Source organism: Caloenas nicobarica, chromosome 2 (genome assembly GCF_036013445.1).
Source record: "Caloenas nicobarica isolate bCalNic1 chromosome 2, bCalNic1.hap1, whole genome shotgun sequence".
In the NCBI taxonomy this organism is placed as follows: domain Eukaryota; kingdom Metazoa; phylum Chordata; class Aves; order Columbiformes; family Columbidae; genus Caloenas; species Caloenas nicobarica.
The window spans coordinates 17,410,052-17,531,947 of NC_088246.1; the positions used below are offsets into that span (position 1 = coordinate 17,410,052).

The 121,896-nt window shown below is 41.5% G+C and overlaps 3 protein-coding genes across 8 annotated transcripts; 1 reads left to right on the forward strand and 2 right to left on the reverse strand.

The window, feature by feature from the left end:
* Positions 1-6,753: 6,753 nt before the first annotated feature.
* BAMBI (BMP and activin membrane bound inhibitor) lies at positions 6,754-11,206 on the reverse strand. The gene is given in 4 exon segments (XM_065627201.1): positions 6,754-7,552; positions 8,007-8,299; positions 8,301-8,363; positions 11,046-11,206. Coding segments are annotated over 4 exon segments (936 nt in total). The 3' UTR covers positions 6,754-7,133.
* A 30,243-nt stretch (positions 11,207-41,449) lies between these two features.
* On the reverse strand, positions 41,450-101,122 carry WAC (WW domain containing adaptor with coiled-coil). 2 transcript variants are annotated; one of them, XM_065628243.1, is made up of 14 exons: positions 101,102-101,122; positions 100,291-100,327; positions 98,675-98,870; positions 73,560-73,666; positions 72,659-72,774; positions 72,052-72,164; positions 70,312-70,620; positions 60,263-60,508; positions 58,151-58,273; positions 57,064-57,212; positions 53,086-53,204; positions 45,624-45,810; positions 44,035-44,162; positions 41,450-41,618 (listed from the first exon to the last, which is right to left on the reverse strand). In XM_065628243.1, exons 1-14 carry the CDS (start codon positions 101,116-101,118, stop codon positions 41,549-41,551), a joined length of 1,917 nt encoding a protein of 638 aa, XP_065484315.1. In that variant the 5' UTR covers positions 101,119-101,122; the 3' UTR covers positions 41,450-41,548. The 2 variants fall into 2 exon arrangements, with proteins under 2 accessions (XP_065484315.1, XP_065484314.1); XM_065628242.1 differs by lacking the exon at positions 101,102-101,122 and adding an exon at positions 100,465-101,034.
* LOC135985193 (microtubule nucleation factor SSNA1-like) lies at positions 101,116-115,029 on the forward strand. 5 transcript variants are annotated; one of them, XR_010605763.1, is made up of 5 exons: positions 101,116-101,385; positions 102,443-102,899; positions 112,828-112,871; positions 113,005-113,235; positions 114,105-115,029. XR_010605763.1 is itself a non-coding variant. In XM_065628244.1 (2 exons), exon 2 carries the CDS (start codon positions 102,512-102,514, stop codon positions 102,854-102,856), a length of 345 nt encoding a protein of 114 aa, XP_065484316.1. In that variant the 5' UTR covers positions 101,116-101,385; positions 102,443-102,511; the 3' UTR covers positions 102,857-103,115. The 5 variants fall into 5 exon arrangements, 4 of the variants coding, with proteins under 4 accessions (XP_065484316.1, XP_065484317.1, XP_065484320.1 ...); XM_065628244.1 differs by lacking the exons at positions 112,828-112,871; positions 113,005-113,235; positions 114,105-115,029 and having other exon boundaries at positions 102,443-103,115; XM_065628245.1 differs by lacking the exons at positions 112,828-112,871; positions 113,005-113,235; positions 114,105-115,029 and having other exon boundaries at positions 101,116-101,381; positions 102,443-103,115.
* Positions 115,030-121,896: the final 6,867 nt, after the last annotated feature.

A 121,896-nucleotide genomic window follows, 5' to 3' on the forward strand; every position in this document is an offset into this window, starting at 1 on the left:
CCCACCGGCCAGCAGGCAGGTGCAATTGGGTTTGAAGAAACATGGGTGTAGCTGTCCCTTGCAGTCCCCCTAAGGGGAAAAAAAAAAAAAAAATCAAATAAGGGAAAGGTTATTGCAGACTGATAACAGCCAGGGAGGCTGGGAACCATACCTGTTGCCAGGGAGAGTTTGCTCCGGCGCGGGTTGGGCCCCCCGTGCCGCCGGCCCCACCGGGAGAGGTCCTGGAAAGGCATCCAGGGGAGCAGGAGCTGGCGGGGAGCACCCCCACTCCATGGGGGCTGAGGAGAGGTTGCAGCCAGCCAGGCCAGGGGCCCCGGTGGTCAGGGAGTGAGACTCAGGGAGGGGGTTTTGTGGTAAAAACCACTGCATGCATTCATGGGATTAAAACTTTTGTTGTCATGCATGTGTGCGAAGGAAGTGAATTACGGCGGAACGCACAGCTTTGGGCACTTGGTAGCTTCTGAGAGCTGCTTTTTTTACAGGCTTAGCAATCACGTTGCGATTTCTTGTGTGCAAAATAATAAAAGGCCGTAGGTGACAGAAAATTTTTGCAGAGAGAAATGGAAAAGAGCAATCTAGCCAGGAGCGAGATCGCTGCAGAAGCATCTGCGCTTCTGCCCTTGCTGCTTGATGCTGCTCTCGCTTGCGCCGTGAGCACGCTCGGGAGAGAGCACAGGGTTGGAGAGGTGGGAGAGTGGAAATGTGTCACCCCACCAGCTGAAAACCAGTCACATAAAACCGCAGCTGGGACTGGGGCTCACGTGCCGGTGAGGTGCCCATAAGCACAGGGCTGGGCTGGTACGGATTTACTGAGGGATATTGCTTTGGGGTTGGGAAGCTAAACCAGGTATGACTTCAAAACTTTTAAAACACCCCCGCTCCTGAGCACAGTCTCACCATACAGCAGACCGAGCCTGGCACCCTGGCAGCACAGCCCCCGTTTGCTTCACACTATCGGAGTGCTTCTCCCCGCACCGCCTGCAGGAAGAACCGGCTGCAGCCCAAGACAAGGCTCCTGAGCCGGGTGACATTAATACACATCCATGCCAGCTTGCACCCCAAATCCTGCCCAGCGTGGCCCTTCGCTCCCCCATCGCCGGGGCAGCCAGGCCACTGCTGTGGGGAAAACACCAGCCCAATGGCCACTAGTAGCATGATTGAACACCAGCTTTGTGGCATTAACTCTCAACCCCACTCACCAGGCTTTAACAAAGTAAATGCCGTGGCAGGAGGGACCTCCCTGGAGCCGGCTGCAGCCCCCCAGCAACGGTCCCGCTGCGACTGCAGCTGCCCAGCGTGGAGTTCGGCAAAACCCCGCCAGCCACAGTGACAAAACACCCGCCCTGGGACCGGAGTGAATTATGCACATCCTTAAGTATTTGCAGGATAGAGGCCTTAGTTCACTGGGTTAAAATACCAGAACAATACAAAACACCTCTGCCTCTGGAACGCACTGCACTTCATAAAAATGCTGGGGACCCTGCTGGAGCTAAGCCATTGTTGATAGCCATAAAAAATTGGTCAATAAATCTTCTTCCACTGATGAAATAGCTACTTCACAGCCAGAACTAAACAAATTGAGCATTTCAAAGCAACCTGCTTGACACAAGCCCTGATTTGCACACCAATACAAGCATCCCCACTGTCCAGCCTGGGCAGGACCCTGAGCCCGCACTGTTCCTCCCTCCCCGCTGTCACAGCCAAGTGCCAGGAGGAGATTTACTGCACCAATATTTTCCTCCCGAGTGACAGGAAAGGATTTACCTCTACAACCCAGAGGCTGTTAGGGTGAAATGATCCCAAAAGCAGAGACCAGCCTGGTGCACAGTGGCCACGCTGGCTGCCCCCGCCAGCACAGCCCGGGTGATGGTCCCCCGCTATCCAGAGCCTCTGTCACAGACAGATGCTAAAAGTTCATCGTGATGCCACTTCTAAGTTTTTTGGGTTGCTCTCCTTTTAAAAATTGAACTGTAATTAAAAGAAAGGCAAGCGTTCATCCGTCTGCTGCTCTAGAGATGCTATCCTGAAAGTTTAATCTATTAGGTAGAAAAGCAATTAAAGAAGAGGTTCTGTTCTTAACAAGCTGTCTTAAGTCAGTATTTTTTAAATGCAGCTAATAGCCAAGGGGAGGGAAATAATACATCTCACTAGCTTTCCCCAGCTGCATGGCCATTGGTGTATTAGAAAGGTGTGATAACTAGAAAGAGAAAAATATTTTAACATGCCAGTTTTAATAAAAACTTCTTAAAAAATAAAGTGCCAATGTATTTTTTTATGAAGTCGGGGCTGACTTGTTTTCTTGCCTCCTGCCTACAGGGAAGAGAGCAGGGCTGGGCTTTGGGGCAGGACCTGCTTCCAAGCAGAAATATTCAATGAAAAGTTGCATCTAAATATTGATGTTTCAATGGGACTCGCTATTTGCTTAACTGGATGTTACATATTTGCATAGAGAATCACATTGGGGAAGAAAACCCATATTTTTAGGCCCTTTTAGCAGCAATGGATGACTTGGAAACAGCAATGAGCAAATCCTAAATTTTTCAAAGCCATTTTATTTAAGGCTCAGATTTCCTGATAACTTGTTAGGATTTGGGTTTGTGAGACAGGTGTTTGGCATTTCTAACTCCCTGCTCCCTTTAGGAGACATCAAACTGAGCATTAAACTCCTACAGTCTCAAAAGTTCAAGTCAAGGTGGTTTTTGTTTTGCTTTTCCCCCTGAAGGTCAGTTCGGGATTGAATCCTTTTGTCAAGGTTGGCTGGAGAGCAGAAGGCTTTGTTAATCTGCAGGCACTGCGGCTCCCTCCTGGCTTCCTTCCCTTGCAGTTTGTTTTACTTCAGGATTCACCCCCTGGGATTGTAAAGGCTGCAGACAAGGGTTAGAGGTGAAACAAAGAAAACAAGGTTGGTTGTTTATTTAGAAGGAGCCAGAATTCATAATGTTGGAGACACTGGGCCCCTCCCAAGAGATAACTGTGATTTTACAGCACCTCTCCACAACTTTTTTTTTTTTTTTTCCAGAAATAAAATACAGTGATGGATCCAAAATACTATTTCTCCAAGTAACTCCTAGAACTAAAACAAGAAAGAGTTTTTTTCCTGCAAAGTGACCAGCCACTGGAAAAAAACAAACATGCTTCCATTGATCTCCACGTGGGAAAGCATCTGAAAAAAAAGAAATGAAGACAATTTCTCCTCCTTCAGAGACCTCCTTATATTCACTCAATTTGTGCCCTATTATGGAGGTCTTTGTTTGACCATAAATCTTTTTTCCTTGGAAGGCGATCTTCTTATCCCCTTGCTTTTCAATGAGAAGCCCAAATTTTCCTTTCGTTTATCTGCTGTGGAACCCCACTGACCGGTAGCTAACAGGGTCATCCCATCCCACACAGGCAGCCTGGTGATGTATCTCCCCTGTTCATACCTCGTTTTAATGATCACAACAGCAGAAAGGGAAGGTGCAGATGCAGCCATCAGACCTAAGGAAAAACCTTGCTGTTTCTCCAGGCGTTTCTGGGTGTTTGCCCTCCAGAGTAGCATCCACTTGCAATGAGATTGCTGGATTTATGACAGGAGCAAGTGGTTGTACAACAAAAACTGGATTCCAGGGTAAGGTAAGCTGTCCTGCAAGCAGAGCCTGGCCAGTCACCCGACCACTAATCCAGGGTGAATCTGCTGGCGTCAGTGGCTTTATGCTAAACACACACTGGGGTAAAAAATGAGAGTCGCAGCTCAGGCAGCCCAGCTCCAGCACTGCTACCAGCAGCGGCTGCTTACTTTCAAGCTCTCCGCACAGCCTGTAATCACCCAATATTGAAACCAGATTTACAAGCTCTTTAGAGGAGAAGTTTGTGATTTCCAAAGCAGACGCATTTGGTATTTCAGAAAAAGGTCAAGCCCCCTGTGGAGTAAGGGAGTTTTAATAGAATCAGTTCAGCAGGAGTTAAGAGGAGACATACCAACCCAGCGGCTCTCAAAGCCAGGAGGAGCAGAGACCTAAGAAAAGCCACAACCATTATTGTATTGAGGAAAGAATCAGGGAAAGAGAGAGGCACGGGTACGCTAAATTACATCTTGGATGTTCGATTTCAGTTATTCCAATCCGAGAGACTTTTTCAGTTAGAAATAGAGAGGGTTGTCCTTCTTACGCTCCAGGGCTTGCAGCGGTTTCAAAGAAAGGAGTGTTTGTTTTTGTCTGCAGGGGAAATCTGAGAGTGAGTAGCACAATGACAAATCCAGGCTCCTAAGTCAAATGCATTTTAAAAGGATAGCCATTCCTTTCCCTCTCACCTTCTCACCTCTCCAGCCAGGCTCTTCAGCTGTGTTTGCTCCCTGCCTCTCTAGGTCGCGTGCAGTGAGTGTCTGGGACTGCCTTGTTCCACACTGGTATGGCACCCAGCAGCCGGGAAGCCCATGGAATATCACTAAGGTTCCTCACTGTTGCAGGAACACAAGTTTTCTAACAAGTGTAATGGACAGCTGGCGTTGCTGAGATCTGCAGGTAACACAAGCAGCCACTACAGAAATACTTATTAGCAGTGCAGGCAGCTACAGCTCTGACACTCTCCGGACTCTGCAGTCGGTAGTTTCAGTGGAAAGATCTGGGGCTCATTCCTTAACTTGCACAGCTGCTGCCAGACACTAGAGCTCATAACATAGATTCCTGAATATACGGGCTTTAAAATAAACTGGAAATCCAGATTTCATCCCAGAAACTTCCAGACCATATCAGCCACCGTACCTAAACTATAAGTACTGCGCCAGGAGAGAGCGGTTGTTAACCCCAGCCAGCGGCAACTCAGCAGCCCAGCTCCCAGAACTGCAGGGGAAGGCAAACAATCTCTTTTCTTCTTTAAAGCATCTCCACAGCAAGGGGCCAATTAGAGCATCCTGGTCTTACTAGCCTTTTAATGGCAAGCATAAATAGGCCCTTATGTATTCAAATCAGCAGCAAATGAGTGGTGAAGGTCACAGGATGCTTGAATGATTATATGTGGTCCCTCAAATTTCTGGGGAAAGCACTTGAAAGGTTTAGCCATCAGATCTTCTATTAATAACTTGTCTAGTCATCATAACTACTGGTGCAGCTACATCTGACAGACAGTATTTCAGGTTTGTCTCTTTCAGCACCAAGTTCCCAGCCAGCCATTCCCAAAAATAATACATTTGGCAGAGCAGACAACTGCCCTAGACTTTAGACTTTCACATCAGTGCAAAGGAAGGGCAGAGCTCTTCTAGGAAAGCAGCACTTGAAAGGTCAGCCAGAAGACCACAGGCCAGATTCCAGCAGCAGTTGCAGCCACCAAATTTCTTAAACTTCGGCAGCAGAAAAAGGTAGAAATCAGGGAACATACTCCTCTGCATTGAAAGCAACTCTCCAGGAACTCCAAGGAAGAAGAGTCATCAGCTTGAGGTACATAGATGAAACTAATCCTTCTAAAATACACTTTAATACTGCAAACATGGGCACAGTGGGACCTTGGCATTCCCAAAACTCTCACTGCACCCATCAGGCATTGAGCATTTTACTGTATGGGTGAGTTTGCAATATCAATGCCTGTCTTGGCGCGGCCAGGTGACCAGCTTATCTCCAGCAAGCCTACCACACGTAAGTATGCTTTCAAGGAACACCAGCTCACCTAGCGGGGCAAGTTTCCCTTGCAGCCCTCTGCATTTCAGGCTGCATATCCCAGAGCAACCCTCCATGGTAAGCAGGATGCAAGGTCAGAGTGTTGCTGAAGGTGGTTGCAGCCCTGCCTGTGCCATCCTCTTTTCACTGGGGGCTCAACTTTACAGCCAGGACAGGAAGCAGAAGCATTTCTAAAGCTATTTAAACATAGATGAATACCAGACTCTTGCCAAGTTTTATCTCCTGCAGCAGGATTTTGAACCCTTCTTTCACCATGGTGGGGCATCTGCCTTTTAAGCAAGTCTACTTTAACTACTGCAACAACACTTAATGAAGCAAGAAAAATACATACAATACACAGAGGTTTTGTTTGTTTGTAGCAACTAGGCAATGAATAAATGAAATGATCAAGTGAAGCCAACTAGCTGAAGGAGTAAGAAATAACGAAGTGCACAAATACTGGCAGGGAAGAAGAGCCACCTATGCAAGAATAGCATAAAGGAGGAGCCGGAGATTAAAGCCAATGCACTGTTGATTCTTCAGTCCCACACAAAAGTAGCAGCATGTGATACTGAGTTACACTACAAAAGAGCAAGGCAGATGTTTTCCACTGTGCCCAGAGGGGTTATCAGAAAAAAAATACACAGCAGACTAGGCTTTGTGGTTTTGGGGTTTCCCTCCCCTTCCACCCCCACAAAAATTTTGAGAGCAAAAAGTACAAAAGGAAAAAAGATCACAAGATTTGTGAGACAAGGGAGGAAAACCATCTACAAAGAATTAGGAGACACTTTCTGATGTGTTTTGCACAGAGAAAGGAAGCACTTCATTAACAGAGGGGAAGAAATAGTTATCACACAAAGCTGCAGAAGAATTAGCTCAGGTTATGAGCAAAATGCTATAACCAAGAACTGAGGATGTGGGTTCACTGCTACTTGAAGTATTAAACACTACAGCTGCCACCTTTGCTCTAGAATAACCAATTAATTTCCCCTCACAGAACAGGTAAACAGACTCTTGTTTTCAGACTCTAATTGTTATGCATGACCTTACCATGCATACCACTCTGATTTGTTTCCTGCCATGCCCCCTCCAATTTTTTTTTCCAAAACAAAAAGTCACAAGCAAGTTTCAGACAAAATATATATATTTAAAAAAAAAAATCTTTACAGTAAGTCAGGAAACATAGGAGCTTGCATACAGTTTATTATAATAACTCAGTTCTCAGCTCCCTACAGTTCAGATAACCCTGGTGACAGTGTTTACAACTTCTAATTTTTGCTTTCATAACTTTAAAGCAAACAATACATTTGAGTGTATTTTACTCTGTGCAAATAAGACAACTTTCGGAATCCTTCAGAAGAAATATCCAAGATTCTGTTTGCAGAGGTCCTTTGTTTCTCAAAGATGATTTATGAGAGTTTAAGATAAAGTGCTCCTGTCCAGCAGAACCCAAAGGCCCTCAAGAGTTCAGAGAGTAAGTTTAGCTCAGATTAAAAAAATAATTGGTCATACAAATTCCAGCTTCCCATGTCCGCTGTACATTCCCCAATGGACTAGCGAAAGGATTTTATCATTGCTGAGGTCTGAATGTCTCATTTTATCACAGGTCATGCAGCAGTTCTCGTGACCAGTCACAGGCACCATGCATTCCAAGTCCAATTTTGCCACCTGCCCTTTTTTCGAATGATGTCCATGAAAACTATAGTGCAAACGGGAAAGCATTTGCTGTCGTTGATCTTGCAGTCTCTTATTTTCACTCCTGAGCATTCGCAAGGCCAACATGATAAGGAGCACCAAGATTAGCCCGCCAGCTATAGGAACAGCAATTACAGCTGCCCTGAACCACAACTCTTTTGAAGAGGTCAATTCCTGCACCTTGGTGATGAGATTCCTGCTGCTGTCATGTTGATATCTGCTCCCTTGTCCTGTGAAGGGTAAAGATGTGAAGCTTATTTCAGTATCAAGAACTGGTTTATATAAGTACCTCCCTTAAACACCACACTGATAAGTTTAAGGAAACACAGGTACACACTCTGCAGTATCTACAGTAAATACTCCTCTAAATATGAGTTTCTAAGGTTGTTTATAACATGGAAATTCTTATCCTGATAGCTGATTTAACTAAGAACACCTCTGCCATTGCTTCTCACAAGCAATGTCAAATTGGCAAGATGGACCTCTAATATCAATGCAGACAAAAAAAAAAGCGCTACTCAGCCAAGATGTTCCCCTGCATCCGGCCACCCACTTCTCCCATTGGTGTCTCCGCCGACATTAACAACTAAATCAATAGCAGACATACAAGTTTGGGGTTTTTTTTTTTACTGTCACCAGCCTGATGGCCAGAAGAGATATTTCCCCAAAGCTTTCTTGCCCTACCTGAAGTATCGCCTCTGGAAGGAGATAAAACATCATGTAGTCCTCTGTAATTGCACATATCTTCATGACAGCATTCCAACGTGGACACGGCAGTGGTGCCAGAGTGGTTTTGTGCTTGTTTGGCTTGGCAGATATCAGCTGTGCTTGCAATAGAGTCCAAGCAGCCATGAGTAAGTGGAGAATGTGTATTCTGAGGATCAAGCAGTCTGGAGAAGCAGGCACTAAGCTCAGATTTGCACATATAGCCAGTTGCGACACAGTGTGCAGCATCACAGTAGCATCTGATTTCACCTGAAAAATAAAAATTGTGCAAGAAAGGTGAGAATTTTGTCCTTTAAGGACACCACACTATGTACTCTTATTAGCCACAAGCACTGCGCAACCAAACTCTGTGCTGCTTTTGAGGTACTCCTCTAGACTGTAAATCCAGGAGAGCAGGGGTTGTTTCCTTCCCATCCCTGTACAGTGCCTACCTCCTTGTAACCTTAATCCCTGCAAATGCCTTGAGGCACCTGTTTTAATTACTAGTACTATAGCACTTTGAATTAAAGCAAGAACATTTCACTGAAACAGGGGTAGGGTATGCAAGGAAGGTCACAGTGTTGGGGGTTTTTTTCCAAGGTAAATAACTAACAAGACCATTTTATAGCTACTTGCACTCGCTGTCAGCAGTTGCATTAAACCACATTTAAAATGAAATCCCAGCTTTAAAAGCAATACACACCTTTCATACTATAAGGAAGTCGCATCTATGTTTTAAATCATTACTACAGGAACAACATTCTACTTCTATATAGTTAACACATTTTAACTGAGCCTAAGCACACAAAAAAATACTAGGTTTAAATATTTGATTGACAAACAAACAATTCAGCAGTTCCAATTTTTTTGTTTATTACTTCTCAATACTGTGCCAAAATTTAAAAGGTTTAACTAACACCTTATAAAGCTATTAGCTAGAACCATTACCATCCCAGTCAAGAAGGTTTTTACTGTGTGAAACTGGGCAACTATTTGTAATTTCTCCAGAAAGAGAGAAATTCTTTAAGTAGCCATTCATGTAAAAAGGACTTTATCAGTATTATCTAACAGAAACAGTACAGTTTATAGTTAATCTTTTTGCCAGAGTCACTGTCTCTCAACTCAAATGTGAAGCTATTAAATGGGGTGAAATTGTGAGGCTAAAAGCTCCCCCTTGCCCCTCCCCAGTTCTGCATGCAATCCAACATGCGGTCAAAAGGGGAAAACACTTAGACTGAAAATCCTCTACCAGCTCTATGAAAAATCTCAGGAAACCTCAAAAAATTTTTGAAGGAAGTGATAAAAAAGTTCTTCATAAAACTCTTCATTTTGTGCTCTCCAAACTACTCTGGTAGGAGTTACACATAACTTGTGCTGTAGGGAAAAATTACTCTAAGCAAGTTGCAACTCAAACATAATTCAATGTGCCATCGATCCAAGGTTTAGGAGGAAGCCAGACTTTGGAGCCATCCTCAGAAGAACGGATTTAAAACTACTTCTAATGTGCCTGGTGTACTTGCCAACATAGCGGCACCAAGGCTTTCAAAGTCAACTGAACTGTCAGACATCTTCCTTCTATAACTTGCATTCCAAAAAAAAAAAAAAAAAAATCAGTCTACAGGCTTGCATACTGATACCCATTCTTACAATGCTTCCTCTCATCCCATACCTAAATGTTAGAAATCATCCCAACCAAGTTAGCTTCCCCTCTTCAGCCTACCTTAATACTTTCCCAAAAATGCTACTGCAGGCTCCAAGCCTTTAAGTTCCTGCTGCTCTTTAATAACTCTGCTTAATAAAAGCCAAATGACGGAGTGTCTCACTGTCTCCAGTCCAATTCCCTTGGGCTTTTAGACCAAGTAACCTAGTTTTTCATTAATTTGCACACATTGTCATCCAGCATGTTATGGAAAAAAAGACTCCATTTTCTAAGCATTCTATGTGAGGTCTTCCCCTAGTATCTCTGAAAAACGTAATTTTCATCAGTTTCTCACTGTATGAGAGTTAAAAAATGAGATGCAAACAAGGAACACCACCAGAGCTGACAGTCCTTCCAAAACAAGGAACACCACCAGAGCTGACAGTCCTTCCATAAGTCTCTGCACAGCTCGGCAGGAAAGTGAAACAATACATTTTAACTTCCATTTTAACTGTTGATACAATCCCGCCTAAAACGCTACATTTTATTGACCCAAGACAATCTTACAAACAAAATCTGACAGGCTAGTCATCAGGTTAATTCAACTGCATTTTAATTAAAGCCACGTTTTTGGTGAAACAGAATGAACTCTGTATTACTGTATTAAAGCAGTGTTTCTGTCAATTCATAAAGTTTCTTCCTGTGCTATGCAAAAGGCCAGAAAGGGTATTTAGTATTTTGAAACAGTGAACAATGCACTTCTGTTCCCTCCTCCTTCTTGTTACTGTATGTAGCTATTAAAGAAAAATGTCTGCTTTTAGTCAAGATGGCTACAGGAGAGACTGCAGGCTTCTCTTAAACCTTTTGAAGTCAACAGCAGCCAGAAGTCTGTGATCCCCTAATTATATCATTATCAGCCACATAGTTTCAGTATCTGCGACTTCACATCACTCAATCGCTCCCTGTTCTGCCCGTTTTGATGGGGCCAGCAGGCTCCCCCCCCGCACGCTGCAAGGGCTGTTATTTAGGGTTAATTACAGCCTGCCTCCCAAAATAAATAAATACCGTCGCACATCATCGCGGCGCTAACTTGTCCTTTAACCCCCTCCCCGGAGCACGGCGACCACAGGGCCGCCCCTGCCCGGAACGACGGAGGGCGCTCCGCGGGCGGCTGACAGGGCAGCGCGTTCGGGCCGGCTGACACCGGCGGCCAGGTGGGACGGGAGGGCCGGGCCGGCGCAGCCCCCGCCAACAAAGGCTCGGCGAGGGGTTCCCGCCGCGACCCGCTCCCGCCGGCCTCGGCCCCGCTTACCCCGCCGCCGCCTGAACGGCTCCTCCGGGCCCGGCCGCCCGCAGGCCCCGCGCCCCCTTTCCCTCACACCAGGTCCCCTCGGGCGCCCGGTTTCCCCAGGCGCGGCTCCCCCTCAGACTGCCCCGGCCCCAGGTCCCCCGCCGCGGCCTCACCTCTGGTGAGCAGGACGGCCATGGCGCACAGCTCCAGTTGCAGCCAGATGAAGATGTAGCTGGAATGGCGATCCATTTACCCGCCTGCCCGCCCCACGGCGCGACGCCGCTCACCACAGCCCGCAGCGCAGGCACGGCCGAGCCGCCGCCCGCCCCTGCCCCGGCGGAGCACCGAGGAGCCGCTCGCCCGCGGGCAGAGCCGTGGCGCGGCCACCGCTGCGGCGGGCAGGGCGGACGGCCGTGGCTCCCTGCCTTCCCTCTGCTGCGAGGCTGTGGCTTCGACCCCAGCGGCAGCACCTGCGCCACTCGAGCCCGGCAGCGCTGCCTCACTGACACGGCACCGGCGCCCCCCGCTCAATAAATACCGCCGGCCCGGGCGCGGGCCCGCCCGCCCCGCCCCATTGGCTGTCCTGCCCCGCCCCATTGGCCGCCCCGCCCCATTGGCCGCCCCGCCCCATTGGCCGCCCCGCCCCATTGGCTGTCCCGCTCGGAGGAGCGCGGGGCGCGCCGCGGGCAGGTCCGCCCCGCCCCGCCCCCCCGGCAGCGGCCCCGCCCCCCCGGCAGCGGCCCCGCCCCCCCGGCAGCGGCCCCGCCCCCCCGGCAGCGGCCCCGCCCCGCGGCGCGACGTGACGCGCGCTCCCGCCCGCGGCGCCCTCGGGCGGCTCCGGCTGCTGCGGCCGCGCCGGCTGTTAACCCTGCCTAATTCAATAATGGGCACTAAGTGCAGGTCCCCGGGCCCGGGCTCCCCGGGGCTCTGCACAGATAGCGATCGCTGGCGGCGCGGAGCGGCCTGACTCGCTGTAGTGGTCTGGGGGCTCTGCGGGGGCGCCAGGGTGAGCTCCGCCGACATCCCTCGAAATCATCCCCTTACGGAGGCGGCAGCGCCCAGTTTCACAAGCAAATGCAGCGGCTCTGGCTACGAGCTTGGCGGAGCCGTGTTTAATGAATAAACAGCAGTACAAACCCCTCTGTGCAGGATGAAAGGCAGAGTCAAAGGGAGAGGCGGCCGAACCCTCCCCGTCTGCGCTCGCCACCCCGCGCCCCCGGCGCCGCCAGCGGCCCGTCGGCGCGGCCCCGCCGTGCCTGCCCCGGCTCCTCTGCCCCGGCGCTCCAGGCGGTGCGAGGCTGCAAAAGTGTTGCGACACGCGGGATGCTAGCAGTTTCACTGCAGCCGGGTTTTGTGGGCTTTTTTTTGTTTTCGTTTGGCTTTGCTTTTTGTGTTTTTCCAAGGTGACGAAAAACCTCTGTCTGGGCTCGATGCGGTGCGGAGGTAACAGCAACTCGGCTGAAAGCAGAGTGTGGCTGCGGTCTGCAACGCCCCGGGTCCTGGGGGCGCGGCGGCCTGGGGTGGACCGTGCAGCTTGGGGTGCTTCTGCGCCTCCCCGGGATCTTCCAAACTGATGTCACGTCCATGGCGAGACAGCAGACCCGTCCGTGGTCAGAGCCGTCAGCAAATACACCGTGTGGTAACGCTACCGTCCTTCCACGGTGTCGTTTCGAAAACTAGCTTTGAGTTCACTTGGATGGAAGTACGAGGTGATGTTCCACCACCGGTCTCTGACGCAGCTCCTGTGGGTCACGTTTAGCTTGGACAGTTTTCCTTCACATGTTGGTCCTGAAAACAATGTGCCCCATAGTTAGAATTTCTTTGCTAACTTGGTTTTCTCCTTTCTTTTCTTGTTACATTTTATAAGCCTTGTTTTCTGCAGCATTTGCACGCTGACTCTTTCCCATTTATGGGCAAAATGCTTTAAATATTTGGGTCCACAGCTAGCATTAAAGCTGCTGGATGATGTGTAGATAATAAGTTAATTGCAAAAATGACTTTAGAATTTTAATTGGAAATGTTTTGTGAGTCTTTAAAGCCATTTTCAGTTCAGGACATAATACCTTGTGACAGAGACATTCCTCCCCTGAAAGAGAAAGGAGGAAATATGAAATCTGAGATTGAGATAACCCCAGTTTACTTTGGCAGAGAGGAACAGACTGGATCTCAAGCTAATTAGTGCTGATGCCATCACACGTTATAATGGTTTTTACTGCGAGTCTTGCCATTTGCATATGTATAAGATAGATACACGTGTGCTGCACCACAGTCTTTACACTTATACATATTTGCACTCCACCACAAAGTAATTTTCTAATTCTTGTTTCTGTTTAGAAATTACAAAAACAGTGAGATCAGCCAAGCCATATCTCCCACTCTGGCACCAGCTATCAGACACTCATTTGCAAACATACGAAAATATCATTCATTATAACTTAGAATCATTACAGCAACATGTGCAATTCTGTTTCTTCTGTTCCTACCACTGGTGACAGGCGCATTTAGCAGATCTCATTTGTTACATGCGATACCGACAGACTGGAAATGGCTTTTATTCGTGGAGCCACATTACTGCACTAAGTAACATGAGAGACTCCCTGAATATTATAAACATCCTGGCCAAGGGAACATGAGCAGACTAACCAGAAGGCAATGTGCTTGAGATCAGTTCTGAGCAGCATATTTCATTGACAGCTGTCAAGATTGAATTGTGAGCTACGACTTACTGTAAAAAAATGCTTATTCTGTGTGCTACAGGCATGCTTGGAGTGCCATAAGTGACGGAGGGGCAGCAGGGCTCACTCCCTAGCCCTGGTTCCCCCCAAAGCAACTAACTTGAAGACCCTTTGGGGAACCTGTGGATCAAGCCAGGGTGTCAGGAGGGTTTGACTGACTTACCATGTCTCCCCTCTCACTGGTGGTTTGCTCAGGGAGCTATGCAAGGATTGTGTGGGGTCCTCTGACAGACCATAACATAAACAAAATAATTCAGCTTCTGCAGTGCTAGTTTGCTTTTGTTTTAGAGGCAAGAGCAAACAGGACCGAATTGGCCTTGAAAAAGGGACAGAAGACAGACCCAGCACAAAGCAATAATAACATGTTCTGCAACCAGAAGGAATGTGGGATAATGACTACAAGGAACCACCAAGGAAAGCGTCAGGAGCCTGAGGCCACATGACGTGTCTCCAGCAGCCATGAGAGAGCAGCCTGGAGCCTCCACTTGAACGGACTAGGCAGCCCCACAGAGCACAGGGCTGCTCCCTCCCACCAGATACGGTGAAGTTCTTTGAAGCCAACGTGAATGAAGGACCTGGTTGCAAAATCAGCCTCTGGCCACTTCAGGGAAAGGGACTGCTTTGGGAAGCATCTCACAGGAACACGTTCCTCTCTGCCTCGGCTCAAAACTGTGGCACAGATGCAAAATTTTATCTTTGAGAACATGAAGTTCCCAACCAAAAGAAGAGATTTGTCCAAAGGGCTCTGCAGGCCGCCCAAATGCTGGTTTGGTTCTTTTATTTCAAAAGCCAATAGTTGCAGTGCCAAAGCTTCTGCCAGGAGGACTTAACTAATGAGTCCTTCTTGAAGATCAATTCAAACAAGCATCCAGGGTTCTGAACTATTCCAGACCAGGACTTCTCCTATCAGACAAGCAGCTGCTCAGCAGAGGTCCTGCTTTTCCCTACAATCTCATTCAAGAAAAGGCTCACCCTTTGCCACCAGGAGCATGTGAGCAGTGCAGCCATGCAAGAGTCTTCTTCCCCATGTCACCTGGTGAAATCCCTCCGATGAAACCCCAGGCTATATCCGCCACCTTCCTCAGAAGCTCCATGTGCTTGAGAACCCCAGTGCAGGCACGAGAGGATGACTGGCATGAGGGGTTTAGGTCTTTCTTAGATCAAGGAGGAAAATAAGACAAGCCAAGACAGAGGCCGACCTAGCAGCACTTTCTGAGTACGACTGAATGAGAGAAAAGCTTCTCTCTGACTCTGCAGAAAAAAAAAAATCCTTTCTTTATATTCCTTCTTTCATATATTCCCTGTCACATGAATTGGCATCAACGCCTGTCCCTGCTGCTCCTGCCTACCATGTGTGTGCCACCAGCAGCAGCGTGCCTGCAAAACTGACTAAATGGAGTTGAAACCTCAGCCTGCAGGTGCCTCTGATTTAAGCAGCTAGCCCTAGAAAAACGGTTTGTAGTGGAAAGTAATTCCTTCATCTGGCAGCTTTAAACATTACAATGAATTCCTCACCTTCCATAAACTTTTCTGGCATGCTGGCAACTCAACACCATTTCCTCCAAATGTTTGGATGTAACCTCACAGTTTACCTCTAACAACAACCATGTTAATACAGTATCTCTGCCTGTTTGAACCCTTCCACCAACCTCCTCCCCCATTTAAAAAAAAAAAAAAAAAAAAAAGGATAAGGACTGCAGTTTGGAAATCCATCCAGGTTCACCTCTATAGTCAAGGCATCACAGCAGCCCTGTCCTGGGGAAACTCGCATTCCTCGGGGAGCTGAGGATTTGCATACTGCTGGATTTACATGTGCATGCTGGCATTTGCCAGTACTGCCAAATCGGATGCTGATTTCACTAGCAAGGACAGGTTAGTACTGCTACACTGCAGTCATTTCAAATTGGTGTCAGAAGCAACGTTCATGCACCACATCCATTCTCTTTTGCACCTTGCAATTATGATTCATCTGGGAACTTCTCATTTGTAAATTATATGCAGTTAAAAGCAATGGGACTGTTTAAAGCTTCTTTGGAGCAATATTAATCAGAGTAGTATTTTTTTTCTTGTCAACTGCTCAACACTAGCCAACAAACAACTTTCTTTTCCCAGTTATTTTGCTAGCATTTTGGATATGGTACACACAAGCTAATTCTACTGAATTACCTTTATTTATGCTGATTATTGCCTTTACAAAAATAATTAAGGCTTAAGGTAGCATAGCTATGCTCAACATAAAGCCCGAGGGCAGGGAACATAATATGACTCTATGCAATTTCTTTGGCTTCCCACTTCTGAGGTTGGCCATGGATTTATTGAATCAAGTAGCCACTTCAGGAGCTAAGACTATGCAGAGCCCAAAACCTGGCTCCTTCCCCAGCCGCTCCCCTGTGACGGACAGGCTGCCGAGCAGGTTCCCGCAGGTGAATAACTCCCAGGGGGATACCGAGGCAGTTCACAGGGGTGGATGGAGACCTGCACTCCTGCTCACTTTCAGCAGCAATTAGCATGTCCCCAGTGAAACTCAATTACCTGCAAACTGGAGGACGGGAGCCGTGTTCCAGAAATGTCCAGTGATACCTGTTCACATCAAATAAAAAGGAAACGGTTAGTGTCTGCTTAGCAGCATCCACCTCTCCATGCACATGTGGTATATCATCCAGATGGCACCAATCTGCATCCCCCCAAATACAGGACATGATAAAGACACGCTTTTTAAGTGGCCCAGAAAGTGAAGCATTTCCTGCCATGCTCATCAGCTTACTTTTTTTCATTTAAAACTAATCTTCTCTCCCCCTCCCCCCGCCCCCGAAACTGCACTCCTACTCCTCCCAATCAATAAGACGATTTGCGTTTATCCTCCTGGAGGCATCGCTGCTAGGACCGGGGCCAGAGCGATCCAATCGATAGGGGGAAGCTGGAGCAAGGCTGGAAAAGAAGCAGCAGAGAGATTCCCCCAGGGAGAAATGCAAAACACTGGAGAGAGGCAACAATTATTGTAATTGAAGGTAATGAGGCCGAGGCGCCAGCTCCAGCTCTGCTTAACATCATTCAATACAAAGTGAAACACAGATGGAGACAGCCCAGCCCGGCTGGCCCTGCCTGCAGCCGGCAGCGAGCCCTGCCCGCAGCCCAGCCCTGCCTGCAGCCGGCAGCATGGCCTGCCCGCAGCCCAGCCCTGCCTGCAGCCGGCAGCGAGCCCTGCCCGCAGCCCAGCCCTGCCTGCAGCCGGCAGCATGGCCTGCCCTCTCGTCTCCCGGCTGCAGCCCCCTCGGTGCAGCCTCCGCCTGCTGCGGCAGGGATGCTCCGGGACAGGTGTGTCTCCTGTGTTGGTGGCCCAGCAGCACTGGAGTTGATGCATTTAGAGGAGTCACTCTGGATATGACTGGTCTTGTGGACACAGAGTCCTCCTTTTCTTTTCCGTAGAAGACTCCTGTATCTGTAGCATTTTCAGTGTATTTAACCTCGCTGTGCGCTGAAAGTCACACACTAAGCATCAAATCAGCTCGGCCAACGACAAATGTTGTCCTGGCCCATAGCAAGGCAACAAATCCAGCCCCTTAACCTTCAGCCCTACTCTGCACCTCCTCGCTTTCTGCCACCCCATCCCTCTCCTCTGCAGCCTCTCCGCGGTGCCAGGAGGGGCGGGGGGCGCAGGGTCTCCTGGACAGGAGAGGGATGCTGGAATGGAGCTTTTGCTGTCCTGTGGCTTTCCCCTGTGACTCTGCCTGGGCACGGTGTAGGTGTTTCTGTATCTCTGACGCTGTACCTGGACTGCACACTGCTGCTTTTAGAGCAGAGCTCACACCAGCTTGTGGCAGCATCTTTAAAGGAGACAAAACTACATTTTCGCTTTTGATTCCTTATCCACAGAGACGCCCCTCGCAGCTTCAGTAGTCGAGGGGGAGTCCGTAAGCCGCCAGCACCGTGACGGGCTTATTGTACCCTCCTTTAGATTAATGCAGCCGGGACCGAAAAGGTGGCACCGGAGTCAGGAAGCCGGTAATGCGGCGGCAGCCCCGGCGGGGCCCGGGCCCGGCTCCCCGGGCCGGCTGCGGGCTCACCGCGGGCACGTCTTGCCCTCTGCCGGCAGAGCCGGCCCTAGCAGGGCTGCCGGAGCCCTCCCGGACAGCCAGCACAGCAACCCCGTCCCGTGCAGATGCAGGGCCGGGAGGCGCTAAATAGCGCTGCAGCTGCTCTTGGAACACGAGGATGCGGCCGCCGGCAGGCACAGCGGTAAGCGATCCCGTGGGCAGAACAGCGAGAGCGGTGCAGGACCCGGTGGTACCGCGGGGCTCACATCAGCTCCTGCCCCCGACTGCATCCTGCACGCGGGAGTCAGTGCCCAAGATTCAGCCATCACCTTGTGAAACATCCATGTAAAGGTGTTACATGTCAGAATTCATAAACTGTACCTAAAAAGTCAGGCACCACCTATCGGCTCTGGGTTATCAGGTGTCTAGAGATAAGGTATGGCAAACATTAGGAATTCACTTTAGATCCCGAGTATGAAAAACCATTAGTTATGTCCTGACACAGCATAGCATGCATGTGGGAGATGAGAACTAGCACTGGAGTCATGACAGGGCCAAAAAAAACCCTGGAAATGGAGCATCACTGTAACAGGACAAAACGAAATTCAAGTAACATTTTTTACAGAAAGCTATAGTTTGGAGATAAGGCATCTAGTGGAACAGTCATGTTGGCCAGTCAAACCAGAGCTTCTTTTGTAAAAAAGAACCTATTGTCTTTCTAAGGAAACATCTCAGGCTTATATTTGCACATGCAAGACAGACTGTCCACAAAGCCTGACCACAGATGTCAGTTCCTTGGAGAACTTAGAGCCAGCAGCCAAAACCTAGGTTGCTCTGCAGGGTGTGGGGGCTAAGCGAGGCTGTTCTCTGCTCTTATAAGTAGCTGTTGTCAGCAGCCCCTCCACAACAGCAGCTCTAAAAGCTTTTGATGCAGACAAAGAAACTCTCTAGTGATATGTTACTCAGTATTAGTCAATATTTATTGCTCAACCTTTATTTTCTGAGCTGCATATTTCAGAGCCAAATGCCAGAGACAAGGCAGTCAATGCAAGCCGGCTGGGAAAGTCTATACACATTATAATAGACCAGAGTATCAGCCACTTAAGTAGGCAGTGCTCTGACAGTTTACACCGAGATCCAATTCTGACATTCATTTGAAAATGCAACAGGAAAGGCCAAAGGCAGAGCTGGATCTCAGAGCAAGGACCAGCAGCTTCAAGATGGATATGTATCTTAATGAGACCTTAATAATTCAGGCCCAGAAAGCTGCTGTTTGAAAAAGAAGACAGCAGGACACCTAAGCACAGATGTGCAACAAGAATAAAATCTTAATTCTCACTTTACCATGAAAAGTAGAGCGGAAAAGAGTATCTGTGAGACAGGGGACATGAGGAGCTGTGAGTTAGTAAGAACTGTGGACTGGCTTAAATTCTAGCAGAATGTGGTGGTGTGCTCTGGGCTGGCCAGGGAGGCCACAAAGGGACAGCATGGAGGCTTCGCTCCTCTGGCACTAGGGCAAGATTGGTAACTCCATCAGAGACAGCGTGACAACTGGGACTTAGAAAAATTGTAAAAAGGGGAAATAACAGGGCAAAAGGAGCTGCAGTGAGCTTTGGCAGATCCACATCAGGCTGGAGTCACTGAACGCCCCAGCTGCTGGGCAGGGCAGCATCTGAAGACCCAAACACACCATCTCTGATGGGTTTAACCAGAAAGGGTGAAGGTGGCTATATCCTCAGCTTTTTGCCAGCTTTCCCTGAGGGACTCCTACCCTTGTGGCAGGGACTGCAGAAGGGATCACCCATCCCTGCCATCTGCAGCCCAGCACTGAAGCACCTGAGGAACAGTTTTGGGTGCTGTCCTGCCACCTTCCGACAGAGAGGATAATCTCAGGCTAAGGAGAAGGACGTACAGCTTCTGCCAGTAACACCTCGAGATGTCACAGGGGTTCATCTGTGTGATCACAGACAGATCAGGCAGAAGAACGGATGGGTGGAATGAAGCAGAGTGTTGGCAGAAAGTGATACCAAGTGGAACAGAAACTCAAATTCCTCGCAGTTCAGGGCTGAGAAGAAGCAAGGGAGCCAGGAAGATGAGTTGAGAGAGCCGATAATCCTGGAAGAGGGAAGAAGTGTGGCCCCTGTGTTTTCATAACCACTAAAGGGAAAAGTTCAAGACACGCAAGAGATACACAGGGCTAAAAAGAAAATTAAGAACTCCCACATAAAGAAAGCAGTCCTGATTATTCTCAGAGCATGCTTGGTAATGCAGAGTGTTAAATAGCAGAGCGGGACATTAAACTGAGCCCTCCTCCCAGATAAAGGCTTGCGAGGCAGTAACGAAATATGAAAGTTAAACATGCTGGAGGTGGGAAGCGGGCAAGTGCTGCCCAGTGCCCCGTGGCCAGTGCTGCCGGGCAGCCTGCAGTGTCACAGCTCCATGCGGCAGAACGCAGCTGCTGCTTGCTTCCTCCAGGCTGCCACCGCCTTCCTCTGCTGTACCTCCATCGCGCTGCCCTTCCACTTTTGTGTTCATCACTGTCACACATTTAGGGAAGCAACGGTTTTCCTTCACTTATTCCTCCTTTTTGTTTGCTGACACAATGAATTTATAAAAAGGAGGTAGTGAGAGCGGCTTTGTTGAGAGCCAAAACGAGCTGGGTTGTGAGGATAAAGCTCCTACCTACCAAAAGCAATAAAGAGGCTGAATTATGGCCTCCAGCAAATATACCAGTCTGCCACAGGCTGTGAACATGCTGCCCAGCTGCTGTGTCTCGTCTTCGTTGCCTTTGACACTGACGGTGTCACCGTGCTGACCCTACCTGCTGCAGCCCCCCATGCTCCAAGCGGCACATCTATGGCTGCTGCCTTTTTCAATCAATTCAGTCATAGTCTAGTTTTCACTTTTGTCTTCTCTGTCAGAGTTCTAACGAGACAAAACTGTATCAATCTCTTTAAAGACACATTTGGCCTGATATTAAGTCTCTGCTTGGAGAGCCTGGCAGGGAGACTGATAGCACAGATAAGAATGTCCTTTTCCCTCCCAAGTGCAGATTCTAAACTCATCTTGTTCTAACCATGGGAGTAACAGAAGGGCCAGTATTAGGAGCCAAATTAAGGGAAACTGCTGCTGAACATGTAGCAACTGGCTATTAGCGTGACAGAAATGAGACACAACAACCTGCATTGATTGTTAGCCCGAGATACTTGCATTTCTAAATAAATACGAGTTATATTTATCTGAATTGCATTCCCATAAACGAAGCTGGACTCAAGCGGTGTGCCAAGGGAAGGAGGATCCTGTGAGCTGCTGTTTTCAGAGCAGGAGTGCTGGCACCAGTTCTGCCCCCTGTGCCACATCCAGCCAGCAGCATTTCATTTGACTCAATCTCTTTGCCCTTCCTGAAACTCTCAGGTTAAAACAATATTGGTTAATTCACAACATAAATTCCAACTGAAACACTTCTATTTCCAGTAGCAGGAGGCACCACTTGATTCAGCCCCGAGGAGCCTGTTACAGGATTTCTCAGCCTGTCTGCCCAGCAGCTTTGCCTGTCTCCCTTGCCACAGCAGAGATGGGACACAGATGCCCAAAGACACCTGGCTTGCACTAGGTGACATTTTTGTACCTTTAAAACAAAAGGGGAGCTCAGTAGGAGAGTGAACGAGAGACAGAAGCAGGGGAGAAAGAGAAGGAGAAAAGCAGAAGGAGAAAAAGAAGGTCACTTACGAAGATGAGAACACCACCAGTACAGGCTGAAGATGCTCAGGGGCTGCGTGTGGGAGGCTGGGTGTCCTGCCAGGTGAGCCTTCCTCTAGAGCAAATGACACCTCCTTCTCTCCTCCTGCTGCTCCCAGGCATTTAGCAGACCATTCTACATTTCATCCCCTATGTTAAGAGATTTACTACCCAACTACTCCTTCTCCCCTGGCCTTGTGGAGAAGCTGCTACCCTTGCACCTTCACTCTACCCCTTCATTCTCTGCCTCCAGAGAAATATATTGAAAACATACACTGGGACTCTTGTGCCAGCTGTGAAGCTCTGTCATGCAAAGCTGCATGTGACACTGTTCTAGGTTGCTTCCGTGTCACACAGGGGCTGTGAGACACGCCAGCCAGCACGGCCACGCTGGGTGGCAGCAGCAGGGCTCCAGGGCTTTGCACAGCTCCGGGGCTGCTCTTTGCTCAGTGCCAGCCTTGTGCTTGGGTCGGGCTGCATTATTCAGAGGGGCTGGGGAAGGTGATGAAAGTATTGCAGCAGTGGCAAACTGCGAAGAGCTGAGAATAACCGCCCACCCCCTTCCCTGTGCTGGTGAGCTCCCATGTAAATCTCTGCTCTTCACATATGGTCAGCACCAACGGAGCTCAAGATCATCCCTACTGACATGCTCGTCAGGCCTCTCCCCAGAAACCTGGACTCACCTTTGCCTCTCTCACTCACGCTCTTTTTCCCTGTATCTACACATGAAGCTATAAAGCAGCACTGGCAAGATGTGTGAAGCTGTTGAACAAGGCAAAGTGGGATGAAAACAGGCCAAAATGGAGAGGAGCTCAAAAACCTAGCAGGGAGGAAGGACAAGAAATGAGCCACCAGAGTGAAAAGCAGTGAGTGGATCCAAGTATGAACCTTGCAGTGAGAAAAGCTGGTCCCAGCACCGTGCTGAAGGAACAAGGTGTGATGTGCCAGGAAAAAGGGATGGGGTAATGAAAGCTAAGGACATGCTGACTGACAGGCACTGGCACCGCCAAACACCCACACGTGAAAAATTGTCCTCACTGCCTTCTCTACTGGTTTGCAATTTGACAAGACAATGAGCTCAGCTGGCACTGGGGAGGTGCTGGGAAGAACTGGTGGGGAGGGGTGGGTGCAGAGAGAGCACAAGGAGGCTGAGGTGCACCTGAAATCTGAGGAGCAGATGTTTGGCAGGAGGGCAGCAGCTTTTGGGGACACCCCCTGTGCAGGACAGTGCTGTCAGGATCCCCCTCTCTGCTGAACGAGGCGCTCTGCATCCTTCTTGGCAATTCTGCAACAGCACTCATATTTTCATTCCTAAAACCTGGTACCTCACTCCAGAAATAGATCATTATTTCCAGCATGCCAAGCTCAGGATTTTTCATGGTGCCCAGAAAATAAATCCGCCTGTGGCCTACTCCATCCCTGACCATCCTGCAGGAATGTTTGGATAAGGAATATGTCATCATGGCTGATTGAGTTTTTCCTTTCTAATTTCAATCATGTAATTAAGAAAGCACAAATGATGTGGCTTTTTTCAGAAAGCACGCTCCTTCCATCTTTGCTGGCACATCTGGAGCAGTCCTCCACACTACATTCGTGTGAGAGATTTACTTCATTTGTGTTGAAAGAAGAGGTTGTCAGAAATCTGGAAATGGAAACTGCCAGAGTCCTACCTTAATCCTTAAAACTACACAGCTGCCTCAGACTCCCTCAGCACAAATTGCTTAAAAACATGGTGGTATGCAATAACTTCCCACCAACCACCAGCGGGGACTGGCAGATAATATGTCAGGAGATACCCTCAGCTTATAAAGCCTGTTTCTTCCAGAAGATCCCCAAAGCCCAGGACAAAAACCAGTCAAAATGATTGATTAAAAGACTTGTGCCTTCTCAGCTGTGGTGTGGGTGACAATCCTGAATAGAAATGCACATGTCAGCTCTGAAGGAAGTGAAACGAATGGCAATTGATTCTCTGCAAATTGTGAAACACGTAACTCTGTCACCAGCCCCCATGACTCTTATCACAATATTAAACTTCACTGGGCCATTACCAAGAACAATCCCACAGCTGATGCAGAAAGCACAATAACTTGTTCAAGAGCTTCTAATTTCTTCCAAAATTAACAATTAAGACGGGGATTCTTCAGGGAAATTTAATGGTGCTAAGCTCCTGTCCATGCAGGAAAACTCTCATGTATTACCAAAGAGCGATGGTTACAAACCAGGTTTGAACGTGGCAGAGGCGGGAAGCAGAGCAAGTTGTTGGCAAAAGCCGTGCAGCACCTACAGCCAGAATGAACTGGTGAATTTGCACGCCCAGCAGTAACACTCATGGAAGTATCCCTGCTGGAAAGAATCACACTTACTTCAACAGATTGTTTTCCCTCTGCAGAAAGCCCCATGCTGTGGACAGAGTGCCATACTGCAGGAGTCCAGCAGACTCTGAAATGCAAGACCTTCTCTTTTGGTTTTCTCTTGAACAGTGCCCTTAACAGAAAAAAACATTTGGAAGTACTAGTCATATCCCTGTGGAAATCACCACATACTGTCTTGTTTGACCCCTTAAGAACAGAGGAAAGGAACAGAAATGAACTGTATTTCTCAATCCAGCTTCAGAAAGTATTCAGTTATACTAAGTGTTGCCCCATCCTACTCTGGATTCCTGCTTCAGTACATAAAATAATGTGTGAGACTTGTTCAGCGTCCAAAATTGAAGGCATCAAGTTCTACAGATGTTGGAAGTTCATTTATAGTCATCCAGAAATGTCAAGGAAAGAGCAGCAGGCAGCAATAAAGTATCCCAGCATACATTATCACTTCAAAACCTAGGAAAAATAAAAGTAAAATTTGATCAAAATACAACAACAACAACCATCACCAGAGAGAATTAGTGCTAGGAAGAACTTTAAATGGTCATCAAGGCCATTATCCTTGTCCAGAGCAGGATCACGTCTCCCTCTCCCTATAGCAGATACTTGTCCCACTTACTCTCCAGTGGCACCCAGTGCAAGGGCCCCCCAGTTTTCCGGGGCAGCTCTCCCCAGCTCTTCACTTACTGTATTGTATTATAAACAGCAACTCAAGTCTTACTCGGTGCAGCCTGACCCACTTATTCCTTGTACTACCTGTCAAGGACACAGAACACATTTTTCTTCTTGCAACAGCCCTCTGTATATTTGAAGATTTGCATATTGCCTGTTCCCCTCTTTCCCCCTTAGGCTTCCCCAGGCTAAGCTACCCCTGTTTTTTCAGGCCTCTCTGGCAGGTCATGTTTTGGACATCACTGTCCCTGTTCTCCTCCATACTATTTCCAAACTGCAGTCTACAAATGCAGACATCACACTACACCTCAGGCCCTCATTGCCTCATTTGTGTATATGGCAGACTGAAATGTGGTTTATAGCTCTGAATTTGCTGCTTTTCTGCAACAGCAATACACTGGGACATATCCTGGAAATCTCTCCCTAATGAAGAAGGTAATCTCCCTGTTTCAAACATAGAGGCTACTCCAGAGAATGTTTCTGAATAGTTGTCTGGCTAAGGCAGTTCAAATTTCTTTATAGGAAGAGGCTCCACTAGCTAGAGAGGGAGTTTGGGAAGACTGGCATCACTTGGCAAGCCGTGTGTGACAGATCCACCACATCCAGCTCATCATACACAGGATGGACTCTCAGATAACCTGCAATGTACTTCCTGCACGCTGCTCCCTCAGCTGTATTCCTGAGCTGGGCTCTCTCAACTGAATGTGCACATTTGTTCTTTTCACTGATGAGTTTCATCTCATGTTTCTCCAGAAACCTACTTTTCACTTTGTGTACACTCCTACCTTGTGAAAGAGGAGATCACATCTTAGCCAGCATTGCCTCTTATTCTTTATTTTGTTCATCCATGCTGGAACGACTTCTCTTGGTATTCTTAGCACTTTTAAAATTATTATTATTAAAAGGAATTTCCAGCTCTGCTTAACTCCTTTTTCCTGCAGCCTTCCTCCCTAAAATTACCTACTAATTCTGATTTTACTCAACGCTTTTGTCTTTAGTTAGCTCTTCTGTGATTTTGTACTGCTGTATAGTACATGCATTACCTTCTATCTTCACAGTCAGTTTTTTTCTACTGGTTAGCCTCAAATCTAGAATTTCTTTTTTTAATTACTATATACATATATATATAAAGAAGGCGGGAAAAAATCATTTTCCGTCTCATTCATATAGGTAGGAATACACAGATACATGTATGAAACTCGTTACGGCAACAAGCGCCAGAATTTCTCACCACTCTACATCCCACTCATCCTTTCCCAGCAGACATGAAGGTGATTCCAGCCCTCCCTGACCATCATGCTCTGTACTTCAGATGACGTTGCTAGTTGCTGAAAGGCAACCCCATCCACCTGATTTTCCTGGCATGGCAGGCTGCAGAAACACGTGCAGCCACAGCACTCCTTCCCCCTCGCATCACCACTGACAGAGCCCGTAACCCCTGTGAAGGCAGAGGAGGGGCTCCCATCCTTTATTTCTTCTTTGGTTTAACAGCCACGAGTTGCACAGAGGTCAAGACGTGTGGTGCTTCCTTCCGCATCAGTGATGTTTGGTCCCTACTTTGTGTTCAGGCAACACTCTAGCCAATCTTCCCTGCCAAGGAGTAGGCACCATCACCAGCTCAGTGACTGCTTTCTTATTGCAGATCAGTGTTTTCTTTGTCATTAGTGATGTTGCTGCAAACCTCCAACATCCCAGCTTTTGCCTTGCGAGGCCTCTACATCCACCCTATCTGGGTCTTTGGGATGACAGACCGGTCTCCAACTGACCTTTTCTCGCCCAGCTCTTGCAGCCTGTCTCTACGGAAATTTCCCCAGCGCTAGTCTCCACATTGGGGGACGTTGCTTTCTTCACCCTCACCAGCAGAAAAATGTGGAGTTCAGCCCTTGGCAACCCAGGCTGGGACCCAGGCTGAAGCGCAGCATGCGGGTGGTGACCATGCGGGCCTGGGCCTCAGGGCCGCAGGTTAAGGAAGGTCTGGGCTCCAGCAGCACTGCGTCTCGTCATTCCTGCCTTGCAGGCTGTGACCCAGCCCCAGCTGTTGGCTGGGTGAAAATTCACCTTGTTGCCCCCTGTTCACTCACAGGTGCTGGGGCTGAGGGCTCACAGACCCCCTCCCAGCCCAGCTGCGTCCTGCTCTCTTTGTAGGGTGCAAAAAGAAGGCAGAGATGTTACCTCTCGTTAAACTGGTACAGCTGGAGGAACGGCAGCAGATGGCTCTGGCTGGAAGGATGGGATTCCATATAAATTCAGCTCAGTCATACCAGTTTTCTCCTGATCTGGAAAGACTAAATGAGAAAGAGTCTTAAAGCAGGTGAAGAGGAAGGGCATCAGAGCCACAACAAACCCCCGTCATCTGTTTCTGAACAAGGGTATTGCTTCTGGTTGTCACTGCAGCTTGTCTCACAACAGCAGAAATGGGGCTCACCGCACCAATTCTAGAGATCAGCTCTTTCCACTACGAGATTGTCATTTCAGAAAGAGAGCTGAGATTCAGTCAGGTGAGCCGGTCTCTTCTTTAACTAAGCACCTGCCCAGCATTTCAGAGAGACTTTTTTCCTCAGCATGCACACCATTGGTTTTGTTAGCTGTTAGGCATGTGTGTTAGGCATTAAAAACACTAACATTCAAAAGGAGGTAGGTAAAAGTTTTCATCTTTGTTATTTTAGCTATTTTTCTTATCCAGTTGAACACATTTTGTCTATTTGCAATATCTCTGAAAACATAATGTGGTTGGTTCTTCCTGTTTTGAACATTATGAAAGAGATGGTAACTATGTTCCCCTGTTTCTTTACAGTCAGTTCTTCAGACAGTTTGTGTTTTGACCTACTTGAGGACACTGAATTTCTCCAATCTCAGAAGAACTGGGTTAAGATCACGGTTATACCTCCCTAGCCCATACGTGGACAGGTGGCCAAAGGCCAAGCTTACCGAAAAATGGCCGTTTCCAAATTGTGTTTATCAGCTGATGATTTAAAATAATTGCCAAAGCAACAGGAATAAATGACTCAAGTTTGTGTCTCAATATCACCTCAACATTGAAAGAAGCATTCCAACATATTTAAGTCAAGAGACTTCTATGAAGTCTCCACATTTTTTGATGTCTCCAGAAACTTTTTTTTCTTTTTTTGGCTCAAACATACCACTGAAAATATTTTGTGATGGGCACCTGCACTTGTCCACAGTACCCAACACTCCTGGTTTGGTACCTCGGGGACCTTTGGTACCTGGGACCTCGGAAGTGCTGAGCTCTCATAGGAAGACTTGCTGGGGAATTGGGGTGGGATAGGAAAGTGAAGAGAGTTTGTAGAGATGTCACCAATGGGTGACCTGGATAAAGCTACACAGGCGTGTGGGGTCAGCATGTTTAAATTAGGAAATCCACCCCCAGATTCATGCTCCTGCCGTTCCCTTGGAGGAGTAAAGGATAGAGGGAATTTTAGAAAAGCTAATTCATCTCATATGCTAAGTCGTTGCAGGTAGAGGCTCAAAATTAATAATAATGAATCTCAGACACCTGCTTGTCACAGTAGCTTCCTCCTTCCTTTCCCAATACTTTTAGTGGCTGTCAGTGCATCTTGTTTTATAACAGACAGGGCTTTGCAGAATGAGGGCCATTTCCTAGTTTCTGAAATACCCCAAATCCTTTTTGGGATTCAGAAGCAACTATTTCCTATTCTCACCTAAAATTATGAGAGTCATTGACATAATTCCTCCCAAGTCGAGTTTTTGCTCAGCCGCAGCACTGAACTGTTGGCACAAACCAAAGCCACAGAAGACCCTCGTGACCATTTCAGCCGCTGTTGCATGACTACATTTGACCCGTGAATGAACAGGTAATGGACAGGACCTCCACCCTGTTCACACCTAGGAAAATGTTTTCTTAATGCTAGACCTGGATTTGTGGTACAGAGGAGGTATTTTGACAGACAGACCAGCCTCTGTCCAAGCAGAGTCAAGTCAAACATACAGGAGCCAAGTCTTGGTTCTCACATTAAAATCAATCAATTAGACTTCTTAATCATCTCATTGCAACATTCTGGTTGCACTGCCAAGCTGGGCTGGTCAACAGATTTTGTTTTCCCATCAGTATACACTGGGACTAGCAAAACAGACTACAACATCCCACCTCTTGTGGCAGCTGCCAGGGCCTCTTCCTTCGTGAAGACAGATAGACACAAAACCAGGGCAGAGAGCAAAGAGATCAGGCAGTCACAGCATTCCCATCCTCTTGTCCAAATTTTCTGCCTCCCAAATTGCTAAGGCCTGCAATAAAATGAACTTACGCAGCCACGTAAGAAGCAAGGGACACTTGGAGAGAAATGCAGAGGAGATCTGGTGTCATGGAGCAACAAGCTACTCTAAAGGAAAAGAAACATCCAGGAAAACAAAGCTGACTGGTAAGGTCCGAGGGGACAGGAACACTTTATACCCAGCATGGATATTAATAAAAAACACTTCCAAAAGCACATATTAACCTTTCTTCAAGAAACGAGGACTCCCCACATAACTGCTCTCCTACAGGAATCAAAGTATCTGGTGAAAATGTCTTTCTGGGAGTCACTCAGCCTGCAGTCCCCCTTTCTCACCAGCTTTGCACTGTGAAAGCACCTCCAGCAAGAGCCAGCGGGAGCCGGAGTCTCACGCCGTCAGTGGCTGAGCGCTGCCATGCTCTGCCACTGGGACTCCAGATTCTTACTTCACAGAATGCCTTTGCCATGGGCCTTTTACTGCAGTTGAAGTCATTATTGTATGTATTATCACTGCAAGCACCAGCTAAAAAATTAAAATAAATCAGATTGCAGAATGAAGCCTACAGAAGAAAAAGGAAGGAGAGGTTTTCTTTCTCAGGTGGTGTTGTTCTGAGTAGACCTCTTATTTGAAAAACATTTGGAAGAAAGTAGATCCTGACCTTGCAAAGTCCCAAACAGCATCACCTCTCCTCAAAGCTGAGCAATAAGCCATAGCAGTAGTGTATGGCAGCCTGATCAAAAAGTATTCTTCTGTCCCTAAATACCTTCAAACCCATGACATAGTCTCTCACGGTCAGAAGGGACTGGCTTAACACCATCATTTTTCAGCATGGCACCTCCATAATGAAGCAGGTTGCAGCTGTGCCTGAGCGTTTGGCTTTGCTGAGCAGCGTGGGAGATGCTGGAAGCAGGGGGTTAACGTGTGGCGCAACCACAGCCCTTCAGCTTCCCCTTGCAGCCAAACGCAGAACCTGCCAAGTGCTGCGTTCCAATAAAACGCAAGTCACACAATCTGTGAGTGTAATAAAATAGCTGTTAACAATTCTGTAACTCTCTTTAAGCTTGTAAAAGCCTGAAGGTCAGCTGGAAGTCGAGTTGCATTTCTTTGGAAGGAGGTCAGGACGGTCCTGGGTGACCTGTTCTTGTCCTTTTACCTCATCCTCTGGGTTTTCTGAAGGGCAAGCACTGGGCCTGGAGGGGCTTTTCTGCCTTTCTCCCACCACAGGAGAGCAGAAGGGTACGTGAACAGAGGGGAACAGGTACCAAATGACCTTGCCATTTCAGAGCTGCTCAGACCTGGCCTCCACCAGTGGTGTGACCGAGTAAACACCTTCCCAGTTCAGCGGTTTGGGACAAACAAGCTGCTGGTTTCCCTTCTCTGGGCTTGATGCTGGAGACCCTCAAGACCGTGCAGTGATAAGAGAAGCAAGTTCAAACCCTGTCCCTCCAGTCAGTAGCAAGTTTTAAAATCGCATGGTGACCTCTAGGCTCACTGGGGTTTAGGGCTGGGTATGCAAATCCCAGGACAGCATTTCTGGAGTCTTGGATATCGAAATGTAAGACCACCAATCAAGGGAACAAAGTGGCTTTGCCATGTACAAAAGTGGGGAAGCAGGATGGATGTGGAAAGGGAGAGAATAACAGTGGGGGAGGTATAAAAAAATTCATCACCATTCTCTCATCACAAGACACTCCATTTCTAGTTTGGCAAACCAAATGAATTTATTCGTCATCTCCAGGGTCAAAAGCCTCTTCATTTAATCATGGAGATTTGGAGGGACAGAATGTGTCAACACTCACCAACGTGAAAATAATGTTTTCCTCAGGAATTTCCCAGTTGTGTCCCCAAGTATATCAAATTCTTGAGAGAAGCAGCATCCAAATGGACGAGACAGAGGGCCGCGCAACACCACCAGGGCAGCCCTGGCAAGATCAGCAGTTGTTGCAAAATGGTGCAATCCGCTCCAGCCAATTAACAGTAGCAAGAATTAAGCCTACATGGCTGGATCCTTTTATTATTTTAGCAAGTGGTATGTTATGGCATTTTTATTACATTTTACATTAAAACTTTGGGGTTTTTTAAGCTAAAAGAAAGGAGGAAAACAAAGCGGGAAAAAGTGCACTAACCCGCAAACCCAATTCCAACGCAGGCTTTAAGATCAAGTATCTTTTGCAGGATGATATAGGAGTACCCAAAGCCCTGCAGGGGGCCGAACAGGATTTTGCTTGCCATTATTTTACAGGAGCTGAGGCCATGGTTTCTGGGGGCAGATTTGGATGAGCACTGTGAGGAGGAGAACACCAATGGCAGGCAAAGCATCACCCTTCCCTCCAAGTGCTGCAAGCCCTGGTACACAGAGGAAATTCTAAGGCATAGACATACCTGCACCAGTCACACACACCAAGTACAGACTTTTAAGTTTTTATTTTTAAGAAGCACCCTTTAGAAACCCCATGCCCCAAACCATATTTGGAGAAAGGGTACAATGCCAGCTCAGGTAACAGTAAAAAGCACAAGGAGCACAAAAAAAACCATGAAACCGTTCGTTTTTTCACCCAACCTTGTGTCTTCAGTTCAGCTGAAGCCAAGTTCGGTTCAAGAAGAAGTTTGGATTCCCTGGGGGTTTGGTTACAAGAAACCAGCTGCAGCATTGGAAGAAGATGGAAAGTTTCCAGAGGGAGATGGTGGGGTTTGTGTTTGGTGAAGAACTGCCAAAGTTAAAACAATTGGCCTTAGGAGGAGCCCCTGCGTGGTCTCTTCTGGGAAATACCATGGAAATACAAATAAGGCGTGGGTGGTGAAGGGGAAACCACACTTTAGCCCAGGACACAGCCACCTGTGATGTCCCGAACAAGAGCTGGTGCCCTTTTGCCCTCACATACTAGCTGTCCAGGGGACACCCGTCCCAGGCCCCAGAGAGGGTGGCGAGCTCAGCTTTAGACAGCACAACCCTTCCCACTGCTGCTTTGGTGAAAATCACTAGAAGTGATGAAACTTGTCCCCAGCCAGCTCCGGCCACGCGTGGGCCCAGCAGCAGACCCAAGGCCCCCCGCTCTCACCGAGCCACAGCTGGAGCACATCTGGGGGGGAAGCGGGGGCTACCAGGTGCGGGATGGGGCAGGAGGGCCGGGGTGCAGGGGGAGACCTGTTGCCCCCACCTGACCAGAACATTCCTGGTGCTGCCCGGGGGGCAACAGGGGAATTGACAACAGAAGGACGTTGGGTTTTGTGAGACGAAAGGAGGTGAAGGGCAGTGGAGAAGCAAAATTAGGCAGAGGAAGATGAGGCCATGACAATCAAACCTTCAGCATGAAGCTCATAACACTGCAACGGGTGAGAAAATCCTACCTGGGAGAGGAGAAATTGCACAACTGAAATATCACAGCGAGACACTTTTGGCACAGGCTGCTGCACGGCCAAGAGAGGGGACACAATCTGTCACCAAAGATGGAGATTTGCTACAACAGGGCATAGTAAGGATCTTAAGAGACGTAAAAGTGGGGGTGGGAAGAAAAACAAGCCTCAATAGCAACATTTCAAATAAAATGGCCTGCATGGTTCAAAATGGGCAAAATGAGCAAATGGGTATTTCAGTTGAGGAAAGTCTAAAGCCACAGGAGCCTACTTCTGCATTTATTAAAATGCATTCATTATCTCTGAGTTTTAGATTAACATTGAAAAGCAGATTCAGTTAAAACTATTTCCCAAAATTCACAAACATCCTGTCACTCATCCCAGGAAATTCCACAAAATGGAAAAGCACACAGAAAATATGGTATTTAATGAAATTGAATCCAGCTTCGCTGAAAACTTCAAGCCTGTGCAGAATTCAAGTATCTAACAAAATGAGCAGGCAAATCTGATTTAATTTTTAACTTTTTCCTCCCCTTGGGAAAGTTATAGATTCTCACAGTGTTTTCTGAATTTAGGGGTTTTAGGATACACTGTTAATTGTTAAGACATTCCTCATTTGTGTGTGCTGTACTTGGTGGATAGCAAAAAAAAAAAAGAAAAAAAAATCAAGGCACTACAAAAATAGCTCATAATTACGTTAAATTCCCAGGTAGAAATTCTCTCTGTTGAATAACTCCGTATAAATGAAATAATCACTCCCGCTCTAAAGAGAAAGATCTCATAACTCCTACTATGAAGAGGTACAAAATATGGGGTTACATTAATATTTCTACTCATCAGCCAGGGAAGACATTGCTGAAAAAAAATGTGTTTAACAAAACTTCCCTTGAGAAAACTCCTGTAATAATCCAGATCCCAGCAGAGTTCAACCAGGCAGTACAAAAATGTAGAATGTCATTACAAAATACAAGATTTTTTGAAATGACTGTTTAAGAAGTTAATGACAAGTTTCTTTTAGCTGATCCTCGTCTAAAATGACATATAGCTGCACAAGCGTGAAGAAGGTTTAAGCCTCTCTACATCTTGATCTCTCCATACTAGATCCTTCAAAATACAGTGCTCATGGCTGGGTGTACTGGATGTGAGCACAAGTTACTCTTGTGTTATGAATAGTTGACCTAAAAATAGTAACAGCTATTTGTGTCAACACATGATAATGGAAACCTGTTTTCAGACTACAAAATGCTAAATAATCAATGTATAGCATGCCTGAAGCAAAATCCTTTACTAAGTACTATTCAGGGATGATGTTTATCATCACATTCTCCACTGCACAAGACAGGTTTTTGTGAAACTCAGATCACCATTACACTTTACCAATGCCATGAAGATCAGTCATGTGAAACTGCAAAAGCATATAGCAAACTCCCATGGACCAGCTACCAAAACGTTGCCTTCTGTTCATAGAATCACGGAATCATTTAGGTTGGAAAAGACCTTTAAGATCGAGCCCAACTTTAAACCTAGCACTGCCAAGTCCACCACTAAACCATGTCCTTAAGTGCCACATCTACACATCTTTTAAACACCTCCAGGGATGGTGACTCCATCACTTCCCTGGGCAGCCTGTTCCAATGCCTGACAACCCTTTCAATAAACTATACCAAATTATACTTACAATCTAAGTAACTTGGAACAATGGCTATCATTACAGGTTTAAAAAAAAAAAAAAATCAATCAGAACTCTACACCTAAACTCCACTTAATCTTATATTGGTTAAGTGTGATCGGTGGTGAAAACAGGCACTACAAAACTAAACAATTTCAAATATATTAACAATTAGAGAGAAATCTATGCCTGTTAGCTAGAAGAAAAAGATTTAGGGGCTTATACCAAAGATTATTCTAGGCAGGGTATCAGAGTCCCAAAATTGGTAACATTGATTTTTAAGTAGAAGGAACCCAGTTTCCAGAGGAACAGGGTCTGGCCTAGAACTGCCAAAATGAGCTACAAGTTGGCCGTAGTAACAGAGCTCGATGCCCTTCAGGAGAGAACTGACACCCTGCTGTGCTTTTCTGAACTCTCTTTTCGGTGGTTCTCTTGCTCTGACCCTCTAGGGTTGGATCCCTTGTGGGTGCCAGAGAGATTCCCGCACCTTGGAGCTTCCTCTGCTACTATAGCACTAAAAACTCCAACTGAGTAAAGAAGCGCCAGCTGAAGCGGGGGTTTTTTACCAGGCCAGTCTGTCTCGGCTGGACTGGACCAGTTCAGACACTGTGTTCTCCCCTGGGCAGGCACCAAACACAGCTTCAGCCGCCACGCAAGTCAGGCAGATTGTCTGGAGAGAGACAGAAGGCACATGCAGAGACCGAGCCTGTGTCTCTCCACGTACCGGCACAAGCAGGGGTCTGCCAAGCACCCGAGCTGGCCCACGATCCGTGGGAGATGCCCGGGACGGCAGGCAGCTCGGGGACCCGCGGCGAGGACACGTGTTCGCTCACAAGGCTCCCGCCGGGGAGCCTGCAAAACCCTCATGGAACAACTCTGGAGTTCGGGAAACACGCCAAACTCCTCAGATGGCAGATGAGGACAGCCGAGTTGCTTGTCCTCATTCTCGAGAGCGGTTTGGTATCTGAAGAAACCATCCAGGGCAAGAATAACAGCTCAGTGTTAGTTTAACAGGGAGCAACAGTTGGAGAGGATTATCACCTCCTTGGAGACAATTCTCTGTTCATATTCCAAACCTAATAAGACACACTGTTTGCTTTGGGATGGGTGCTTTGTTTTAAATATATTATCAAGAGCATGGCTGATAATTACACCTTTACTCACGCTTAGTTGAAAATCCATACAACAGTCAATAGAGCAGTTTGGTTGGCAGGTTATGATTTTGATCAGCTGTGCAGCAGGTAAACATTCATACAGATAGAAAATTTTTAGACGAAAGCATACACACATCTGAACTCAGAAAAGGATGCCTGACTTGGAGCAGCCTCCATGCCCCAGCCCTTCTCTTTGCACGTGTACAAAGTTTTAAGAGCACTTAGTGTTTACCATTTGAGTTTACTGCTGCCCCGAGCATTATTCTGACCTGCCCTCCAATGCCAGAAGGTGCCAGCCCTGCCCGTGCTGTTACCCTTGGTCTGAGCCTCTGCAGACACATTTACCAGGCAGGTTTCTGCTGGGGCTTTGCTCCCTGAACTGCTTCAGGGCTGGCAAAGGGGACTTGGCATGAGCAGGGAAGCAATAAGGAAGGGTGTTGTCTTTTTGCAGGGAGCTGAATGTCAGATAAGCTCTCCCACTGTGTGAAGCCTCACCCTCAACAAGCAATTCTTTCAATGAAACCACCTATGAAGCAAACAAGAGGCCTTAAAGATCTTGTCCTATCGCTGTGTGTTATACACAGGCACTCTGCACACACCCACACACATCTCTAGTTCTTCAGGTGAAGAGATGTCAGGAGACATGAGAACAAAATATACAACAAATTAATTTTCTTTTTAAATGAAGTTAAATTACATATCACCCTGGGTCAAAGTGACCTCTGAGAATTTTTATCCTAAAAAAAGAATAGTATCAAAAGGTTTGGTTATCTGTGCTTCTACTTACAATGTTATTGCAAGCAGAAAGGCAGTTTAATTTAGCAAGCGAAGACAGGGAAGTGCTGTCAGTGGTTTAATAGCTTTCCCATTTTAAAAAAGATAGAAGACTTACTGTGGAATTGAATCCCCAATAAGAAGGAAAAGTTCAGTTAAACCTTTCAAAATGTGGAAGGAAAAAGCCTTTATTCCGAGGATGCAGAGCAGCAGCTAAAGGAACCTGGATGGAGCTGACAGACACCAGAGCCCCTTGGCACCACCAAGTAGTCCAGACTTGCTGACAACACATTCACCTTCTGTAGCACCATCTGCCACAGGCTTCAGTTGCTTTGCCAAAAAGAACAGGAACCCCAGTTAACCTCTGACAGTGTCCCAGTTACACTGAAAGAAGATCCAGTCACAGATTTTTGGACAGAGAACATGTGAGATCTTGACAGCAAATCCGCCTGGCCAGGCAGGAGAAGGAAGCTCTTCAGAGCTCTGAAAGGCAACAGGTTCACAGACCTAAACGTGCCAACTTCAGAAATCTGGGAGGAAAAGAATCAATTTAAGTGACTTGCGCCATTCTAGCTACTGGTGCAGATGACTGACAGTACTTTCCATAATTGATTAGATGAATTTTCTTGTAACATACAGTAAAAGATGAGCATAACAGACCATTCTGAGCTTCACTATACTAACACACACTTTCCATTCAGCCTAAATCCTGAGATTTCAAACTGGGGTGAAGGGACTCACCTTTGCGCATGGTGCTGCACGCAGAAGTAGATGGCATGCCTTCGTAAATGCTCTCTGGCATGTGTGACTAACAGAAGGTGACAAAATACTGTCACATGTATTGAATAACTGCTGGGAAGAAAAGGTTTTTCAAGCCGTGTTTGCAAACCTGGTGTGCAAAGTCTGCTGTGTGGAGCCCTATAGCACAGCCGCCATTCGACCCAACAGCTCCAGGCATGACCTGTCCGGGATGCAACAAGACTTGCCAGGATATTACTAGTTCCCCTGGGAGATAAAACCTGACAGCTCATTCTCTAGAACATCCTAGATCAGCTGGGTTAGTGTTCTTATTAGGGAGGAGAAAAGTGCTTCATGACTTCCAGATGCTCAGCTAACTGGAGCCCTAATTGCTAGCAAGTCCACATCAGGCCTTTCCCTCAGGTAAGATCTTCAAACAAGAAGCCATGGCTGGGCAGCACGGAAATCTGTAGCAAGAAGCTGCTTCTAGGAACAATTCCAGCCAAGTCAGTACAGCAGCAGCAACACAGGCATCCAGGAAGGTTAGAATAGAGCTGGCACCTACAGCTATGGAAGACCCAGTCTTTCCAAACGCCTGTTGTAGGAGACCAGAGAGAAGGAAGACAGAGAAACTTAACAGGTATTTGAAAAGAGTGATGTGTAACTAGAATGCGAAACTGCATCACAGCTGAAAATGATTTTATTCGCAAAAGAAGTCAACGCATATATGGATCTTGGTTGCAAGTGAAAGCTTTTGCTTAACTAACTGCAAAAGAAAACAAGTGCCAAAGAAGTCAGGCTGGGAAATGAAAAAAAAAATAATCCTCCTACATCAAAAGCTCTGATTCTTATAAAATAATAAAAAATAAATAAGAAAACCAAACCAAAAGAAACCCCCATATATTATTAATCAGTAATTACGGGCAGAAGAGCAGTGCTAATCTCAATAAAATGGCACCTTAGCTCAGAATATTCCTCTTCAGGAAGCTTTCAAAAGTCAAGGCAGCATTTTTAAAACATCCAGAATTGCCTCATTATTATCTTATATCTGTAAATGAGATTGTGTTTGAGTGAGGACAGAATATTATTCCAGGAATATATTCATGACATATTCATAAAAACTTCCAGTTCCTAATTCCAAGAATGGACTTTAAATTTAAGTATATATAGTCAAATGTTAATTTAGGGTTGTAGGTGACCGTCCCTTCTGCAGGGCTGACTCACAAGTACCCGCAAGGCACCGTGACAGTGACGCCCGGGGCACATCGCTCCTTCCTTGAGCAGAACATGCAATATTGACACTGCAGCCAAACACACAGCAACTAAGGACCCTGCTCTGGTAAGTCCTCAGGATGTCGTCCTAGGCAAGGTGACACTAGAATGAAAGGGTGACAGTAAATACGATCATCTTTGACCTACAGACTCAGGAGATACGGCATAACTACCCCGTATGTTCTCACGTATCTTTGGGGATACTCCTGCAATGAGGCTGCTCCAAAACAAAGAGAAGTTTTTAATTCTCTCACCTCAATTACATACCCTTTCTGAGGATGTTTTTTAGCTACAACAGTGAAGACAGCACCTGTGTCTACCAAAAGATAAAGCGCTCCCACCAAAGGAGATACAATTAATAAAACAAGTCTGAAAAGGAGACACTACATCGCTGCAAGAGATGAGCCTGAGCAGTTGTCCACAACGTCTTAGGATCAAGGCCAGCGACAAAAAAATATAGAGACCTTCAAAGACAGAGGGCCTTAAAAATAGGTTGGTTTTTTTTTTAAAAAAGGTGTAATTGTAAAAGCATCAAACATGGGAGTCCCTTGGATCAGTCAAGTGGTTTTATAATTCTATTAAGCCCTCCTGCTGGAGTTCCTTGAGCATGCCACCACAGATGGTAAAATACTGTTCCACTGGCACTGCTTGCAGTGTGAGTCAATCTCTTAAGTAATTCTAAAGACCGTTTCTCTAACACACTGAATAGCTGCTTAGCAAATGTGTAACAGGAAAACCGAGAGCAACATATGCAACAACAGGCCTTTATCAGCTTCTCATCACTATTCCTTGACCACCCATATCAAGTAATTACTATAGAAAAAACATCCCACAACTCCAAACGCTTTCTGAACACCTGCCTAGGAAGAAAACAAGATTTGCCCCAGAAGAAATTCACTTTATTGAAACTGCAGGCATAGAATGATCCAATAAAGCCCCTTTCATTATGTATCATCAACTACATTTGACAGGACAGCACTAGCTTCAGGATAGATAATAAACCATAAGCTGGTAATCTAGTGACAAGTCTCAGTGCACCAACCCATTTCTTTGTTGTCCAGCTTCAGGTAAGAGATTTGACAGGAGGGAGAAAAATCTTGTTGCTGTTGCTTCCCACCCCTCCCCTCAGGCAATACACAGAGGGTCAGTTTCTGCATGTCACTGCAGAGGGACTCCAGGTCACACAGGAAGGCCAAAATTGGACTTGTCTTGTAGTGAAGCCATTTTGAAGGACATGAATCCAGACCCTGCCATTTGGTTAGTGTCCGATTCAGAGCAGTGCCTGCAATCCTCTTGCCCAATTTGGCTAATGCTAGTGAAAGTTTAGCAAGCTGTCCCTACTCAGCAGACAGTCTCCATGGGATGTATGTGTATGTATGCACGTATTTTTAAGAGGTTAAAGTAGCACGTTAATCCTTGTTACTCCCAAATTATCTGTGACCATTCGTACATTTTGCAAGTTTTCATGTGATAAAACAGACTAGTATTCTTTAGGCTGGAAGACAGATTCTTCTGTAAAACAATGAATAAGATGATCAACAGACAGCAGCTTAGCATATATGCAAATTCATTCAAACCAGAGGTTTAAAAAAATAATGCAAAATAATTTTCTGCAGAACAAAATTAACTTGTGAAGCTCATTGACATGGGATGTTATAAAGGGCAGTACAGAAATCAAAAGGGAACAAAACAAGCTGGTGGAAAACAGGCTCGGCATACCTACCGAGACAGAAGCAATCTCCGTCTCACCAAGTAACTAAACAGCAAAATACCTCAACTGAGGACAACCACTGGCCAAAGATCGCTGTAGGTCCAGCCATTTCACATGCTATCGCCCTGCACTCGGGCAACCCCAGACCCATGAGCACTACAAGAAATGGGATGTTTGGCAAATGTGAGTCTCAGGATGCCTTCTGTCACTTGGCCTTGGGTCTCTAAAAATGCAGAAATGATGTATGTTACAATTAATTCATTCAAGATTATTCTATTCCCAGTTTATGTGCGAAACCAAACATTTGCATTATATGAAACACAACATCACATTCTGGGTTGAAAAGCAAGGAACAATTACAAGTTAATCCATCCTGATTTCTGGGTTTTTTGTTGTTAGCTATTTCGACTTGTTCCATTTGCAATGTCTTGTTAGGACAGAGCATTCAGCTTCCACTGATTAAAAACTGCTTTTAAAAATAAGCCTGAGCCCACTCAACACGAGACAAGGCAAAATCAAGTAATGTTTCTGGTGCTGAAAGACAGTGTTTTGTGGGAACAAAACACGTAGCATCGCCTTTATCATTAAATTCTTTTTCTCAATCTTCACCTACGATCTTTCTTACTTAACAGGCTACTGTAACATATACACCTCTGCCAATACTAAACTAGTACTGCCATCACTATTTTTGTTGGTTTTAAGCAAAGAAAAAGTCACGTTTATTTTGTAGTAGCAATAGTTTCTTTTTTATTTTTAATATACTTTAGGAAACAATATACAAAGCTGAGCTTTGCCACCATTTTCAAACGGTGGGTTGCTCCAATTACACAAATTCAGCGTTTTGTGATGGTTAAGAACAGCAGTCAGCACCAGACTTAAACAGTTAGCTACAACACAAACATCCTTCAAAATGAAATGTCATAATATCGAGACAGGTAAACCAGGAGTTAACATATGACAACTGTTGGGGAGGTGTCTTAAATCATTCTTGTTGAATTTTATATTTCATTAAATATTTTATACACATTTGCCTGTTTACAAGTTTTAAACAAGACCTCCCTTGAGGAATTATTTAAGTACAAAAATGTTCAACAAGAACAGTTCTAATAAAGAGTCCCCAAACAGACCAAATTTTAATGTGTTGACCAAAGGAAATGAAAACCAGTGTTTCTTTGTTTTAACATGTTTATTACAACAGATACAATTCACATCTGACTAGCTTTTTTTTTCCTCTTTCCCCTCCCACAACCATGTTAACATGTTCATTGGGCTATTTCCTTATATTTGAGCAAGTAATGTACTTTCAGCACACATGCCCAGCAGTACTATAAGTCCATTCTTACAGGGTGCAAATGGAAATACGTTTCAATAATTTATACAAACAAGTGGGTTATGCTCAATCACTGCAATTTTAAGCTACTGTACACAGGAATGAAAAGATTATAGAAAAAGTGCCATAGCAACAGTGCCTTAAGAAAAGAGAAAATTAGAAGCATTAAAAAACTGATAAAATCAGATTTAGGATTTCACGGGGGAATGGAACACAGAAAATGAAAAACATTTCTCTGTATACAGAAATGGAGAAGCACTGCTCTTGATTCGGTGCAAGTGTGGAAACAGTTGTTTCACGATATTTTGTACATTACCCAAATTGTTGCAGCCTTAGACACAGATCGTCTGGCGCTTGCATTGAATTTTAGGAAACGCAAGATTTCTGAATGATAAATTAACTAAAAAAAAAAAAAAAAAAAAAAAAAAAAAAAAAAAAGCTAATTTTGCAGACAGGTTTACATGTAAAAGGCTAGGTATTTAGCCACCTCAGCATTGATTAGTTTTGGATGTCTAAGCTCTGATACACATGGCTTCCCATGGCTTCACTCTACAAAACATATTTACAACGTGAAGAATACATCTACAAGAAATCTACATTTCAAGGGTTTTACAAATCATTCTTGTATCTTTCCCCTGAATTTGACTCCCTCCTGTCCCCTTCCCCATGTCAACTTTTTTTCTGCCCAGCTCAACGGTCCAAAGTCTACTCAAATGCAGCTCAAAAGTGTTAAGACTGGGCATCAGTTTAATAGTTCCTGTACTCAAAACCATGTGCAATTGTTTACAACTTTTCACACCATGAAGGAATTCTGATTCTTTAGCTTTTCAAGTTCTTTAATTTGTTGTCTCAAAAATAGTATCCTGCAAGAGAAAAGAATTCATTTAGTATAAACATTTCCATTATACAGAAACTAATACCTACACAAGTACTTATGCAATCTCAGCAAATGATGCCAAGCTCCTTAGATCTATCAATACATTTCAAATATTTTACATGAATGCCCAACCTGTTCAATCACCTATGAGCACTGCATGCAGATGCATAGAGACCTGCAGTATTTGATTCCTTAGTTCAGAAAAATCAAGTTGCTGTATTTCATTTTGACAGATACATGGTTATATTTAAGCCTGCTCTTCACTTGAATTTAACTCCTAGAAAAAGCTGGACACTAGAAGAGTATGCCAAGTAACTAAATATTCTGAAGAATGCTATTATGCCTGCTTCATGCAGTTCTCCAGACTGTACAACCACCCAAAGCACTCATACATTTTTTCAAACAAGGAAGTTTTCTCCTAGGCGCAACACTTACTTTCTAGTATTTGGCTCTGTGGCTGGTACAGTAACAGTTTATTCTATAGGCAGTCTCTAGCTATGGTAAGCTCCAATCTCAAAACGCTTGATCATTAAAAGACGCCTATGGAAAAAAAGCTGCTAACTACATCTGGTTTATAAATAAATTATATTGCTAGCAATTCCCTTATCAAGTTTTCCTTTTTCTACTGAACTAATATAAACTACTGTTGTGATTAATGAACATTTGGTTTCCATGCTGTTTCCCAGGCTTTAAGGAATATTTTGTAATAACTTTTCATGATGCTGAAGTATAATGCAAGCATGTGAATAAATTAAGAAAATATTCAAGGAAAGTTAAGTTTCATATAAACATTCTATAAAGTCTGAAGCACCTTTAATAGATGCGGAAAATGCATCCACTTCGGCAGACTTTTGTAGAACACTTTTCAAGTATGTGCCCAATTCAGTAAAAGTAAATTATCTACTGAAAAGTAGGTGGAAAAACTATTAGGATAGACATGCTGAAAAAAAACCATTAAACTTAAGAAGTGCAGGCATATGAAACATGGAAAGTGCCTTTCCACATGCTGTCAGTTATGGTTTAAATAATATACTTGCTTTGCCCAGAGATAAAGTTCCCTCTTACAATGAATTTAAGTATTTTTAAAGTATAGAAATAATATCATTATTCAAACATACTGGCTTTGATAATTCCACCCTTTGCAAAAGTTTCCCCCACCAACTTGTTACTCATGCCATATATTCCACATCTTTGGGATTGCAACAAAAATAAGAGATACAAGTTATCATAGATTCAAAGTCATAATAATCATTATCCATTGACAGCTTAATGATACACAGTGTACAAGGACAACGTGCTATTTAGTGAGCTGAACAATGACATGTGACATGTTATTTCAGATCAAATGTGCACCCAGAGACCGAAATGAAGCCTTCGGAGGTTTTATTTCATCTGTAAGAAAGCAAGTAGTTCATGAAATATTCTACAGAAACTATAGGTTATGTAATATGAAATAAGATTTCAGAAAGAATGGACATTAGATTCTTTACTAGGAAGGATTTACAAATATACTATAGCCTACTTCTGACTACTAGGGTTGTTTTACTAACTGCCAACAGGGAAGAGCTTCTAGGATAAAGCCAGCTGTTTAAACTGAATGCAACGCTAGTAAAGCGGCTTAAAATAATGAATCAGAATCACTGCATTCAAACTGCACCGTGACTTCACAGGATAACAACATTCAAAAAGGAAACCGAATATCAAAATATCCTGAGATCATGACTACAGGTGAAAAGCATATACTGTAAGACTAAACTTTTCAATCTTGCAGAAGACTCTTGAACAACGTGGCTGTGTTTTGCTTCAGTGATACAAAAGACACCCTCTATCACTGACTGAAGCAGCAGAAGTCTACTCTGCTATAATCAGTGTCTCAGTAAAGAACCCCAATATCTTCTCAGACTAAGTAACAATAATTATTTACTCCTTAGCTTGTGATATCAACGAGACCTCTTCAAACTTGTTCTGGCTTTAGACCTAACAAATGCCTCATGCAAACTGTAGATGTTTAAGACCAGCATAAACTGTATAAATGTGTACCTATGTGATCTATGCATCATGTATGCACAGATATTTTAGAAGTATGCTGAACTAGTGAGAGTTAATCAGTTTTTCCTAACGGACTAATGTATCTAGAAAGATATTTCTTTTCTGTCCTAGTGAAAATACATAGAGAAGTTATATATATATATATATATATTCTACTCATTGGAGAACAAAAGGTATCTGTGTAGGGAACAGGTAGAAAGTACACAGGAAAGACAACTCACAAACCTGGCAAGTATTAGCATGCTTCCGAAGTCATCAGTAAATATAGCTCACACAAAACAATGCCAGAACAGGATTTCTAACACCATCTTGAAAATTACCATTTCAAAAATAAACACAGGACAGACACTCACCTTTGCTCACGCAAAGTTGCTTGAATTTCACATACTCGAACTAAAGATCTTAAATTCTTTAATTCAGTACAAATTTCTGACATATGGACACTTCCCATGTTATGGGCTTCCTCTCGTAATCTTGATGCCTGCAACGGTTACACATAAAGGTTAGGACTTTGAATCATGCATCGGAAACAACTGGCTGTAGCCAGAGGATTGCTGGATGAGTGTGTCTTGAAACAGCAAAGCTCTCTAACTTCAAAAGCTCTCGAACATCAGAAGTACATTGAATTCTCTACAAAAGCCCGTTTAGAAACAGAAATGAACAACACTGGCTGCCAAGAGGTTTTCTAACGCAGGCCCATGCTAAGGCAGGGATGACTGAGATTTCCTTGATCCTAACCAATGTCTACCAAACCATGTTGAAAATATAGTACATGACAGGGCTCCAAGTTTCCAGAGTAATTTGCTCAAGTAGTTGATTGTCTCCATCTACTATTTCAACAGCAGACTTAAATTTCCCATCTAAATTAAGCCTCAGTGACAAAAATAATTGAATGCCATCTTCTTTCCAGCTACCTCATGCAGGAAAAAAAACTTTGCAACCCTTTTCAGGTGTTCTCTTCCAAACAAACCTTATAATTTTATTAGAGATATTTTAATATCCCCACTTGGTCAGGTGAAGACAAGCGCAAGTGTAAATGTAGAAGGCATGACCTATCCCAAATTCAAGCATTTCTTAAAGTCTTTTCACTGAACTGGATGTACAACTCCTTAGGACTCCTCAACAGCACCAAGGAGGCAAGTATAACTACTCTGAGGTCCTGTGTATCAGGCTGCAATTACAAGAAAGGACTTCTGGCAAGTGGCACACTAGAAAAATGTAATTGTTTCAAATAAATCTTTCCCTGCAGTATTACTGTTCAGCAATGTTATTCTCTGCTGTACTGGGTCTGGCTGGGATGGAGTTAGTGTTAGACTCAACTGACGCGGTTCCTTTGAGTAATACATTCCAAGCAGCTGACATGCACCCAGTTTTCCTGTATTACCACAACAGGATAGGTTTCATGCAGTTAGTTATAAAATACGGATGGCAATTCTACTGAATTTCCCATTATGTAGAAATAGGGCAAATTCAGTCTGAGCCCTCTACATCATCTCAAAAACTGGGTAAAACAAACAAGGCAGAGTTCTTTTTTCACTGTGTAGAGCTAACTGTGGAACAGTCTCAAATACTTTAACTCCATCACCTAATTCATAACATTTTCCACATAACAAAAATACATTATAAAAATCTGTTGAAATGTATGGGTTTTTTAAATAAATTTCAACAGGACTTTGGCAGTAATAGTTACGAGAATAGCTAATCTATTTCAAAAGCACTGCTACTTTAAGCGAGACTGAAAATACTCAAACTGCTAAATGGGAGTCACATGTAAAACCTGCAAGTCTGGCTTAATCTCCCCTCTCCTCTTTTCTTGCTACACCAAGCATTGGGATTTTTAAAAATATTTTTAATTCTTAGAAAAAGCAACCTGCGTAAGAAAACCAGATTTTAAGCTATACGTTTTGCACCCTCACGGGGAGCAAAGCACAGGTGTACTCACCTGCTTTTCTGCATGATCTGCAGGCCAGCCTTGAACATGCTTTATAAGATTTTCGTTGAAGTGTGCTGCTAGAGTAGGTGTTAATGAACAAGTGGGTCGTACAGATGTATTCTGTGGTGCAGGTGTTGAATTTGATGCACTTGTGCTAGAGGTATGATTTGGACCTGGTGATGGGCTTCTTTGACTACTAGAAGAATTTAAAAAAAAAAAAGGGCATTTAAAAACATATGTAAACCTACAGAGAAATACACTTCAAATTCATTGTTTCCAGCCACAAAAATACATAAAGCATTTAAACCACAAGTAAATACTTCCGGTGACCAAACGTGCCACTTTTCCACAAACCTCCTACTTGTATGGGAGCTGTTTGAGTGCTACAATATAATGCTGGATTTTTTTTGTTTTGTTTAGTGGGTTTTTTGTTTGCTTGTTTAACTTTTATAGCTACTCCAGAGCTGTAAGCTGTGTCTATATTTTAGTGTTGGATAGAGAATATATACATGTACGTTCTTCCTTCAACAAGCTGCAAACCTAAGACTTTCAATAATGATGTACCAGATGCAGTCAAGCAGGTTTATTCAACAGAATATAGGCAAGTGACATAATACTCATTAAGTACAAAGCCTGATGTCCTGATCTAAAAATATAGCCATATGAGGAATGTAACCACTTAATAATGCCAAAACACAAACACCTAGGTGACTTTGTGATACTGTACATCCCCACTTAAAGCATTCAAGAGAACAGAAGTATCACAGGAGCAGTATGTTTGTAGCTACCACCTTGACTGCTTTACTGGAACACATTCACGCTGCTGTTTTTCTGGTTGGTGTGGTAACCTGTTGCTGGAGAACAGATGCATGGAGACATGTTCACCTGATATGTGTACTGTAAGAATAAAAAACTGTGCCTTGGACAAAGCCTTTCACTGCCCTCTTTCACATCTCCATATGCAAGGCAAACACATTTACGTTATCTGAACACTACACTGATACACAGCTTTTCCAACTCTACTTTGCAACTCTAAGTCTTGGTCAAAACTTTTCTATTTCTTATCAAAGAAACTCTCACGTTGATCTTGGAATAGCAGTCTTTTGCCATTCACAGCGCTCAAGATTATATTATCTACAAAGTATTCTAGCCATTGCAACATGGGGTTTTTTGTTTGTGTTTTGTTTGTTTTAAACTGCATTCCTCTAATAATTACCCTCTCACTTCACTTTACAAGACATTTTTCCTCTCTACCTCATGATGTTCCTCATGTATGGGAGGGGCCTTCTTAAGAATCCCATCTCTTTACAAAAGCCTATTTCTGCTGCAATGACTAAAAAAGGTGGGTACCACTTAGGTAAATCTTTGGTAAACTGGTATGACTGACTAGTCCACAGAGACTCTTGTACTCACAATTTGCAAATACTCATCCTCCACCTTACACTTGGACGGTAAGCTCTCTAGGTAAAGAAGCAGGGTTTCTTTGTTTCACTTGTATCACTTCTTTCAATAAAACTAGGATATACAACCTTAACACCTAACATCAAGCCCAACAAGCTATAGAAGTTGCCCCAAAATATGTAAAAATCAGATACATAAATTTACTTTTCCATGTATCCAGAAGCCCCGGTGTCAGGGCCAGCATGAACACCACACTCTTGTACTGTGTGGATCCAACCACAACCTACACAGCTACCAGAGCTGCAGTGACACAGTTCTACTTGTAAGAGTTCACCACTGTTCTTCAACTTCTGTATTATCAGCCACAGGCAACTCCACTGCGACTTTCACCACCATCAACACTGCTATTTGGTATATCACTGTTATCAAACAAAGGATCAGAATGTGGGGGGTTCTCTCCTCCTTGCAAGCACTGCTGTCCAGGTGATCTGATCTTCTAGGAAGCCAGAACTTGCACTGGGAGGGGTCTATAACCCACGGTGGACAACCTTAGAAGCTGACGTTTCAGCACATGCTCTTTTCTACTTCCCCATCCCTTGCAAAAACAAGGCCTCTATGCTTTTACTTCCCTTCCCAGCATTCACTCAATCTCCACCCCACACACTCACTGAGAGGGGCTCTGTTCTTCTATTTTGCAAGGAGGAGGTGGGAGGACATGAACATGGACAGGTCAGGATGAAACAGTCTACTCTGTCCCCTCCACCCTTGTTAACAGTAGACAAAGGAAGAAGTAACCTTGAGCAGGGCAAAACAACATCACTAGCACCGTAGCAGTGATGGTACCTCACAGTTACAATGTTCTTTGGCACTACATATACTGAGAAATAGTAGTACTAATTATGTAAGTACCTACCATTACTCATAAGATTATGTTTACAACCACTCTCCCACTGGCAGCAGCTTTTCAACACAGGCCATAATTTCAGTCTATTTTTTAAAACTTCCTTACTACTTGCCTGCGAGTGATATAAAGTAATATGAAGAAAAAAACAAATTTGAGAGGAATCTTAATTCATCACCTAACTTATGCCCTTGAGGACTGAAAACATCCTAGCACAATGAAACTATCCTCACAGTCCAATGCCCAGCCGTTTATCCTAATCACTCGCACTTGCAAAGAATTACAGCAGGTTTCCAAACAGCCAACAAATTAGGTACAGCACACTGCTCTGCAACATCAAAGACTTTAACCTCATTCTTTTCAGTACCCTCAAAGTTGTTTAAAACCTTAGAATATAAAAAAAAAAATTATGCAGAAAGATTTTGGCAGGCAGCTTTCTTAAGAGTAGTATACATAGATTTCCCTTGATTTCAGGCAGCAGAAATTGTAAAAGGGAATATATGATGTAACTGGGGGCAGGGGGAAGTATTATTTGGGGTTTGTGCTCTGTACTCTCCTCAGGAATTGGCTCAACTACTTCAAAACCATTTACAAGTGCAAATGCTTAACTGTAGAAATGTTCAGTTGCTTAGGAAAAAATGGCATTTGGATTCTGAAGCTGGAGTTGAAAATAGCCAAGAATGTGAAGGGCAACAAGGGCTGCCCATAAGAACTAAACAAAAGATTAAGGAACAAGGTGGGTTCTCTCTCTACATGGCAAAGAGACCTAGAGAGAAAGGACATGAAAAAGGCCAGAACAGTCAGCAAGGTTTTTTTTGCCTGGGCTTTTACAGGTATGGACCACCCCCAGGCCTCCCACATGCCCAAGCACATCAGCAGTCAGTGCAAGCAAAGTATTATCCACAGCAGAGAAGAAGTTGGAGCAGTTAACCCAACTGGACGTGTGTCCACACAACCAGAGGGCACACACCCAAAGGTCATCGGGAGCTGGCCAATGCAACTCAGATGCTGTATCATCTTGAAGCAGCATAGTGAGCAGGGGAAAAAAGCAAACATTAAAGCTATCTTCTAGAAGCACAAGGAGGACCACCTGGTCAACTGCAGGCCAGCTGACCTTAATCTCTGGGGAAGCTATGGAGCAAGTCCTCCTGGGAGGGGTTCTAGCTACATGGAAGACTAAAAGGCAAAATAAAAGAGCTAGCACAGATTTACCACAGGTAAATCATGCCTGACCCAACCCCCCCGACTTCTATGATGAGATGACCAGCTCAGAGAATAAGGGGAAAGCAGCGATGTTGTTTACTTTGACTGCAGTAAGGCCTGCAACATAATAATATTCTTATAGCCAAACTGTTCACTTCTCCAGTCTGTATTTCATGTGTAAGGTGGGTAGGAAACGGAACTGCTGGACTCAAAAGGTTACAGCCAGCAGTACAAAGACCAAACAAAAGGCAGTGACTAGTGCTGAGCTTCACTGATTAATACTGGGGCCAATACTGTTTAACTTTTATTAAAAAACCTGGATGGTGGCACACAATGCACCTTCAGTGAGTCTAGAGATGACACCTACTTGGGGGGAGCAGTCAATATGCTGGAGGGGAGGATGTTATTCAGAAAGACTTGCATGGGTAGGTAGAAACCAAGTTAAAAAAAGGCAAATGCTAAGTCCTGCACTGGGGGTGGAATAACCCTGTGCAATAGTACTGGAACAACCCCAACCTCATGGAACAGTACAGGGTGAGTGCGTAGAAAGCAGCTTTGCAGAAAAAGACCTGAGGATCCTGGTGGACAAGTTAAACATGGGTCAGCAATGTATTCCTGCGGCAAAGCAGGCCAAGCACATGCCTGGCTGTGTTAGCAAGAGCGTGGCTGAAGAAAGCAATTCCTCCCCTCCTCAGAGCTTATGAGATCCATAGCACCTGGAACACTGTGTAGTGGGGAGCCCAAAACCAGACAAAAATTAGACTGCCACACCAAAGGAATCCAGCAGAGGACCACAGAGATAACAAGGGGGCTGAAGCACATGCTATATCGGGAGAAGCCAAAAGTTCAGTCTGGAAAAGAGAAGGCTGAGGGAAGGGGGTTGAAGGTGGTTCTTACTGTTTTTAACTAGCTATGGGGAGAGCAGAGAGCCAGGCTCTTTTCAGAGATGCACAGTGATAGGACAGGAGGCAGACACACCAGTTGCAACAAGGGAAGTTCTAATTAGACATAAGGAAAAAAACATTTCTTCTAATGTTAGACTACCTGGACAGTGAAGATGCTCAGAGATATAAAAAAAAAAAATCACCTAAACAACACCCTTAGCAATTCAAACTTACCAGCCCTACTTTGAGTTGGGACTTAGACTAGATCACAATTAGAAGTCCCTTCCAACCTAAATTATTTTGTTCCTATGTATTCATACAGCATCCGCATACCAATAACGCAGAGCAAGGCTACATGTCTTAACTAAGTAGAATTGAGGCATCATCTTCAACACTTATTTACTCCTTAGTTCTAATAGGATCGAAGCTCCCCTATGACTTGCCTCCTCTCCATTTACCAACCTGGCTTCTCTGACTCCTACTTCATCAGTAAAAAAAAAAACCAAAAAAACCAACAACAACAACAACAAAAAAAACAAAAAACAAAACACCTCACTCTAACATATCAGAAACACTTCAGGTAAATAAAACTCGTGGGTTTCTCAAAAATAAAGTTGTAGTTTAATTATGAATAAAACATATTGTCACAAAATATCCTAGTACTGCTGTTAGCAGCAGGGGGAGCTACGAATGCAGCAATGACAGACAGCTCCAAACTACTGCTATATTTTTAAAGGCTTCAATAAAGGCAAACACTGCCTTAGCTGCTGGCTGAGTTAAAGACTGACTATGCCGCAGGTAATGGAATGCTTCCAGAAAGACAAAACTACCTGTATGAAAACAAGATGGTTCTGAAATACACTACTACGAACTACAAAATCTTACAACCTACCGAAAATGGGAGGAAATGCCTCCCCCTCCAGCAGTTTTGCATTTTCTAAGGTAAAGGAAAAATATTCCCAGTCCTTTCTGTAAAGAAAGAGATACCAGCAACCTGATCATACTATTAATTATGGAAGCACTCATTTGTTTCCATTTTTAAAGCAGTCATAATTCATGGTGTGTCTTTGGAATCATCTCTTAGACATCCGAAAGAAACAGAAACGTACGACCTCATGATGCACAGTATACAAGTCACAAATGTGTAACAATTTGAGACACACAGCATACTAAACAACACTAATACTGTCATAATACCTTTGATATTAGCCTGCACCCTCTGCTCTGTGCACTGTCTCCTCCTCAAATACAGGACCATGCCACCTGCATGACCCCTCTGCTTCAGCAGCACAGTTGCTGGGACAAACTCAGCTTCTCCAGCAAAATGCTGATGGCAAGCAGAGCGATGGTTTGCAGAGGACCAGTAGGTCCATAAAGGGAACTCAATGTGGGCAAGGGTTATGCCGAAGTACCAAGTCCTATAACCCAAAGGGAGGGTGGGGTATGGATTAGCGGGCCAAATGCCCACCGGTATCATTTCACACAGACTCCAGGCCATGGTGAATGTTTCCAAGAACAAGACTATACTCTACAAGATTTCCTATGAGGAAAGGGTGATCAGCAAAGGACAAAAGGGTCTGTGACTGAGTGCTGTTGCCCAAAAATTCACTGCTCCTTATAAAAAGGTCTAGTTCCCTTAAAATTAAAAAGGTTTAGCTGGTTGCCAAGTACAATTTTACTTTTGGTACTGTAATTCAGGAAAGATTTTAATAGCACCATCCATAACTACTAAAGACACTATGTCCTTATTCTACCCATAGAGGAAAACCAGGTGTATGTTATACTGCCAAAGACCAGAGTCAAGTGTCTGTAAGACAGCAAACGCTAAAGACTCTAAAACTTCTTACTTGCTCCTGTTTTTACCCTCAAACTGACCAATACCACAGTGTCTCCAGTAAAGCCAGTCACTGGGACAGGACTGCCAAGCAAACAAACAAAAACTCAAACACAAAAGAATCTCCTTATCCCCACAAAAACAGCAAAAACCAACACAGATTCGGAAATCTATGAGTGAGTGCACTGATGACATGTAATCAAACGTTCCCTTTATTATTAGTCCCATCAGCACAGCTAAAAGGATCTCACGATTTTATGATCTGGAAAGCACCAGCATGTAGCTTCAGGTATGCAGAGAAGGAAAGAGTCTTGGGGTTTTTTGCTGTTGTTGGGTGTGAGTTTTGGTGTTCAGGGTTTTTTTGTCTTTTTTTTTTTTTTTTTCTTTTCAAATATCATATCACATACCTTATCCAACCACTCTAAAATCTAGATTTTAAGAACTGCAACACCTTGTAGATTTACAGGAATCCACTGCAATGATGTACTTTTTAAAAAGTCAACCTGCAATCTCCTCCTGCCACAGTTCTAGACCATGACTCCATCAGAAAAGGATCTTATGACAGATCCTTGGTTATAACCCCTGAAACCAATATGACAAAGTGCACAGCATCCTACACAATGAAAAGCTGATCATCCCAAAAGAAAAATTTCAGAGATACAGATCCTAACCTCACCTTGTACATCAAGGGCTAAATGTTCCTATCACACAATATCTGAATAGGTTGCAATGTTGACAAAAAAGTCTGGCCAAGGAAAAGCATTTATGAAACTTACTTCATTTTTTAATGTTTTTCATTACAGCAGCAAAATCACCTGACAGACAAAAGTTCTTACTAATTCAAAAATCATATTACACTGCAGTAAGACACCACAAACATCTAACACTAAGCAAATCACAGGGAGTTAAAGCATTTAATCCCATAACTGCAGAGAAAGAAACAAAACCTCTAAACTCAGAAATCACAATACAAGGAAGCACTTGTAAAATTGACTCCAGAGCGACGGGGCAGAAATATGAATTCTATTTTCCTTCTGTGAATAGAACTTATGTGGTGGCCCTAAAATGGAGAATCTACCACATTAGCTCTGTAACAAAGATACTGAGCTGCAACCTCTCAGTAGCAGCAGAGCTAAATCATATGTTCAGTAAATAGGCCAAAGAAGAACCCACAGATTGCAACACACACAACAGACATCGGATCCAGAGCAAAAACAGAGGACAGCACAGAGAAGTATTTCAAAATACCTTGAGCGCTGAAGGCTTCGTGGAGAGGCAGGTTCGTGACCTGCCTGCTTGTCAGCTATTACCGGCTGCTGAGGTGCTGCCTGTGACACTGGTCCTTGTTTAACACCTGGAGTAGCAACCTGGAAAGTTCAAAACTTCATTAAGATTTCTTCCACAGTAAATACCAAGTGTAAGAACCAGAGGAAAACACAGATATTACAAGTTACAAGACCAGTGGGGTTTTTTGATACAAGGTCTTTTGTTGACAGAATTTTTATACTCTTCACAGGGTGCTTTTTCTAAAAAAATCATTTCTAGTTCCACAACTGTGATAGGTAACTGTTTTAACTAAAATACAAAGAGTACTTAACAGGCATAACAGAAGCAAATTTAGATCCATCTGACTTATCAAAATATTGCAAGTTTATTAGGTAAAATAGTTCAACCCAGTTTCACTTTTGATCACATCTACTTGAAAATACATTACAAAGTGTCAAAAGCAGAATTATGTCAGTCATATCAGAAATGAAAAAAAAAATCTGAAGCATATTTATCAGTCTGATACTCCCTCCTTTTAACCGCTCTATCAGTTCTAAATTAATGGATAATGAAAAAAGTCACCAGTAGCTTTTTGCTTTTCCTTTGCAGTACACGTTCACATTAAAGTCTTTAAAGAGACCAGCAGTGAGATAGTGTCTTTTTTTCCTGTTAATTCCTGAACCTTAACAGGATGAAATGTTTAGTAACATACTAGTGTCTAAGTTACAGTAAATGGAGTTCAAGATACGTTTTTTGTCCCATACTCTGCATACCTCTGTCCCTTTAAAAGTACATACAAGAGAGGAAACAGTTCCAAAATTTATCCCCCATTCTAGAAAATCAAGCTAACAATTTTAAGAAAGAGGGAGGAAATAAAAATGGTTTCTAGGGATCCATACAGACAAAAAACATAAATCAGGCAGCCTGTCTGGCATTTGCTGATATCAAACTGATGTCAATTACTAACTAGTGGTCATCTGAACCTCCAGAAATTCTCAGTTTCAGAAACAGACTCCTGTGAAACAAACCACAGACGGCAAGTCAGACAGTACCTGCTCAAGTGAACTCAAGACATAACTTCATTTATTTAAATACACAGGAAATCTTTATGTAATCTCAAACCTACATATATGTCTAAGAGGAAAAGCCACCTTTAAAAATTATCATCAAAAGCCAAAAAAAGTCTGAAAAGCACATGAAAAGGTCATGCTTCTGAAAAGACAAAGCAAGTTCACTGTAAGATCACTCAGTGTGTTGAAATCAACAGAATTATACAGTTAAGGGGGTGAAACAGTAGCAGCTCATAAATTGATTTATGAAAAGACTACCTGCATATCTTTATGAAATGCATGACATCAAGAACTTTGCTATTAACGTCTGAGTTTTGCGCATCTTGTGAGCAGATATAACCATCAAGGCTGTTCAAACAGAAGTAACAATTTCAAAAGGAGACTTTATCAGAGATAATACAATCACCTTCAGATCTGAACTAGAAACTAACCAGCTCCTTGGCTGGTAAAAATAAAACCAGAAATGGATTGTAAAGAAGAACTGAGATTTGTTACATAAATGAGCCACAAAAACTCTTAACTATTCCCTGTTTTCCAAGTGTTTCAAAGACTGTAAGTGTTCTACAAACAGAAAAATAATAAGGGCTAAATTTAAAAAAAAAAATTCACAAGCAGCATTCTCACTGAGCTTGACAGATCTGTATAATATGCTTTACACAGTTATTTTGCAAAAATTCCCAACAGTTTCTGACCATACAACACAGGCACAACTAAACAGCAAAACGTGATGCCTCAGATGCCGAAGTCTGCGCTGCCTGAGCTGCCACGTGCGTGCAGCACATCTCCAGGCACACCTACCAGCACAGACACGTTCCTGCAGTCCCACATAACAGGCTTGACTGCGCGATGGCACCGCACTGTTCCCAGAGCCAGCCAAGGACCTGCGCACCTGGCACTGGCTCTGCTCGCAGGGTGCCAGTTCAGCTTTGTCTGTGCCTGCTGCACAGAGGCAACCAAAGCCAACGAGCCTGTGCTCTGAAACCAAGCGTGTCCTGGCACAGCACCACACCTGGATTGTGCATAATCTACCTCATACTCTTAGAACTGGATTAACTAACCTGACTGACATATCCAAAGGAGTACTAAAACAGACAAGTTCTCATCTCAGTCCCATCTTACAGAATTGTATTAGGTAAATAGAGGAACTATCAAGAAAGTTCTTTCCCTGCTGAACTGGAAAGGTATCTGCTGCTGAAGCAGAATTTGTTACTTCTGGGACTAACACACAAACAATTCATGTTTATATTTCAACAGCTCTTTTAGCACCAGATTTGAGAAACACCAAAAAAAAAAAAAAATCCTGCTGTCAAACATTACTATTAATTCTGTTTAGCTGCTCTGTGAAGCTATTCGAGGTACCTAGAAAAGAGAAATCATTTATGGTTATGATATCCCAAGCATAGTAAGAGGGATGAGCATAAAAACTTGCCAACGTATATAATAATTCACAAAAGTCCATCAGGACTAATATAACAGTATTCTGAACCAAAGACATTATAGCTTAGAATGTGTAACTCAGAAATTTACTATGCTTAACACTTTGATTGCAATCATATCATATGTGCTTGAAAAATAAGCCACATGTGCAATCTCACCTCACTGTCATGCCATTTTAAGGAAAGATGGATTAAAATATAGTAATTTCAAAATGTGTCACAGTGTGCTCACCAAAATATAGATATACTACATACACTGAACAACATACTGATAGCATGGGTTAAAATCTGAGGGTCTCAAACTTGAAAGAAACATCTGTACAACGAAGAGACAGGACAAGCTCCCATTGCATGAAAACAGCAAACCTCTGGGAGAGGTCTAAATCCACTTCAGACTTCCATTTTTCACAGCCAGAACACTGTAAACTGCTAATTTTTTTTTTTTAAACTTGCCTAAAAGGCACAAGTGTTATGACCTGAAGTTCTACCTATCACTACAAAACTATCTCAAACAAAAAAGGTTACTTTCCACCAGAGGGTGTAAATCAATAGCCCTGCCTTCAGTTTCCTTTAGTAACAAAATTCTCCATCATAATAGGTCCTTTAAGCCACTTCCCTCCCTTGCTCTATAGCATGCATCACAAGTCTTTAAACAAGGAAAGAGAACAGTCCTTAAGATGAATTCATCTTGAGTGCCTCTAATTAGACCTACTGTCCCCACCCGTACACAGCAAAACACCATCTCTGATCCACTGGACAGAGTACATAGATAGATAATCACAGCTTCAACCGTATTTATTCCTCAATATCACCACTTGTAGGATATGGAATACTGAGCTTGGATCCCGCAAAAGACCTTTTTCCTACTTTCCTACTCCATTTTCATCCTTAGGAAGAACCATAGGGGCTTATTTGTTAGCTTCAATTCATGTTTCCTAGTCACTGATTCAATTAAGGAATTCTGAATGAATGAGGGTGAGGAGGCCGGAAGGGAAAGGGACATAATGTTACTGACCTTGTAAATACCTAGAATACCCCTAAGTCAAATTTGAGACTACATCAAGTCAACCTCCCCAAGAATTTCCCATTCTAAAAGTCTTTTATTGGCTGAAGTCTAGAGAACTGTATGAGCTGCTGCCTTTGGAGTTGGTTTTTGTTTCTATTTAAGTATGTTAAACTACTGATCTCTTGGTAATATCTCTAGACAGCATCTGAAGCGAGCACAAGATTTTCTTCAAAAAGAGAGAAGTGTACTAGAATTCCGTGTTAGAGCAGTACTGCAAAAATACAGCCAAGTAGCTGCTTCCAGTTGTTTCTGTTTCTATTGGGAAAGATAACATACATATTTTATCATCCCGTATATAACTACTAGCACATGGATGTATAGCAGCAATACCTAAAATTACCTGTAATGGTTTCTTACTACAATGTGGCATAAATCAAAAGGAGTTTACCTTTTGTTGCGATGATACCGGTGGCGTAGTCATCAAAGGTTTAAGTGGAACGGTGTTAGTCTGAGGCGTGCTTATTCTTGGAGATACATATGATCTTGGCGACGAGGCATCGGATGTTAAAGACATTGGGGACTGATTAGATGGTTGAGCTGTAAAGAAAAAAAAGTTTGTTTTCAATAAAATCATATCCTATCTTGAGTTATATTTTCTTTTGGTACTTTGGAGTATGTTGTATTAGGTAATATACAAACATATTCACCTTGAGACAGTTGGAGGGTGAACAACTGGAACGATCAAATGTTCATCAACAATCCTAGCTAAAAAATTCTGTTTTCCCCAAACCCTCCACTTCTAAAACTTAAACAGGAGAAGGAGAGATAAGCAGCTATTATGCAATGCTTTTTACATTAAGAGACTATTAGTTTCATTTGTAATTCCTATTTTAGAGCACTCAACTCGATTTAACTGAAAGAATGCATGAATGGTTTATCTAGAAATCCATTCTAGGCATCTATCAACAGTCTCCCACTCATGTTTTAATTACTGCCTAAAAATTAGCATTGTACTGCTTACCTACTCAATAATATAACTGCATTTATGGTTTTGGTTTCCAGTTTTATTAAGTTACAAACCAGAATGTATTGAAGACACCTGAAGGAATATCTTGCCTGGAAGCTGAAAAATATTATTTACAGAAGACTACAAAAAGAGACCCCACCAGATAAAATAAACTTTAAGAGTCACAGTTGCACAGTATTACAGGATGAGTGCTCAACCAAGGAAGAGTTGTGTTTTATACTGAACATTAAAAGACATCTAATTAAGGTTCAGAATAAACTGAAAGGGTCTCGCACATTTCAGAAAGAAACTACCAAAAGGCGAGACAGAGAAGCACATTTACTTAGTTGAGTGTCAGCTTCCTGCTCCCCAAGTAACAATTTCTTACCCTATCTTTGGAAAAAGAAATCATTCAACATCCTCTACAGCAGATGTCCAAAGACATGGCAAGAGACAGCTTTCAATTGTATCAGCTTTTACAAAATGCAACGTAACAATTTTACGTAAGTGAAAAGACGACTCTGAATACCTTGCGTAGACAGTTGTGCAGCTTGAGAAATTAGGGAAGTGATATTGAAAGCAGATGGTCCAGCAGTAAGAATTTTATGGAGTATAGACTGCAGAGAGGCTTGTGTCACAGCTGCTGTTAGAACTAAAAACAAACATTCTTTTTTACTGACAAAGGAACATCACTTTAAACTGTTCAAACTGGCTAAATACATCTAAGCCACATTTTCTTTCTGATTTTGTTCCCATATCCACAATAGACCAAAGTGCCACTTGAACTACTTTTCAATTACTTAAATTCAACTCATGAATGCTTGGCATGTCTAACCAAGCCCTTTATTTAGTAGTTTTATCTTTGAGATATACACTAAAAATTCTTTTAGAAAACAGCTTTAGCTCTTCAGCTTGACCTTACGGATTAATACTAATTCTTGTAAACATAAGGAGAACATTTGTTCAATTTGTTATTGCAGTAAGCAGAATGTGTAGGGTTTTTTTAAATGACAATGGTTTTTTTTAAAAAAGCAGTATCACTTTAACTCACTAAAACAGAGTTAAGGGAGGAAGACTTCCTGTTCAAGGAAGAAGACGTTTCAAATTAAAAATCCATACACTCAGTGTTTCTTCTTAAAAAAACCCACAACAAAACAACCTTATTTGTTCTTGGTTTAGCTGTCCCATCTCTCCTCCTCCAATAAAAAAATTATTAATTTTCAACCAGTCATTTTAAAACTGCACTATGCAGGAAGAGCATCTTACAGTATGAGCAGATGAGACCGGCTTCTGAACTCATCTTTTTTTAAAAAGGTCCCTGGGCTTCGAGAGATATTTCCTGAACATACACTACCCATGCACAAGTTTGAAAAAACTGACTCACCAGCACACAGAATAACTCTGCATCGTGTGCACAGCGAGGGCTGTCCTGCTGCGCAAGGTGAAGTCACTCTGCCACCAGAATAATACTAAACACGCTTGTTCCGAGACAGACCCAGCTGCTGCTCAGACATGGCAAGAGAAAATGACTGTGAACTTCAATTGGCAGCTTTCTAATAAAATACAATTTGAGTTTTGATGGGACCTTTCATTCTTTTAACCACAATACTTCTACTTTTGTAGTCCAACCTAGTGCACTAGAGTTTTAAAAGCTTCTCCCTGCACATGAAAAAAACCCAATAACCTACTCACCTATTAGTATTCAACGAAGCCATAGTATTTGCTGACTAAAAGGAAGTCAATTGACAGCTTTTCCTTTTAAATAATCATAACGTACAAAATAGTAAAATTTTAAGTAATTTTACTATTTTGATTTTCATGGTTTGCACTTCTAAAACATTCAAGTTAATTAACTCTGGGCATCACACGTAAATGTTTTGTTTCTTATTTAAATCGGTGATCAGCACACAAGAAGTTCAAAGCAGCAAACAAAAATTCCTACAACAATTTCTTTACCAGTAACCTGCCACATTCAGACACCACATTAGATAAAATTACATTCAAAATGCATCAACTCTAGCTGTTCTTACAGCAAAAGGCACTATAGCTAGTTCTAAACTTTCTTCTAATAAACTAGGCCAATGGGACAAGAATCTAAGGGATATACTGATTTTATGCACAAAATTTAACTTGCTAGCAAAATTACTGATATGCTGTCTTTATTCAGAGAGGCTAACATGTTCTGCTAAAACAAAAGTTGACAGGCACCAAGATTTAAAGAATGCCTAGAAGTTTCAGTATTTGCAAACACATTATTAGAACAGCAGCACAAACTACAGAAAATAAAGAACACTGCACGAAACAAAAGAACAAAAAGTTCTAACTAAATTTTGGGCAACAGATGAATGCTGATACAGCGATTAAGTCACCAGTCTCAATTAGACATCAGCATTTATTAGCCTAACAACTTTAAATGTTACTCGGCTAATTTTAAAAAGTTTAACAGGAAAAAAACAAACAAAAAACAAAGAACACCATGCCACCAAAAACCCCAAACAAATAAAAACAATGCCCACTTTATCTAGGGATTCATTTATTCACTTCTCATTTAAAGTAAGGCTTGGATTTACTACAGCTTAGTATCCAGTACTATAATAATGTGTGTAAATAAGAGATTACATCAACTTTGAAGAATCCTTACCTTCATTGATTTTGGATATATCTACGCTAGAATTATTAAGCTGCAAGGTGGCTTGCAGAGCAGGCAGCAGCTGTCGAAGGAGATTTGGGTCCTGAAGTAACGGAGGAATTGGTGATTGTGGGACGGGTGAGACAGGAACTGTAGGAGCAGATGAAGCAGGCGCAGAAGCTGGATTCAGTCCAGAAGCAGAAGATGTAGAAGGAGTTGTGCAAGAATGGGATACAGACTTGTCCACAGATGCAGACTCTGAACAGAAGACAGACAGTAATTTTCATTTTCCCCAATATAACCTGACAACCTCTCACTAGTACAATATTCATATTAAATTCAGAAGATCAAATGCTTAACTATCTTTATAAGGAAATAAAAGCATGAATATAACAAAAATGGAAGAGATTTGATATCTAGTGTAATTTACACTATTGGACTGAAAGCTGCCAGTATTACAAACAGATTTGTTTTTTCGCTAACATTTAGGACAAATGTGGGCCAAAAAATTCCTCGGTGATTTTCTTTTACTGTGCATATACTCGTATCTCGTGTTTTCACTCAGGAGTCTGATCTTTCTTTCGACAATATACTACAAACAAAAACCTTACAGCCCATGGACTTTACAGAGAGGCTAATATGTCAAATTTGATGGGAGGGTATAAGCCATGCTTCATTTATTCAGAAAGCAGCCTACAAGAAGCTACAAAATAAAGACCAAGTCTGTCATCCACAACCCAGCTACATTGCTCAGGATTCAGACAGGCTAATGAGCTGCACTAGAAATGTAAAACAAGAGCTGTTAATATCCCCACAGTAGACTAGAAAAACATCTAAAAATGTATCTGCTCATAATCAATCTCAAACTTGTCAGCTTCTCCTGAAGCATCAAGACCTATGCCCTTTATTTTATTGATCTCATTTTAGCAACTATCAACACTTATTATCGACAGAAATGCTCAGGACTTAAATTCAATTATACTGTATGGCATTTTTTTCCTAATTAATTTGAGTTATTTAATTAAGTTTGACTTCTAGTTAACATGATAGTTTCTCCTCCATTCCAGTACTGTGAGAAATTCCTGCACTGAAATTATTTCCACTTACTACAAGTATACCATCAGTCACCTCAAATATCCTTCCTTTACAACGCCCGGACCACTATATTTCAATTTTAGCTTCCCCTTCTCTCATTCCTATTAAACTCTGTCAGAGATCCTGGCCCCAAATTCAGTCAAGACTAATGTCTCTACAGCACCAAACAGCTTGGATGAGAGTGGGAAGATGGACACAGATCCAAGATCTCACCCAGGATGTTTGCCTACAATATCAAAGACCTGGATTTTAAATTCACCTCAAACTGGGCAGAGAATGTCAACCTGGATATTCCACGTTTCAGGCAAAAATCCAAATGAAAGCTAAAATAACTGGCTGGGAAATTATTTTACTCCAAAGGTGTTTGTTCAGGGGGCTTATCTGGTTTTGGTTTGGTTTTGTGGGTTAGTTTTGGTTTTGTTGTGGGGTTTTGGGTGTTTTGTGCGTGTGGTTTTTTCTCTCTCCTTCAGAGAGATGGTCAAGGTACGAAGAAGCTGACTTTTAGGAAAAAAGAAAAATGAAGAGGTCTTGCGGTTTTTTTTGGTTTTTTCTTGTTTGGTTGGTTGGTTTTTTGGTGTGGTTTTTTTGGTGGTTGTTTTTGGTTTGGTTTTTTTTTTTTTTACTACGTAAGAATAATAAAATGTTACAAAATCTCTAAAAGCTTTTGTTTTGTGACAGCCTTAATTGCAACCTTTAAGACTAATTTGGAGAAAAACCCTAAAAAATAAAAGAATTACTGAAGTGAGTATCGATACATAAGTCAAATCAGATTAGAAATCTCAGTGAAAAGAAAGGGGACTTCTGCTTCCATGCAGTTACCATAGAAATAGTTCACAACGGGTCACAAATACTCCAAAAAAACTCTTCCAGTCAAGCAGTTGAGAAATTTAAACCAGAAAAAAATGCTGAAGAATCCAAATTTGACAGCTTGCAAAGTTGCAACAGCAATGTTTTGGTGTTTTAGGCAAACTTCTAAAAAAGAGGCACTGTTATCTAGTCACAAGCTCCTCAGGACAAGGGGTTTGCTTTATCTGTAAAGGGACCTGGTCATTTGGCCAGGAGTTTTCATAAGAAAAACTTATGGAGGAACAAGAAGCGTTAAAGACTGAAGATGGAAAAAAAGCAGTTACAAAATTTTTTAATGGTTTTCAGTAGCATTTGACTAGGACTGCTGATTAGTTATTAGCCCCCCTTAAAACAATAAGTCACTAGGTACAAGATTTTGTATTACATACAAAATCTTACGTTATGATGTTCAAAGTAAACTTATTAAGACAACTGCACGTCAACAGACATGAAACAAACAAGAATCTTATCATACTAAACAAAAACACATAAAGTTTAAACTGAACTTGGATCTGTCACAGTCCGAATAAGGAAAACGAGATATACTGGCAGAAAAAAGCAAGGGAATTAAGCACACTGAGGCATGTTAATGCTTCTATGTACAAGTCTCCTACCCTGTGGTTTTGAGAACCTTACAAAAACTCCCAAACAAACCCAACAAAACACCCTAATTTAAAAACAAACAAAACAGGAAAAAAAAACCCAAGCAAACAAAAAAAACAACTATGCAACTGCCGGTAATAATGTCGAAACATATTTAATATAGTCAGGCTTGTCTTCACAGTTAGATTGAGTTATTTTAAGTAAAGAAGCAACACATTACTATATTATTAATGTACATAAGCAATACCTGAGCTTCAAACCACACCAAAACAGCTGGAAGCATTTTTCACCAAAGATGCAGTTTTGAACACAAAATAAACTGAATCAAAGGCAAACTCGAGCTAACGAAGCAGTGAAGAGACACCGTAAGACTAGTTGTGGGTGTTTGCTCTTTTCTTGAATAAAATGACTCAAAATATCTTATACAAAACCACTGAATTCCAAGAGGTTCGTAAGAGTAGGTTAGTTTGGGGGACTTCCTCTGCTATAAAAATGCAAACTGAATTACATCAACACAACACAGTCCAGTTATCTTAGATCATATGGAGACACTATTCTGTAGATGTATTATTGCAGGTATTTTAAGTATACGTTAAAATGTATCTGTGAAAGACATTTCTTGTACATTCACCCAGATTGAACACCTAGAGAAAACTATGTGAGAAAAGGATGGTGTCTAACGCTAACATTCCGATCTCTTCAGATGGTTAATTTTACAAAACCAACAGTCCAAAGCTTGTGAAAGAATACATCTCTGTGATCATGACTATCTACATGTACATCGTATTATGACTGCTATTTAACATCACAGAGGATGTAGAATACAATGAATGCTCAGACCATGACTGCACTTCACAAATTAAGTGACTTAAGTTATTCATACTGAAATAAGGGGTATAAATCTGTTTCTGCTAAAAAAAAAAAAAAAAAAAAAAAACACCACCAACGCAAAAGTTATTTGTGGAAATTCGAGTATTTCTTGTTTGCATTAAGTAGCCTGAATGGATATTTTCTTTTCTATAAAGGGAAACTCCTTTGCAATGAAAACGAACATACTAAAAAATGTAGACTACAGATTCGTTCTGTTTAATCACAACTTTCATTACCTTAGCATAAAACAACTTATCCCACTCCATGGTGTCCAGACTGGACTTTTGATTTCACAGAAATAAATCAAAGAAATACTGCTGATAAAACAAAGCCTCTAAATATTACACATCCATTCTTGTATAATCTAATTATGAAGGTTTAAAACTGGTTTAATTTCTGATGCTATACAGAACTTGCAAGTTTTGCCCTTAAAGTTAAGACAACTAGTCAAAACTCCTCAAGATTAAATGTTTTTCACAAAAATCTTCAGATATCACTCACTGGGGTGTGAGCATTTCTCCTGCATTTTCCCACAAACAGCAGCAGAAACTCCTCACTCCCTCCTTTTCTTCCTTAATTCCTTTTTTCTGATCTGCTTTGAGAGACTGCTTCATTGTATGTTTTGCCACACAGTTTACTTTTCAACACTGAAACACCATTTCCCAGTTTCTGAAACATTTACTAGGTTTTAAAAAAATGCTTAGAATTATACAATCTTGTAGTTCTTAAATGCATTTGAAGCCTCAGCCATCATGAAAACACAGTCAAAATGCACACGGCACACTGAGGAAAGGTAAATACCTTTACAAATCCTTTAGTTTTACAACTGATACACTGGTCTCAACACCTCTTTCAACAACAAGTCCATGTTCATCAACAAGCAATCTACAGTACTATTTCAAAATAAGGCTTTGGATTACACAGCAGTTATTCATAAACCTTATTTGAACCACTAGTACATCAATAAGACTAATTTTGGAACGTACAACTGGAATTTTACAAACAGAAAATGCAAATTTGGTCTGTGTCTTAAAGAAAATATTAACTATGCTGCAAGGCCAGCAAACGTCTTAGACGATGACTGAAATTGCCTGCTATAGAACACGGCAACTCTGCAGCCTCCTCACTCTCAACACCGATTTCCGTACAATTGCTATGCAAATGGTTCAACCACCTCACATAAAATTTCAGCTATTATCATGAAAGTCCCAAGGAGAACTTTCTAAATAAAAACAAAAAATTAAAACCAAAAGCAGAACAGAGCCTGCTGTGACTGTTTGAACTGCTGAAAATTTTGTTAATTAATGTTTTAGCTCTTCCTCTGAATAAATAAAAAATAGATTTTCTAAATTATTTTAGTGATGGTAAAAAAAGTTTCAACTTCCGAAGCTTTTAAAAAACTTCTAAAAAAAAATCCATTCACTTTGTTGCAACAATATGAAAATACAGTATACTTCCTGACAACCACATTACCAAGCTTAGATGCAGCCTACATACAGAACTACAATATATAACTAACCAAGTTTCTGGACTGTCAACTTTAATCATATGAGAAAAAAAAAAAAAGAGCAAGAAATAAAGCCATCAAAAAAACCCCACCTAATTAGATGGCAAACTAAAACAAGTAGATGTGGAGATTAAATTAATGTGAAGAACTGTTAGTTATTTTTACATTAAAATGGAGCAGGAACAAACCTTTTTATTACGAAAATTTTTGAAGACCACAATTACAAGGAAAGAGCTTTCTATTCACAACCTACTCTGCTGGAGTATGACCTGCAATCACATCTTTTGGACAAACAGGGGAGAAGTCAAGTTATCAGGCAGTATTCTCTATGACAAGAGCCTGCACGGCAAAGGTGTGTCACTGTAGCAGGTTTCTCAAAGAGGTATCTGAACTGAGGTAAACTGGAGGCTATTGCTTGCCCCAGAAACATGATGTCAGAATGGAAACATTACACACTGTACACTTCCAGGTAGTGTGGATTTCTTTAATAATAAGGCCAAGTAATCCTTTCAGAAAAAAATACCACAGCGGTTGTGCCATAACGTTCTCCAGTTACGACCCAGACACAAGAAGGCAAATGCTTAGCTCCTCGGAGTCTGAGGCAGTGTATTAAAATGCTGCTGAATCTCACTGTCATCAATCTCTGCCCCTTATTATAAGAACTTTTGCTCTGAATGTCGTTCTGGAAGGCAGTTCTCAGCCTAGTTATGTTACAGTTAAAGTTATTCACACCAGATCTAATGTGGAAGGGGTGAAAAACTAAGTCTTTGGACTGTTCAGCTTCTCTCAACAAAGAGCTCTCGACAGTACCTCCTCGCTCCCTTCTCACCCACGGTGTGGCAAGTTATTCAGGCATGTCAGTGTGACAGAGAAGTGAGTGGGGAAGAAAGAAACAAAAAGAGGTAATGCATTTTTTGTGCAATAACTTCCTTCACAGTCCTCCTCCTCACAATAATATACTTGTACTTCCTATACAACAAGTAGCTTTAAAATACTGCTATATATAGCTTGCTCTTATTCTGCCATATATAGGGACAGCTGATTTATTTCAACGAAGATTTTTTTAAATGGCATGGAAATTACCCACTACCATTGACTGGATAATTCCCAAATGTGACCCTTTGAGTGTTCCAATAGCTTTTATTACTGATGTAATTTTTATGCCATTTAAAACAAAACCAATGCATTCAAATTCCTTCAGATTCAACACTACAATATTAACCACTTTCTTGAGAGCTTGAGCCGTATCTTTGCTCTGCTAGCAGCAGTCACGCACTTGTGCTCTCACAGTGTGCGCTCTGTGGGAGGAAAACTGCATTACAAAATTTTCAGAAATCCAATGCCTTGTTGCCCCATAAACCTCACCTCTGCTATACTGATTAAACAACTACCACCTAGAACCACTAACCGAACCATTTGATTTACTGCTGATGATTAAGAGTCATAACACATTCATCTGTCCACCAACTAAGTTCTCTAAGTTAGTGACAGTCACAATTACCTTTTTACATACTTCAGTTCTGATCTACTAAAGACTTGAAGCCACCGCAAAATACATAAAAATTTAAAAGCAATGCATTTTCGAAACACATTTGGCCAAATGAAACCATGGCAATAACAGTAACTGGGTTCTCAAATACACCCAAATTACCTAAAATACAAAAAAGTCCATATTTTTCTCATTTGGATTACTTCAGTCTTAAAACTGAATTTTCATATTTTATCTCTGCTGCCAAAACAGATGTAACATCAATGTGCAGCAAACAAGTATAAAATACTGGAAGAAACCTCTAACAGTCCTGCTAGTATCATTTTTTAACCACTGTATGAATTGTGTAATATGCTTAAAACTGCAAAACTCAGCGAAAGAGGGTGCAACAATACCAGCAGCAATGTTAATAACTGACTGCTAAAGACTAGCAAGTGTTACAAGTAAGAAAACCACAGGGTGAGAAAAGGATGAGGAAAAAGCTCAGTTGTCACTGACCAACCACTTTAATCTGCAAGCACCAGGGCCACAACCCACCCAGCGTTGCACTGCCCAGCTTGCTGAGTTTTGTCAGGAAAATTTCAAGTATTGCTGCACTAGAAACAGAAGTGCTGCCTGATGGGACTTGGAGGAAAGGCGTGAGAAGAAGTATCCTACAGACAGACACACTGTTAAGATACAGACAATACAACATTTCATTCAGTAACTGAATTAAAAGTAGGAAAATGTGATGTGCCCTATAGATAAAGCAGCCAAACAAGTAGGAAAAGCAACCCCACACTTTACCTGCATAAAGCACTCACAGTGAGCACAAACAGAAGCAGCAGATTCTGACTGGAACATTCAAACCAAAGGGTAGAGGTCAAATAGTTCCCCAGGAACTCTCCACTACTGCCAGCCATTGAGGGCAGAGGACTATCGCTAACAGCTGAGCTAGAGTTCAGCCAGGGATTTTATTCAATCTCCTTGTGGGACTACAACATACCCCTGCAGCAAAAGAGATTGAGCTGAAAAAAGTGGTGTCGTTGGTTTTTGTGGTTTTTTTGTTGTTTCGTTTTTCACAACTATTACTGCATTAAAAAATACACACTAAGAACAGAACTATTAACAGTGGTACATATACGCTGGCATAAGGCTGCCAGCAACACATTAACAAGAAGCAAGAACTCATTTAGGCAAGGACTACCGCACATACTATTCAGTCATTTGGACCAAGCTATTTTTATAAGCAAAAAATACAGCTTTACCTCTTTTTAGATAGAGGGATGGCACAGCTAGCGAACAGAAAAAGATCAAAGGCTGTTTGCTTTACTAGTGTAAAAATAACCCCCTCAAACTATTTTCCAATTTTACAAAGATACTTTTAGAAGATTGTTTGAACTGTCTCAGGACAACGTTGGGTTTTGGTGGTTTGTATTTTGGTTTTTTGTTTTTCCATTTTATGTAACAGCTACAAACAAATCCTTCTAAACACTGCATACCTATAGTACTACAGGTTCAGTCACTTCTGGGAAAACGAGTAACAGAAGTAAACTATCCAACAACATCCCAAAATACAGCATTGCGTCCTCCCTTCTTTTAAATGTAAACATATAAAATGCTACAGAAATGACGCTGGTCAAATTTCTTACTAAAAAAAAAAGAAAGCCCATTCACACAAAAAAAAGGTGAGACTACTGAATATACTCTTTGAATGATCTCTTGTGATACAAGCGGCACTGAATTTTTCTCTTTCTGTAAGAAAAGAGGTATTCAAGCAACATGTGAAAAGTCACATATTCTGGAATAAGTACCTCAAGCCTAATATTCATCTGTTCTAATTCTCCAATTACTTACTAACTTTCTGTAATTAATCTTGTCTGAAAGCTCAGGAAGTATTATATTTGCTTTCAATGAAGTGCCATGAAATACATCAATGAGGCAAGAGTATTACAGAGGATCTATCCATTTAACCCATATGAACTTTAAAAACCTACAGAGGAAGAGAGAAATTAAGTGCTTATTTAATATGGAACCATCCAAGGTAACATGGACTCTATAGTAAGATTTACAGTGTCAAGACCGCTCTGTGTGATCATTTTCACTACTCATACCCAATTGTGTGCTCTCGAATGTCTTACGTAAGAAATACTAGAACTGCCTGCCAACATTTGTAGCAGTTGTCACAATGGGAAATTCCTTCAATTGCAGCAAGATTCAGTTGCTCAATTTAAGTGGAAGCAACTAATAAAGGTATGCAGTAAAGCAGGGAAAGAATATATCCAGTTTGCAGTTGGATCACACACCAAACAGGAATAAAGTACATGCCAGAACTGAGTAATAATTAAGGGGTTACTTGGAGTATATTTTAAAGATAATAATGAAAATAGAGAAGATAGGCTAAAGGAGAGAATACAGGACATGGATGTTTTGCAATGTCATGTTTAAAACGCATCAAACTGCAATCAAGACATAGAGGCTGAAATGAAGCAGGTAACTACAGTATTCAGTATAAGAACTGCAAAACTGCTTTAGTGTGTTGAACAGAAATTCTTCACATGCACGATTTTCACATTGTAGTATTTACCAATGTATGGTATTGTTTGGATATTTTGGATGGCCAAGTGCACTTAGCTCTGTGTAACAGCTGGAATTCCGTAATAAAGAAAAGTGGAAGGCAGGAAAGCAAACACAGAGTATAAGACCAATGACAGACTCAAGTCTTTTTGGTCTTCTTTTTAGCACTGCATTCTTCTTCTGTAATTAGACAGACTTGGAAATATCAACAGGGCAACAAGCGATCTTTCAAAAAAGAATTCGGTGTCATACTAATTAAGCAATATTTTAATTAAAAGCAGACATGTTGATCAAAAATTACTTTTTCTCCCTCCAACAGCCCCTGAAATAGAATTTTCTTGTACAAAATTATCTCTAAGAAGTTGACTATACCAAAGTATCACACTACCACTAACAACACACATCTCCATTCTCACAATCTTTTCTTCCTCAATAACGAAGTAAATCCAATTAAAATACAGACTTTTGAAGGTCACAAACAATGCACAGTAAAGTCCTGATCTTCACTTGATGATTAAATTTTTCTGTTACATAGTGTACAGCAACACAAACTTTCAGCAGCTTCAGAACTAAAGATCAGTATGTCAAGACACAGATCAAAAAAGTAGCTGTCACAGACACGCAGAAAACTGGGTTGCGTTCTGTAAGAATTGCACTCGTGCTTATTGAAAAGTTTGACACTGGCACTCCAAACAGTAACAGCAGTTCATAAAATATAATGGTCCAAAATGACTTTCAAATGGTCTAACTACATCTCTGTTCAGAATTCAAATAATGGTAAAGATCCAAAACAACATGAGGGAGGACAAAAAATAAAGTATGTCCTAGTAAAATACATCTTTTACATTATCATTTGAAATTATAATTTGCAGAAAAAGCAATAAACAGCAAATATTGCAGTGTCAATTTGAAGTTGTGTAAGATATAGAAAACAGGATTTAAGGGGAAATAAACACATCAAAACAGTAACAGGGTTCTAAGCACACACAACAAACACAAAAAATATCTTTGAATTCTAGAACTAACATACTTTGAACAAGCAACACAAATGCAACGCATCGCCTTAAATACTAGAAGGAATTTCGTTAGACATACCTTTTCTTTCTGTTTTCTGTGCAGGGATGGAAGATGTGGATGTAGGCAGTTTTGATAAAGTAGATGCTCCATTAGCATCAAAGGTTTTCTTTGGCTGGTGATCAGATTGTAGAGAAAATGGACTAGGAGGAACAGTGCTTGGGGTAGCAGTTGGATGAACCACTGGTTTGATGGGATGCTGTACTGGAGTAGAACTACTGTGAGTCTCTGCTCTTGGCAGTCTGTAGTCTCTGTCATTGTGCCTGCTTGTTTGAGATAAAATATTCTGTGGGAGCATACTACTGGCGTCACTGGAATGCTTGTCTTCCACTTTATTCAGGATTCCCCAAGTAACGTTGCAATAAGAAAGAAAGACTAAATTAGAAACTTGTCTAAGATTGTAGTGACCTGGATTAATACAGCTGCACATCAACAACTAGAACTGATTGAACTTATTATTAAAAAAAGACTCAAGTAGATCAGCATCAAAAAAGGCAAAATTTAATTTTACTCACTGACAAAACGCATTTTCTCTGACCTTCGCTTGATTTAGAGTTCCAGTTAAGCAGTGTGTTTTGATGAAAGGCTGTTTTATAACAAGTGTTACAGTCAAGTTAACTTTTGAAGTCTCCTAAAAAAATCTAAATCAAAATCTATTATTTCCATCTTACACTTAGCGTGAAGAGATTAATTTGTGCCATTTTTCTTTTGTTCATTGAAAATCCTGAACATCCAAGTATAATTTAATAGTTTCAAATTCTAGTCTTCAAAGAATTCCACTTCAAGTCACTTAAGTACTACTACAAAGAATTTGCTTTCAATTGAGTTAATTCAAGAAGACTGTATTAAATGAGTGACTAATCTGCATTTGTCACACAGAGACTTTAAACTATGTTACACAGAGAACATACCAAGCAAATATAGAGTAATTATTTTAATAAATTCCTCGATTTTTTCACCTGTCACAAAACAAATAATTACTGCAATATGCATTTCCGCTATCTTTTTGTAGCATACACTCTCTTTTACCATATGCGGTATGTTTCAGCACACACAAGTGCCAGCCCTTTATGTGTCTTTGCTTTGTCAAGTCCCAAGTAAGTTGTGGGGGAAGGTTAATACTTTGGATTTTACTTTTAAACCACCATGAGAACTACGCTACAAATTCACCCAAACTACACCATCATACAGGAAGAATCTCACAGTATAACCATCTCCCAGAAAAATTTAATAAATATTAAAAAAAAAAAAAAGCATTCCAAGTAATAGAAATTCATAGTCTAGGAAAGCCTTTGCTAAGAGAATTGGCATAGCAAAAATACGCTTTCAATAACATACATAAGCCTCTGAAAATGGTGATATCATCATCCACTAAATGTGAAATCAAGGTTTTAGAAGAGACTTCTGCATCTCTATTTTTAAGCTCAGAATACAAAATTGACAGGTCTCAATGATCACAACAGTCCGACTATACCATAAACTGTGCTAGTTGTTTCAATAACTACTTATAAAGGAAAATTAGGCAGTAAAAGCTACAAAAAGGAGCAGTATCATGAGAAGCATTAAGCAAGTGTTGTACTAGTAAAGGCTCAAAGTTATTTTAAGAAACAACATTTGGGAGAGCTGTCTGTGAAATTTGCTTTGGCTTTTTTATAGAAAAAGGTGAGAAAACCGGCTAAGGAAAGATTTTTTTTTAAGTTTGAAAAAGAAAACAGTAATGCAAACAAGGCAAGAATATATTACTGTAAAGAAACCACATACTTCCACTGGCAAACCCACTGGCAGCTGCCGCCTGCATCACCTCTCTTCTGTAATCCCTGTCTTTTGGAAAACTGTTAACTGACATTTTGCTTGCTTCTTTTTGTCTCTGCTCTCTGAAGAAAAGAAAACACAAGTTAAGTAAGAACTTACACCATTTAATAATATAACACTTTCCACAGGTAAAGTTAGATGAGATGAATTAAACTATCCTAAGTGCTTGCTGCTACAGATGGGGTAGGCAAACTCCAGCTACTGCTTCCTTATACCACTGCTTGTCAAAGCCCCCAATACATCGGTTCAGTTCACTAACATTGAAAAAAAACCAAAACAAAACAAGCAAACCCGCCACCCCACAAAACAACACACACATATACACAAAACAAACAACACACCACCCTCAACAACAAACCAACCATACTTTCCCCCTGCCCCAGCTCTGGATCATCAAGGGATATAACAGGTGCCAAAGGTCATGGTACGGGTAAGAACACAGTAGTCTTGGACCACAATCGTTTATAGCAGTAATCTGTTAGATAAACTCAACTGCTCTTAAATGAGCTTAAGAATATTTGGTCTTTATACAATGAAAACAGGAACACACATATACCTTTCCAGCCACTCTTTTGGTTTTTCCCATTGTGAAACTTCTGTTCGGCAGTTGTAGTAGTATTTTTTGCCTGAAGAGCTGATGTGTTCAGACCAATCATCTGCAGAATCGTAAGCCTTTAAAATACAAACAGTGTTGGACAAAAGACTACTTGAGAGTTTTAGTACACAAATTTGAAAGCTTCCACCATTTTTAAAACTACATGGCGTCCTCATAACCACCCATATCACTGCTTCCCATTTACACCATCTCTAAATGCCTGTTTCATTTTGACAGTTTAATGATGTGACCACTATGTTCCTGTTGCATTCTGCAACAGTTTCCTCTGTTTTATTCCCATCAACTCTGAAACAAAATCTGATAGTATGTTTAGTGGGATACAGTAATATCAATATTGATAACATTAGGTTTTTTGCACCTTAAAACTTCCTCAAAAATCATTCAATATCTTTTCAAAATTTCTCTATACTTCACAAATTTATCTGTTCTGTTTTCAGCTAAATTTTTAACACACACCATCCTAACTACTAAAACTTGAATAATAAAGTGACAAAAATTCACAATGTGTAATGCATCCTAAATAAGTAAAATCATACTGCCTTCTCTAAATTTACCCAAGTTCACGGAAAGTATTTCTCTCTAGATTTACTTCATTTAAATAATCTACTATTTTAAAATTCAAAACGGGTACCTCAAAGCTCTAATGATTATCAATTAGAGGAGTTTTACAACATATAGTAACTGCAGCTTGGGTTTACCGTGTGTTTATAAAATAAAGACTGATGCTGGAGAACTCCATGAAGCAAGTAATATACATGTCACTTGTTTTAGACAAAACGATTAAAATGTAATGTGTATAACTGGAGTGACACAGGGATGAACACCAATCACAAATACTCACTGCATCAGAAGTTTTGCTTGGATTATTGCTGGGATTAGAAGAATGTGAATTTGAACTATGAAGAGCACTGTGGTTATGTGAATTTTCTTGTGGAGAGTAACTGGTCCCTAAAGGAAAAAAGACAGACTGTTCACCATGTATGTTTTCAAAGAAATCAACCATACACATCCTAAGGAGGTGGAAGGGGAAAGGAGAGGGAAGGGGAAAAGGCAAGTTGCCCACAGCCTGGACCACAGCGTAGTTCAGATGCAACTGTTTCAGGAGACCACAAGCACATTTCTTTTTCATACAGCAAAAAGCTCCATTTGCCTTTCTAGTTAAAATAATGCAGTATGTCACTTCACTAGTCTTACTCTCAGACTTCATTCCACTACAAACAAGTATAGCCTTTATATTTTTTGATGGTTGGGGGAGTCCTATCATATCAATTCATAAATTAAGACATATTTTCTCCTCAAGTCAGAAAGTTTAAATGGGTTTATCAACAGCCTACACAGTTAGACCCTTTTTGAGACTACTTGTAACTGATTCTAGGTAACTATTTCTGTTTATGCATATAGATTTATTTTCCTGCACCTCAATCCCTGCAATTTAAGTATGGATATCTGGAATACCAAGAGCAGCATCTCCCGAACTGTCACCTGCTTCTGGCCTCCCTAACAACTGCTTCTCAAGATAACACGGTTTTCTTCCTCACCATGAAATGACTTGAACACAAAAAAACAGCTGGCGAACAAGTACGGAGATAATTCTCAATGTGTTTTACATCTACATTTGTGCCTAAGCTCAAGTCACCAATTACACCTGAACAGTTCTAATTAAAATTAAACAAGGCCTTCCATTAAAATCTTCACAATCTTATTTTAAATGTCCTGCCCTTAAGGCCTCCCATTCCTCAAAAAAATTTTAAGTAGAAACTCTTCCATTCTTCATCTGATTTCCTCTTCCTAAGTTTTAAATGTTCATATAAACCATATCAAACTAAGAAAAATTATTTTATTACACATTTCAGGGAAAAACCTAGATATTCCAGTATAACATTCCCCCTGCCATTATTTTTCCGCTTCCTGCTGAGAAGTTTTGAAACACCCAGGGATAGTACATTAGGTACCACTAGCTTCACATACTGTACAGCAATCTAAATATCAAGTCAAAGTGCTTTGCAATTGGCAAAGGCTGTATCTTACAGGCAACTACCATAAAGAACAGTCCACTCAGAGTGGACTGAGAGGTAGGAGTGAATGGAGCCATTAAAACAAATATTTTTTTAAAGACTTCTGAGTGCCACACACTCAGAAGGTGACTAAATTGTACACACCATGGTGCAGAATTGCAAATTCTATCTTCTGAGCCTTGTGACTACACAAGCCTTGACAAAATTATTATTTCAAACTTCTTCCTCCCCACCTCTTACGCAGGTTAGAAAACCAGTCCATCACAAAAGCAAAGAGGTACACTATACACTATGACCAATCTGTTTAGCACCCTACAAAGGTTAAACACTGATTTGCACGTGCATGAGTTATTGCAACCTGAACCAACAGTAGCTCTGAACCTTTTCCTACACTGTTCTGGCTAAAACCATTTGTCATTTTCTTTAAAGATCTGGGGGTTAAAAAAAGAAAGGGGGTGGGAAGGAAAAGGTCTTGTCCTCAAATACAGCCTTCCACAAGCAAGACAATTAGTCCTACACCAAAAGTAAGTTGCACGCTCAGAGACAGGTGGAATGACGTACCACAGGGGTAACTTCAGCTTGTCAAAGCAATACTCACAACAGCATGTGCTTGTGAAGCATGTGAACAACAAAAAATTGAGCCTCTAGTGAATGATGTGACTTTACATGTTATGTAGGTTAGAAAATTCCAGAATTTAGGCTTCAATATACATTTATAAAAAACCACATTTAATTCCCTTAAATATATGCAGGAAGTATATTACAAGACTGTACTCCTCTCAATTAGTCATACCAATAGACTTAATATTTTTTTAGACACTGATTATGCAGTGAGATAGGTGTCTAATATTTTTGTAGTAATTATTCTGTTAGTCTTTATTTGCTATACCCTTCCCAAACTCTACTGAGATAGTCATTACATTTCTCCATGTATTTCTGTAGGTTGCTTAATGCAGAGAGAATTTCTACTATGAGGTAATATCATCTCCCTTTATAAAGGAAAAAACAATATGAAAATTTAACAGATGGCTTATTTGAACAGTTTGATATTAGTCACTTCAAAACTTCAGAAAACACCGATGTAGTTAATTTACTGTAATCCCTTACCACGGATACAGTAACACCATGTTTTGTTCAGCGTACTCAAGATGTAGCTGGTGATTTTTAAATACTGCAGTGGTCTAAATACACCACCCCATGAATCTAATCTAACACGCATTTTCCAAACATGAATAAGAGCCAACAACATACGGATTGAATCAACAGAATCCTTTAAAGCCAATTCTGTCCAACCCATAAACAAACTCCTCAAACTCCCTGAGCAGACTTCTAGCCCCCACGTGGTCCAACAGCTCGGCAGCATCCCCCCACCATTTCACACTGTTCCCAGCCCCAGCACTGAGTCACAAAGCACCTCGGAGCAGTATCAGAGCAGCTGCAGCCGTCACACCCACCTACGGCTGGCCCTGATAGCAGGAACGCCTGCTGTGCCGCAGGCCTGGGCCTCTCTGTGCAGAGCTGCAGTCCTGCCAGCAGAGCTCCAGCGGGGATGCTGCCCTACCTGAGCTGGCCTCAGCTGCATACAAACTGACCATGGCTGCTCCAGCAACACCAACTGTCTTGGGTTGCCAGGACAAGGCAACTGCCTTGGGTTGCAAGGGCCTACCATAATACATAATACTAGAACAAATACACAGTATAATTACAGGTGCAGGTTGACCCCTATACCTGCATTTTATTTTACGCATAATATCACTTCACATTTGGATCAATACCTAATTTCAAGAGAATAAGCATATGAAAGGGCTGTCAAACTGCTGTTTGCTGCTGGGAAGCTTCCGAGACCACAGCAGATGATGCTCTGGAGAACAAGGGTTTTAGGCACTTCATACAAGTTAAGCGCTTAAAGATCATATGTAAACACCAAAACTATGTCACCAAGTTAAGCGCATACTAAAACCTTACTGGCTCAGTATAAAAAGGTACATACCTGCATAGCAGTCACCTAGGCATTCTGACAACCCAGGCAAGCAAACCTTGCCAGCTCAGGTTGCCAGGGGAAGTTGCTCAAGATCTTTAAAAGGCCACCAAGTCAAAATACTATGCAGAGAGCAATCCGCAAGTAGAGGTCTACCCTGAAAAGATGGGGACTCTGCTCACTTGTATGCTAGCATTCAACATTAACAAAGCTTAACCCCAAGCCATTTTAAGATGGCTGTGACTTGCAATCAGCTGTGTGTCCCCCAGCTGCATGCCTGGCAACTAGATCACGAGAACAGGATCACTGAGATTAGTCCATATCCCAGAAACAGGCCTGATATGGCAGACAGCACATTACTGTTCCTTGAGACATTCCCTTGTAGCACTTCTCACTCTTTCCTCTTACAGTGAGACCTTCTTTACTATTACAGTGAGACCCTCTTTACTATTCCCACTTTATTCCAGAAAGAGGGCTAAAAAGACTTCTGTTTTTTAAATGCTTACTAGCGTACCTCAAAATACAACAATTTCAAATATACATCTTTGATGCACCACAGGGAAATTCATAATTGTGTTATAAATCCTCCAATTCAGTTACAGAACTCCTCATGGAAACATTTACTGCACCATCACCGACTTTGCTCGGCTTAATCATTATTTTGGAAGCGGTTAAATCTGGAAAGAGCTATTCATAACTGGAAGATGGCCAAGAAGGGCAGCAGCACTACAGTTTTATATAACTGTAGTGGTGCAAGTGTGTGAGCAAGCCTTCGCTAACACTATCTCTAGTGATGAACAGGTCATAGGAAAGGACAGAGACAAGGTTAAATCACCATAACTATCTTCAAGTCTTTCAAATGAAAAATCACATCTTCCTCACTAGTACATGAAAATCAGCAGAAAGCAAAAAGCATGGTTCTGGGAACTAATTCAAAAACCAGACTGTGACTTAATGCCTACTACAGATTTGAGATTATGCCACATCAAGACTCACTTTAACAACATTTTTTAAGTAGCTTCCAGATCCAAACTGCTCAATCCAAGACAGTTTGAACTGCAAAGCTTCAACACTACACTGGACTTGGAAAACAGACATAACGTAGAGTGAAATAAGAATGTTCCATTTCGCAACATTGTGAACTTTCTCTAGTAATTATCGCATTTAATTAATGGCTCAATTAACACCACTTCAATTCTGTGACATTAAGTTGAAATTCTGGGTTTTGCTAAGGATCGGACTGCTTTAATAAAGCAACTGATTTCTCCCCTTGTCCCCTGCTGTCTTTCAAGAACAAGCTGAAACTCTTTCCTTTCCAAAACCTACACATCTATACTAGCAATTACAGCATCCATTTATAACCAGCTAAAACAATCACAGAATCACAGAATGTCAGGGATTAGAAGGGACCTTGAAAGATCATCTAGTCCAATCCCCCTGCCGGAGCAGGAACACCCAGATGAGGCTACACAGGAAGGCGTCCAGGCGGGTTTTGAATGTCTCCAGAGAAGGAGAATCCACAACCTCCCTGGGCAGCCTGTTCCAGTGTTCTGTCACCCTCACTGAGAAGAAGTTTCTTCTCATATTTAAGTGGAACCTCCTGTGTTCCAGTTTGTACCCATTGCCCCTTGTCCTATCATTGGTTGTCACCAAGAAGAGCCTGGCTTCATCCTCGTGACACTCACCCTTTACATATTTATTAACATTAATGAGGTCACCCCTCAGTCTCCTCTTCTTCAAACTAAAGACCCCCAGCTCCCTCAGTCTTTCCTCATACGGGAGATGCTCCACTCCCTTCATCATCTTCGTTGCCCTGCGCTGGACTCTCTCCAGCAGTTCCCTGTCCTTCTTGAACTGAGGGGCCCAGAACTGGACACAATATTCCAGATGAGGTCTCACCAGGGCAGAGTAGAGGGGAAGGAGAACCTCTCTCGACCTACTAACCACCCCCCTTCTAATACACCCCAGGATGCCATTGGCCTTCTTGGCCACAAGGGCACAGTGCTGGCTCAAGGTCATCCTGCTGTCCACCAGGACCCCCAGGTCCCTTTCCCCTACACTGCTCTCTAATAGGTCATTCCCCAACTTATACTGGAACCTGCGGTTGTTCCTACCCGGATGCAAGACACTACACTTGCCCTTGTTATATTTCATTAAATATTTCCTTAAATTCCACACTGTCCTCTGGCATCTTAGTGTCTTAGCGTAATCAAAACTCTTTTTAGTATCATAAACACAAAAATCTTGAACTGAAGTGTACAAATGAGTACACTGAGATACATTAGAGTCATCTTCAAAAGATAATCTACAATCCAGACCAGCAAACAGTAAAAAAAAAAAAAAAAAAAAAGCAAGCTATTTTTCATTCTCTTCAAACAAACATACGCTGAGAAATTAGACAGTAAACACGTTCACACATCTCCACTCACACCCAATATTTTAGCCAGGCACAAATAGTAAAATTATAGTCGTTGTAGTAGTATAGTGTTGCATTACACCATAGTTAACTTTATACAGCCCAAAACAGATAGAGCATTTACGTTTCCTTTTCAGTCAAATAACTTGTTAATATCCTAACTCTCCTTTTGTCTGTTAAAAAAAGCGTCAGTGCAGATAATGCAAAGGAAAGTTTACAAATGTTCACCAGATAGAAAGAACCCACAAAAACTGTTCCCTAGCAATAATGAGTGCTGTAAGTGGAACTCAAAGGCAGTCCTTCCCTCCACTCCCTGCACAGGGAAGAGGGATTTTGGAAAGGCTCTAGGAATCATCTTTTCTGTGCCTAGAAACAAGGCATATGGAAAGAAACACTATGCAGCAGAAAAGCAAGGAAGTTCATTCAACTTGTTTCAACTCCATACGTACCATTCTATGACTCCACATTCCACCTCTCCACTGATGTGCAATCAAATTCATTGAGCTAGATAGAGACAATATCAAAACTTGGACTTCCTCAACAGAACAAATACTGCCCAGCTGACAGACACTAATTATTTGTTAACAGAGAAAATAGCAATAGAGTTTATAGTAGTGAAATTTTATGGGGATAACTAATTAAGACTTGTTTAAACAGTGAAAATGATAAAAACTTACCTAGGATAAGCCTAAATTAAAAATGTCTCAAGTGTATTTCAACTGAGATCTTTGATACCTCAGTGCAAATCTTTATGCAGAACTTCAGAAAAAGTTCTGCATTAGGGAGGAAAAAAGTAACACAATAGGAACACAATACCCCCTGTCTCAGCAGTAACTGAACAGCATATCATGGCCATTTTAACTTGCCACATGTAGAAGTAATAAGACAAAACAATTTTTCTTCACTGTATATTTATGTGGCCTGCTGTATTGAAATAAAATATGGCTGCCTTCCATAGGCAACTAAAAGCATAAAAACTTGCCATTTTTCTAGCAGAGCAACAGCCTCAGAGAATACACCAACTGTGCAGTAACGTTTTCCAGAAATTCATAACATACCAAGTTGAATGCACAGTGCTCTGCCAAAAGAAAGAAGATCCACCCTAATCACTGTACTGCCCAACTGCCCAATTACAGACTCATTATGTCCCTCAAAAATAAATATTTCATACCAGTCAACAAGTAGCTCTACGAGCAAAAGAGCTTACAAAGCCTCATCTCCTTCCCTGCCCTCCTCTCCTACTGCATCTCCTAACCAGGACAGCAAAGCCTGGTTTTGTAATGTCTGATTCACAGGATAATCACCCCAATGTAAAGCAGCTTTCATGTTTTCCTCCAAGGTACCATTCACACAAAATTTCACGGAAATTAGTTCATAGTATAAAAAAGATCAAGAGCTGTACATACACAGAGTGGGACAGATGACCAATAAGGGATGAAAATGATACTGTCAGCATGCGGTTTTCTTCATAATATTTTTCTAAAATGCTAGTAAGAAAATGACACCTCAAGAAGGAAAAGCCAGAAGCAGTAAACCAAGTCAAAGACTTGTATTGTTTTACCAATGAACTACTGAAAGGATGCCAAGTTATTACTGATTTTTAAAATGAAAAACATTAGCTTCAAATTTATATTACACATTGCATAACCTAACAGTAGGTTGCTGTTTTGCTGTCTTCTGCTTATGTTTTTATTTTTAATTAGATCTGCCCAACTTATTTCAGAAACTGAAGTTTAATTTTGATGCAAACAGTACAAGCTGCTCTCGAAAGAAAATCAGTTATCTGGCCATCAAAAAGGAAAAGGCAGTAAATTCAATTCAAACTTCTGAGTTCTCACGTGACAATTCAGTGATGTACTGCTCCAGCAGCTAACAGGCAGATTGTGTTCCTAGGGTTGTACTTCAGTCTAAATGGATATAACAGCTTGGGCTGTCCTCACTGGTAGAACAGATATAAACTTATTTTTGTCTAACCATCCCCTTCTAGTTTGCTCCTTTCCTTGTCACAGCTACAGCAAAGTAATTAAGTAACTTTGGAGTTGTCTTCTTCATCCTCTTAGCCCACCTCTCAGTAGTAGTGAAAAATCACTTTTCAAGCTATACATAATTTAAAAAATGATCAGGTTCACTGAACGAAGTCCAGTGAATTCCCTGAGCTTCTGGAAGATCCAATACTCAAATGTCCCAAGTCATTTCCTTCAGAAAAGCGTAAGGGATGAAACATGAATTTCCACTGCACTCTATTCAAATCCCTATCAACTTTATTCTTTGAAGAAAACCAGTATATTGGCAGTTTTCTTCACATCTCAACCATTAAAACAAAAATAAGCAAAAGACTGGACAAATAATTTTACCATCACTGTAAACATGTTTATTCTTTATTTCTGAAGAGCAGTAAGCAATATAATTTGAAAGACTGTACCTGTTTCTCCTAAATTAAGGCAAGTTCCAACCAGCTTCTAAACCTTTCTGATTAGAACACCTTAGAAAGATCCAAAGGTTACTACTAGTAGATTCACTTAAACAAATGGAAATCTGTAAGTTGAATTTACGTGAAAGTAAGAACTATAGGTGGACAATGTATTCTTCACATTTACATTTGCTGTTTCTTCACTTTGGGTTCAAGTTACCTAATTAAAAAAAAACGCTAGCTAGCAACATCCTCAACACTGCTTAACATCTCTAAGGAACTTACTTTATTTGGGATCAATAAAAAAGTTCTCAAGCAGCTTTAAAAAATTTTACCCATGGAAAATATGAAGAACTACAAAACTCAGCAATCCAGAATCATATTCCTAACTGTGTAGCTCATGACCTCAGAAGATCTCAATCTATTAAATAAAAATCAAACTCCATGCTACAGCATCACTGATGACAGTGAATTTTAAAGTCTTTTTAATCTCAGAACCCTTATTAATGTTATCGTATTTGTATTAAGTGGAGGAGGACACTTCTCTAAAAAGAAATCGGAGGTAGTTGAGAATAAAGCCATTTTTATGCTTTCATTCTTGACTGTAGCTCAGAAAACATTTACATTTCTAATACAGTGTAAGAAAGTACATGTGAGGTCCTTCTGTCCTCAAATAAGAGCTTCATACAGAAAGAGGCTTTTTAATTATTATGATACACAAAACAAGATGTGTTAAACTGACAGCCAGAATCCTTACCACAAACTAATAATGCTGTTACCTTACCTCCACAGCATCTGCGCAATAGACCGAATTTCTCTCTTCCAAGCCCTCTGGAGCGATACACCATGAAAAGCAAAGGAACAGGCCTCCCGTGAATGCTCTGTAACGCAGTACTGAAGGATTCAAGTCTGGCAATGGAAATCTAACAGCACTGCAAGGAGACACTTCCCTGCCTCAGGCAACCATACTGCCACCAGCCTTGGTGAGCAAAAGACTGTCTGCCACTGATTTGTGCCTCGGATCGGTCTAAAACCTCCTCAAAAGATTCACTTAAACAAATGGAAATCTATAAGTTGAATTCACATAAATACAGCACAAAAGGTGAGAACGGGATTTTGGGTTATGTCAAATATTCAAGGCCAGGTTGGACAGGGCTCTGAGCAACCTGGTCTAGTTGAAGATGTCCCTGCTCATGGCAGGGGGCTTAAACTAGATGACCTTGGAAGGTCCCTTCCAACACAAACTATTCCATGATTCTATATCAAGGTTTTTAAACTGGGTCATAAGTAGAAACTAACTTTATGGCTAAGCACCTGATAGTAAGCAGATGGAGAAACTGTTTGCTTTAATAGAAAACAGCATGCACAAATGTATATTCAGTGTATGTCACAAAAAATCATTTCACTTCTGTCAGATCCCCTGAAATCTCCACGTCTGCAATCACTGATACACATTAAATGTCAGTAGATAATTCCAATTTTACAAAGTTTTGCTCTCAAAACCCAAGAAAAAGAAAAAACAGAGAACTCAAGACATTTCTAAAAATATATTAGCCATCTGGGATACTTTTAAATTATGATCAATGGGCACCGGATACACAAATCTCCTAACACTCTGGAGGTATGGTATGTGTGACAATTTTTACTTCTCATTCAAGGAGCTTCCCAAAGAAGATAAAACATACACTGGAAGAAACACTGATGTTTAACAACATACACTTTGGTGACGTTAAGATGAAAATTGCTTAAGTGCAGATACTTTCTAAAAACTGGGTTTTCCCATGTTTTAAGATTGCAAATAGCAGGGTAATACTATGAAAGACTGATACGCTATAAACTGGTCATGACCGAAAGAAGTATGAATAAAGTCGGAGGTCATGCAAAACAATTTCTGCTTACAAAGAAGAAAACAACAAAAAAAAGCAGTATACAGCTCTGAAATTATTCCTCCATTTTCTATGCATCAACAGCATCAAATTAGTACTCCCACTCAGACACTCCAACCAATTAAGCAAGGTAAGACAACCTAATCTCCCTGACAAAATCCTCTGAGCAAAAATAAGATTAAATAAGAACAAGGCCATGTTGTTTGGCAGCTCTCAATTTTCTTTTAATATTTTGGGGATAGCTTCTTGGAGACAAAGAACTTTCAGCAGAAGATTCTGCGAAAGCAATAGTACTTACAAATTAACTTGCAGGAAACTTTCCATTACTCAGTTTAAAATAAGGAAGATCAGGTTGCAGCTTTTTTCTGAACATAGGTAGTGCTATGCAGTGACAAATGTTTACAACCTTAATCCCATCTTAAAAATTTCCTTCATTTCAATTGAGTGTGTACCATTCAGACTCAGCAACTCTACAAGTACAGGGACTTGATGAAAGATTAAAAAAAGAAGCCTCTATTACAAAACACTACTACAATCCTGCAAAAAGGTTAGTCACAGATATAACTAGCACACTTACATCCTTAATAAAAAGGCTGTGGCAGAATCAATGACTAAACCTACTAAAAAAAACCAAAACTCAAAAACCAAAAACCAACGCAACACTGTATCTCCCTTCTTAAATGTGTCTTAAAAATATTAACTGTCACATTATCTCAAATTCATATCTCATGATACATCAAATTTGACTAGCCTCCAAAAGCACGCAGAATTTTGTCTCATTCAGTTCTATTCTATTTTTATTTTGTAGGCTAACACAAGAACACCTTAATTGTCCTCCAATTACTTAACATCCATATCTGACAAGGACCAAACTCCAAGATCACTGCTTAAGTGCTATTAATATTTGCCAGTTGAAGAGATTTTTCCTTCTCTTCTAAGACTACAGCCATGTCCAGGAAATTCGTAGTAACCCATCACAAATGAGCACACTAACTTGAAAATATTTAATATTAGAAGCAGCAGTTGCTCAATAAACTTTTACATGATAAACTTGTGAAATGATTAGGCTTAGACAAACTACTCATTCAGTTCAGGACATGCTATACCAAAAACATATTTATTAAAGATATGCAACAAGTATAAGGATTTCAATGTTATGCTTATTTAATTTTCATCTGAGAATCAATTTTGAAAAGAAGATATGCTAATTACATCTGGAAAAAAAAAAGTTAAATAAATATCTGCCTCATAGAAGTTCTTCATTAAAAAAAAAAGAATGCTGGCCCGGGGTTTGGGGTGGGAGGCAGCAAGCAAGGATCCACCTAAGAATCAATATATATAGCTTTGTGATTTTAATTCGATGGATTCACAGCTTTAGTTTCAGGCTGGATGCTTAGCACAGCTTAATAAAGCTATTGTGCAATAGGGTTTTCAAATACCTAAAGCATAGTAAGTGACAAGACAATTCTTCCCTCTTCCCATTAAATAATTCTTAAATATATATTTAAAATTCAACTGATCTTTCCTGGAATTTCCTTACTGGAGGAAAATATGCCTCTCCACAAAAGCTAAAGTTAAATTTACAAATCAAAAATCTATTTTACAATTGCCTGGTTGCCTAAGTGCCTCATTTTACTTAACTAGTTACGTAAACACTTGCAAAAGGACTATACAGAGACTGCAATCATTAGTGTAGGCAGTGTTTTGCCAGTAAAAGAGGTGAACTTTACACTACTTGACTTTGAAGAGGATCATATTATTTCTCATATTCAAGTAGAAATAATATTCTTTCAAAAGAAATGAGCGGTTTTGAAAATTAAGTCTGTGTTAACCTGTCAGCAGCAGGTATCTGAATAAACAAACTCCTCAACTACTTAACTAGAAAAGATTCAAGCTCTTGCTGATGTTATTTGAGGTGGACATCTGACATGAACACATCGTCAGCGAGAAGAACATAATTATGGTCAAATAAACACAGCAGGGAAAAAAAAAAAAAAGTAAAGCACATTACCTAATTTGTACAGAAGAGTTTATGTACCAACGTGCATTATTTAAAATTATATCCCTTAATAAAAAAACTCTCTGGGTTTTTTCCATGTGGCAGTGAATAGGTATTTTTGAACCACAATAAATGAGATGAGTAGGGCAGATCATAATTTCCTCTCCCCATTGTTGCTGCTGATGGATTTAAGTAATTTATACCTCTGTTACTCTAACAAACTCAATAACAATCTACCTAGGAAAGCCCTGAGGAAGACTGTTGCTTTGGAGCACATAAACCAGTGTGATACTTAAGAAATCTAGGAAACCAAGGTAGAGGAACTAATCTGTGTAACTGGGTTGGAGCTATAAATAGTTTTTCAAAAATATTTTCAGAAAGCCCAACATGCCTACATATAGCAGATTTCTACAATATGGTGAAATATAGAATGTTCCTCTTCCAAAAAATAAGCTTAAAAAAAACCCCAAACCTTACTATGGATATTTAAATTCTTACAGCAATATACATACCATGTCCCAAATCCCCAGGAGGGATTTTTTGAAAAGTTTAACTATGCTGAGATCTTTTCCATCAGAAAGTGCCAATACTGGCAATTCAACATAATAACTTCATTTGAATCTAGTAAAGCCTAAGAGTAACATGCCCATTAGTATGAATATTTTTTTCAAATTATGTTTTCTTTTAACAAAAATGCTGATCTTCAGATTTCTGGAATAAGCAGATTAAAGAGCACTACCGTCGAAACCCAAATCACTGAAATCTTCTCAAATCTTTAGGTACAGCTACAGAATAAATTTGAAGCTCTCACTTCACTAAAGCAGGCCAGAAACTATTCGAGTTTTTACTAAAAAGTGTGTTTTAAAAAACATTTTTAAGTATTAGCTGATTGCATTTTGTTTCTGCAGAAATTAGTGTGCATGTTCACAGTTCACCTTTTCACAAGATTTTCTCTGGTAGGCAGCTCCTCAGACAACTGTACAAACAGCGTCAGTTTTGAAGTCCCCTCTTAAGAGACAACAGCAAATAGCAGTAAATTCAAGATGCATGGTATTTGGCATTAAAAAACATATACAAAGATGACACAGCTAAATACATTTTTTTCCCGCTTAATTTATTGAAGTGATTCAACATCATTCCCCTTTCAGGACCCACTAGGTGAGAACTTCTATTAGCTGAGCACTATACACACATCAAAGGAGAAATGCCTCCAAGCTCTATTCTTCCCCACATAAACTCAGCAGTGTTTCGAGTTTTTGAGAAGGCACAGATGAGCCGCTTTCATTTACGCTTTCAGTAGCTATGTCAACTGTCTAAAAGTAAGAAAATGGTAAGATGGAATTTCATGTTATCCAATGAACTAGACCCACAAAATAAGCGAAAAACAACAACAAACCACCAAACCCAAACACACAACCCACACTGATTTTATAGTAGGAGTTTCCTGAGCCACAAAATCATATGCCTTCAATAATTGCCTCCTAAAAACAGAGAAGGTACAAACTGATCAAACACATTCAGCTAACATTTTCTAACCAAATATATAAACATGCGAGATGACACAATATTTTCACAACATACAGCTTTTTCTGCATTTTTAAAACAAGTATCACAAATATTTAAATAGGAAAATGTAATTCTACAAATTTCTTTAAAATTCCTTTATATTTTCTCCTCAGTAAGAAGCTGTACTAGTTCAACCATGTTCAGGCTTTATTATCATTATTATTCTTCAAAATTTTACCAAAATTACTGCGAAAAGGATACGTGACAGATTTCCATTCAATATTGGCTTATTTAAGATTTAAATAAAACCAGTTTAATCTTTATATAAGCAGAAGTAACCTTGTTTATCCTGCTTCTCATCTCATACTGTAGCCATCTTAGTCTCTAAGCCCAGATCTGTTTCTCTCATTCATAGCCAAAGATAAAGCTAAGGACAGGACTCAGAAAAATGGATAGCAGGGAACCAGATGTCACTGCCAAGTCCTCGTCCTATGTCCAATTAGCCACTCTGCTTCCTTTATGATCACAATTAATTACAAGAAAAATATCCAGATAGGTCAGCAGACTTCAAATGGAGGCAAGGAAAAAAAAATGACTAAAGGTTCATTCAGATACTTCATTCTGCATCTTGTCTTTATTATCTTATATATTTGAAAGCTGTCCTGGCAAAGACTGTTGACTATTTAAAGGAACACTTTATCTAATAAATATTACAAGTTCTTTCCGCTTATAACACACCTCTTCAAGAAGTTCTGTGAGATACAATAACAACTTTTGTTGAGTGAAACCTTCTGTATCAGAATTCAGAAGAAAATAGATTCTGAATCTGTTTTAATTCTCAGTACACTTAAATTAAAGCCATAAATAAGAAGAAAATATGTGGAAATGGAAACAACAGAATTTGATAAATCTAAATCAGCTTTTAAATGTAAACCCATGCTTTTGGGGGAGGAAAAAAAAGAAGATAATTTTAGCTTAATTATTCTCTACATTCACTTCACGTTATCCTGCATAAACATGATCTACACACAGGGAGTTTAATGAGTGCAGCATTTCTCTATCCCAAAGAGAAATCTTTATCTACAGAAGCTATCAATTACTCTCCAACTTTCAAATTAATAAATTTAACTTTGAAATCATATGTGTGCTGGGAGGTGGTGAGGGTAGAAAGGGAAAGGCCTTATAAATCACTGTAAAAAGCATGCAAGACAAGCATGTCAACATTTCTTTAACAAGTTCTTCTGGCAAAGAAGAAATTTAAGAAGAAATTGATGTCATATGCAGATTCCGCAAATGTAAAACAGTAAAGCAATTTCGAGATACTCAAATACTGTTGAACTAGATGAAGCTGTGCAGTTATGGCCAACTAACTAAAATCCAAACTGGTAAATATATACATCAGTGAAAAACATCAAAAGCCTGCATTGAAGTGGAAGTGTGCAATCATCTTTGAAGAAAAACATTCTACATACTACATCTGCTATAGACTGTACCGAACTGCAGATAAATTCTGAACAATTTAGATGTTAAGAAATTTCAGAGATCTGATCATCTAGACTATATTCGATCCCAAAGATATTTTAGGATACCTGCTCCTAAAAAAAAAGTACGCGCTTATAAAGCACACAAAACTTAAAAACTGTACCAGTGTAGCACGCACCTGCAAATACTGAATTCTACTGCCAATAGATCCATCATAGTCCCACCTGACCCCACAACAGCACTCAAAACAACATATTCTCAATGACCAAACATCCTACAATTGAACATGAAACATACTCACAGGTTCATAACCTTCAGATGCCATGAGCCAAATCAGCCACTTGGGAGGGAAAAAATAATCACAGAAACGCTACTTACAAAGTCAATTAAAAATTTTTAATCCCTTTTAATTTGAAGTCCACTGATCTACAATACTTAAACTAGAAATATTCACATTACTGTTTTAGCTATTAGTGGACCTCCGATCAAATAGTTCAACTTTCTGCAAGAAACAAACCTTACAATACTATTTTTACATCACCCCGCTTCAAAACTGCCAGCACTGCAAAAATCATCACAATAAGTCATTCCAATTGTTACTAACAACATTAAAAATTGTGCCCAATCTCTATTTTCTGAATATTTAGGTAAAACTAACTAGATGTTGCATCTTTGTTTGCTCTATTCACGAACTTGTACACATGCCATTTCTTTTCCCTGTAATTATTAATCAAATAAACCCTTAATGTTTTCTTTGTAACTATACCAAGAACTCTTTAAGCCTCTCCTAATGCATGAGTTTCAATTGTGGTCATTTTCTTGCCTCTTCTCTGAAAATCTGCTCTAAACTGTGAGAATCAAACCAGAGACTGTATTCCAGTAGCTGTCACATTAGCGCTAAGATGTATTCTCTCTAGTCCTACTTGATATTCCTCTGATCATATATCCTTTCTAACACTGCACTCAATATTTATGCTCCTAATTGTGTACGAGTTTCATGTCTGTTTTAAGAGTCATCGCTCTGCACAGTATCCACTTTTTGTAAAGTCCCACACTCCATCCTGTCATCTCCTTCCTGTGACTTCTTACCCAGTGCACCACTTCTACATGTTCCCGTAGATCAATTCGCATTTTCGCTTTCACATAACCTAGCTGGCTCGGTAGTAGTGTTTACTACTTGCCTTCAGTCTCAAATTACTGATAGTGTATGAATGATCCTATGATTTCTTTCTCGTAGATAAAAAAACATTATTACTTAGGTCCAAGAGCAAAACTACGCACATTTAAAAATAATTTTTTTAAAAAAATCAGCTCATTTGATGATCAGAAGTTTTATGGTTTGGGGATCTATTAGTTACCAGTTTTTGATCTATAAAACACCCAATGTAAACAATATTTCTTAGTTAAAGATCTCAAAATATTTTACTCAGCAGCTAAGAATCGCCTACTTCATGTCTACCCAAGACAGCAGGTCAGAGAAGTTAGTTGATATGTGTCAGAAAATTAACAACAAAAGTTTAGATGGAAAAAAAACCTCCTGAAGACTCCTGCTGCCCCCCACACACTAGGATTTTAACTCTGGAAACTAATTGTTCGTATTTCTGACGGCCTTGCCCTTGTCATGAAACACTTTAATACTGCATTACAGCTCTCTTTTTAAGTGATGACAAAACCAGGATACTAACATTTTTATCATACCTCTGCTAAAGAAACATAGTAAGTTAGGTTTCAAAATTGAGGCAGAAAAAGTCACAACAATAAATTTTGACATACTGTTCCTTTGCAAGTCTTCTCATTACAGCAGTTACAGTAAGGAACAGCATGGTCATCCCAAAGTAATAAGGGGCCTCATCAAAGGTCTTTAGGTCTCTTGCTTTCCATTAATTTCAAACACAGTATAACATTGCTGCATGCATGGAAACATAAGTCAAAGCCACAAAAGCTTACCAGAAATCTCTTAACCCATTTGATAAAAATGAAGAGTGAACAGCGAGGTCTCTTGTCAGTCATCTACTCAAAAATTTATCTCCCTTTCCAGTAACTTGGAGGACAGACTTTCCAACTGGACGTTATTCTTGAATACTGCTCCAGGAGTCTACTTCTAGCCAGCAGGTAAGTACAATTTGTGCCTTCAAACATGCATCGCACTTCACAAGCTTGAAAGTAGGGAGAAAAATTAAACACTGCCCAAGAGGAAAAGGAGAGATGCAAAAGTGTATGTAGGAGAATTCCAGGCTATTTTATTGGGGGTTTTTTGTTGTTGTTTTTTGGTTTTGCTGTTGAAGGTCTAAGAAAATCTTCCTGCAGCAGGAAAATAAGAATCAGATTCAAGACATTTTTGAATAATTTAAAAAGTATCCAAAATGTACAGGATCAGCAATTTATTTTAGAAGCTTGCATTTCAGAAATTCATGCAATTTGGTCCTTATATATTAATCACCACAGACTTTCCACTTATTACAGATGAATTTCAAAATACTGTTTCACAAAGAAACACTTCCAACAAAAATTTCAATAAATAAAAATTTTAGCCTATGGTATCATTCTAAAATCACTCCCTGTGCATACAACTGCAGGCAGAAAGCTCTGAATTCAGAAAATGGATAAAATACTCAGCAAAAATTTGGTAAGCCACAAGAGTTGTTAGTGGTTTTTTAATAGGCAAAAGTAGTGAAAGGATACAGGTTCATGTCAAAAACTAGACATTAATTCCCTGTATGATTAGGCCAGTGCTTTTAAATGGAAAAACACACTAGTAAAAAGCAAACCTGCACAAAATGCATAAAACAAGCCAAAGAAGCCCAGAACTAAACAGTACTCTTTTACTACTAGCAATAGATTATTTGGGTAAAGAAACAGCTAGTGAACTTACATGCTTTTTTCTGGGGTAGTTTTATTGTTAAAAGCTAGGAAGTCTGTTGAAAGTCTCCAAGAAAGGAAACAGAATCTTCTAAGATTGAAGCTACAAAACACTTGCAGTCAACTAAGTTGGGTGACCGCTTCATAATTCAAGAGAAAAACATTAGGAGGATAACAATCTTACTCAATACAAATAAATGCTTCCCTCTTTTCAAGTGCTACATTTAAGTCCAGAAAGGACTCATTTGTACACTACAACAAACTACTGACAAAACAAAAGCCTAGAAGCACCAGTATTGAGAACCGCCTTTCATTGCCAGTGCATTTTTTTTCCTTACTGAAGAACTATATAAGGAACAATGTCTCTGTACATTCAGAAGTTTTTCCCTGGAAGTGCCTATGAAATTGTATAAAAGCCTGACATAATAAACAAACGTAGTTAACCCTCTAAGTTGGGTGCCATTAACCTACTATTTTCCACAGTAAAGTAACTATAACATCATCTCTTCCCTCAGCCAAAACAGAGGTGGAGCTTTCTCTTCCAAGTCCTGCATAGTTTTAATGACACTTGGCTTACTCAATACTTTATATAGAATAGGTAGAAACTGCAGGGAAAACAAATGTAAACTGTCAATAAACAATATTTCTCAGAAAGCAGCTGTGTCTCAAACAGTAGTTGAGGAGCTAACTTGGATTAAGAATGGATTGAGAGCAGCCCTGAGGAGGACTTGAGGGTGTTGGCTGATAAGAAGCTGAACATTATCCCACAATGTGTGCCTGCAGCCCAGAAAGCCAACCGTATCCTGGGCTGCATCAAAAGAAGTGTGGCCAGCAGGTCGAGTGACGTGATTCTGCCCCTCTACTCTGCTCCGGTAAGAGCTCACCTGGAGTGCTGTGTCCAGCTCTGGGGCCCTGAACATAAGAAGGATATGGACCTGTTGGACTGAGTCCAGATGAGGCCATAAAGATGATCAGAGGACTGGAGCACCTCTCCTGTAAAGACAGGCTGAGAGAGCTGGGGTTGTTAAGCCTCAAGAAGGCTCTGGGGAGACCTTCCAGTACCTAAAGGGGACCTACAAGAAAGCTGGAGAGGGACTTTTTACAAGGGCATGTAGGGATAGGACAAGGGGTAATGGCTTTATACTGAGATACAAGAAAGAAATTCTTCACCATGAGGGCAGTGAGGCCCTGGAACAGGCTGCCCAGAGAAGCTGCGGATGCCCCATCTCTGGGAGTGTTCAAGGCCAAGTTGGATGGGGCTTTGAGCAACCTGGTCTAGTGGAAGGTGTCCTGGCCTACAGCAGGGGGCTTGGAACTAGATGGTCTTTAAAATCCCTTCCAACCCGAACCGTTCTATGAGTCTACAAACTTCAATTGGGAGCCATTAGAAAATACAGGGTAATCTCAGTAAAAAAGGCTACATAACTTACAAATTGCTGTCTTTACTGTGGCCTAGTAGCAGGCAGCTCATCAGAAACTAACAGTTTTCATTGCTTCTTTTCACCTTCAGAAAAGCAACCCAAAAATACAAGTTTAATAGGCTCTACATTCCATTTCTGCCAAGTCAGAGGCTACAAGCATTAAGAAAGCATGCTGCTAAGTAAAAATCATTCCCTCATGATTAGCTATGTACCAAATATAAGCAAATTTAACAAATCTTGTTCATAGACAGTATTTTCCCTTTTCCAAAACATAAAATAAGCTTACATACAAAAGCTTACCAGGTCCAGCTATTAGACTGACTTAAACATGTTACACTTACAATCCAAATACTAAGTTTATGAGTTCTTAAAACACTTAAAGATACATATTTCTGTAAACAGATCAACCACAGAGGAAAACCTTATATATTTTATATACTAGCAAACAGAAGAAAGAAAGAATAATAAGTGAAATTGGAAGTTGTCAAAGTCCTAATAGCAACAGATTTTTGGAAGTGGCTGCAGCAACAGGTTACAAACGAACAGTACTGCTTGTTGCCATTCCCTGCAGCTTCCACTTTGGATAAGGTCTCACATTAATGCATCTTTACTCTCATAACCTACACCAGGTACTTGAACTTCATGAAAAGAAACACAAATCATTCCACCCACCTAAATGCATAAAGACTTAGCACTTAATACCATCATATTAATATCACAATTATTTCCTAATATCAATAATATAAAATTAGGGTTTTATATCTTAAATCTTATGCTTTTTTAAAGGCTTTGCAGCTACTTTTCAAAAGCGATTTTGAACATTAACATTCTAAACCTCAAAAATAAAAAAGTACCTACACAAGTTATATCCTTTACTGTGACTCTATGATCACATACTTTGTAATTTCTTCTCTATCAGAGATTCTTCACAGCAGACTAACTAAAAAAACCCCAAACAAATAAAAAAACCCAACAACAAAACCACAGTTAAACAGCCAATCCAGCAAAAACTCACTTCAGAAATATACTCGATAAACATAAAAGCTACTTTTTATCTAAAACTGCTAAAATTTTAAAGGCAACTTAAAATTGCACCTTCCACCAAGTGAAGGTACTAGTACCAGCAAGACTTGAAAGAAAGCTTTTATCAAAATTAGAAAACAACAGAAATCTACTTTTTTCATCCTTTTTTTTTGTTAATCCACAGAAAAGCTTCTAAGAGGTGAGTGGTCCTGGAAGCAATTGTATTTATCTTGAAAAACAAATGAACCACTAAACCCCCACCTCCTTTAGAGCCATCCAAACAGCCAATTTTCAACCAATCAGAGGAGCAAATCACCTCTTTTACATTTGGATGGTGGAGGGAATGTTCAGAGCAGGCTTCATTGAGAACCTACTGTCATCTGTGATCACAAGACTTCCCTCATCCCAGCTTTGATCATACAGTTACAGTAAAGAAACAGTTTTCATAGTAATGAATAATTACTTTAACATTAACAGCAGTTAATACTTACTAAATAGACAAAAGCTGTTCTAGCTTCTTCCTTGACCCTTCGTTATACTTCATTGTTCTCACCTTCCCTCTTTCCACCTACCCTGCCATTTCCTCCTTCCAATGCGTATCGCCCAGGCAGCTGCCACTCTGTTATACCTGCCCTAACGCCCCGTTTATTTTTGCTCATTAAATCAACAGTTATAGCTCTTGTCCTCCTCTACTGCAAGGGTTGCTAAGACAGGAAAGAAAAACCAGCTCTCCGTTTCTGGCTGTTCACCATCCCTTTTGCTATGAGGACTCCAAACTCCTTTGGGGATCACTGCAAAGAAAGTGAGCCAATACTTCATTACAGAAGCCACGACCACCACCTCAATAAAACTAGGAACTGTGACTTGAAATATTCCATTCAGTCTCTAATAGCAGTAAGATTTTTGAATCCCTAGAACCATATTACAGTTAGTAACAGTGGTCATTGACAGTACGCTTAATTGCCAATTAAAAAAATATGCAAAAGAAACATATTCAGAAAAGTTCGGCTATATATTAGAATTTAAATATCACAAGTCCTAACCAAATTTTATTAAAATAGCCTACATAGCACACAATCCAGCAAAAGATTTCATGCTGTGTATATTAATGCTCTCCATTTGTTATTTTAAGCAATTCAATAACATCATTACAAGAAGCAAACACAGATTTTCAGTCTCTTAAACACAGCAAAACACTCAGTATCTTACAATAAGAAACAACTCTGAGTACATGTGGCTTAACTGAACTTGTCTTGCACAAAGTTCTACTACGTATCTTAGTTGGTCATTCTGCCCCATACACTGAAGTAGAAAGAAACATTTTCTCTTTATTACCAAGAGTTGCATCTTGTAATTTTAACTCCTAAATAAAATCATAGAATAATCGGGGTTGGAAGGGACCTTCAAAGGTCATCTAGTCCATCTCCCCTGTACATCTATGTCCTTTACAGCATTCCCAAAGGTACTGTACTTATCCGATCCCTTTGTTTTCTTTCCTGTAAACCAATATCACCCAATTTATGCATTTAAAAAGACCTACAAGGATCATCTACACTCTCAGTCTGTCCATCCTCAAGCACAAGATCCACCAAACCTTTGTACTTTCCTTTTTACTTTAATGGAAACAATTTTCCACATCTACAATGCCCTTCCTAGTTCTATTTCCTCTAAACAGTGCTAGCTTGAAGTCCCTATTTGTTACTGTCAAGGAACTTCACACTTCAGTTAGTCTCATAAGACCCCCTCATCTTTTCCAACTGCACACTTGCCTTTAGCAGCTGACCTAGAAACAAGAGATGCACTGAGGGGGGTAGCTGTTCATTATGTTTTAAACACTTGCATACAGAGACAACGTCTGCATGCACAAGGACCTGAAAGCAAGAACACAATTACTGCTGTTTTTTGATATGCTGCATGTACAGGTACTCTGGAAACCAGGGATGTGACAAAAACTTTAAAGTACTCTACCACATCTAGTCCAAGGTAAAGTACTTCTTCAGAGAAACAGTCATCTCTGTATGTAGTCTATTTCCACAGAAACGATGCAGTAAGCAACTTTGGAAAAGGCTTTGTTTGCACTGTATCAGTTTGGAGGGCTTACCCATAACACACGTTTTAAAACCTTAATTGAAAGCAATTGTACTTCTTACCATGGATTACAGTTCTACAAACACAAAAGATTCTGCCATGAATAATACAAAAATAAGCTGTAACAACAAATCCCTTTATACAGGTACCAAAAGTATTCATAGGGGGATGTTCTACCAATTTTTGAGTTACTAATTTTCAATCAATTTAATTATAGCTCCTACATTTCATACATGTACACTTGACTCTTTAACTGACAGCCAGTTGCCTTTACCACAAAAAAAAAAAGTGTCATGACTAAATGAGTCCCAAGTATCAGCATGCTACACCACTGAATCTTCCTGTTTCACTTCAGAGCAAGTATCACCAATAGATGTAAAGGAGTGACTTCTTAAACATCGACTCGAAAGGGAGAGATTAGGTTAATTCGGCTTTACATTCAGCTGTAATAATCCAGATTTTTGTTCTATTTTATTTTCTAAGGGATAAGAGAAAAAGAGATTGTTTGTTTGGAACTTTAATGCAGTTTGGGGAAATAAATAATGGAGATTTTTCAATTAGGTTTGTTTTGTTAAGTTCAGCTAAATCACGGAAAGGCAATAACACCTTTGTAGTAGTTCCAAATCAAGCATCACTGGTTTTACAATAATGAAATGCACAGCAATTAAAAAAACCAAAACTTTTTTTCCCTCAGAGGAGTGTAAAAAGAAAACAAGCCAGAAAACTACAGTAGCACAGCAAATTAATAATTTTCAAGTCAAGAACTTCAATGAAAGTTTTAGCTTTTTTTTTTCCTACTGTATGTCTGTAATTGCAAAACTAAGGGAATACTGTATCAATAACAGTACCTCAGTGTAATTCAACAGCAAACATGGCAGATTATTAGATTATGTCTTTTGCATATTAGCAATATGCCAATATCCATAATACCACAGAGTTTCACCTATACCAAAGCATAACACCTACCTTCAATTCATACTGACAGAAAGATTGAGTAAATCACAGTGGGACACAGAAAATAAGACGCAATGAGCTCAAACTTGCACATCATTACTTTGGAAAACAAAGCTGATATCCTCCTGCTCACATCCCCTCAGCTTTCGTTTACTACATACAATAAACAAGATTTAACACAACTGTAGTTGTTTTGAATATATCTGAAAAAGCTCAAACTGGGGCCAAACTAATCTTACTAACAATAAAAAAATCACTTCGTATTTCCATTAAATAGTACATGTGTATCTTTTAAAATTAGTAATTTCCCTCAGACTGTTTAAGATCACTTCCTTCTTCCAGTCTAATAACATGTGATGTATAAAGGACCACTTTCAGATCAGAATAAAGGAAATTTTCCACTGTGTTAACAGCCTGGGGAAGGAGAAAGTACAGCAGGATAATGTTCCCTGTACTTACAATACCGCAGATAATTACTTTTCCTTCATCATTAGCGTATACATCCATGCTTCAGGTCATTCACCAACTATTAAATCCAGCTGGACTCAGTGTGAACTTCACAATGTCCTTCCTATCTTAAAAACAATTTCAACACACAAAAAAGCAAATACTCTCCCCATAAAGAGCATCAACCTCCAGATGTTTTCATATATGCATAACTTCACTAAATGTAGCTCCACTGAAGCAGAAAGAATTACTGATTGTAGCGAAACTAAGCAGAATTGCAAGAGTATGTAGGACAAGTATCTTTGGACAGGTGAACAGGAAATAAGAGAGGACACCTCTGTGTCCTAAAACATAGCACGGAATAGCAGCCTACTGGCTTTGCAAGTGCATTTAATTTTGAGATTCCTATACTTTCAAGTACAATCGGATATAATAAAAACAGTGTACTAACAAAAGATGCTTGTTTTTATAATCCTTCTACACAATATTATCACATTATCAGTGGTCTTCAGAGCCTCTGCATTAATCCAAAGGAGGAAAAATAAATAGGAATTGTAAGAATACTCAGGTACCACAAACACAATTGTGGTGTGGAACTAGTATTTCCTAACAGGTACTTACAGATATTTTAACGATTCTAACATGTAACAACAGTGCCACAATAAATACATCTGTACACCACAAGTTGTGAACTTTATATAGAACAGAGGAGCACTGATTTAAAGCTCTACATTCTCCAATACCACTTTATAACTCGATACAGACAAAATGCAGTCATTAGAAAACAGAAAATATGCTTCCAAATTCAGGCAGTAACCAGGATTTTCTCAACTGCAACTGTTACATCTTTTATTAAATGGAAAACCCTACTCCTTTCTTTTTCTAGGAAGCAGGGATAGAAAACAACATCAGTTTAAAAATATTTGGGATACCACTACTGTCTACAATATCCTGTAAAAACACAGGAGGCTGACTTGACTGTGAACATTGCTCTCTAAGCTCCTGTCAAAAAGGCTCTAGTAAGTGCCATCTTTGATTATCCTCTTCTGATTGTTAGGAGTTCTACACAGCAGGTAAATATGAAGAAGTTTTTTCTCCATTTCTCATGGGGTTTAGTCTATGAAGCCGGCAACTGCACAATATAGCACCATAATACATAAAGTTATTTTTTAAAGTCTCTGAAACAGAGTAAGTCAGGCATACCAGTCTAAAGAAAAAAAAACAACCCCAGACATTCATTTAATCTTTGTGGTTATTAGAAAAACTACCATACCTGTAAAAATAAGAAAATTGATAGGTATTAAAACATCTAAATGATTGCTTCCAATTAAACTTGCACATTGGTTACACTGCAGTCCTCCAAGCACAGTACCAGGCACATTTAGTGTAACACTCATCACCTGAGCGATAATGGCTGAATTTTAATATTTGTGAGAAATTGCTTAAATAAAGGTTAATTAAAGATAACTCACCACCATCCCTCTCTCTAACTCTGTGAGCATGGACACTTTTTGCTTTACTGTGCCCTGTGTTGTCACCATACTTGTTTTCAGGACTATCAGAGCGCCGCAACATTTTATTTGGTGGTGAAGGATCTGTGGTGTCTCGCATCTTGTCATGACGGTGATCACCACCACCGGGGTGACTCTTGGATGAGTACTTAAGAGCCTGTAACAGATCACAAGAGAACAAGCATTTATATCAGGTATGAAGTTAGAGAACTGACGTTAAAATGTTATTTCTAAATTTTAGATCTCTTTCCAAAACACTTCGTAAAGTTAATTAATTTTCATTTCCCATTTAAACAATCGGCATTAGTCTTTCTAATTTTCATTACCTACATTAAAGCAACAAGTTCTGTAATTATAACTCAAACTATTTTCTCCCATTATCACATCCAACATAGCACGTGCTGTTAAGATAAGCCTACTTTATCTTTTCACTGATGGACTACACACTTTCAGCAGTAAATGGGCTGCAGTACTTCTGCACTTTTGGGAGAAGCACAAATCTCCACTTCGTATGAGGAATATACACAGAAAGTTACACTGAATCAGTGCAAACTTTGAATATGTCCTCCATACTGTAGCCAAGGCCACTCAGTTTCACCACTACCTTGAACTACTGCAGTGTTTTTCAGTACTAGCAATCCTGTGGCAGATGTAGTTAAAAGCCCTAGAATTCTGGAGGCCCAAAACACATAATGTGAGGATTCATTTTGAAGTATTTACCAAAAACTACATGTTCTGCCTCACTTTGACCTGCTTGATTTTGCAGTGGCAAGTGTTTACATTTACACGAACAGTCACTGACAGCTGGCTTGGACTGTCAGATTACACCTCACAGTCATACAAATACACAGAAATGTAATAAACCAATTCAATTCTGTGCCCTAAGGAGAGCAATATCACAATAAGACATTCCCCAGATTCACACCCCAAGAACTGCGTTTTTTTCAGTAGACACGGCAGAGGAATATAGTATCCAACTTACAGAAATTGAAATTATTGTCAGCAGCTTAAGGGTTTGATGGTTTCTGAATATGCCTAGCAGCTGGCAACTGCAGAAATTAAGACTTACTGGCAACCCCAGTTATCCAGGGTCTAAAACCATGCTCTGCTCAGGTTACAGTCCACAGCAGCAGTTTTGGGGAGAAGAAAGGACTTGGGGAGGGGAGTGGAGGAAGAACAAGATGCCTTTTGTTTTTAAAAGGAAAACACTCACCTCCCCCTGGGTCTCCACTCCACTGCAAGTGACCCCGGCTCGCTCTCCCGCCCGTCGCACCGTCCCCTCCCCAACTCCTAGGCCCAAGCCCTCCCAGGGTCGCACTAGGCCTCTCCTCCTGGCCCCGGCCCCGCGGGCCTCAGCAGAGCGCCGGAGCCCCGTTCCGCCCGCGCGCGGCCGCTGCCGCCCCCACGTCCGTCCTCCCCGGGCCCGAAACGGCGCCGAGGGACGGGACCGAGGCGTCTGTGGCACCGCGGCCTGCGGCGGCCGCCGAAGCCTCCGCTGGAGTAGCTCCCCAGCTCCCCCCCCCCCCTTCTCCTCCCCTGCTCCTCCTCCTGGGCCTAGCGGCCGGCGCTCAAGGTACCTGGTAGGGCTGCGAGTCCCCCCTGCGGTCGTGACAGCTAAAGAGAAAGCGAGAGAGAGAGACAGACGTTAGCGAACAACCGTTACCGGCCGCCGGGGAAGGGGGCCCAAACATGGCGGAGGGGAGGGGGAGACCCCGCGGGGCCAGGGGGCAGAGGAGGAGGAAGGGATTTACCCATCACTGAGTCTCTGCTGTTTCCTCGCATACATTACCATCAATGCCCGGCCTGTGTGTGTGAGTGTGAGGGGACGAGGAGGGGACGGCCGCGGCCGGGCCACAGGCGCCGAGGGGGGAGGAGGGGGAGGCAGCGCTCCGCCTCGCCGCCGACCGGGGGCAGGGAGGGGGGAAGGGAGGGAGGAGGCGGCTCGGGCAGCTCGGCTGGGAGCAGCGCTCACGGGCCCATCTCCTCCGCGCACAGCGAGGGGGGAGACGCCAGCAACTCGGCCCCGCGCGCGCTGAGACACTCCGGGAGCACGGACGTCGCCACCGCTCCTGCTGCTGCTGCCGCCGCGGCCGCCTCCTCCCCCCGCTGCGCCCGCCGCCACCGCCGCTCCTCCAACTACATCCGGGAAACTCGGGCGACGCCGCGCTCGGTTAACGTCGGCTCTTTTCGGCTCTTTCCGACATGCTCCGTCCCCTCTGTCCCCTTTGCTCTCGGGCGACTCTGCCTTCGGGAAACATCGGCAGCCTTCGCCGAGCCCAACGCCCTTCAATCTCTCCCTTCGGCAAACATCGGCTCGTTCCGTAACGCCGCTCCCGCCCTCCTCCTCCCACCGGCCAGCCCGCCTCGTCCTCCTCTCCGGAGCGCTACCTGTCTTCGGAAAACATCGGTTATTTCCGTAGAGCTATTTTCACGCTCCCGTCAGGGTGGCGCCGCGTTCGGAAACGCTCGGGTATTTCCGTGACCCCTCACCCAGCGGCTTCCAGGCGCCGCCGGTCGGAGCAGCCGTTGGCCGGGCACGCCCGGCTGATTGGCCGAGGGGAGCCCCCGCCGCCCGGGGGCCCTCGCTTCGCTTCCCCGCCGAGCAGGAGCAAGGCCGCGGCTGGGCAGCTGGCTTCCTCGGTGGGAGCCGATAGGGCGGGAACGCCAGGCAGGTGGGGGCAAGAGGGGGAATTGCGAGAGAAGCGGCGGGGCGGGGGGAGCGGAGCGGCGCCCGGCCGCGAGATAGGAAAGGGAAGGTCTGCTCTTACCTCCCCCCTCCTCCCCTTCCGCCCAGGGACTTGATGCATAAGCAGGAGCCATTTTGTGTACGGCTCGTCTTCTGCGAGGAAGCGCTCGGCGGTGAAGAGGTGGTTAAAATGTCCCAGGGGACGCGGCGAGCGCGGGTCAGGCCCTGCCGCCCGGCCGTGCGGCGGCGCCGGTTTCTCCCCACCCGCCGTGGCGGGGCTCCGCTCCCGGCCCCTGAGGAGCCGCCGCCGGGCTGCCGCAGCCGTGGCCGCTGAGGGAGCGAGGCGCTGGCGGCAGAACGGCCTGGGCGCGGTGAAACCGCCGCCGGAGGGAGGGAGGGTTGAGTGGGGGGCGGCGGTGAGGGGCGCCGGGCGCCAACGGCCGCGCCCGGCGAGCGAGCGGCTCGTTGCGCGGCTTGGCACACGCGTGGAAGTGTCGCCCCGGCGGCCGTGAGTAGTCAACGGCGCCAGGTGGGTTTGTTTCAGGTGGCCCCGGGCTCGCTGAGTGAAGTGGGTGGCTGGCGCTCGGTTTGCCAGGAAAGTCCCGTTCGTCAGGGGCTGGGTGGATGCTGCTGGTGGTGACAGCTGAGCCTTCTCCGGGGAAAGGGCCGTTTGGTGATTTCTGACCAAACCCTCGAAGTCTGAGGTACAAAGCATCACCTAGTCAAAATGGTATTAAGATATTATAAAATATAAGTATGTTGATGCCGCAGTTGAGCATTGGCATGAGGGTATCGTTGGAGAGACCGTTTTTCAGTCAACGTACAGTGTTGATGCTGAATTGTGTCCTGCCCCCTTCCTGAAAAGGGAAGAGATGTGGCACAACTCAGAACTAGCATGTTAACCTTAAACCAGAGCATCTTTCGCCGTGGCTCTGTCTGTGCTAGTGTAGCATTGTTCGTGGTAACTCTCTTTACAGAATTTTTCTTTCTGTTTTTTACTGTGGGGTGTGTTTTAATTTTTTTTTTTTCTTTTTTTCTGTTAGAGTGCAGAAGGCTGTTGCTGAGAGGGGACTTCAGGGAGCAGTGGCAGAGCTGAGGGAGGGGAGTAAAGGATGACTCAGCAGGGAGCTGTTCTTCAGGGTTACAACAATGAACTTGTGAAGTGCATTGAAGACTTGTGTATTCAAAAAGAAGAGCTGAACAAACAAATCCAGCAAGCAGAAGAGGAAAAAAATAAACTCCAGCACGAAATCCAAGTCCTGAAAGATCAACTGGACTGTGTGTGTGAAAACCTGGCCCAAAAGGTAGCTTCACGGAATGAGCTTGATAAAATTCTTGCTGAAACTGAAGCTGCTTACATGAAGATTTTGGATAGTTCTAGAACTTTACTTAATGTCCTGAAGAAGGAAGTGGGAAGCTTAAAGCATACGTCAGAACTGAAAACCAATGTAACGTGAAACGGTCAAATGTTTGGACTCCACAGTGCTAAAATTCCACTAGGTGAGAAATGTGGTTAGCCACAGAACCTTAGAACAACAGTATAAGCAGAGAGGGATTTTCTTCCGACCTTTCTGTATGTTTTATTACTATTTTTTTAATGCACTAGAAAATAGATGAAATAAAGCTGATGTTTTGCTGTTAAAAAATATTGCCAACGTAGTTTTGTAGTGTTTTAACTAAGTGAGGCAGATGTGAGACACTCAATTTTGACATGGTGATGCGTCAAGGCTATTCTGAAGACGGGGGAAAAAAACCCCACGTTTTATTGGTTGGCTTCAGATGGCTACCAGTGAATTCCTGTTTGATTGAAAAATAGTGGATGCAAGTAGATCAGATACTACTGCTTTTCACTTTACAAATGCTTAGGCTTTACTGCTAAGGACCCAATAGAAACGAACCATTTAGGTTACTCAAGGAGTTTGGAGTTCTGTCTGATGCATGCGCAAAGATGGCCCCTGTTTACAATCATCTCTTGCTTATCTGGTATAATTGAGGGATAAGGTGAGAAAACATGACTAATGCAGGGTGTGGAGGCTTAAGCTGTAGGACTGTATGGTCCTTCTGGAGCTATGCTCAAAAGCCTGTTTAGAAAGGAGGCACAGTATAGCAAAAGATGGGGTTTGGTACCAGTGCCTGCCTGGTGTGCAGAGCAGAGCTCTGCAGGCAGCTACACCATGTACGCTCGGACCAATTAATCTATTTATGGATAAAGGAAAGATGACTGTACTTCAATAGTGTCTGGACATCCTGAAGAAGACTACCGGGGTTCAATCAAAAATACTAAGAGTTAAATACAAGGCCAAATAAGATAATCTTAACTAAAAGCCAGTAATAAAACTTCTGGAAACCTCATTTTAGTGCACTATAGCTCTATACTGATCTACTAAATAATTGTAATAAGATTGTAAAGGATAGTGAACAACTTGGAATGGTGAGAAATAAGTACAAATGAAAGATGGAAGAAGAAAATGAGATTAGAAGTAGTTTGCAGCTGTAAGGCATTCTTACAGATGAGGTTATAACAGAACCTAGTTCAGAGGTCAGAGAGGAGGTAACAGCATGGCAGAAATCTCAGATTAATCCGGTTTGCTATTTCTATTAGTTACTAAACCTCTGTGGGTGTGTGTGCACATACACATGCATTTCGTACTGCTCATTCATATGTTATAGCAGTAACTTTATTTTTGAGCTGTATCTTGTAGTCAAATCTTCATTCTGTATCAACTAACTAAATAGAAAGATGCGCAATTCTAGTCTCCTTACCTGGATAATTGTGTGTCTCTCAGGTGCAAGTATAAAGGTTATGTAGATGTGAATAGTTTTAGTAATAGTTCTTCACCAACATGAAGCAAATTTTATGTTATTCTGATTGCCATGCTACATCAGGGATTAGTGTGACTGAGCTAATTAACAGTTTACTTGTATAGCGTTTCCACTACCTTCCCTCAAGTAATGCTGAGGTGATAAAACTAGATAATCTCAGGGGTACTGCTGTTGTTGTAGTACTGCAGCATTCAAGACAGCCTTGTTTACATTGAAGTGAAATACAAAAACGTTGCTATTTTTCAGTAGGTAAAAAGTTATTTATTTGACTGGATGTTTCTTGGCATTCTCTCTTCTCCTAGTCTGTAGTAGCAACTAATTTACATCAAAATAGGAAGACTCAGGAAAACTAAGACTAAGGAGTAAGGACTTTTTTTAGAGTTGGATATGTAAACTGCTGCTTCTTATTAACTGTAAGGGAGCTTGAACTTGTCTGTGTGGGGAAAAAATCATAGAAAGGTCATTACAGAGAACAGTACAGTTAATTTCTCCTATTATCAGTCTCAGACAATTACAGGTTTGTTTGCCTTAGAATACTCACAAATAACACCTCTTCTTGCTCTACTTAGGCAGCTAACACTAAATGAGCTTTAAGAAGCCTTCTAAGTCTTTAAAGAAGGCCACTTCGTGACCATAGCTACATCTTAATGTAGCTATCACAGTGTCAAAACTAAAATACTGGAGGTTTTTGAATTTTTTATGTTACAAAACTAAGGGAAAATCTAACTCACTAGTATTTACATACACTGAAGCCTCCCAACTTTCAAATAAAAAGTTGACATGTTAGCATTTAATTCAGTGATCCCAGTCTGTAAAATTTCTGTTTAAATTCAGATTCGTGAACTGGGAGCAATAACAGATCTCTAGGGCTTGGCTATTTGTAAAATAACTCCCAATTGTGGCAGTCATTGTGAGGTAAGTGCACATGCAAAGTTGTTACTCAAAAATAGCCCTTATCATTATATTATGTGTTGACCCAAATGAACTTACTGTATCCTTTTATTGAAGTGGTAAGCCATTTTCACTGCTTTTTCAGGTAGCCTAAATCTTGACATAGCTAGCTTTTTTTTGAACAGCATCAGTTTGTTTAGAATAGAAGACACGCAAACTAAATTAACACACAGTATTGCTAGAACAGAAATTATAATTTGCAGCTTACAGCAACTCTGTAGGGCTAGCCCGCAGTGGAAAGTTTGCCTGAAATCAAGCAGGTCATAAACTTAAAGCATCATACTTATTCCTGACTTATTTTTTTATATTGATTCTTATATAACTCTGGGTTAGATCCAGTAATTTACTTGAGTGCATACAATATAGGAGCCTTAATGACAAAAGTTCAGGTTACCAAATAGTTGTGCCTAATGTAAAGTGCTGTGTTGAGTGTCTTGTAGCTTATTTGGTATGTGAGGAGATCCAGTTTTTGAAACTCCTGTCTATACTTGATTAAAAGCTCCAGCAAAATGCATCTAGCGCACTGCTCTCATTTCCTGAATTTATGTAGTGGCATCTCCACCTGGTTTCCAAATAACAGCACATAACTGGAGGAGAGATGATTCCCAGCTTTTATAGCGGTACTTCTGAAGTATGTACTCAGCACATACAACTCTAGTGATCAAGAGGTTTTTCAAAACATTTGAGCATTAACTCTTGCCAAGTAAACTAAGTTTATGATGTATGATATAGTTTGGTGGTTACCAAAGAAACTGCTTGTGGGTGCTATGTGGAAAGCGATTTTCTGTGTGGAGATAATTATAGGAACCCCTAGGTGAAGTCCCATATACAAGTGGTCACAATGTGTAACTGTCTCTGTGGAGATGTTTACCCTTCTGTTCAGGTACCTCCCCACACACAGTTTCTGCTAATCTCTTGGTGAATGCAAGAGATTTGTTTCCTTGGACTAGGAAGTCTTCAGACTAGAAAGACCAGGCATCTTCAGGCACCTGAGGAACCATCCATTCAAACAACGAAGCAAGCTATAATCTAAACCCAGATGGCTGGGTCGTGGATTCCAGTTTCAGAATTAAGTATCTCAATTCCGACTAGCTCTTGCGGTATAAGTGTGTCTCACTGAATGGATTAAGCTAAATTGGAAGAAGGTACTCTTAATTCTGAAACAAGAACATTTGGAAAATTGTTAGCAAGAGGATCAAATATCTACAGTTAACTTCATCATGTAGATGAGTCTCGCACAAAAGACCAGCATCTATTACTCCTTAGATGATTTTGCTTCCTAGGAGAAATTCGAGTGATAAGATGTAGCTCATGGCAGTTGCTGAAATCCTTAACTTGGAGATGGAGCTTGTGGCAATTGCTGAAATTAACTTTGCTTAGATCCTGGGCTCTTGGGTTTTTATGTAAGAAGTAGATAAAACAGTTCATTTTTTTTTTAATATGATTTTTCTTCCTTTTCAGTAGTGAGTGAAGAAATATCGATAGATGCTTTAATATTGATTTTTTTTGTTTTGTTGGGGACGGGGGGGAGTTTGTTTTTAATAGGTGGATAGACAAGCTTTCCTAAAATGGGACTGCTCACTTAGCTTTCTTTTTAATGTATGTGTGTGGTTTTAAGTATAGGTATAAATATCTTCTTTTTTTCCTCTACTGGGGGAAGGCCAGATCAGCCTTTGCTTTAGTTTGTGCATCGATTGCTTTGTCAGTGTTTGTTGTGTTACTGAGGGTGAAGTCAGAAACAGCAGCTGCTTCTCGGGTGACTGTTCTATGCCTTTTTTAAACTGGGAATGGGTTTGTTGTTCTTTGCCCCTTATCTGTCTCTAATTTCAGTTGCCCCAGAATACTCTTTGATTGTTGTCTTCCTCAGTTGGTTTTCAGATGAAGTTTCGTTCAATCTCTAGCTGTATAAACAAGATGTGTGCAGGTGACACAACTTGCATGTTAGCTGTTAAGAAAACATGGTGGAGAGGTCCAGGCTTGTGGAAAAGGGAGCTATATGATTATTTGGTCATTCATAGCTTTAGCTTGTGGGATTTGTGTGAAAAAGTAGTTCAGTGTTGTAGTGTGATTTTACAAAAATATGATGTTAGAAGAAGTGGGGCTAATAAAAGTCTTTCATTTTGTAGTAGTTTCAAAAGTAATTTCACAAGATCCTGTGGGGTGGAACAATCTGCTTTTTTGGGGGTGTCTGTTTGTGCAAGACTAGACTGTTCATATGCTGCAGTCATCGCTACAGTAAATTAGTAAAGTTTCGTACAAACTTTGAGATCTTTATTTAGCAGCAGCACTGAAAATAATGGTGTCAAATCTTTGTGTCTTGATGGTAGCAAGCCTATTGCTTGCTACATCATTCAAAGCTTATAATATATGTAAGTATGCTTAATTTGTATGTCACCAATAGGAAAATGTTACTCTTGGGTTCATCGGTATTGGAGGAAAATGGGCACCTGTAGGCAGAGATTATGTTCAAGGGAAGGCATTTGAGAAAAGTTGTATCAGTCTCCCTCTAGAGGTGGGATTGGTGGTGATTCCACTAACTGTGGTGGGAGCTTCAGGTTCACTCACAACTCACTTCGACGCATATGAAGTTAAGTGGGATGACTTAGCTTACCACCGTTTGTTTTATACAATATGTGTACTTGGCCATGAAAGATTTATAGCGGTGTTGAGGGTTCTCATTTATTATCTTTAGAGGCAGAGACACAGCTTCCTGCAGTGGCCAGCCTAAATCAGGAAGACAGAAGTGTTAGGTAGAGACTGTAAAACGAAGTAAGAGCCTGAACAATTTTTAACACTTAATTTTCAACATTTTTCAAAGTATGATACTGAATAGACTGGTCATGGAGCATTTTAAATTTAAATCTTCATAGGTGCTATTTTTCAAGCTTCATATGCATAGGTTCTCATGCTCTTGTAATGAGCTTGAGGTTTTCCATTGGTACGTGGTACATGGGAACAGTATTACAAAATTATTTCCATCGTAGTCTATGACAGATCTGTAGCTTACATTTTTAAAAAACACTTCATATAGTTGATTTAGTTGAATGTAGTAAAAAGTTAGCAAATTTCTTTCCTAAATGCTTTCAAATCTCGCTATCTGTATTGGATCAAATTATTGTTTGTAGTATTCTCTTCTTGTTGTTATATGGTTCTTAACAAGTTGATGCAACTTAGACCCACTCTGATCAGGTATGTCTCTCAGTTCCAGAGACAAAATCCTTTTCATGTTTTGCAAGCATTAATTTTTTTGAAGCCTCCTTTTCCTTATACAATAAGAACACTTTGAGTTGAAAATCAGCATGACAGACTCCCGTGATGCCTCTTTTAAAATATAGTCAGTATTCAGGGCTGAATCATATTCTGTCAGATGTTTGAAAACAAAAAAATTAGCAGTAATTATTGTGCTTATGCAGTTGTTCAATAACAGAAATCCTGCCAGAGATTTGTGCTGCTCACTGTCCAATAGTAAGTGAGATTATTTACTGTAATTGATGAACGCATAGTACTTTTCATTAAAAACTGGTCCTTAAGAGTTGTTGCTAGCATGAAGGGAATGGTTACTTCAGGCCTGGGAGGCGTGGGGCAAAACAGCTGCCTTTTTAGTAGAGACCACCCACCCGGGAAGAGAGGAGCACCTTTGTTAGCAGGGCTCATGGTAAACAGTTGTGAGATGATTCAGACCGAGTGGTTATTATGGTCATAGTTTACTGTTGCAAGGCCTACTGAAGCAAGATGAAAAAAAGAAAACTCAGTCCATATTGTCAGTCACAAGGAATGTGATACTTGGTTGCAATCAGGTTATCTTTACATGCAGGAGCTCAGGTACAGCTGGAAGCATTGTACTGCTGCAGTACTGGGATCAGCAAGGGTTAATTTGCCCTGCCAAAAGGCAATCAACCATGTGGACACGGGAATTTTGTGCCTTCAGGAGTCAACTGGACTTTCTATAAAAATGTAACCTGTTCCTATTCTTGAAATTCGGGGAATTCAAACTGTCTTTTAGTGAAATGCAACATTAGATGCGACTCCATGAGAAGGATATTTAATTTAAATCCTGTTCCCTTTAGGGAGTTATCTCTGAAGCCTAAAGTGTTCTTGCTTTAGATTTAAGTTGTTCAAAAACCTGTGGCCAAGGGGAAAAATACAGACACCGAAGTTTGAAGCCCACAAGCCTGTAAGTGGTTTGTATTCACTCTGTAATACACCAAGCTCCTGGTCAAATGCTGTCTAACCCTGCAATCAACTTGCAATTTCTGTGACTCCCCTTAGTAGTTTTAAGTGATCTGCAACAAATGTTACTTGTTCAATTGGGAATGTAGTTTTGTTTGGTTTTTAATGAGGTATTCAGTTGAGGCCTCCTATGGCAGTCTGCCATAAACATTCATGTTATGCCTGTGAATATATGGGTTTTCTTTGGGAATGTCAGAAGCTACCTATACAGCAGCAATTCATGTGAAACAAGATTTGGGTTTATGCCATGCTGGTTTTATTTTTTGGTGTTTTAAAATGCTGAGTATATACCTATATATATGCTCATAGGATATATAAAAGACTGATTCCAATCAATAGATCACAAAGTACCTCACAGAGAATGTTAATATCTTTATCCCTCTTGATAGACAGCGGCAGTCGGTAGTAATCTGCCTCAAATCAGGGACAGATCTGGAAATAGAGGCTTTGCTTTTTCAGCCTCAATCGAATGCTCTGACTTTGACTGCTTCCCAGGGATGCATGTCCTGTTTGGCATTTGACATAAACCAACTGGATTATGCATTCTCAGCCTGTGTTGGGGAAAAGGATAGATATAACTGACTAGATGCATACTTTTTTGCTGTTATTCACTTCACATATCATGCAGTGTCATGATGATGTTTAAAAGTATTACTCATTTTTCCATGGATACACCCTTCATGACAAACTATCCCATCTCCAAATCAGCTACTCTCTGACTTTACAGACCTGCTCTCTACAAGCCCATGCTCACAGGTGTTCGGGAGCTGACTGTAGAAGATGGGTCAGAGGAACAGAAATAACTTTTAATGATAGTTGCTAATGAATTACCTTTCACAAGCCTAACCTTGTTCAGATAGCTTGTCTTTACAGACCCTGCTGTTCTGTCTTGTTTTCATCAGGCTTCGTATTACCTTATGCTAATCAATGTACCAGGTATTTGTGCCAATACCTCTTAGGGGTTTTCTAGACATTGAAGTTCCCTGGTGTTTAAATACAGTGGAGGATCTGAATTCTAGTCCATCAATAACGGCATATAGACCACAATAAGCATTCTGACCACATATAACAGCAACAGGCTGTGTGGCAACCATATTCCACCACAGCTTGTTTTGGGTTAATGGCACTGAAGCAGCATGGCAAGTCAAGAACTGTAGAGATATAGATGGATGTGGTTCTGTAGGAATAGAAGCTGACTCTATGAATTCAGATTAAAAACTACTTTAATCTAGGACAGGTGACACCTGACAGCAGTATTCTTTTATTTCGTGTACCACAATAAATATATATACATACTACAAATATATAAATATACTAAGCATTTTTTAAAAAGTATAGAATATTCATGGTAGAATCCTGTCTAATATTTCGGTAGTCTGCCACTAGAAAGGATGATTTAAATAGGCTTGTCATTAACAACTTGCATTAGGTTGTGTACCCTCTGCTTTCAATAGCCTCCACAGTCTTGCTGCTATATAACCCCTCATTTCTAGCCCTGTCCTCATCTTCCTGCTGTAACAGCTTTTGTTGCCCCTGTTTCCTAGCCCCTCGCCTTACCATGTTTTTAGTTATCTCAAGCTGTTGACCAGAAAGAAAGATGCTGTTCTTCTGCCACATGATGGGTCAGAGATGTTTTTGGTATCTTCATATTGTCTGGACATGTTCTGGGACACTTGGAAAAATATTTTGCAAAGATAAAGAGATTTCATTCAGTTTGATAGTGCCACAAAAGTTATGGCTGGACAGGATAAGAATATTGTATGGTAGAGAAACAACGGATACCTGATCTGAAAGGAGTTTCATCCTATGAAAAACCCATCCCAAAAAGACCTTTAGGTTGACGTGATGGATAGATGGAATGTGATGTTCCTGATTCACTGTAGAGATTAAAGAACAGAAGTTTATTAGGTTTGTCAGTGAGACTATCCTTGTCTCAGCAAATACAGACTTTGTTTGTAGTCTTCTGCAAATAAAGAAGGTCTATATGGGATGCTGTAATTTAATTAGTACTAAGGCTATGTGCTGAGTGACTTGAGTTTGTTCCAGAAATGATTGCACTGTCTGAGAAGACTATAACTTGAAATTGAAAAGGGGAAAATAATATAATGCTGGAGCTTGCAGATCAATTATCTCATTGAGAAGACCATTATAGGTCAGGTATGTAGTTCTTCAAAGGTTTGAATACAACCTATATTGCAAAATAATAAACACATGCTAAGGTAGAGATGAGTATGCCCACAATAAGACTGCTTATAAAAAGTTATTCCATGACATCATATGTATTCAGCAATTTTCTTTGTAATCCTGCTCTATTTTACAAACTAATATATTCCCCAGTAAGAAGTGCTAGAGATAAACGTTCCAGATGCCTTCATCTGCGGAGGGGAAGGAGAGGCAATTAAAAGTCTGCATGCTGTGAAATCTCTGGATACCAACAGTGTCTGCACAGACTTCTATAACATTTTAAGGAACAATTGGTTTTCCTGCTGTCTGGAGTGACTGAATACAAACATAGGTTTTGAAAGATGACATTAACTCAGTTATTTTCACACTGGCTAAAATCCTGCTGGTTTGCATAAAGGTTTCTAGTTTTATTTACTGTTAGCAAAGTCTTGGTGACAAACTGGGTCCTACAAACCAGACAAATTCTGTTTTCTTTTATTAGCACACATCATTTTGTCTCTGACAAAGAAAGGGCAGCCTTCTGATAATGTAGTGAAAGAAACTGAGGCAGAGCAGTGTCTGGTACTGGTCTCTATCGAAGACAAGGAAAAGCACAAAAGGACAGAATTGTTGGCCTTAATCTGAGTTGAGTGGGGTTTCTTGCAACATTAGCAATTGAAGAGAACCTTTTTTAAAAATTATTTCTTCCTTCCTACATCATTACTGGGCTGAGTAGGGAAAGAATTTTCTTTATCTTTAAAGGTATGAGTAATAATAAATGGGATAATTTGGTCCAAGAAAAGCCAGTTCCACATGAAAGACAGCTAAATCTGCCCAATGGGAGCTCTGTTTTTTCTTTTGGAAAAATAATTCATGACGCAAATCCTAAAAACCAGCAGCCATTGAAAGGGATGGAGAAACAAGAAGATGCTGTGTTTGCTTGTCATTGTGGACCAATTATTCTTCCCGTAGCTGCATACCTCTGCAGCGTGCTTGCAAGTACTGCCTGTCCAAAACATGGATGTTTGGTCTCAAACCCGTTCAGTTTAACATACTTTTTTTTTTCATTTTAGATGAGCTTAATAAAGCAGTGCACTTTGCTTATATGTTTATGAAATTTGTCTATAACTGTTAGTTAGAAGTTCTTTTCACTGGCTTAGTATGCTATGTATTATTACATTGATGTAGCTAGGGTGAAGCTTGGTTCTCAGACATTATGGTAGCCCTTTTAACTTACATTGTGTTGATATGTATTTTATAGTTTCAGGTTTTGGTGAAGTCAGCAGCAACCAAACACGATGAGGTGTAAGTTGATTTCTGTGATACTGCCTTGCATGAACATTTTTGTTTTAAATAACTTCTGCATTTGGTTGGTTGGTGGGAAAGCACAGCCAAATGTTTTAAAAAGGTATCAAAAACCATTTGTTTTGTTTAACAGTACATTTCCTGAATAATCTCATCCAGGAGAGATTTTAAGTGCGGTACCTGTTTGGAGCCTGGACCCTCAGAGCAAAGCCCAGCCTCCATTTCCCAAGCCCATCATTCCCACTGCACATGAAAGAGCCAATTGGTTTTGCAAGGACCATGGAACAAGGGGCCTCTTGTGGGTGCTGGGAGAGAGCAGGTGATTAAATAAATGAAGGACGTGTGCTGTACAAAAACACCTCAGGTAGGCTCACACTAAGGCAGTCAGGAGGACTTGGGAGTCCCTTCTCTCTTTCTATTCTGTGTGAAGGGCAAATATATGCGTGTGTGTGTGTGTATGCTGCTCGCACTACTTGATGCTACCTCTGCTACATTGTGATTTTGTTACATTGGGAAGTTATGATTTAATTTGTAGTTAAGATAATCTCAATGGTGTGAGCAAAGCCCCTAAAACCAACCACAGTAGTTGTGCAGTGTTACTGGGTTTCTAAGTGTTAAATTTCCGCATCTGTAACTTCTGATTCTAGTGCTCTGTCCTGTATGGAAGCAAAGAAGGTAACAAAACTGATATTCTGGAATGAGTTTTGGGATAATACTAAGAATTTAATAAGTGCCCAAGAGGGTTTTAATCCACAAGGCTTACTGCAAGTTAGTGGGTCTGGTACTCTGCTTGCTATTGCCCTGAGCTTAAAGATTCAGGGGTTTTGGTGCATTTCTTAAAGGCCTGGCTCCTGAAATAAAGGCATTTTCTTTGTTCTTCTTGCCCTCCTGTGAAGTTATATTGCTGTTTCTTGTGAAGAAAAGGTTGAAAACACAAAAGCAAGTAAAGGTGAAAGGCTCAGAAATGCAAATATAAATAATTCTAGATATTTTTCATGACTTAACGATGTCTCACACTGTGTTCTTGGCCTGGTGTATGTCTTTTTGAATGCTAGAAGTTGGTCATGATCAAAGACCTACTGAAAATTTCACCCCATGTTATACTTCAATCAAATGGGATGCAATTACGATGGCTTTAAGAAAGGCACTTTTGTAATCCACGGCTGTACGTGTTGTAGCACACAACTTGTTTTCTTTACGTGAATATTTAAATTCTTCTCTTACTATCTTTAGCAACTTCACCTGCCTTTCTGCAGTCACTGTTACTCAGATGTGTCAGGGAAGCTCCTTCCAGTCCAGCCCCAACAGGATCTGCAGTTGTCATGGAGCAAGGTCTGGTTTGGGACCTGAGCTCTGGAGCTGCCAGGCCAGCAGAAGCTGGAAGCCCCACGGAATGGCAGGGGAAAGGAAAGCTGCCGGCCCCTGGGAGAGAGCGCGTCCAGCAGCGGTACATGGCTTCTCTTTTGCCAGAAGAAACATCAGCCTGGCATGACGCTTCCCAGAATTGGGAATGTTAGAGGAACAAGCAATTTCAGAGCTGAAAGAACATCGAGGGGATCACCTAACGTCACAATAAATTTAGCTCAGGGAAATGGAGGAAAGGTAAACGGGAAGATGAGTTTTCTAATATTTAAGGGGCTTTCTTTTGAGTCTGAAATGCCAAAAATATGACCACAACATCTAGCTGGAGGCTGAAGATGGGATAATTTATCAAGCTGGAGCTAAAGATAGAAGTAAGTATGCTGTATAAAGGGCAGGACGAAGACATTTTAGTAAAACTAACACTGAAAAAGAGGGGATAAGGTGCTGAGAACATCCAGAGGAATTTTCCTGAGAGCATTGCAAGAACTGCCAGAATTGTTTAATTTTTCAAATGTTTTTTATTAAAACATATAAATTTATTATCTAACATGAATAATTTATCACAATAGAAATAATTAAATCCTCAGTAAAATGAAAATGAATTTTTATGCCATTCCACAATTATTTTCAACAAACGCTTTTAATTTGGCCCGAACAATAGCAAGGAGGCTTTGTGCATATCATAATATGTGATCTAGACCTGAAAGATTTGTTTCAGTCATCATGAAGAGGGAACAATATGAGGGAACATGAGAAAAATACAGAAAACAATGAGTAGGGCTGCACATAATTTTGGCTGTCATATTTTTATAAGTCGTCTCGTGGTAGTTTGTGGTTTGCTTAAAGCTTCAGCTCCCAGATTTGTGTTGTAAATAAGTATGTAAGATTTCATTACAGAAAAACAAGTTTCTAATTTTCGCGATTCCAAGCACACTTCAACTAATATAGAGCAAGAAAAGGAACCAAAACACATCTTTTAAGACATGAATTTGTAGAGGTATAACTCAAACCCCAAAATCTCCCTCCTTACTCTAAAAACATCCAAAGGCATAAAGCTATGACTTGATCCTGCTATTAGAGCTCAGGTCAGTATTTATAGTGCGTGAATTACTCAGACATTGCAAAGCTTTGTATCCCATCCTTTTAGCAACATTCTCTTAGAGCCTTGAAAACAACATGCCCTCTATTTTAATTGCTTTTTTCCTTCAGCAGATGCTGACGAGCCCAGTGTGTGATTTCAGTTCTGATCTGGAATGGCTCCAGGGGCCTGCAGGAAGCCACCCTGGTCTTCCCTCCTAAGGGGTGGTGGTGAGGAGGAGAGTCAGGACTATTGTCTCCCTCCCACAGCAGCAGCCAGCATTGTTCCTTTTTATTTACTTCTCTCTCTCTGTAAACCAGCAGGGCTCGAAGCAGAGGGATGCAACTCTCCTCATTAGAATAATTAGGCTGATTGATGAGAGAATGGCAGCGTGAAGGAGAGCTCTTGTTCTGCAGCGCTCACCAGCAGAGGCTGAGCACCCACCCGGCTGCAGGCAGCGCAGCGCTGGGCATCCCCGCAGCTCCCAGCTCTTCAACCTTTGCATCTCAGTGAAAATGGACAGATAGATGCAATAAACACTTTTTTTTCCTTCATGTTCCTTCACAAGTTGTATGTTCCAAGTTAATACTGAAAGTCTAATTCAAGTACTAAAGGAAAGGGAAAAATCCATGTTGGACCCTTCCTTAGTGTTAGATCAGTGGAAATTTTGGCTTATAAAATGCTTCTTAAGCAGGTTCATTGTGTTGCTGGAACAGTGAGAGCTGATACAGCTTTGTTCCTCTCCTGCACTGTGGAAGTTTTGCATTATTTTTAGGAAACGTTTATGTATGAGGAATTAAGAAATTTCCTCCTTCCAGGGAAAATGTAACGAGTATCCTTTGTTCATCACATTTCCTTGGTATCTTCATGGCAAAATATAGTGTATACCTGGTAAATTCTACAGCACTCTGGAGGACCCATTTAAAATGCATGTAGACCTATTTTAAAACACATTGAAGCTTTTAAAAATGTATTGTACAAACAAACAGAAGATCATTGGCAATTCTGCCTGTTGTGTTTCTGCCAGGTGCTGGAATCAAACACCAAACGTGCAAAAGTTGCCAGCTGCCTGCACTTCCCAGTGCGATGTTTGTGGTCACCTTTATGGAAGAAGCAGTACCCATCACTTGTCTTTGCTAACAGGATGCCATTTGTAGTGCCTGAAAGGCAATGAAATAATTTTGTAAATCTCCCCTCAGGTCTACAAGAATTTTTTTTTGAGAGCAGATTGATGGTGCCAGTTTCAAGAGCAGTTATTGATATTTAATAGCCCTCCACATTACAAACTCTGTGAAAAGCCTCAACAAACCCACGGAGCTCACAGTATAAGCCAGAGAGGTGAAAGCAAGAAAAGAATGAAGCATATATTACAAACTGACATGAAAAATCCTACTGCCATTGTAATTGCCTGTAACAAAATGCTTCATACCACCCATAGGAAAATGAAAATCAGCATCCAACATTTTCTGCCACCTTCACATTGTCTCAAATGCTCTCAGCGTATTCTTGGCTGGAACATTTGCCTCTGTCTTTTGCGTACATGGAAAAGCAGTGTGAGACCCAGTTTCAGCCATCCCGTTCCTTCACGCAAAGCCTCAGTGTATTTTTGGCTTAGCCGATTGGCAATACTGACTGGCACAAAGCTGATCCATGTGGAAATCTACCCTTCTTTTCCAAAGTTGCATTCCAGAAGAAACTCCCCTTCTCTTTTTAAGGTGGATGAGGTGGGGGGGGCACCCCCTGAGACCTGGACACTGCACTTTGCAGCCAGAAAAATAACTTTGGCGCTTATTGATACCTGATTACTATGTTCACCAGCAAACAGCATCTAAAACCCTTTCCAAACCACAACTTTATTGCTCAGAAGTCAGTGTTTTGATATGTAAATACACAGCCTGATTTTTTTCTGCCTCTGGACACAGTGATTTCATTGATGGACATGGGGCATTCCTGTTGGCAGAGCTCAGCATTAGTGCTGCTGTGTGCAAGGGCAATCTGTGGAGAAGAGACACAGCTATGAAATGGAGAAATGGTTAAAACACTATGCAGCCTGCCTCTTTCCTAAACAATCATACTGTACTTGCTTTCCCTCTCCTCAAAATTGCTGCCTTGGGGAGGTAAAGAATTACCATTGCCATAAACCATAATCAAGCTCAGATGTGCAAAGGGACAAATGAGGGCCTTGCTCAAATATCAAAGGGGTCTTAAACTGCCAAAACAGAACAAGAGAGAAATCCTGAGGGAATGAGAGACGTAATTTATGACTGACCTTCATTTTAACTGGGAAATGCATGCTCTTGAATGGCAATGCTCCTCTTAACGCATGTTTCGTTTTGTTTCAGCTCATTGGGAATTTTTGCTGCTGCACTATTGATCTAAACTCCCAGACAATGAGCCCAGGATGAGGAATCACATATGCACATTCCAGAAACATTTTTTTGCACTGAGCTCGTCTCAGCAGTGACAGTGCCCAGCTTTGTCGCCCTCTCTGCCACAGCGCTGCCTTCTGGGGCTCGCCTCTTTGTGTTTACATCACCGCTTGCCTAAATAACTCCACATGTTTTGCGTTCTCACAGCCCAGTTGTCTGGATTTGGGAGAAAAATGAGATAACTCTTCAAGGAGACTTTTGCTGCCACAGGAGCAGTTGATGTCTGGATGAGCTCTCAGTCATTCAAAGGCCAAGCATTACAAGAAAAAAAGACACATCAAATATTTGCAGTCAAATATAAAACCACAGTGCCTCAGCTTTTCATGTGCTGCCTACATTTTTACATTTCACAGGGTAACGTTTGACTGGGGAGTCTCTGCACTTCAAAAAAATTTAGTTTAAAATCTGTTTCCAAACTTATTTTTGTAATGGACCCAACCTGCACACTGAACTTTGGAGAAATTCAGATCCACATTTCCATCCATATTTTATGGCTCAGTTCCAGCCATAGTTTAAAAATAAAGATGTTTATCTGCCGTCAGCTGAAGTCAAGTGCTATATTCTCCCAGCTTGCCATGGGAAATGCTGTATTCGAGCAAGTATTCATTTCCATCATCTCAGAATTATGTTCCAAATTCCAGTTAAATACTGTGATGAGAAAGCTTTTTTTCTAAAAGCTACTTTACATTTAACGTGAACTGCAGGGAACAACGGTGCTTAGCAGGTACAATGAAAAGGAGAGTTTGCCAGGAAAGCCCGTAGAGCTGTCCCATTCTGAAGAAGCCTTTCACCAAGATGGTAGCTATTCACAAAATAAACTTCTTGTCTGATAATCAGAAAAATATAATCTGTCATAGGAGTCTGAACTCCTTCATAGTTTCCCCTGTCAGCTTGCTCTGTGAACAGCTCTCAGTATGTGTATGAAACTAGCTTTGGAAAAACAGGTTTGATGCTTGATGCAAAACAAACTGATCTTTTAAATTGAGCTTTTTCAGGTAGAAAAACCTTTGGAGTTAATTGGACGGGAGTATTTAGGTTATTTTTCATCACTGCAACATGTTGTTTTGCAACACAAAATATGTCCATTTACAGTAAATAGAGAGATGTCTGCAATAAATTAACTTTGGAGTTTTGGAAACACAGATGGTATTTCTTGCACTTTCCCAAAGGGCTGCATTTGCTCTAGAAAAAGCAGAGATTTTAGCTATTCTGTTATTTTTAGGAGCTTGTGCATCCCCATTATTTCTACTTCACTAAGAACAGATAAAATCTGATTTATAGTTTATCTGCAATCAAGGAGATTAAACTATTTTGTCACTTGCAATATGTTTCTGCCACCTCCAGCATTTATTTTTTTTTAAAGTACATTTGTAAAGAAACTAATGAAGATAATGTACTCCGAAAGGCGAGTCTTCACATTCAACAGATTTCGGAGAGGCAAAAATGTGCGCCGGTGGTGGGACAGAACAAGCAACGCGGAACTGCGGTTCGCGGGTCCCGCCGTCCCGCGGGGCAGCCCGGGCTGCGCGCCTGCTCCCGGCCGCCAGCAGGGGGCGCGACGCTCCCGCCGCGCTCCCGCCGCGCTCCCGCCGCGTTCCCGCCGCGTTCCCGCCGCGTTCCCGCCGCGTTCCCGCCGCGTTCCCGCCGCGTTCCCGCCGCGTTCCCGCCGCGTTCCCGCCAGGCCCCGCTGCCCGTGTGGGCCGGAGCTCGCCTGCGAACGGCCGGGCCCTCAGGGCAGCGTCTGCACGCCCAGCAAGTCATCTCCAGCACTTTTTTTTTTTTTCTTTCCAAACAACTGCAGTGCAGTTTTGGTTTTTTGTTTCACAGAATCACAGAATGTCAGGGATTGGAAAGGACCTCGAAAGATCATCTAGTCCAATCCCCCTGCCGGAGCAGGAACACCCAGGTGAGGTTACACAGGAAGGCGTCCAGGTGGGTTTTGAATGTCTCCAGAGAAGGAGAATCCACAACCTCCCTGGGCAGCCTGTTCCAGTGTTTGTCACCTTCACTGAGAAGAAGTTTCTTCTTATATTTAAATGGAACCTCCTGTGTTCCAATTTGTACCCATTACCCCTTGTCCTATCATTGGTTGTCACCGAGAAGAGCCTGGCTCCATCCTCGTGACACCCACCCTTTATATATTTATAAACATTGATGAGGTCACCCCTCAGTCTCCTCTTCTCCAAGCTAAAGAGCCCCAGCTCCCTCAGCCTTTCCTCATAAGGGAGATGCTCCACTCCCTCCAGCATCTTCGTGGCCCTGCGCTGGACTCTCTCCAGCAGTTCCCTGTCCTTCTTGAACTGAGGGGCCCAGAACTGGACACAATATTCCAGATGCAGTCTCACCAGGGCAGAGTAGAGGGGGAGGAGAACCTCTCTCGACCTTTGAGCTTATGTTCATGAGTGTCTTAAACATTTTGGGATTTTTCACCCCTTATTATGTTGTAAGACGTCTAGTTGAGGACGCTCCAGTGGGGGCAGAATTTCTGTGTCCTTTAAGCAGAAAGAGTAACTGAAGCATACAGCTTACAGTAGGGCCCGCATTCAGCCCACCTCATTATAGCCATCTAAGTGAGAGGGCTAACTTGGAAGCCGTCTTGTCTTTGCTTCCCTCTAGAGTCGGTGGATAGATCTGGCACCTCCAAAGAGTGATGCAGCACACACAGCGATCAAAAACATCCATGCAGGTAACTCCCCACGGGATGAGGGGGGGGCATGGAATCAGACTTTAGGGGCAATAAAATACAGCGTATTTTTTTTGTATATCCGTAATTGTGATTCTTAGCTCATTCAAACAGAACATTGTAAAATAAAAATCACTACTCTTTCATTTATCATTTTAAAACACACAGAAGATGGCTTAATGATGTAACTTGCCAGTGACCACCTGTTAAGAAGTGAGAGAAATATTCTTGTGGCAGTACTGTCGTAGATTGACTGGCAAAACCTGCAAATGAACTCAGGGAGGAATTCAGGAATTCAGAAACCTCTCAAGCTACAAATTTGTCCTGAAAGTACATCCGGTTCTGCTCTTCTGAACTACACATTTCGTTTAACAATGTTTATAATAAGCAAATGGTGACTTTGAGGAAAATATGAGGGCAGTGGCAACCTGTGCAAAATGCTCCTGCCTGGCAGAAGTAGCACCACATTGCTCTCGCCCTGCAGATTCCTTTGCTGTCTGGGGTTCTTCTGGCCTTTCTGATTTGACACTTTCCTTGCTGTTTCTGGGATCAGAGCAAACACATTCTAAATGTTTGCCTTTTAGAACTCAGTTCCTGTAGTACTCCATATGCCTTTAGGATCACTCATGGCCATAATCCTAAAGGTGTTCAGCAGCTTGATGGAATTGGTCCTTATTTTATGGGAACTTTTAAAAGTCCTGATGGATGCCTACCTGCACGTACAGGTGCCTAAAATCCTTTTGCAGCTCAGTCCTTGCTTCAGCCACTTGCTGCTTCATTCCTCCAGCTGATTGATGACAGTGAAGAGGTGGGATTCAAATCAGGTTTTCAATCTGCAGACAGCCTGACTGCAGCATCTTGTTTGTGTTGCTCAAAGGACAGCCTTTCTACAGGTCCAGCATTTTTTTGCATTTGACGTTTTTCTGCTTGTAATGTTTTGTCTTTTCTGGTTCTGTCCATAGATATATTTGTTATTTCTTTCATAAACAAACAAAAAGAACAACTTGGCTAACTCAGTGTCATCCTCAGTGACACGTTCTCTGGCTTCCTCAAGGAGCTGTGTGACACTCTTCGAATCCTTATCAGCACCAAGTCAGGGGACGCAATGCAGTAATTTGGGTGGACAGGAGATAGAAGGAGCTATCAGCAGAGCTGCTTCAACAAACCAGCAGCATCCTCCCCCTTCCTCCCCTGATGCAGGAAGCCACACAGCAGCAGCTGTGAGAACAGCTGCAAGAGCACAACCTACAGCTTCCAGGGACAGCTCATCGGGAGGTAAACACAATACTGATAATACCGATCACGTTAGGAAATATTTTATTTGTATAGCCTACATTGCAGGTTTAGCTACAAGCACCATTGGGGGAGCCCACCAGAGGAGAGGAAATCACGGGCAAATGGCCACCACACAGGCCCAGTCAGTCTGCACTCACACACAAGTCCAACATGCCCAGAATACACCAGACTTGCTGT

What these genes read in the sequence shown, in the direction of transcription:
- WAC (XM_065628242.1), bottom strand. Translation starts at nt 100,505, where the DNA reads ATGGTAATGTATGCGAGGAAACAGCAGAGACTCAGTGATGG. An exon ending in CAGCAGAGACTCAGTGATGG is followed by an intron (nt 100,328 to 100,464) that starts GTAAATCCCTTC and finishes CTTTCTCTTTAG; the next exon opens with CTGTCACGACCGCAGGGGGG. An exon ending in TGCACAACTGTCTACGCAAG is followed by an intron (nt 57,213 to 58,150) that starts GTATTCAGAGTC and finishes TTTTCTTTACAG; the next exon opens with CTCAACCATCTAATCAGTCC.
- LOC135985193 (XM_065628244.1), top strand. Translation starts at nt 102,512, where the DNA reads ATGACTCAGCAGGGAGCTGTTCTTCAGGGTTACAACAATGAACTTGTG.